We start from the raw sequence: 140,780 nt of genomic DNA, 5'->3' as shown, positions 1-140,780 counted from the left end.
GTTTGCTTAGTTTGTTTTTTAGATTCAATTATTAATAAAGATGTATTTATTGCCATTTTATTGTTCATAGTTTTGATCTTTTTCTTGAAAAATTCCCTTTAACATGTCATATAATAATGGTTTCGTGATGATGGACTTCTTTAGTTTTTTCTTGTCTGGAGAGCTCTTTATCTGTCCTTTAATTCTAAATGATAGCTTTGCTGGGTAGAGCAATCTTGGCTGTAAGTTCCTGCTTTTCATGACTTGAAATATTTCTTGCCAACCCCTTCAAGCCTGTAAAGTTTATTTTGAGAAATCAGCTGACAGTCTTATAGGAGTTTCCCTGTAGGCAACTGACTTCCTTTCTCTTGCTGCTTTTAAGATTCTCTCTTTATCTTTAATACTTAGCATCTTAATTATGCTGTGTTTCAGAGTGGGCCTCTTGGCATCCATCTTGTTTGGGACTTCCTGTGCTTCCTGGACTTGCATGTCTATTTCCTTCACCGAATTAAGGAAGTTTTCTTTCATTATTTTTTCCAATAGATTGTGGCAATTTCTTGCCCTTTCTCTTCTCCTTCTGGCACCCCTATGATGCATACGCTGGACCTCTTGAAATTGTCACAGAAGCTGCTTACACTGTTCACAATATTTTAAATTCTTTTTTCTTCTTCTTCTGATTGGTTGTTTTTTTTGCCTCCTTATGTTCCAAATTATTGATTTGATACTTGGCTTCATCCATTCTATGGTTTCCCTGTAAATAGTTCTTTAATTAATGTGTCTTTCATTTCTGACTGGATTTTTTATATTGTGGATTTCCTCACTAAGTTCTTAGAGAATCCTTATAACCAGTGTTTTGAATTCTGCATCTGATAGATTGCTTATCTTCATTTTGTTTAGCTCTTTTTCTGGAGTTTTGATCTGTTCTTTCATTTAGGCCATGTTTCTTTGTCTCCTCATTTTTGCAGTCTCCCTGTGTTTGTTTCTATGCATTGGGTAGAGCTGTTATGACTCCATGTCTTGGTAGTGTGGCCTAATATAGTAGGTGTCCTGTAGGGTCCAGTGGCACAGACTCCCCTATCACCCAAGCTGGGTACTCGAGGTGTGCCTTTCATGTGGGCTGAGTACACCCTCCTCTTGTAGTTGAGCCTTGATTGCTGTTGGTAGATCAATGGAAGAGATTTACCCAGGCCAGTCAGCTGCAAGGACTGGCTGTGACCGCTAATCACCAATTTCTGCCTTCTGTGGGGGATCAGCTGTGCAGGGGTGAGGTGGTAGTGCTCTGACCTGGTCTGTAGCTGTACACTGAGTGCTCTGGCCCTGGAGTTTCCTGGGTGGTGCAGGCCAATGTCATCCTGTGTTTTGCCCAGGGTCGCCCTGCCTGGGCTATAAAACAATCTGAGATGGCTGCTATCTGTGCTAGGCTTGGAGATTCCCAAGTGAAGCTAAGCTGTGTGTCTAGACTGGCTGCTGCTAGTGCCAGGTCTGGGGCCACTTAGCAAGAGGTACAGGGGTTGGGGGCTCACTGAGGCTGGCTGTTGCTTATTTAGAGGATTTAGGAAGTTGTGAAGCATGAGCCAAGACCAGCCATTCATATGGAAAAGTCTCTGTTAACAGCCCAGTGGGCCTGTAAGTTGGGTAGTGTGGGGTTTCAGGGGATCTCCAGGGCAGGGTAGTGTTAGGTTGATGGAGTTTCAGATATGGCACCTGCCTGCTGGCTCTGTGGCTCTGTCAGGGGGAAGATCCAGATAAGGGACAATGGCCTTGCCTGCTTTTCTGTCTGGGAGAAAGCTGTCTCCAGCTCTCATCTTGATGCCAGACACTTCAGTTCCTTCCTGTATGACACTGGTGACTTTTAAGCTGCTATCCCATTATTGGAGTTCAAAGGGAGTGAGCCTGAGTAAGTCCTTGTGTGGGTTCTTAAAGAGGAACTGCTTGGGATTCTAGCAGTTTCATCCATTGACTCAATCCCCACTGGTTTTTGCAGCCATAAGTTATGGGGACTTATCTTCCTGGCACTAGAACCCTGGCCTGGGGTACCTGGTGTGGGGCTGGGACTCCTCACTCCCTAGGTATCCCTCTCAAATTTTTATCCACCACATGTGGATGTGGGACCAGCCCATTCTGCATCTTCACCTCTCCACCAATTGGATGGATGTGGGTTTTTTAATTCCATACTTGTCAGACTTCTATTCTGCTCAATTTCTGATGGTTTTGAGTGATAGTTGTTGTATAGTTTAGTTGTAATTTTTATGTGTTTGTGTGAGGCGGTGAGCAGTGTTTACCTATGTAGCCATCTTGACCGGAAGTCTCTCATCTGGGGAATCTTGTTAGAAGGTAGATTCAGCCTCAAGAGGCCTGTGTGAGCCCAGAGCCTACCTTTCAGAGCACCTGCAGCACTCCCCAAGGTTCTTGGCAGCACTGCTGGTGACAGCCCCAGCTGGAAACAACTCAACTGGCATGGTCAGGGGGCCAGGCATACTTGGGGCCTCGACTGCCCCAGCACTTCTGATAAGTCAGAGCAGAGCCAGGCTTTGGGCCATGTCTCCCAACCCAGGACTAGGACCTTCACTGAGCCCCTGGTGCAGACAGTGGGAAGCCTGAAGCCTTGCCAGCCAGGCTCCTGTACTAGTTGAATCTGGAACATTTCAGTTCCTGATTGAAGAGAGTGCTGGGTGCTAGTTGAGTGCTGGCTGGGTGCTGGCTGGGTGCTGACTGGAAACTGACCATTGAGGTCTCCCAGGTCCTGGGCAACATGCTGGGGATCATCCAAGTTCTTCTGGGTGACCTTGTACAAACTTCATGATTTCTCTGAGCCTCAGTTTCCTTATCTGTAAACCAGAGATAATAGTAGCTCCTAACCCCGGAGGGATCGAAAAGTAACAGCCCTTAGCCAGGTCCCCTGTCCCTTCAAGCCACCCTGCCCTGCAGTGGAGCCTCTGTTTTTTCACTGCCCAAGTCTGGAGGCACTCAGGCAATGTGGGCAGGCCCGTCCTGCTCTCCAGGCACCCCACTCAGGGATCCCCCTTGGGCCCCTGGCATTTTTGAGGCTCACTCACTGCCTGGGAGCTGTTGTCTCCACAAGGAATGAGCAGTTCACGGAAGTGACTCCTAGAGCCTGCACACCCCAGAAAGCACCCGTCTCTGAGTTCTGGGCTGTGCCCAGGTGCAGGCAGGCAGGTTGGAGTTCAATGGGAGTGGACAGTCCATTGTGACCCACATTGCCCTCTTCCTGCGGCTCAGCTCTGGCCCCCCTCTGCCTCTGGCCTCTGTCTGGGCTTTGGCTCCGCCAGGAGAGCTGGTGCTTGGGTTTGCTGGCCCCCATCCTCCTGTCTTGCCACTCTGTGCTTCTCTCACTGTTCTGCTGTCACTTGGGGTTTCTTGATGTTTCTCAGAGGATCTTCATTCCTGCCTCCAGGCCTTTGCACCTGCTTTCCCCTCTGCCTGGACATCTCTTCCACAACATCTTTGCAGGTCTCAGCTCAACTGTTACTTTCTAGGAGGGGCCTTTCCCAGTCACCCTACCTAATGTTGCCCCCTAGATCTTGTCCATCATATTGCCAGCTTAAAATGGTGCTGAGTACTCTCTGTATGATTTTGACTGAGCACCAGCTCACAGGTGGACCCTGCTTGCCTTGTCCACTGGCGAATACCCAGTGCTGGGCACACAGTAGGTGCTCAAACAATGTGTGGAAGGAAGGAAGAGAAGGCTGACTGTGAGAGTGTAAGAGGGCTGCTTGTCTGGATACTTAAGAACTACAGGAGAGCAAGAGAAACAGGAGCCGCTGTGTGCCTGTGCTGCCCTCACAGAGGCTGTGCCTCCTGCAGGGAGGACATTGGGCTCAAACCCTGGACTGACTTACCCTTGCTCAGGAAGGCAAGGGGCAGCCACTTCATCACTTGGCCCATCCTGGGGCCAGGGCTGAGACTGGTCATGGGACCAGAGTGGCTAGAGGGAATCCCAGTGGCCAGGTTGTGGGCTTCAGGTCTGGAGCCGGCAGCATGGAGGCCAGTCTGGGGCAGTCCAAAGTGGATGACCCCAGGCTTGAGCAGGCTATGAGGTTCTGGGGCAGCTTCCCTTTCTCTGGCCACAATTTCAATTTCTGTGAAATAGTCCGTTCTTTAAGGGTCCTTCCTGGGCTGTTACAAAGATGCCCTGGTGTGATTTCTTAGAGGCAGTTTATGTTTTGGCCCCAGGACTGCTCAGGTAGGGGAGAAAGAGACTTACCTGCCTGCTCACCCTGGGGAGCCAGCCCATCCTCTGGCATAGGGGCCATCACACCAGGGCTGGGACCCCTCCAGAAAGGCTCAGGTTGATAGAAGCTATTCTCTGCCATCCTTGGCATTTCTGGAGCTGCTGTGCAAGAGTCATGTCTTGGCACATGGTCATCACTGCTCCATTAGAAAAGCCTCTCATTTCATTTTATTGTGTGACATGTTCCCTTGAACCTCCAACCCTCACTCCCACCCCCACACTCAAGGCTGCCACTTAACAAGACTGCTCTTTGGTCCTTCACTGTGTATCTGCCCTCCCTATTTGTGAGTGCACACAGTGTAAGCTCAGCTAGCGTCACACACAGCTCACACTGTTCCTCAGGCTCCTACAAGCAGCGTGATGTAGCCAGTGCTCCTAGTGCCCCTCGGGCACGGCTCTGCTCAACCACACATGTCCCACCAGAGCCTACTGGGTGTTCCTGTGCTTCCCCTCGGGATGGGCATCCAGGATGGATCACAGATGGGGAAAGCATGATGGGGTTAGTGGATACGCATGGTTTACTCTGGGGAACAAAAGGTGGATCCCACCTCCCATTGCAGCAAACCAGGGTCCCAATGGATCAAAGGCCTCACTTTAAAATTAGGTAAAGCTACGTCATAGAGGCAAGGCCAATCAAAATAAACATTGGCCAGTAGCTTTGTGACCAGGGTCTGGGGAAAATGTCTTAAAGAGTCTTCAAATGTCTCATATATGAGGGGGGACCCAAAACCTTAGAATTTATTAAAAATTGTATATTTACTCGTACATGTTTAAACTTCAGTCACTTTCAAAGTATTTTCTATCTGATGTAATACACCTAGTGAGACTTTTTTCCACTGCTCGAAACAGTGTTTGAACTTGTCAGTTCTGATGCCTTTAGGTGCTTCTGCCATTTTTTGTTTCACCTCTTCCACATTAGCAAAGTGTTTCCCTTTGAGGATTTTTTAAATCCTGGGAAACCAAAAAAGGAGCTCAGGGCAAGATGGGCTGAACAGGGAGGGTGGGGCATGGGGGTCATGTTGTTTTTTGTCAAAAGCTGCTGAACACTCAGCTCAGTGTGGGCAGGTGCGCTGGTAAATCACCCATCACGAAATGGGCAAACACGCTGAGTCTTCAGTCTTTTTTTTAAGAGAGGGAGAGAAACATCAATGTGTGGTTGCCTCTCACATGGCTCCCACTGGGGGATTTGGCCTGAAACCCAAGCATGTGCCCTGACTGGGAATCAAACTGGCAACACTTTGGTTCGCAGCCTGCGCTCAATCCACTGAGCTACACCAGCCAGGGTGAGTCTTCAGTCTTAAGATAAAAAAATTCACTGAAGCCAAATGCAGCCTCTCACAACAATGCCAACTGGAACGCTGATCCAGATGGGTTCCAAGAACACTCACCTAGAGGGGGAAGCCTGTACTGCAAGGGGCCCGCCCTCTAGAAGAGAATTCTGTGGGGTTTTTGTTTTGGTCCCCCCTTGTGTACAGGGTGGGGGGGTGGAGAGGGAGGGAGAGGGAGAGAGAGACAGATATGCAAAGGAGAGTCACTGACTCTGACCACATGGAAACGAAGGGTGTCTGCTTTGTGAAAGATCCCACACACAAAAATGAACAAATAACAGACTGGTAGAAACTATTTTCCTGGATGACAGTGTATAAAACACAATGATGGAGGTGGTGGCTACTTGTGACAAGTCGGGGCGTCCTTGCCTTCTTATTTGGTTTTGATGGTACCTGGCACTTCTCACACTCTTTGTTCTTCCTCCCAAAGAAAGGGAGTGGAAACCGCTAAGATTCTATCCTCCTGAGTAGCATCGCCCATGGGACCTCCCCTACCCTCCTGGCTCCCTGATGCCAACCCAGGTTCAAACTTCAGACTGACCAGGAGGATCCTTTGTAGCTGGTGCTGGAGAAGATGCCTCAGAGGCTGCCTGGAACACCGTCCATCTTACAGACAGGAGGCCAAAGCCCAGATGAGCACCCAGGGTGTGATGCTCAGAGCCGTGGTCTCACTGGGCTGTTAAAGGGCCCTTTATCTCTAAATACCCAAGAGAAGTCTCCCCTTGAGAGTCCTCTGGGTCCATAGTCCCCCCCATCACTCCCAGATGAGAGGGGCTGTCCAGGGGCAGCCTGCTGTGCTGCTGGGGAAAGAAAGGCCTGGGGCCCTGATGGACATTCAGGCACCGTTCAAGACCACCTGCAGGGCTGACCGGTGGGCAGCCTTCCCTCATGGCAGTGGGGGGGCTTGGCCAAAGGGGGTGGTGATGGTGGCGGTGTGTGGGCTGCTAGGACTTTGCCCCTTGGTACCTCCGCAATGCTGGGTTCCAGCCCTCCTGCTTTCTGCCTGAGGTAACCAGGCCAGCTGCTTCTCTGCCTCCTGCAGCCCGGGTCCAGAGGGTCCCCCCACCCCGGGGGGCCAGAGGAGTCCTTGGGAGAAGCTGCAGAGAGGAGAGATGTGGGTCAGGAGGGCGTTCATTCCCACCATCAGGGGCTGCCTACCTGATAGCTGGCAGCCCCATATTTCTCTGGGAGATGGAAGTATGGCTACTTACCACTATTCTTTCCATTTCTCTGGATTTTAGATAGTTTTCTTAAGAGGAAGAACAGAAAGGATCAGCAAGACTTGCTGGCTTAGGGTGGGTACTCAGAGGAGGACTGTGGAACCTGGCTGGATTCTATGTGTGAGCGTGTGTGAGAGTGGGCCCACATGTCTCCCCTTGGCCCCCCAGGAGTGGGCACAGGGGTCCTGACAATGGCTCTCATGACCAGCGCCAGCCAGGGGCCCTCCACACACCTCTTGTCCCTTGTAGCATCCCCAATAGGTCAGTCCCTTAGTTCCCACTTTGCAGAGAAGGAAACTGAGGCTCAGAGAAGTGAAGCAATTTTCCCAAAGCCCCATGGCCAGCCAGCTGCTGAACTGGGACTCAAACTGAGTCTGGGGCTTTCCTGGCCTGCAGCACGAAGTGCCTGGAGAGAGGCTGTGTTTGCACATTTCAGGGGGAGCTGTGCCCAGCTCAGATCCCTGGTGTGGGGTGCACAGGCTGCACCACCTGTGCCGCAGCAGCCCTTGGGAGTATCTGTCCTCCACCTGAGTCTGAGCAAGTGGGGGTCTGGTACTACGTGCATGACAGGAGCTCACCTTACCCTGCCCCAAGATCGAGATCGTGACAAGTCAGCACCGCTGATCCGTGGTTGGTGTGCAGGGGCCAGCAGGATGCACCCCAGAGTTGACATTTCCTTGGCTAAGCTCTTCATAGAAAGAAAACACAGGATGTAGGGTGACTACAGCAGCTATGTTTAAATGCCAGAGAGTTTAGTTGACCTTCTGCAGCAGAGAAAACTGCCATGTTCCTCACAAACACTCTCATCTCTTCTCTGGGGAGCCCTGTGCTTACGCACACAGCGACCCCACAATGACCGTGACCACCAGGTATTGCTGCGTGGCTGTGCACTGTCCAGCTCTGGGGAGGACGCCAGACACATCCAAGTCTGTGTACATGGGCCCCAGTGGGCTGTGCAGTGCCCAAACAGTGCCCCTGTGCATAGTAGCCCTGAGCCCCCAGGAACATTTCCACTAGAGAGACAGATGAGTGCACCCCCTAAAGCTTTGAGACAGCAGGTGTGCTCACCTTCTTGTTGATATATACCCCATGGAGTGGGAGAAAGTAGCCATTGTTCCCACAAAAAGGACCTGGGAGGGGATGACCTTCCCCCACAGCCCCCATCTGATGCTCACATTATGGTGGGCCCAGGCCTGGCTTGTGTATGGTCTCTGCAGCAGCCATCCTTGGCTCTTAAGTTCTCGAATGGACTTCCAATTTGCTTGGCTGCTGTGGCACCTCTCCCCTGTCCCAGTCTCCACCAGCTCACTAGGGCATCACTGAGTCCCAGGGGCTCAGGCCTGGTCCCTAAATGCCCCTGACTTCTTGTTCTCCCTCAGCTGCCACAGCCCAGGCATGGTCCGTCTCAGTGCCACTGCCTTCAGGGTGTGCCTGGACCCCTGCTTTCTCACCACCTGCCTCCTGCCTGTCCTGGCCACCGGCATCCGTCTCCTGACAGTGGCTTCAGCCTCTTCTGGCCTCTCCGCCTCAACCATGTCCCACTGCACACATGGCTTCTCCCTGCAGTGGCCAGAGGGGCCCGCAAGAAACTAAATCAAAAGAAGCCAGATGGGAAAGGCCACCTACTGCGGATTCCACTTATATGAAATGTCCAGCGTAGGCAAGTCCTTAGGGACAGAAAGCAGATGGGAGTCATTGGGGTGAGGGGGACGTGGAGAGTGCCGATGTCATGGGTGTGGGCTTCCTTTCGGGTGGAGAATGTTCTGGAATTAGTTGCACACCACTGTTGGTGACTACATGCCAGTGAGCTTGTTCTCTTTACAGTGATCACAAAGATGAGTTTTATGTTATCTCCGCTTTACCACAATAAAATCAAACAAAAGTAAATCCAATCTCATCGGACTAAAACCCTCCACTGGCTCTCCAAACACCATCAGGACAACCCCAGATTCCTGAGCAGGGCTGTGGGCCCAGTACCACCCGTCCCCGAGGGCTCTGCCTCCATCTCCCTCCCCAGGGTCCCTCCTCTAGGTACTTGCTCCGCTCTCCCCGCCCCCTCCCCAGAACTTCCGGGGCTGCCTTTCCCCCTCTCACTCTCAGAGGGGGCCTCAGCCTTCCGGCCCCCAGTCACCCTGCCCCACTGCACATTCCTGGGCTCTATTTTGTTCCAAGCTGCCCTTGAAATGGTGCTATTTACTTATAATTTGACTTCTTAATTCCTTTCATCAACCAGGAGGTGCTTTGACAAGCACTGGGGGCTTTCTTTGCCATCTTTGCTGCCAGTTCCTGAGTGAATGGGACATGGTGAGCAGCTGCCCCCAGGGACACAGTTTCTAGCAACTGGTACAGTGGCCTTTGGCTGGTGCCCCTCGTCTCCCCCACCCCTGTCTGCGGGAAAAGACCCTGAGCACAGGCCCCTGGAGCCCAGCTTTCTTCTTGCCTTTCAGAAACCTGTTTTCTTGTCCGTGGTGTTAGCAGGGGCCTGTCTGAATTCCTAGTGGGCTGCATCCCCCGCTGCCCTGCCCGGCCCTGTGTCTCCCCCAGCCTGCCCCTGGCTTGTTGTAGGACACACTGCTTGCCTGTGAGATGTTTCTTGGGGCTCTGGGGTGGGGTGGGGGCAGGTTCTCAAAGGTTGCACTCACTCTTCCCAGCATGGTGGGTTCCAGAGACTGGCAAGCAGGACAGGTGCTGTGGGCCACAAAGGGGTCTGTGGCCTGGACTCTGTCTCCCAGAGTCAGAGGTAGGGCTTCTCCCCCAGCCCTCAAGGAGGGGTGGTAGTTTGACCGTAAAGGTGAGAGAAAGGGCACCTAGGTCAGGAGAAACAGCTGAGTAAAGCGTCACAGGTGGTGACGGGGAGCACCCAGGGTGTGCCTGGACCAGACACTGGTGGAATGCAGTGGACTCAGGATGAGCAGCCCTGAGAAAACTTACCTCCTTCCAGTTACTTGCAGATTTTGAAGCAGCCCTGAAAACACACAGGTTTGAAAGAACGAATTCCTGCTTCGAAGGGTTTATCACAGCCTGTAGCCCAGGGACCCTACCATCACCATCTAATGCGGTTGGTGGTTGTGCTGTGGTTTTTGAATCCGACTATCCTCCAGTGGGCCTGCGTGTTCTTACCACTCACTCCATTTGTCTCAAGACACCTGGTGGCGTTTGATTTGGAGCTCCCTGCTGCGTCAGGAGACTATGCAAACTGGTGTGCTGTGAGCCCAGAGAAGAGGGGAGAGCACAGCTGGGCCGGCAGGGAAGACCTCTCACGGGTGCAACACTGACCCGCACCTGAAGGCTGCCCTCCTGGGGACACGTGGGGCCTGGTTTGGGGGCCAGAAATAGAGATGTGTTCTCCAAGGAGGTCAGCCTAGAGCTGGCACTGGGCATCATGGCATCAGTTTGGAGGGTCCAAGGGAAGAGGAAGGCCACTGTGCGAGTGGCTGGCAGCCTCAGCAAAGGCACAGGAGCTGTTGAGGTTGGAGAGGCCTGGCTTTCAGCTCTGGCTCCACCTTTTACTGGCTGCATGACCGCAGGCAAATATGTAATTATTTATAAATTTCTACCTGCTCATGTATAAAATGGGCATCATACTACTTGCACACATACACGAGGGCTTATTTGTGTCCTGTTCTGAGTACGTTACACATATCACCAGACTGAGTTTTCTGAATGAGTCTGTGAGGTAGGTGCTACTACCATTCCTGTTATAAAGGTGAGGAAACTGAGGCACGAGGAGTTTAAGTGCAGCTAGGGAGTGACCACGTTAGGGAAAGCCTGATCTGACCGCAGAGCTCACAGTCCGGACCCTCCTGCAGGTATTACCTCTGTGAGCCTCAGTGACACTAGCTGCAGAATGGGGGGTGGCCCAGCACCTCCCTGAGCAGACCTGAGGGACCACGAGGACATACACCTGGGACGTGCTCCATTTCGTGTCTGGTGCTTGGCATGTGTTGCTACTGCTGCCCTATCCCCAGCCCCCTGGACTTCTTGCTTTGTTTCCCACATGTGGCTAAATGGTGTCTGCCTGGGAGCGCACCTCCTTGCCCTGGCCAGTCTCAGTTCTGTATGCTTGGAATTCTGGATTCCCCGTCTGAGCCTCACGCAAGAAGACAGGGCTCTGGAGAGAGGTGACAGCTTCTTAAATGGGAGTCACTGTGCCTGCCGTTCGTTTTTCAGAAACCATGGGCCCAGCCACCTTCCTTGGAAGAGTGGCTCCCCTTCCATCTCCTGGGGACAGAGTCCAGTGTTGCCAGAGTGACTGAGAAGACCAGGCCTGATGGCTCTCTGGGTCTGAGGAGAAGGGGACATCTTGGCGACAGCCCCAGAAATGAGGGCTGGAAATCGAGACAGACTCCACAGACCTATTTCCTAATACCCATTTCCTTTGTGCTAACAAAACATTGGTTCATTTTTGAATCAATATTTTACGGCAGTCCTGACCATTTTATTATCCGGTTACTCAGCCTTTCATGCTTGTCATGTGACCCAGTTCTGCCAATTAGTCCTAAAGTGGAAGTCTCCTGGCAGCATTTCTGGGAAAGCTTTTGCTCTCCCCATGAAAAGAGAGACAAGAACATGAAGCTAGTGTAGCCCTTGACCTTTCCTTTCCTTTTAGCCTTTGTTGAAACCAAGTGTGGTGACTAGTGCTATGGCAGCCACCTGTGACTATGAGGCCAACGTGTGGGCATAAAAGTCAATTATATCAGGGATGGTGGAGTCAGGGTCCCTGATGCTGGCAGTTGCCTGCCTCTAGTTCTGTTCTGTGGGAGAAAAAAAAAGGAACTTCCTGCCTATTTGTTTAAGCCTCTGTTGGTTGGATTTTGGATTTTTGCAGGTGAATATGTTCCTGACACAGATGCAAAGGCCCAGGGTAGGCTGGGCTGGTTGTGGAGGGAGAGCGTGTGTGCGGAGAGACCTGCAAACAGGGCCTCAGCACTGCTGTGTGCTGCAGCCTCTGCTGGACCGTGGTGACGCTGGCAGGTCAGGACCAGACCCTCCCCTCGAGGGGTCACAGTCCACCAAAAAAGATGATACAAGTTGTGTAACTGGTGAGAACTGTTGCACAACTCTTGGGGTGCAAAAAATCCCTTTACTTTTAACAACTGGATCAAGCTCTAATTGAGAGCCCATGTGCCAAGGTTGGCAAAACCTACCAGAGAGTGTGATGAGGGAAGTGGGGATCGCTCAGGATCAACTGGGATCTTTGGGCTTGGACAGCCCTGAAAACGGTGGAAGGGGCCTTTGTGTTCCACCTCTGATGTTCCCATTGATCCAGTCTGGCTTTAGTTAAATAAGATTAGCTGCTAGAACAGGTAAGCCCTGAAATCTCAGGGTGTGACACAATGGAGATTTATTCCTTGTTCATGTCAGTCTGATGTGTGTTGGTGGTGGCCAGCAGCTGGGGTCTGCTTTGTGCAGTCATTCAAGGACCTAGGTCCCTTCCATCTTGGGGCTCTGCCTTCCCCTAGGTCTTTGGGGTCCTCCTCTTCAGTGGGGAGGTGGGAAAAGAGGAGGGACGGACATGTGGACCAGCCTGGGATAGGGTGACATCACTTCCTCTCAGGTTCCGTATCTTGGAACTCAGGCACACAGGCATGCCGAACTTCAAGCAGGGCTGGAGATGGAGACTCGTTGTATGCCCAGAAAGAAAGGAGAGCACAAGTCTGTGGACACCATTGGCCCTCAGAGGTGGTGGGCAGCAAGTTCCCTTCCTCATCTCTCCAAGCCCCCATCTACAGTTGCTCCTCCTCACAGGCAAGCCAGCCAATGGCCTCAAATCACCTGGGTCTTCCCAACTTAAAAACCTGAGCTTGGGCCCTCTCCAGGAAGCCCACCTGACTCAGGCAGTGCCCGCTTGCCCTGAAGCCCACCCCGCTCCCTGAGCCTGTATTTCTACCTAGGGTTATAACAAGCTTTCTCAGCCTCAGCACTTGCACATTTGGGCTGGATAAGTCTTGACTGTGGGCTATCCTGAACATGATAGGATGTTGGCAGCATCCCCGGCCTCTACTCACTATATGTCCATAGCACCTCCCAGCTGTGACAACCAAAAATGCCAACAGACATTGCCTAATACCCCTGGTGGGTGCGCATGTGGCAAAATCGCCCCAGGCTGAGGACACTGGATTAGCAGGCGCCAGGACTGTGTATAGGAAAGGCCATCTTCTCCCTGGTAGAGGTCTGAGGTGCAGGGAGGCAGGCAGGGCATTCATGGTGTCCTGGTGTGTCTATAGCATAAGTAAGTAAAACCAGTTCATGTCCCAGAAAGTCATAGTTAAAGTAATAGCTGGAGGAGATCAACATTGTAATGAGGTTTGTGTGGGGCTGGGCTATCTCAAAGGCAGGACCAATGGGTTAACTCTACAAGGCAGGGTGGGCGCTTTGCAAAAGAGGAGACATTTCAACCACATCATGAAGGCTGGAGGAGTTGGTCAAAGGGATGAGAAAGGAGGGGTCTTCAGTGGTTTTGCAAAGACAACAGGGTGCCTTCTAGGAGTTGGAGGGGATTTGATGTGGCTGGAATGTATGTGGGTACTGAGGAGCCACCTCCTCCAGGAGTCTCCTCCTCTCTGTCCCCATTGTCCCCCTGTAGGCCCACTGCACCACTAGTCGCACTGCTTTGGCTTGCTTCCCCTTAAAGCCCTGCCTTTTGTCCTGCTGTGTCTCAAACCCTTGCACATCGTAGGTACTGAGGAAATTGAATGAATGAATCTATATGTGAAGGAACTGATTCATGGAGGGTCTCCTATGATGGCTTGAGCAGATTGGACTTCTGTCTGGGCAATAGGGAGCCACTGCAGGGTTTTGAGAAGGACTGTCACCTGCTTTTGGCTGGAGGATGCTTTGGAGAAAGGGGTGAGGCTGGGAGACCGACTATGTAGATGATCCAAGCGGGATTCTGTAATTAAGCTGACCCATAGCCACAAGAGGTCCAACCCAGTCCCTAGCTCTGATCATAACTGCCTTCAGCTCCCTCTTCCCTGCCTCTGTCCTGTGCACAGCCCCTGCCAAGCATTTTTCACACCATTGTAACGACCTGCTTATGCTGTGTTCCTTTGAGCTATGGGGGCACCTACAGCTTATCATCGCACACAGGGCTTGCACAGCCCTGTTAGTCCCTGCAGTGTTCAGTATCACTCAGTGCTCTTTCCCCAACCCCCGCTATGCCAACTTCTCCAAAGGCTGGCCACTCAGCCCTCCCCCTGGCCACTATTGCTTGACTAGGATGGGTCACCTGACCCACTCCAGCCAGGTCTGGCACCCACACCCTCAGCCACCCTTCTTGTTCCGTGGATGGACACTTGGACCACGTGGAACCAACGGGACCTTATCTGTGGGGTTTGAACAGAAATGTATTGTCAGTCAGAGTTTTCTAGTTTGACTCCACTATGTTTAGCAGAACCAACTATGGCACCTCAGTCTCTGGAAATCTGAGATTTGCTTCATGTCTCAGCATCCGATTAGCACATCAGACATGGCCTTGAGAAGAATGGAGGCCCTACGCTTGCTGGGAGGACAATTCTGTGGACATCAACGAGGCACAGCTGGCTCATCCTGTTCAAATCTGTGGCCCCAAGGGCTTTTCCTGCCTTTCTCTCAGGTACTGAGGTTAGTATTTTAACTCCCACGAGACATTTATATTGTCACAAACATCTGCCATTCATTTACACTTGCCTATCCCGGTGCCTTCCTGTGGTCCAGGACTTTGGCTGGGATCCTGTCCCTCCTGCTGCTGGGATGGATTCCCTTAGGCTTTGTTTGACAATGTCTTTATGCCTTGTCTCCATTTTTGAGGGGTAATTTCACTAGACTAAGATTCAGTTTTGGCCCTCACTTATTCATTTATTCCTTTGTCTGGTAAAACATTCCATGAGTGCTAAGAGATGCTGAGGGCGCCAGGTGTAGGTGGTGTGGTGGTGGCCAGAGCAAAAGAGGTCCTTGCTCTCTGGGGAATGAGGGAAGAGTATACCTGGTAGAGGGAATGGGAGCTGTGGAGGCCCCGTGGCTGGAAGCAGTTGAGAAGAGGCCAGTGTGGCGGGAGCACAGAGAGCAAGATCTGGGGAGGTGGCCACACGTGGGCTGCACAGGGCCATGGTGATGAGTGACGCTTTGCCTTTGTCCTCACAAGGGTGAGTCAGTCTTCTCAGAGATGAAATTTCAACTGAACCCTGAAGGGTGACCAGGATGGAAAGAAACAGAGAAGCCAGCAGGAACATGATGCATTCTGAGCACAGGGTACTTGAATATGTGCTGGGTCCCATGCTGAGCTTTTTGTATCACGTACTCCATCCCAGGGAGGCAGGCTGAGTAGTGTTAAAAAGGCCAGGCCTAGCTTTGGGCAGGCAGCAGCTGAGCCCACATGACTGGCAGCTGTGTGACTCTGGGCCCCACCCTGCCACCTGATCTGGAAAGTCAGTGTAACATGCCTTACCTCCCAGGGCTGGTCTGAGGCTTCAAGATAACAGTGCCCAGTGTGTAACCTATAGCTTTGTAAGAGCTCAAGCATCCTACCTATTGTTTTTATGGTTAAGATTTCTTCTACTGAGAGCCAGAGAGGGTAAGTTACTTACCTCAGGTTACACAGCCAGGAAGTGGTGGGGGACTTCAAGTCTCACTTGGTTGTGTTGACTTCCTATTCATAGATCCTATCACTCTCTCCATCCCACCTATCCCATGGACAGCGTCACTGAGGCCCAGAGAAGTGTTCCCCGCTCTTAGGAATCCCAAAATTTGGGGCTGACAGAACTATTCCCCCTTCCTTCCTTCTTTCATTAGTTCATTATTGAGTGCCACCTTGTGCCAGGCACAATCCAGGGGCCAGAGAGAGAGCTGTGTATAAAAGGATAAAAATCCCTTCCCTCAAGAAGCTCTGTTCTACTAGGGGGATACTGACACTATGCAAAACAAGTGAGCTAAGTAAACTTGTTAGATGGCAATCAAGGCAGGCCAGAGAAATAAAGCTGGAAAGGGGATAGAGACTGGAGGGGGAATGCGACATCTGAGGGAACAGCATTCCAGGCAGAGGGCACAGCTTTCTCGAAGGCCCTGAGGTAATGGTGTGCCTGGGGTATTTCAGGAACAGCCAAGAGGTCAGCAGGAAGGCAGGGGTGGTGTGCATGGTGGACACTGAAGGGACAGGGAGGCCCCACCAGCACCAACATCCTACCTTGTGTTTACTGTGCCTTGGACTACTGGCTCCAGGTGAGTCTACTCCTGAGCCTTTTCTCCACAATAGGAGGCCACTGGGGCTCCTTCCTACAGGGGGGATTGGCTCATCACAACTGTGCTGCCCTGCCCCAGCTCCCACCTGGGCTCCTGCTGAACCTGCCACTTTCTGGTTCCTGGACTCCCCACAGGCAGGGTAGGGGCAATCAAACCTAAATCTAGGAGTGGGGCGCTGGGCATTGTGGGCATCCTCCTGGTTTTAAAGAACTCCTGAGGATATGGTTTTGGGTGATACAGGGAAGGCTGTCTGGAGAGCAGCTCTGGCTACCTAACCAGACTCCTCACTCCATGCTTTCTGGAAACTTGGCAGGGCCTCTGAGCTGCCACCCAGCTCTCCTGGGCCCTGGTGCTAGGCTGGTCCTAAACCCCAGTGAGTCCATGAGTGTCATGCATGTGATCTTAACAGTTGAGTCTTAGCTTTATAGGAAGCAAGGAGACAAACGGTTATTGAGAACTCTCTGTGTACTGAGCGTGTTTGTGCATATTGTTGAGACAGCACAGTATGAAACTAGGAAAATTCCTTGGCCAGTGGGCTAGGGAAACTGAGACAACAGTTTGAACACAATGGCTGAGCAATTTACAGCCAGGTGCAGATGGTCACCAGGGGGGAAGGCCTTCAGCACCTGGCAGGGGACATAACTAGGGAAATAAGAACCCCAGGGTAGCCTTTCCTCCCTGAAGACAACATCTAAGCCTCAGTTGTGTTTGAGCTCCAGGCCCAGAAAAGTAGCAAAACCAGGTGGGCAATGCCAGAATCAAATGGAATGACTAAAGACCCCCTGCTCTGGCACTGACCAATCAGTGAGACCAGGACCCTGAAAGGGCACACTTGGAGAACTGATGAATGTTCTACTGAAACTCTCCCCTGAGACCTCCCCTAAGATTCCTGCCTGCAAGAGAGAGATAAAAGCCTGAAGACAAAGGAACCAGTGCAGTGTGCTCTCCCTCTGGGCAGCAGTCTGTATCATTCCCTTTCTCCCTCACCTACCTTCCCCACTTTTTTCTTCACAGGTATGCACCTCCTAAACTCTAGGGCAATAGGCAGCTGGCAGGTTGTCCCACGCTGATCCTCTGAATCTGTCCTGAAGACCCCCTTTTCTCTGACTTCCCAGTGAGCTCAGGCAGCCCAGCCTAGGCTCTCCTGTTACTTCTTCTATACTAAGCCCTTCCTTGTTTCACTGTGCTCGGCTTTAATAAACGCATCCTCATAGTCACCTGGACTCATGTTGTGAAATCTTTCCTACATGAAGTCAAGAACCCACACACTACAGCTGGCCCTAGGCACACCCCCTCAGGTCTAGGCCCCTGCCTGGTAACATAATATGGCAACCCAAATGGGACGTTCCTTCTTGATCTTATGCAGCCAAGCTAGCTCACTTGCTGTGACTTGGACTGTCTCACTGTGGGTAGAATATTGGGACTGCAGAGACAAGATCACCAAGGACCACCTTGCATACCAGTACCATGCTAAGTACCAGCAGAGGCCCATTGTGCCCAGCTGCTCCTCCACTTGCATGGGGTGAGCTTGGGTGAGTTCCCTTGGAATTCCGGACATCCCTATTGGTATAAGGTAAGAGGCTAAATATCTTTGATCTGTGTTTTCTAAAATCCTTGAGGTAGAGGTAGAGGCTAAGGTTTGAGAAGGAGCCATGCTGAGGCAGGACAGGAGGAGAAAAATGGATGGTTAATTTTTAATGTTGGCTTTCAGTTGAAGTTGCTTTCTGTTGGTCTTAACAAAACCTTTGCTGGATAAATAAAAGTCTAGACTCAATCTACTTTGAAGATGTGAGGCTCTTACTCCCTCTGGCTCATCTCTGACATTGTTAGGCAGCTGAGGTGAATGGGAGGCAGAGATATGTGAGAGGGTTTGAAATGTAGATGCACAATTACTAGAAAACCCTTACTTACTTGCAATTACTACAGAAACTGGAAGATGTAACTAGAAGCAAAGAACTTAACATGGCCAAAATGTATCTCTTTTAATGCTTAAATTAATTTTGCATGCAAAATCAGTAATGCCGGCTCTAAAACTGAACAAAAAAATGGAAAGCTTATTTTGATTGCAAATTAGAAGCCCCTAGGAGGAACATAGGTCAATGAATACACTAATAGAAAGCAAGAAAGATCAGTTTTCAGGGCAAGCTCTGGCTGTGGCTGCCCCTGAGCCTGGGGTCTTGGCGACAGGCAGGCTATTGTTTGGGTGGCCCACCTGCTTCTTGGTTCTCCCAGGCCTGGTTTGAACCTTTACCCTGGCAGGTCCCTTCCTGGACCTGCTGGGGATCTGTACCTCGTCCTTTTTCCTGGTTTTCCTGGGTCGAGCTCTGTCCCTTCGTGTTGTTATTTTGGCTACTGCTGTGCATGCTTCTGGGGCTCTGCTGCATTGTCTGGTTTCTGCTGTAGGTGTACCCAGCAGACAGGTTTTTTCTTACTCTTCCTCTTCTTTCCATAGTCCTGGTGTGTGGCCTCCGTTAGCCCCAGGAAAATGCTTCCTGTCTGCTGCAGGAATAAGTCCCAAGGGCAGGGGACATGGCAGCCTCCCACAGTGTGTGAATAAACCTGTGCATGCTGTGGTTTCCTAATTCATGAAGTGCTGCAGCTTCCTGAGGAAGCAAGGTTACTGTCTGGTTTAGCTTCCCTGTTTGTTGAACTTAATGTCTAATCCAACAGAATTACCAAATAGGGTTTGCCGGGAAGCTCTTGTGGAGAAGTCTATTTCTATTGCAAAAAGCCAGGTCACCTTGGGGGAACTGTAGGAGGCTGAAGTGGGATTTGCAAAGAGAAAGCAGGTATGGGTGGGGTTGCTTGGGGGAGATTCCTATTTCTTTTCTCCTGGCTGATGGTTTTGGAGGGTTGAAGTTGTCATGGAGGGGGAAACTTCTAAGGCCCTTATACATACTTACCTGTTCTTTTCTGAAATTATAGTTTATATTCAACATTATTTTATATTAGTCTCAGGTATGTAGCATAGTGGTTGGACAGTCATATATTTTATAAACCAATACCCACAATATTTCAAGTACTCACCTAACACCATCCATAGTTATTATAATATTATTATGTTCCTTATGCTGCATTTTATATCCTTGTCACTTTCATGACTACCGATTTTGGATTCTTAACCCTCCTCTCCTGATCCTCCCCTCCGTGGCAACTATCAGTCTGATCTCTGTATATTTCTGCTTTGTTTTCTCGTTTATCCTACTCTATCTGTTCTTAAACCTGCCCAACACAGTGTCACCCTCCCTCAGAGTAAGCTTCTTTACCAATGGTATAGATAATTATACAATGTCTGTTTTTAAATTAGAACTTATTTCCTTCCAACTAGAAAATGTTATGGGGCAACACATATTTTTACAAACCAAATTGGCCCTGACTCACATAATAGCATGAGAGTTTTGAAAGCAATGATGCCAAAATGTCTTTTTTTTTTTTTCAGAAGGGTGAAATGTGTTTAGAACTAAATAAACCTGTTACTTGACCAAATGGGAAAATCATGATTTTAAAGGAACCTCCCAAGAAGAAACTAATCTTGAGACTGACTGAATGTTTGCTAACCATCTTTCTTTACCATTAATGTCCACGAGCACCTCAGGGACAGCTTCACAGGGTACCTGCTTTACTCAGGATGGCCCCAAACAGCCCAGAGTCCTAAGGGGGGCCTCTGACTCTTGACTTGCTACATACCTGTCCCTCCATGATGGGAAACCAGTCCACAGTGCCTCGCAAGTCCGCTTTTGGGATACATACTTGCCAACTAGGAGAAGTTTGACCCTATGTCTGTCAAGAAAAAGGCTAATCTTTGTCCCAGTATAAAGTGGGCAAGAAGGTTTGGCCAGTCAATGGCACCATTAATTTTAATACAATCTTGCAGCTGGAGCTGTTTACTATTCCCAGGGAAAATAGACAAAGTTTTTATATATTTAAATCTTTATGGCTCTCAGAGGTGACCCTAAGCTATGTGGCCTCTGTGCACTGGAAAAATGTACCCAGGTGGAAATAACACTTCAAAAATGGGTGAATGAACTTGTCAGTCCTTTACAAACATCTGAGTGGCGACCCAAATATGGAGGTATTCAAAATGACTGTCTTTGTCTTAAAAATGAAGTATTCACAGGGCTGGAGGTGTGGCTCCAAAACATTAAAGCCTGCAAATCCTCTTATCTTCCCAAGACTTCTGTTCATTCTTAAAAACTTATAGGTAATTGACTTTATGAAACCAAAGTCCTTCTAGGAGAAACTTGCTTTCCTTTCTTTGCATTTTTTGAAATGCAAATACCTGATCTTCTCCAAGGATGCTTGTCTGGGCCATCTTTTAAAATACAAATTCGGGGGTGATAGTTCTTATCCAAAGGGGGAAAACCTTAGCTATATATAAGCAAATTAATTGAATTTATTTCAGCTATTCATTTCTAAATTAGTAGATTATGATAAAAGTTATTGACTATCTAGATATTATGAAATAACATGAGATAGCAACACATTAATTGCCGAACAAGTCTTCAGTTCATCTGCTTTTGGATTTTTATTACAAAGAGGCTGTAAAGTGGATTTGGAGCTATAGATAAATGTCTTGTGCTTTCTTGGGGCTGTGTTTCATGAAAGTGAGTTTGCCAGCAGAGGAACCTGTGTTTCTAAAGGTCATGAAGCGGGTTCATAAAAGTCAATATAGGGAATGCTGGTTGCTTACTTTTTGGTCATTGTTGGAAATAGAGGTTTCTAAAAGTTAAAAGTTCAAATTAAGTTGTAAAGAAATTGTATGGCTTTAGTAATAGAAAGCATAAGTCATGGAGATGAAATTTTGAAGGACAAAGATAGAAAATGGGTTATGCTAAAGATAGTTATTTCTGAATGGATAAGAAAGTTTGTAAAAGTTATAGAAAGGTTTATAGAAGGTTGTGAAGGTTACAGAAGTTTGCAAAAGTTTTAAATTTGCAAAGAAAGAAACTTCAGTCAGGCTTTAGTACCCCTTCCTCCATCTAATTTCTCTCTGGTGACATTCTTTGATGACTCTGGTGGTACCTGAGTCATCAAAGACTGGTGCTCTGGAATTTTCATTACACTTTCTCTTGCTCTTGTCAGGATGGGAAACCTTCCTGTCAGCTGCAGAGTAAATCCATCTCGTCAACGCTGAGATAGAAGATACAGCTGCCCTCTGGACACGGAGTCACCCTACATGACTGTCCCCAAGTGTTACCTGGAACATGGGGTTGGATAAGTCAGGAACTGATCACTCCTGATGTCCAAAGGCACCCCTTCCTTCCCCTTTGTTTGGTGCTCTGGTCATTGGTAAGGCCACCGTCAGGGCACGGGGTAAACACATCCGTGGGCAGGTATGGAGTTGAGTCCCTTGTCTGAGTGGGGTACATCCATTCCCAGGGCTTCTAAACATGCTTTCTGTCTCTTTTGTTTGGTCAGCATGGAGCTGAGCACAAAGGTCAAATAAGCTTTCTCTCTCAAATGGGCTTTTTGTTTTTTCTTTCAGTGTGATATTGAGTCCCCTGTCTCAGTGGGTTAAATCCATTCCCAGGGCATCTGGCTGGTGCCCTGGTCATTGGTAAGGCCACCCTCAGGGCATGGGTAAATGGGCTTTCTCTCTCAAAGATGCTTTCTCTCTCTCTCTCTCTCTGCCTGTGTGGCTCCCTCAGAAGGGCTTTCTATTGAGTCCCCTGTCTGCGTGGGTTAAATTTATTCCCAGGGCTTCTGACTGGTGCTCTCGTTATTGGTGAGGCCACCCTCAGGGCACAGGGCGAACACATCCATCTCCTTGTATTTTTCTGCTGGTGTGGACTGTAACTCCTGGTCCTCCATCTGGAGCATATATCTTCTGTCACTGGGTTCCTGAACTTTCCGGGCCAAAGCAGCCTCGCCCAGGCTCTTCCTTGCTGCTTGATTCCTTGGATTGAAGCCAAGACTTTCTTTATTTCCATTGTTCATTCACAGTCCTTCAAACCTTCACTAAGAGTCAACAGGTCTTCCTGCTTGGTATTTAGGACCTTCCATCCTCTTTTCCAGTCTTCTGAAAAGTTGTCAGAAGCAAATGAGAAAAATCTTGTGCTTTCTCTATAAAAACTAGTAATTCAATTCATATGTATGGTCTTTGTGTTCAGTCTTCATGTGTATGGTCTGTATGCGATATGTTAGTCTGTATTACATGTGGTATATTTATGAAATAACTAGTGTATAATATTTTATTGGCCTAAAGATATTAAGTACTTATATAAATTAGCAGGATCCTGTGATCTGGACAAAATACTTGATATGAAAACCAGTTTTAAGTTTGATTAATGTCTATTAGAGTTATTACCATAAAATGCACAATGTTTAATATACCCAGGTTTACAAAAAGTTTGTGTGATGATTTTTGGTCAAGCATGTTTGATAACCTTCCCAAGTTTCAAATTTAAGAGACTTTGAACTGAGAAATGACTTTGAGTTATTCAAATGAGCTTGGAATAACTCAAAGATTTGTTCTCTTATAAAAGTTTTTTAACTAATTAGTCCTATTTAATATGCTTAAAACTTTGCCAAACAGAATAATAGTAACTATGTTCTATTGTATTTTTGTATACATGTATTGTATACATGTATACATGTAAAAAATACATGTATACATGTATTTTTTATCAAAATAGATGTTCTAGAAATTTCAGCCTGCCCAGGGAGGAACTTGCAAAGATTCAGGAAGCTCTCGGGGTAGCAGGTGACCTGTCAGTGACACCGGACCAGCCAAAGGTGATGGTTCCCATGGGGACATCAAGCAGTGATTCCTTAGGTGTTGTAACCTATGTGTTGGGAATTTATGAGTTGTTTCCGGTGTTCAATGCACACTTCTAATAAGTCATGTACAGCATTTTAAAACCTTGCATAGTGTTTGGTCTTTATATATATTGAGATTGTGTGTTGAATTGGAAAATTGGGCTTTGTGTTGTTCTTTTATGTCATTTCATAGTAATTATTTACCAAGAATTGTTATCTTGGAATGTTATATCTTACAAAGGAAAAAAGTTCTTTATCAATTGCATTTTAGTCAAATCTATAACCATGTCATTTTAAGTTCTGCCATTGACGAACAGTCATTGTTTTACTCTAATGCATTCACAAATATGTTAGGTCTTTGGAAAAGTTTATGAAAAGAACTCTGACTTACTTTAAATTCCAGGTATCTATGCAGGCCACATCTTTGAAGTAAATGGAGATTAATAGAACCCTGCCCTAGGTGGTGTGGCTCAATGGATTGTGTACCAGCCTGCGAACCACAGGGTCCCCAGTTCGATTCCCAGTAGGGCACATGCCTAGCTGTGGGGCCAGGTCCCCGGTAGGGGGCACTCGAGAGGCAACCACACACTGATATTTCTCTCTCTCTCTTTCTCCCTCCCTTCCCCTCTCTAAAAATAAATAAATATTTTTTTAAAAGATTAATAGAACCCTAAGGATTCACTAGATTAACTAGATTCATGGAAATACTGGCAAGTAATCAAGACAAACAAAATTGGTTATATGGGACCTAATGAACTGAAGATAATTATTATTCTTATGACTTTGTTCAAAATATTGATAACTTGAAATCTTGTTTTCCAGATATAAGGAAACTTGTTTTGTTTCCCCTAGAGCATGTGATAAATTATACCCACATAAGTAACACTGAAGAATTATATTTTACTCACCTCCAGAATTTGGGCAACTCTTAACGGTATTATTTTTCATGGCGATATGTTTGTTTGCATAAATCCAATAAGATCTGTTCTGTCTATAACAGTAACCAGTTTCCAAATGTGTTTTATTAGCCAAGTCTTTGTCTGGAATGTCATGTCTGAAAGAGACATGCCTGGACTCCAGATGTCACCAGAAAGCCTTAAGGAATTAAGATAGACTTTGAAGCCAATAGAGCCCCTTGGAGAAATGGCCATGAATCACATGGTTCATGATAGCCTTTCCAGATAAGGAATGAAGGTTGCTTCCCTGAAAGATGGCAAGGAAGGAGCCTCAAGACATTTGGGGACCTCAAGAACTTGAGGAATACACCCAAACCTACAGGTATTGCAGGTAAAGTCAGATAACAACTGTGTGGCTGGCTTTTTTGCCCCTAGAGGCTGACTAAAGCTCAGTCTGAAGGTTCCTTGTAAAATTCCAAAAAAGCAAATTTGAAAGAGCCTATATGATTAATTACTATTCTTGTGTGTTCATGCAAAAATCCAGGCCAAATAGAAACTAGACTTTAGTCTGGTTGATGAAAAATGAGGGTTATTTTATGGAAAGAAATTGTGTTTCAGTGGAAATCACAATGCCCAATAGTAAATATTGGACTGTAGTTAAAGTTTTATTTTCACCTTCAAACTGAATTGTATCCTGAATTCGATTCTGAATTTTTCTAGTTTTCTTTCAAATGAATGTTTCATTTTTTCTTTCATCCCTTGACTTGGAATTATTGAGAGCTCCTGATGCAGAGCTTCTGTATGATAAGCCATACAGAATTTACCTGAGCACCTGATGACATCACCAGAATTATTTAAACTGCAGAAAAAGAAGTTGTATCAGATTGTCAATTCTTAATTTCATTCCAGCAAAATGCTTGCATTTGGAAGTCTTCTCAACTGACAGTCTTGAAGACTCAGAAACTGGTTTTTGATTTGCTGTGTTCTGTTTTCATGTAGTGTATACTATGACCTTATTTATGCTTTTGCATGTTTACGCAGTATGGGCCACACTTTAGAAGTCCATCTGTATTGCCTGAACTTCCTGAAATGAGACTCAATGGTTTGGCTGAAATGACTTGTTGTCAGGACTAGATGATTGAATTGGAAACAATTCCATCTCATGATGCTTTGGGGATTCCAGCCTACCACTACTTTGGAAGAATTAGCTAATAGCCTTTCTGTTCTAATCTCAGATCCTATCCCTTTGTCTCCTTAGATCAGACAGGAAGAGACTTCCATACCCTACACAGACAGGGACCACATCCTTATCATCAGGAAGCAGTTACTGAAGAGAAAGAAACCCTCCTCCCTTTGTCACTCCTAAAAGATTTTAGGGATGAAAGTCTCTGAGGGGGGAATGAGACAGGATAGTAAGAAATCAGGAAAATTCCTTGGCCAATGGAGTAGGGAAACTGAGACAGATGATTGAACACAATGGTTGAGCAAGGTACAGACAGTCACGGGAGGAAGGCCTGGCAGGGGGCAAAAATGGAAAACAAGGACATCACCCTCAAGGTTACCTCTTCTCCCTGGCCCTTCCTCCATGGAGATGACATCTAGGCCTCAGTTGTGTTTCAGCTCCAGGCCCAGAAAAGTAGCAAAACCAGGTGGGCAATGCCAGAACCAAATGCAATGACTAAAGACCCCCTGCTCTGGCACTGACCAATCAGTGAGACCAGGACCCTGGAGAACTGATAAATATTCTGCTGAAACCCCCCCCTGAGACCTCCCCTAAGATTCCTGCCTGCAAGAGAGAGATAAAAGCCTGAAGACAAAGGAACCAGTGCAGTGTGCTCTCCCTCTGGGCAGCAGTCTGTATCATTCCCTTTCTCCCTCACCTACCTTCCCCACTTTTTTCTTCACAGGTATGCACCTCCTAAACTCTAGGGCAATAGGCAGCTGGAAGGTTGTCCCACGCTGATCCTCTGAATCTGTCCTGAAGACCCCCTTTTCTCTGACTTCCCAGTGAGCTCAGGCAGCCCAGCCTAGGCTCTCCTATTACTTCTTCTGTACTAAGCCCTTCCTTGTTTCACTGTGCTCAGCTTTAATAAACGCATCCTCATAGTCACCTGGACTCATGTTGTGAAATCTTTCCTACATGAAGTCAAGAACCCACACACTACAGCTGGCCCTAGGCAGACCCACTTTGGGCCAGGCCCTTGTCTGGTAACATAACTACCTCCAATCCTTATGGTTGTGCTCAAGAGATATTACTATACCTATTTAAAAAAAATATTTTATTTATTTATTTTAGAGAGAGGGAAGGGAAGGAAGGGAGGGAGAGAAACATCAATGTGTGGTTGCCTTTAGCATACCCCCAGCTGGGACCTGGCCTCAACCAGGCATGTGCTCCGACTGGGAAACAAACCTGCAACCCTTTGGTTCGCAGGCCGGCATTCAGTCCACTGAGCCACACCAGCCAGGCTTACTATACCTATTTTATGAACTGAAAGCAAATTTAGAATCAGGAAAGGTTTGGGTTTAATTCAAAGCAACCCAATAACAAATGTTAATTTTAGCAATAAAAGCCCACTTCAGTGATTGCAGGGAGTCATGCAGCCAGACCCAGCACCACTGGGGGAGGTAGGAAAAAGGAAGAAGGCAATGATGAAAGGCAGAAATGGCTTTTAGGTTTGATCCCCTCATTGCAAGTGTCAAACTCTTGGCCAGAGAGGTCATCTGGAACTGTCTGCCCTAGAGCCAACTTGGAGATGTGAAAGTGGCTTTCTATAACTGAAGAGCTATCAAGGGGCAAAGAGAGACAACTTTGATAGCCTGGGACAAGGTGTCAGCTGCCCATTTATTAAAGCTTCAGGAAGGGTGACTTGTGTCTGTATTACGAATGAACACCCCATGCAACAGTGGAGGAGGCTACCTTATGGGGTGGTGAACCTTCCATCACTTGTGGTAAGTAGACACAACTGATTTTATTTGCCAAGGATACCAAAAAAAAAGTGTGGGGGGGGATATTTTAGTGAAAGAGGTTGGCCTGGGTAATTATTTCCCTGCAGGCTCTCAGACGAGGGAGTTTTCAAAAGGCCAGGCAAAGAATTCTGCCCCCAAAATATCTTCAGCAGGAGGCTTTTGATCTTAACAATCCTGATCACATTTGAAGCTGTAGTCTGGTTTCTGCATGTTTGGGAGTTTTCTTTTTGTGAAGTGGCAGTGGGCAGGTTGGGGTGGAGGAGTAGATTCCTCCATTTGCATCAGCTCTGGTGTGACCTCTTGATATTTACCTTCTTTGTTCTCAAATAAACCAAACACACAAAAACTCATTTTCCTGGCTCAATAAAACAAGAGAGGCAGTCAGGTAGGTCAGGAGAAAACTGGGGCTTCTGTGAAATACATCTGGGGAATTCTCTGTAAGAGCCCTCCCCCTTGGTGGGCTACTCAGAATTGGCTCTAGTTCCAGCAGGCCCTGCCTGGAACCCCAGAGGGCATCTCCTAGCACTTATAACAATGGTGCAGTGGGCAAACCAGCCCTTGAGCACCTATTGTGTACTCAGCTCTGTCACATCAAGTGACTATTTAAGCAGTTCCCACAGCACTGTGTGGTGAATTCAGTCCTGTGTATTGCTTTTTACCAATATGTATTGTCCTTTTAGTTAAACAACTGAAAGTCAACAGAGTTACTGCATGCTCCAAAGCCAGGGTCTTTCCTGTCTCTTTGAGGGGCACATCCCATCCTAGGGCTATTGTAAAGGTTGGGCCTGTCTGTAACAGCAGGCAGCACAAAGGAGCATCTAGGGGCTTGCTCAGTATATGCTGGAGACTGGCCCATGCCCAGCGCCAAAGTGGAGTGCAGTAAGCAGCCTGAATCAGGAAGCAGCAGGCCTCCCATTAAGTCTGGATTCCCAGCTGCCTGGGTGACTTGGCAAAATATGGGAATCTCTTGAGTCTATTCCCCTATATACGTATTTAACACCTGGCTGCAAAAGGGACTCTCCTGGCACCCAACCAACTAAAATTCCGCCTACTTCCCCTAAATCCTTCCCTCTCGCTGCTCCTCCTCCATGGCTCACCAGCCTTTCCTGGATTCCTGAAGTGCCCCTAATTCTGCCCTGTATCCTGGTCTTTGCACCAGCAGTCCCTCTTCCAAGTCTGCCCTGCCCCCACACCTTGCTGTCTGGCACCTCTCCCTTGGTATCATCTAACCTAGCCCCCAGTTTTTTCCACTCTAGTATTTATAAAAGTTATAATCCTTTATTCATGTTTGTCTCATTACTTTCCGTTAGGAGACAGTAAGGGCCTGGATCTTGTGTTGTTGGCTACTGTATTCAGTCAGCAAACACCTGGTGAGTGAATGAAAGTGCAGGAGGTGTTTCTGGCTGGATAAAAACCGTGGAAGCCACGAGCCACGGGGCCCCGAGTCCCCAGGAGTAGCCGGGAAAACGAAAATCTCAGACATGGTCGGGCGGGGGAGTGGGGGGGGGACTGGAGCCTGGGCCAAGGCTGCAGGGGGCTGCGCCGGAAGCTGTTCACACCTAGAAGCTGCAGCCGCTGGCCCTGCTGCCGCCGGCCAAAGACATGGACGTCAGGTCGGTTGCAGGCCGGGTGCCCTAGTAGCGGGGACCAAAGAGAAAAGGGGGAACACCGAATCCAAGAGGACACTGCCGCGAGCCCTCCTCGGAACCCGCAGTCGCTACAGCATATGATTCTGGGACTTGTAGTTCTCGGTTCCTCGAGAGGCCGGCCCGCAAGCTCCAGGAAAGTGGCGTGCCGTGGGGATCAAGAACTACATTTCCCAGAAGGCGGGGAGAAATTGGGGTCACAGGAAAAGCGTCCCGACAGGCGGCGCTTTCCGTGCGCTATGGGGCCGGTCCTGGGGGCCAGTGTCTGCCGCGAGGCCCCCGCGTGGTCTGGCCAGAGGTGTTCCCCTGGTTGACAGGATCTGGGGGCCCGGGAGCAGAGCCAATGAGCAGCTCCCTGGCAGGGCCCGACTGCTGCGGAGGCCTCGACAATATCGAGTTCAGGAAGGTACTGAGCGCATTAGACCACCGGGAGTACACACAGAGGGTTCCAGAGCGCCCGAGTACCTGCGGCCCTGCGGGCACCGCCCCCAACGCCTGGTGGGCGGGTCCATTGTCACCCGGCAACGGGGGCGGGGCGTAGTGCGGCGGTGAGACTGCTGGTGCGAGGGCAAGCGTGCGCGTGTGTCTGCTTGTGAGCCACAGGGACTGCGTGTGTGAGGTTTCGTAGTCAGGGTTTCGATGCGAGTCCCTGAGATTGTGCATCTCTGAGAGTGTGTGGCTGGAGCTGCTCTGAGAGCGGGTTCGGGAGTCTGCCTGTGATTGTGATGACCAGCACACCCTGTGAAATGTACATATGTGAGAGTGAAGCAGGCATGCGTGTTTGGGAGTGTGGATGGTGGGAGCATGCTGATGTGGGACCTGGGAGGGTCCCCGCTGCGATTTAACCCACTGGGCAGGAAGCTTGCGCTGTGCTGTGGAATATGGCTTGTTTCCTTGGCGGGCGGGTCGGGGAAGCATCTGGCCCGGTGGGGCCGGGCGGAGCGCCTTTCTGGAGATCTAGTCGGCTGAGCTGGCGGCCTTTTTGCAAGTCGTAGGCCGCAGAGTTTGCCTTTTCATGGCGTCTCTCCCCTGGCTCCCGATTCCAATGGTTTCCTCCTTCCTGCATTTTCTCTTAGATATTGCATTTACCTTTTTCATCAATCATCCACTCTCCGTGGACCCCTAAGATGTATCTCTGTCCGAAGCAGCCTTTAATCTAACTAGGTTCCCTCTCCTCATTCATTTATACAACTGATCCTTACTGAGAACCTAGTTGGGGGACAGTTGGGGCCAGCTGTCATTGAGCTTCATGTTAGTGAGGGAGACAAGCAGCTGGAAACAGGACATTTTCTGAAGGAGATAAAGCTGGTCCATGTTTTAGGGAGTAGCTGGTGGGAGGTGGGATTAAAATCCCCTGATAGTGGTTTCCTGTCTGTGAGGGGTGGTCTGAGACCTGATGATCCAGCCAGTGGGACCACAGGCTCTGGGTGCAGGTCAGCCGGGCAGGGGCTCAGAGTGGGAAGTACTGTTCTGCCATGAAGAGAAGGCGAGCTCAGGGCTGGAGGGGTCAGGACTGGTGGAAGTGGATGGGTGGGAAGCAGAAGAGAGGAAGATGTCTATTATTATTATTATTATTATTATTATTATTATTTAGTAAACTCTTCCTTAGGGATAATATACAATCAGATGAGTGAGAGATCACATGGGTACAGCTCAGGCATATCACAAGGCGAACGAACCTTTCCATGGATGAGCACGGTGATCAAGTTGTATCATCACCACCTGCAGGGAGCCGCCCTGGGGGACGATTGTATTGATGACATTCCTAGCATCTTAAATTGTAAATGGCCTTTAGAGAACCTCTGGATGTGCATGGTCAGCAGTGGGACTGTGATTCATGTTTCCACCCCAGCAAATCTCAGATGCAAAGGGCACTTGGAATGCCGAAGAGGGACCTTTGGCATTGCCTGGCTCGGGTGGGCACTTCATGGACGAGTGACTCCCATGTGGAAGAGTGGCTCCCCATTAACCTGAGGTGGGGATGCCTTCCAGCCACCAGGGGGAATGCAGGAGCCAGGGGCCCCCTGCAGGCCCAGTGGGGCATTAGGGCCCTGCCTCTGGGTGTCTGAGCAAAGCCTGTGTTCCAGACTTAGAAGAGGGTCAGCCACGGGAAGGGGAAGATTAACTTGGTGTTTGCTTCTTTGCCCTTTTCTCCGGAGCCCGATGGGCCTGTACAGCTGGAGAGACCTGGGACAGACCACTGTGACCTTAGTTGACTAATGTTTCATTTTTTCCACTGCTGCCCTTGTTGGTACAGTTAAGCTTCCTGTTGCCAAGGGATTTCCCTTCAAAAAAGTAAAACAACAACACACAGCATTATGTATTTGTTTTATGTGGTAGCTTGCCTCCCTTCTCAGTGAAAATCTCTGGTTTTAAAGGATGTCAGCTGCTGGCCTGAGTGATCTTTGAGGTTCTTCTTCACCCTGTGGGCAGCTGAGCTGCAGGATCTCAGTGTGCCAGTCCAGAGCTATCTAAGAGCAATACAATGTGTCACATTTATAACTTAAACTTACCTAGTAGCCACATTTTAAAAAGTAAAAAGAAATTGGTGAGGTTACTTTTAACACATTTTATTTAACCCAGAGTATCAAAAATACCATTTCATCATGTGGCACTCTGAGTATTCAGTGACCACATGTGGTGAGTGGCTACCATGTTGTACCGAACAGTGCAGCTGTTGGGTGCAGTGTCCTTAACCAGCTATCTTCTGGACTTGTTCCATTTGGTACAGAATCTTAGTTTTGTTTTTAACTTAACAAAATCACCTGTTGGGGTGTTGAGTACACCTGCTGTAGCCTCGTTGACCAAGGCTTTTCTTTTTCTCACCACCGTGGAATTCTAGACCCTTGTTCCTCAGCTTGACAGCAGCATGAAACAAGCTGACTGATGGGTGGGTGGGAGCAGGGACTGCCAACTTGCTATGCATAGTCAGGAGCCCCTCCAGTACTCAGAAGATGACTCCAGAGGGGCTGAGGGGTGCTGGTTTCTTGAAGAACCCAGGCTGGCAGGACACAGTCAAGGTGGGTCTCCTTTATGCACATGTATCATCAGGTTCCTCTTCCATGTGGACTCACCTGGTCTTGTGAGCAGATGGGTGGTGTCAGTCAGTGTAGGTGTCAAGAAGTACACTACAGTTTCTTTATCTGTAAAACAGGGATAGGAATGGGGCTGTGATGAGGATCAAAATGAGATAAGGATGTAGAGGAGCTTTATGAATTGTAAAATGCATCCCACCTGACGGTGTTCTTCAGAAGGCAGTGTCCCTGTATTCAGGAAGCTTCGAGGTCATTTGTGATGTGGGAGGTTGAATAAAGCATTGGAGGCACAATGTTGGAGGCAGATATGGGATATCTTGATTGCCTTTTGGGCCAAGATGTTTGTTGACTGGACAAATTATTTTTAAAAGATTTTTATTTTTTTAGATTTTATTTATTTATTTTTAGAGAGAGGGGAAAGGAAGGAGAAAGAGGGAGAGAAACGTTAATGTGTGGTTGTCTGTCACATGGGCCCTACTGGGGACCTGGACCACAACCCAGGCATGTGCCCTGACTGGGAATCAAACTGGCGACTCTGGTTTGCAGGCCAGCATTCAGTCCACTGAACCACACTATCAGGGCTGTTTTTAAAAATCTTTTGGTGTTATTACTTTAGGTGAAATAAATATAGGCCATTGTATTGGATGACTCATTTTGTGAGGTTCTCAAGGACATCGTTTTTGTCTTCAGTATTTCTTGGACTAGAGTCCAGATGGCAGGGCTCCCCTCTGCCTAACCGTGGGGACAGTCCCTTCAGCTCCTGCAGCCTCAGTTTCTTCTGGCTCTGCTCAGCCCATCCTGGCTTGTCCTTAGTTGTCTGTGAAGATGGTGAATGACATTGATGTTTCGGTTGTCAGACCACCTCTGCATTCCTGGGATGATACCCATTGTGTCCTGACATGTTATCCTGTGGATGCATTACTGGATTTGATTTACTGTTACTGTGTTGAGGGTTTTGGTGGCTATGTTCATGAGGAATAAAGTTTATAGTTTTCTTATAGTGTCTTTGTCTGGTTTTAGTATTAAGGTAATGCTGGCCTCTTAATGTAAGTTGGGTGGTGGGCCCTCTTCTGTATTCTGAGAGAGATTTTGTAGAATTGGTGTTAGCTTCTCTTTAGGTATTAGGTAGAATTCATCTAATGAAACCTCTAGGGCCCGTGAGTTGAGTTCCTTTAATAGATATATGACTATATCTTCTTGAATAAATTTTGGTAGCTCGTGTCTTTCCAGGATTGGGCTGTTTCGTCAGAGCTGTTGAACTGTGGGCGTCAGCTGGTTCTTAGTGTTGCCTCCTTGCCCCACGATGTCCAAGAGGTGGTGGGGAGGCTCTACTTTTAATCCTGGAATTGGTAACTTGTGTCTTATTTCTCCTTGGTCAGTATGGCTAGAGGTTTATTGACTTTATTTTTTCCCAAAGAACAAGTTTTGAGTTTGATTTTTTCCCCTCTGGTTTTCTCTTTTCAATTTGATTGATTTTGGGTCTTTTTTCTTTCTGCTTGCTTTGAGTTTATTTTTCTCCTCGATTTCTTAATTTCTTAAGGACAAAGCTTATGTTACCGATTTGAGACTTTTCTTCTTCATTAATATAAGCTATACATTTCCCTCTTAACCTTGTATCCCACAATTTCTGATATGTTGTATTTTCATTTCATTCAGTTCAAAATACTTTAAAATTTCCCTTTAGACTTCCTCTTGGTCCGTGGATTATTATACTTTAACAAGTATCTTTCTGTTATTGATTTCTTTTTAAAAACATTTAATATATTTGATTGATTACGCTATTGCAGTTATCCCATTTATTTTTCTCCCTTTATTCCCATCTGCCCTGTACCTACCTCCCACCCGCATTCTCCCACCTTAGTTCATGTCCATGGGTTGTATAGATCAGTTCTTTGGCTTCTCCATTTCCCATGCTATTCTTAACCTCCCCCTGTCTGTTTTATACCTGCCATTTATGCTTCTTATTCCCTGTACCTTTTCCTCCATTCTCCCCCTTCCCCCTCCCCGCTGATAACCCTCCATGTGGTCTCTATTTCTGTGAATCTGTTCCTGTTCTAGTTGTTTGCTTTGTTTTTGTTTTTTTAGGTTCATTTGTTGATAGCTGTCAGTTTGTTATCATTTTACTATTCATATTTTTGATCTTCTTCTTTTTCTTAGATAAGTCCCTTTAACATTTTGTGTAATAAGGGCTGGTGATGACAAACTTGTTTAACTTGAGCTTATCTGGGAAGCACTTTATCTGCCCTTTCATTCTAAATGAAAGCTTTGCTGAATAGAGTAATCTTAGATGTAGGTCCTTGCCTTTCATGACTTGGAATACTTCTTTCCAGCCCCTTCTTGACTGTAAGGTTTCTTTTGAGAAATCAGCTGACAGTCTGATGGGAACTCCTTTGTAGGTAACTCCTTTTCTCTTGCTGCTTTTAAAATTCTTTCTTTATCTTTAATCTTGGATAGTGTAATTATGATGTGCCTTGGAGTGTTCTTCCTTGTGTCCAACTTCTTTGGGACTGTCTGAGCTTCCTGGACTTCCTAGAAATCTATTTCTTTTGCCAGATTGGGGAAGTTCTCCTTCATTATTTGTTTAAATAAGTTTTCAATTTCTTGTTCTTCCTCTTCTCCTTCTGGCACCCCTATGATTTGGATGTTGGAATGTTTAAAGTTGTCCCAGAGGTTCCTAAGCCTCTCCTCATATTTTTGAATTCTTGTTTCTTCATTCTGTTTTGATTGAATGGTTATTTCTTCCTTCTGCTCCAAACTATTGATTTGAGTCCTGGTTTCTTTCCCTTCACTGTTAGTTCCCATGTACATTTTCCTTTAATTCACTTTTCATAACCTTCACTTTTTTCTCTATTTTGTGACCATACTCAACCATTTCTGTGAGCATCCTAATTACCAGTGTTTTGAACTGTGCATCTGATAGGTTGGCTATCTCTTCATTGCTTAGTTGTATTTTTTTTTTCTGGAGCTTTGATCTGTTCTTTCATTTGGGCCATATAAAATTTTTTTGTCTTGGCTCACCTGTTATATAGTAAGGGGCTTGGAGCTTAGATATTTGCCAGGGTGGGGCAACCCATGTCTTTTCATTGTGGTGCTGTGGTGCTGTGGTGCTGTATGTCTTGGGGGAGGGGTCCGAGAGGAAAGAAGGCCCCTTTTGGCCAGCTTTCAGTCACTTCCTCTGCTACCCACAAGCACATTGGGCCCTTCTGATGCTGATTCCCGGTGGGTGCGTTTGTATACGTTCTAGGACCCTGTGAGTCTCTCCGACAAACACTTCTGTGAGGCCAGGAGTTTTTCCCGCTGCTGCAACCCCCACAGCTTTTTAGAGCCAGAGGTTTTGTGGCTTTATTTCCCTGTGCTGGAACCCCGGGTGGCATGGTCTGTTTCTTTCCCCAGTCGTTCCGCCTGGTTTATTTGCACACAAATGTGAGGCCAATCACTCCTCCAGCCACCAACTTGCCTTGGGTCGTCTCTACCCCAGCTGCCCGTCTCTGCCCCTCCTCTCAGTCTGCATGAAGTTTTCTTCTTTAACTCCTTGGTTGTCAGACTTCCACACAGTTTGATTTTCTGTCAGTTCTGTTTTTTTTTTTTTTTTTAATTTGTTGTCCTTCTTTTGGTTGTGGGGGGAAGCAAAGTTTATTTACCTACATCTCCATCTTGGCTGGAAGTCCTGTTATTGATTTATAGTGTAATTTTGTTATAGTTTAATAACATACTTTTATGCTCTTAATCTCTAATATTTAAATATTAAATATTTAATATTTGTTTCAGCCCAGAATGTGCCCCTCTCGGTGAGGGTTCTGTGTGCATCTGAGAAGAATGTGCCCTCTACTCTTGTCGTGGGCATTCTGTCAGCGTCAGTCGGTCCATGTGCTTGGTGATTAGGGCAATACCAATGTTTTGCCTTTCACTCTGTCAGTCACTGAGAGAGGAGTGTCAAGGTGTCTGACTGTAATTGTGAATTCATCTGTTTCACATTTTAGTTCTGTCAGTTTTTGTGTCAGGTATTAACCTCAGTTCTTTAACCTAAGAAGTGGGCATGCCTCCCGGGATTGCTGCATGGACTGAACACCATTGTCTAATAGCTAACATGTCCCAGGCTCCTCTGGTGCCAGATGCTTTGCTGAGTACTTTCCCTGTATGATCTCATTTAATCCTGAGAGTCCCGTGAAGGAGGTGCCACTGTTGCTCAAAGCTTACAGAGGACACGTGATGTGCCTAAGCTTACAAAGAGTGTCAAGCACGGGCAGTCTGGGGCAGACTTTGTTCCAGGACCGTCCTCTGCCCTGCCTCATTAAAGCCCTTGCAGGACTGGACGCCCAGTAACTTTCCAGTGAAGGTCAGCTGGCTTATTGTTATTATTGCCTTTACCTCATAATGTGTATTTAAGTAAACATAGTGGTGCTGACCTAGTGGGCTTGTCGGGGCCCTTGAGGGTGCCTGGAAGGGAAGGCTCTGCAGTTCACAATCCTGTGGGGGAGAAGGGAGAGGGGAACCCAGAGGAGAAGATGGGGACTTTGAGAAGCACAGGACCAAGCCACAGCCTCCACTCCCAGGGAGGCAGCCCACTTGGGCCCCATTGCTTGGGGAGCATGGGTCCTCAGAGCCTTTTGCCCATAGCCCTGGCCATAGCTGTTGAGTGAGGAAGAATAAGGAAACAACCTTCCCTGTCCTGAAGGGAGTTTTGGATTTAGGGGATTGGAGCAGCTGCTGGCCATTTCTTTTCATTGTGGGATTTAGGGATACTCCGAAGCTCTGTTTTTCCAGAAAGTGTCTGCGGTGGGTCACTGTGACATTGCGACATCTCAACAAGCCTCCTGCCTGAACGGGGTTTGCAGGGCATGCCCGACCTTCACCTCCGGTGCGGGCCCACGCTGCCTGGGTCAGTGTCCTGTCTCTGGCTTTTCCTGAGGTTGCATGTATTCCTGGGGGCCCTTCCAGAAGGAGCAGTGAGATGTCTGTCTGATTAAGTAAACAGAGGGAGGGGACACAACAGCCTGGGCCCTAAAAGCACCCTCTGGACCTTATACTTTCACACCTGTTTTCTCCTCTGTCCAGAATGTGACCTTGGGGGGACAGTCTTGTCACCCTGGGCTGCAACTGGTCAGGAGAGGCCTGCCTGTGTCTTTCTTAGAGGGCGGAATACCCTGATCCCAGCATGTGTGGGGGCTGGCCGGCAACCTTCTGTGGAGTCAGTGCTCCCCCACCCCAAAGCAGAGCAGGAACAATGAGATCAGGGAGCTGCCTTAGGATGAAACTTCTTCAAGGAAGAAGACTTTGACACATTTACTCTTAGTTTGGTCCAGGCACAGGGCTCCTAACCAAAAGTTGGCCAGTGCCTGTTGTCCAAATCAGCTGAGAGTGCCAGGGCATGTCAGGTTCCCTGGGAGAAGCTGGGGGCTGTGGTTCCAAAGATATCTCTCACAGTGACGGAGGGTCCTGCTGGATGACCTTGTCCTCTTGGGCTCCCACTGCCACCCTTCCTCCTGCTCTTCAGTCTATCTGGTATGTGGATCTTACTTGTGATCAATGTGATGACTCTCCATGCCCCTGCTGTTTATTTGGATGTCACAATGTGACCCTGGGTGCTGCTGACCTGTGGAGGTCACTTCCTGGAGTGTTCTCAAATCCCTCAGTAAAGTAAACCTGCCCCGAGCCACTTCCTTACCAATCCATGGGGCTGCGATAGCTGGCCCTGTCTGCCGGACCACGGGGAGCCCTTCCTGGCTGTGGTGGGTAGTGCCTCTCCGATTCCGGCCTGGAGAGCTCTGCAGTCTATGGCCTCAGAGGGAGTTCTCTTCCTAGAGTTATGGGGCAGGAGAAAGCCAGGGCCTCTGCTTCTTTAATAAGGTTGGCGTGGAGAGGGGGTTGGGGGGGGCACTTCCCTCGGTGATGGTGGCTCACAGGCCTGCAGGGTAGCTGAGGGACCCCCTGCTTTGCTCCCGTCTGACCCTGTGGTGGGTTCTCTTCTGCCAGTCCAGTTACAGCAGGGAGGTCTACCCTTTTGAGGTGGGTTTTATCTGGAGGGGGAGGTCTGCAGGGGCTCACCTCTGCTGCTTGGAATCTTCTGTGGACTGGGACTCATTCTATTTTTCTGAGCAGGCCTCTCCGGGCAACAGGAATCCCTGCCACTGTCCAGGGTGACTGGAGTACCTGATACTTTCCTCCCACCAAGGCGGGTTAACCCCAGGGCACTGGGACCCCAGTGGCCAGGAGGCAAGGTTTCAGTTTTGACCCACTGAGCCCTAATTGAGAGGCCTGCCCGGATGTCGGTGGCTGCTGGCTTCAGACAGTGCCAGCTGGTCAACCTGTTGGTGCCTTGGTTTCCCTCCTCTACCTCTGGTCCCACAAAAAGATGAAAGGAGCGCATTTCTTCTTTTTCATTTGCCTGGTCTCCTTGGGACTTTTATCCTTGTCCCTTTGGCAGCAGTGGCTCTAAGTCCTGACTGAAAGCCCAGTTTCTATCAAATCTGGAAGGGCTGAGCTAGCCAGGCGGGCGCTGCTCTCAGCCTGGATCTGGGGCTTCTCCCAGCCCCTGGCCTTCTTATCTGCAAAGTAAATGGAACAATAGTGCTTTTCTTCCTGGGTGGTTGGGAAGACTGCTGGAGATGAGGTATGTGAACTTGGAACTTTAAATGAATGCTTACTAATCTTGTGAACTGGCAGGCTTAGCATCTGTTGAATAACACTGAATTGAATTCTTGAAACTATCTTAAGCATTTGAGAGGATAGTGTTTACCCCAAGGGCCTGGTGGCAAAATAGGGGACAGCACCCCCAGCTCCCAGGGTTGCTGGGCGCTGGCGCTCTGTTCCCGAGGTGTGATCCACACTTGGCGAAGGCACAGTCCTCTGTGCCCCCTGGGGGAGGCCTGACAAATGAGCACCCTGGCTGCCCAGGCTTCGTCACCCCAGAGAGGCCCCTGTGCCCCTGCAGTCAGTGGGCAGTCACTGTTGTGGAGCTGCTCCTCCTTAGAACCCCCTGAACCATTTGCCCAGCTCTCTCCTTCCTGCTTCTGTTTACAGGGCTGGGTTCCCAGCAGGCTACCATCTGCACCCTCTACCCAGCTGGATGGGACTCTGTCTGCCCCTCACACTTGACCCTCCCTCCTCTTGTGTAGAGGCCCAGAGCTGAGGGCACGCAGGGTTTGCCCGGGTCCTTGAGCAGGTGTACATGCCCTGAGCCAGCCCTGGCCCCCACCAGGACCCAGGGAGGCATGGTAAAGACCAGAGAACCCTGAGATAGTATAGGCTGTGGGACATCAGTGGGCCTGGAGAGCAGGCCCTCAGGGCTGTGAACCTGGGCCTCCAGTGCTGTTTTGCAGCATGAGGTGCTGAGGACTTGAACTGTAGCGTATGGGGTTGGTGGGCAGTGGCAGGAGAGGGTGTTTTACTCCTCTCTGCTTGGTGAGAACTGGACCACAGCCAGCTGTACACCCCAACTGCAGGGGGAGCTTTCATCATCTGAACTCAGCTGCTTGATTGTGTTCAAGGGCAGGAGGATGGGGAACAGAGGAGTCGGGCTTAGCAGAATGGCACCCTGCCAGGACTCTCCTTGAAGGGGGTGTCTAGCCAAAAGTGAAGTCCTTGTCCATGGAATTGCCATGTAAACCCCATGGGACTCTCAGTGCAGAGTTAGCAAGTGGCAGGAAGCTCATGTCATGCTCCAGGTTACTGGCCCTGAGACTCAGGGGATACACCCAGGCCCTCAGACCCTTTGTGGGGAGCTGCCAGTGGCCAGGGAGCCAGTTGGCAGGGACTCCTGGGTTCCGGAGTTGAGGAATGGGGGTATTGGTGTCTGAGTGTGGGCTGGGTTCATCCGTAAATACCGAGCACCTAGATGCACACCCCAGGGACAGGCAGGTCTCAACCGGGGTGACCTTCCTTCAGTAGATTCCAGCCCTGGGGTTTCTAAGGACCTGCGGGGACCCTGCCCTCTCCTTGGTCTGGCCATCCCACCTCCTGTCAATGCTTGTGAACATTGCTGGATCTTTCAGCTTTAAAGATGCCATAAAAACAAATATTTGTGAAGCACAGTGTCTGGGCAGCTGGTGACTCTGACCACGCCTCCTGAGTCCAGTGGGATCTGCTGTTGTTCTCAGCTGCTCACCTGCAGAATGCTCACAGTGGCCCCTGGACAGTTCCCTGCCTCCTATGGAAAGCCAGAGGGAGGGGACCGCAGTCCCAGGAGCACAGGTGGCCAAGCTGGAGGGCCCCTCAGAGACATGCCTTTTGCTCCTGAGTTTTACTGATGATTGAATGAGGATCCCTGTTGGCTCAGCAAACATTTCCTCTTCATGTCAGGCAGAAGACACAAAAGGTGGGGGAGGAATGGCCCCTTGCCCAGAGAGCAGTTGCAGGATAGGGACAGATAATGAGATATTTGTAACGGGGTGTGCACTAGGAGACAAAGGAGGGTGCCATGGGTAAGGGGTGGAGGAGATGCTCCCGCTGAGTCTTGAAGGGTGAAGACTGGTTTGCTGGGGGAAGTTACAGAGGGAGAGAAGTTATTTCAGACATGTGCATAAGCCATTGGGAAAGGTGCAGCATGCCGTGTATGGGTGAAGAGGTAGGGCAGGAAGGCTGGCAGGTGGGGTAGTGAATCCTCATCTGTCAGTGAGTGCTGAGAGCTGTGAGCCCTGGGTTGGTGAGGAGGTGTGTGCTGGACATGGCAGCAAGTGGGGCTCTGTGGGCATCGTCTTGAGGGCCACTGGATATGCTGGTGTGTCAAACAGGGGAACTGTGGGATTGTCACACAGACTGAACCTGTGGATGGGGTAGGGGCAGCGGCAAGGTGTGTTTGGGCTAAGGGTTGCTATGGGCACCAGGTAGAAGGGGCAGAGATGAGTGTGACTGCCCGCTGGGGAGGGTCTGCTGTTCATCCCTCTGGAGTGGCTCAGCAGGACCAGAGCAGGGCTCTGTGTGGTTCCCTAGGCTGGCTTTCCTCCTCAAAGCTCCTTCCTATGGACAAAGCCTTGCCGTCAGACATGTTTAAAAAATGTGTCTTATTAGACAGAAGCCAGAACGTCCATTGGTTCAGCCCTGGGGTCTCGAGGCTTTGGGGTTGGGGCTCAGATGCCTCTAGCTCAGTTCTGAGGCCTGTTCCAGTTGCTTGTCCTCACGAGTGGCTGCACACTGCCTGGTGTGTTTCTAGGGGAACCTGAAGCTTCCTGCCATGGTCCTGGGCTTGGTAAGGCCCTGCTCTGAGAGCTGCCAAGTGTCCGCAGTTCTGACGGAGGCCAGGGTACAGCTGGGATGAGACAGAAGGAGCTGGAAGGCCCAGTGTGGCTTGCAGGCCTGCCCAGTAGGCACTGGCAATGCCCACAGCGGGTCCAGAGGCCGAGGTCAGCCTGAGGCAAGGCTGTGCACCCAGCACCTCTCCTCACTGTAGGCTGAGTGGTTCTTTTGTCATTCATTCATTAATGTACTCAGTGCTTCTGAGGTCACGTTCCCTCAGTCATTTTGCGCTAATGGTGCATGTTCCGTGCTTTTGTCAGTTCATTCATTCCTCACATGCTGTTAGGTTGGTCTGAATCTGAGGGCTTCGTTCTGCGTAGCTCCACCCTTGGCCACAGACAGGTGAAGGTTTGCTCTTGAGAAACACAGGCTGATGGGAGAGGAGGCCCACACAAGTGAAGGACATGCCAGGCCACATCCTCCACACTCAGTGGCTTTCTGGAATCTTACTACTGTCACACCCAGCAGCATTGTCTGGAGGGCAGGCTGAGTTAGGCCAGAAGAAGGTCCTGGTGGAGCACGTGGTGTGGAGGCTGCTGTTTATTCCCTGGCTCAGGGCTGTGGGGCAGACCTGGTCAGGGGCTTCGTCCCCCCCTCCCCTCTGAGTGGGAGGCAGATGCTTGGGGAAGAAGACACTGGGTCCTCAAGCAACAGAACCAAAGCACCATGAAAATAGAATTGTGGGGAAGATGAGAACTCTGACAGACTTAGACTTATTTTCCTTGAGTTGCATATGGAGAGTGACCAGAATGCTTTCAGTGCTCTGGGCCTCTAACACTCTCTCTAACAAGAAAAAGAGAAGTGCAAAGGGTAATGCAGGGACTGGGGACAGACTTACAACTTGAACTAGGGGAGGTGTCTTAGCTTTTAAAGAAAGAAATCAATGCTGAAAGAGTTCAGCTGTTCTCCCCTCTGGTCCCTAGTGGCAGGGCTCTCAGCTGTGGGCACTTCTGTCCCTTGGGGCATTCGGGCACGTCTGGAGACAATTTTAGTTGTCACTACTGGGGGAAGCTATCTGAATGGAGTTGGTGGGGGCCGGGGTGCTGCTGAGCACTGCACCATGCAGGGGCAGCCCGCCACTGTGACCGGTGCCTTGGTCCACACTGTGGAGGACGAGTGGCCATACTCCAGATACCATGAACTCAGTGTGTTGCACGTCGGTCTTTGTTTAAACACACAGGGAAAGAATATTTAGTCCACATGGTTGGGTGTTGCTCTGTAAACATGTGATGCATGCTGTAGAGACTCTGCAGCGCGCCCTGTCCAGTCTGCATGTGCTTAGAATGCCGCCCACTGGTGCAGGAGTGCAGTTGGTTTGCAACTCTGTAGCTCACCTGCTTTAGGGATAGGCTGCACTGTATTTTTCTCTCCTTTTTTAGACGGATGTTTTCTCTCTCTCTTTAAATTGAAGAGCAAACCCTTACTAGAAATCCATACCCCTGTTTCCTCCCTCTCCCACATCCCTGCCTCCCCAACACAGACAGCTGGGTTCTTGACGTCTGCTTTGAAAACTTTAATCACTCTGATAGGCAGAAGCTACCTCCTGTCCCTGGCTCCGAGAGGTGGCCTGCTACATACCCAGTGTGGCCTACTGCTGTTGTGTAGTTCATTTGTCTTCCAAGACTTGACTTTTTCACTCCTCGTGTCTCTGAGATTCATCCTTGTAATTGTAATGCATTCATTTCCTCTTGTTATTTAATGTTGCATACTGTGAACATACTGTCATGTAAAAATTCCATTCTCCTGTTGATAGATAAATGGGATGTTTCCAGTTTAGTATTATTCCAGACGAGGCTGCTATGAACCCTGTTGTGTACATGTGCAAGCATTTCTCCAGGGTATGCACCCAGGAGGGGAAGCATATCTGTTCTCCAAAGGGGCCACACAGATGCATGCTGTAAGTGCCCCGGCCAGCTCCTCTGCCAGGTCAGACCCTCGCAGCGTTCACTCCAGTGGGCCGTGCCTCTGTTTACCTTGCTGGGCCCCCATCATGGCCACTGGTTATTTTTCACCATTACACAAAATGATGTGATGAAACCCCGAAAATCGTAAAAAGTCAGTAACATTTTCAGTTCCAGAGGCAGGCTGGAGAGGGCAGAGCTGCCCTTGCGCAGGCTGACTGACTACTGGGTACAGTGCTCTGCAGGCCCTGGGTGGGCAGCCCAGGGAGAAACTCAACTGATTCCACAGGTAGTGTGCTCCAGGACTCAGTTTCCCATTCCAGTTGTGGTGACAATAATGAAAGAAGTGGGCATGACGTGCTGGAGGGCTCTAGAAAGCTGTTACTCTCATTGCCACTGCTTAGATGGACACATTAGTATTGCAGGTTTGCAGAGAGGGAGGCCTTTGCACATGCATTTGGCACACATGTGAGTTTCTCTGGGGCAGATGCCTGGGAGTGGAACTGTGGCTACATGGGAGTCCACCGGTTCAGCTCACAGCCTCATCAACACTCAACACACAGGACTGCCTGCCATTCAGGTGGTGGAGAAGAGGCACATCAGTTGCTTCGCTTGGTTTACTTGGTTGCTGGTGAAGTTTTGCATCTCTGCACATGATGTTGGTCCCTCAGGTTTGCTCTGTGGTCTCTGACCATCTCGGCACTCTGGTGATGCAGGTGTCAGGCCCACTGGGGTCACTTCCCATCAGGGTGCTGGACGCTCATCCTCTGAACCACTGATTTCCTTGTCCGGCATCCCTGCACACTGCTCTGCAGCTCACCTGGCTCCCAACAAGGCACGACACAGCTGACTGGGTTTTGGCTCTTCATCTTCAGTTTTATGAGATTACACTGTAGTAACCTTTGCTGGACTTGGACGTGTCTGAGCCTCCCAGCGTGTTCCCAGAGGGTAACTTCTGAGTTCTGGGGGCTTGTCGTTCCTTGGGCTACCCTATGTGGGGGCCTGGGAGGGGCCAGGAGGGAGCTGGGGGGGTCTCCTGCTGACACTGGCTCTGTCTCTGCAGGCAGACCTCTGCGTTATGACCTGGCTGCTGGGCTACGTGGACCCCTCAGACCCCTGCTTCGTGGCTGCTGTCTTCACCATCATTTTCAACCCGCTCTTCTGGAATGTGGTGAGTGCCACTGGATGGCTGTGCAGACAGGGGAAGAGCCCCCTCCCTTCCCTCTGTCTTCCTGTGGCCAGCATGGAGTCATCTCTTTTGCCGGCACCGGGTACGGGATGCTGACCAGGGAAGCCCACGGTGTTCTGGTGTGGGCAGGGAGCCCCAGGCTGATGCTGGGATGTCTGGGGCTGAAGGGCTGACCAGATGGGGCGGCCCACCTGTGCCCGGCAGTCTCACTCATTTTCTTGTTGGCGACATAGACTGTCTCAGGTTGGGGCTTCCTTTCCTCTCTGCTGTGCTAGTCAGTGGAGCCACGTCCTCGAGCTGCATGAACATGGTTATTTTTCCTAAACAAGGCTTCTGCAGAATGGTTTGCATGCCACTGGCCTGAGGTGTGCAGGCGGTGGGAACAAGCCTGTGAAGGGTGGATGTAGGAGACAGCTCAGCCTGTTCTCTGTGGGGGCAGAGGGCACTGGCAGGATGAGAGCTGGGGTGGCGACAGGCTGCGTGGGAAGTGGCCTGGGCCCTGAAGGAGGCCTGGGAGGGAGGACATGTCCTCCTGCCACAGCCTGTCCCTAAGACAGCACCACCCACCCTGTGATCTTGGAGTTGCCAGTCAGGCTGTCCCATGTCACTGCCCTGGGGGACAGACAGGGTGGCAGGCACTCTGGGAGCTGGGCCAGTGGCCCTGGGGCCACGTGCCTGGGTTTGCTGAGGCAGAGCCCCCGATACCCTGTGATCGCCCTTGCATGTAGCCAAAAGAATAAGGCCAAGTTCAGTGATAGCAACATCTTGTTCCAGGCTGTTTTCATTTCAGGTGACCCCTTGGTCCCCAGAGCAGAACAGGATGTTTTTCATCTGGTTTATGACTTAGGTCTTTCATCCATCTGGGGAGATTAGGAGTGATGGTGAGGCTGCTCCTCTCAAAGAGGTGGCGTTGCAAATGGCTGTCCCTCCTGTCCTCAGCATGCTGGGCCTGCCCTGACGCAGGCCTCCCCATAAGAGCTGGCATAGGGGCGCAGTGCTGTGGAGCCCCTCAGCCCTCCTTGCTTGAGGCTGCTCTCCCTGAGCCCGTGTATCCCCCACCCCACCCCACCCTTCAGCAACTGCAGCAGCAGACACTGAAGGGGGAGAGGCTGTGGCAGGCTGAAAGATGGCCCCAGAGATCTCCACAGCCCAATCCTTGGGACCTGGGAGGGTTACTGTGTATGGCAAAAGGGCAGCGAGGCTTGGCAGGTGTGATGAAGTACAGGATCTTGAGATGGGGAGATTCTCCTGGATTACTGGAGTGCTCCTAACTACAGTCAGGTATATCCTGTGAGGGGGGAGCAAAGGGAGGTATGGGGTATGGCCACAAGCTGAGGATAGCTATAGCCCCTAGAAGGTAGAAGAGGTAAGGAATGGATTCTCCCCCAGGGCCTATGGCGGGAGTGAGGCCCGGCCACAACTTGATGGTGGCCAGTGATGCTGATTCTGGACCTCTGGCCTCTAGAACTGTGAGAGGAGATAGTCCTGTTGCTGTGAACCACCCAGCTTGTGATCGTTTGTTACAGCAGCCGCAGGAAACGAATACAGGGTATTAGAGGGCTGTTGATCTCTTCTGGCAGACACCAGGGTCTGCTGGGAGTGTGCGCCGGTCTTTCTAGTCCACAGGCTTTTTCCCTATGGGCCTGGCCTTGACCAGCGGTCGTGCCGGTTTTCCCAGTGCTGTGGGTGTGGCTTGGCAAGCATATGGTCGGTCCTGGGGACACTTCCTCATGCACAGGCCCCTTAGCTACTTCCTGCTGGCCCTTCCAACCATGTGTTTTTGTGAGTTCATTTTGAAGCCGTGGGGTGGCCTATGGCAGTACTCCTAATAGCCATGTGGGTAAGGTGTATAAGATTTGGAAGTCAGGCAGCTCAGGTGTGTGCATTTGTAAAAGGCTTTTTTTCTTTTGTCAAAAGTTTTTGATTTGCCTTACTTTTGAAAAAAAAGTATTCATTGGTTATTTGTGGGAGAGAAAGAGAGCTCTTCAAAGTCATTTTAGAATGAGAGAAGTTCTGGAAACATGTTTCAGTTTCTTGAGCTGCCGCTGCCCAGGAGAGCAGCGGACGGGCACCGGCAGGCCAGCATGCTGGACCCCAGCTCTGCGGCGCAGTGAGAGGCCGAGCCTGGGAGACACTCAGTGACCCTGACTCAGCCCTCCTCACAGCTACTGCAGTACTCGGCAGGACTTGCTGTGTGTGCCGGGTTCATTTCCCATAGCATTTCGGGGCATCGTGGCAGCAAAGGCTGTTCTTCTCCCCTTTGGAAACAGGGCTTGAGGAACGTCGCTCATTTCAGTCAGGCGTTGTCCTGAACACTGGAGTGCTTGGTCTGGGCCTCGGGGAGCTGCACTTCTAGGAGGGGACAGTACATGGACACCCACAAGCAGGAGAAGGGTCGGGAGAGTAGGGAGAGCTGGGCAGGGGTGGCCTTCTAGCAGAAAGCTGCTCCTCTGAGGGGAGAGAACCCTTGGGTATCAGGAGAAGAGGGGATAGCAGGTGCAGAAGTCCTAAACAACTTCAAGGAACAGCATCTGTATGGAGTCCACTGGGGTGGGGGTCATGGAGGGCAGGGCAAAGAGAGGCTGGGACAGCGGCTAGGACTCCAGGCTTGGAGTGGGCAGCTATGGGATGAGTCGCCCGGCCTGACCTTGGTCTTCAAGGTTGATGTGGGCTTTGGTGAGAACACATGAGGGCAAGGGCAGAACTGGGAGCTGTCACAGCTGTGGGGGCCCAACACATGGGCAGGCAGCCCCTGCAAGGTGGGAGGAATCATCAGATGCTGAACCTGGCCTGAGGAAGGGTCCCCTGGATTCATAGGATCTGGTTGGTAAGCACAGGAGCGGAGGCAAATCTAGGTCTGGGTTGGGACCCAAGTGACTTATTAGGAAGAAATGTGCACGTGGTCTCCTAAGGGCTGAGTACAATCAAAATCCAGAAGAACTGGCTTTGGAGAACATCCAGGTTGGTGACCACATGGAGAAGTGGGGACAGTAGGGCACCCAGGGCACGGAAGTCCTTTCCTTAGACTCTGCTCTATGTGTCTCTTCTGTCTGGCTGTTGTTTTGTATTCTTTAACATCCTTTGTAAAAATCCAGTGTGTGATCTGGCTTCCTGAATTCTGTGAGCTGGGTAGACAATGTCGGAACTGAGTTGAATTGTGGGACACCCAGCTGTTGTCAGAGAATTGCTTGGGTGTATGGGAAAAAAATCTGGGGGCAGAATGGTAGAGGGTGTGGCCATCAGCGGAGATGGGACTGTGAGGCAGGCGAGGTTGTGGAGGATGAGAGCGCAGTTCCTGCCCTGTTGGATTTTTGATGTCCCTGAGATTCTAGGTGGCGATGGAGCCCATGTGAGTCTGGACCTGAAGGGAGTGTTTGGGGCCGGAGATGATGTTGGAAGTGCTGGGGTGTGGCTGCCCAGCGCTGAATCTGGCCTTGGACCCAGACCTGCCTGCTGCGCAGGGCCCCCTGTCCACCTCCCTGTGACAACGCTCTCGGCAGTGCTCCAGGTTGTTAGCCGGAGTGGTCTGCCCGAGTATTGGTGCCCCCCACCCCTCTCCCTCCAGCACTGTAGCCCATCTCTTTCCTCTTCCCACAACCCCCCAGCAGCCAGTGTGTGAGTCTCCACTGGCAGCACCCTGCCCCCCAAGCCTCACGCTCTGTGCTGCTCTGTCCAATGGAGGCTTTCTGCCTTCCTCTTCTTCGTTCCCTGGGGAAACTCTAATATCACTGGCCCTCTCTCTTGGTGGACACCTCCTTTTCTGTGCCCCACCTGCTTTTCCAGCTCACAGTCTTCGGGTTCATGTGAAAGTCCTCTTTCTCTGTCCGTCATTCACTCTCTTGGCGGAGGTTCATGGAGAACCGCTGTGTGCTCTGCCCCGTGGGAGCCCCTGGGAGCCAGGGGACACACTGTGCCATCTCTGTTCTCAGAGGCTGCAAACCGGCTTGTACTGAGAAGATGAGGTGCTACGTGGGGACTAACTGGGGCTTTTCCCCACATCTGTGTCTCAGCCCCTGGCCCAGAATCATCTCAGAGTTCCAGGAGCTTGTGGCCAGGTGTTGACGCCCCACCTGGGCATGTCAGACCCAAAAGGGAGCTGGCTCTTTGGGCCCCAGACAAGACTTCCTCAGTGTGTTCTCCTCTGCCATCCCCAAGAAGGAGGAGCCCTGTCCAGGGGCCCAGTGCAGAGTGCCTGGGCTAACTTTCCCTGCTTTCTCGCGCCCACACCCCCAAGACAGCCCTTACAGGTTCACCCACTCAACATGGGGCCACCACCACCATGGGGCAGGCAGCCGGTGCTTCCTGCCTCTCCCTGCTTCTCCCTGGCCCTCCCCACACGCACACTCGCTCACACACACATCATAAACACAGGGCCAGGGGTTGACCCCCACCCAGTGTCCTCAGAGGTGCTCTATGTCTAGCAGACAGTGTGAACCCTTTCACCCCGCCTGTGAGGTGCTGCTCTGGCAGCATCCTCTCCTCTGCACCCTTGGTCACTGTGGGTTCCCTCCTTTCCCTGCTGATTAGGCCTGTTGCCCAGGGCCCCATACGCCTGTGCTGTGGTCCCTGCTCCTCACAATGCCCTCCCCAGCCCCACCCTCTCGGCCAGGGTTGCTGACCGACCGTGGTGGTGGAGCTGTCTGGGGCCGTCCTGCACACTGCAGGATGTCTGACCATGTCTGGGTCTCCACCAGCCAGGCGTTGGTGGTGGTCCTGAGTCCTGATAGTCTCACATGTCTCCAGACATTACCAGGATCCCCTGAGGGCCTAGTTGCTCCTGTTGCTCTCAGTGAGGCAGCCCTTGGTGCCCACTGCTCGTGCCTGTGTGCCCTGCGCACCACTGCTTGGCCCTCAGCCTTCTTAGCCAGAGTGCTAAGAGCGCTGATGTGGTGCCTGCATTGTCCCCATGTGCCCAGCCCGGCACATGCCAGGTGCTGCTCGGAGGGCAGAGCATTGGCCTCACCGTGGGCTCGCACCCAGCACCACCTCACAATGGGCCTGCAGACAGTGTTGGCTGGTTCCTGAACTGGGTTCTTCCCAGTTTTCTGCTGTGGCCCCTGGTGGGGGAGGGCCGTCCCTCTGTGACGTTTGCATGGGCCTGACTGCGAAGAAGGGGGACTGCAGGGGTTTCCCTCTCCTGGGCCCTGTCATGGGGCTGGTGGCAGCCTGTGCACTGCAGCTCCTGGGACACCCTCTGTCAGGACTCGGGCAAGCAAGCCCATGTTAACGCAGCACAGACTGGAGCTCTCCCCTGTTGTTTGCAGGAGAAATTGTTCACATGCTTTGGTGTTGAAGGCAAACTGCTTGTCATGGGCACCAGAGCTGACTGAGGCACATTTGGATGCCCTGGTAAACCCGGCGGGTTTGTAGACAGTGACCATATAGTTAATCTTCCATGTAGGGATTCTTGGGACTAATAACCCTGCCAGGACCACACGTGTAGGTGGGGACTGGCCTGGCACGTGGGGTTCTTTGGCATTGAAGGTGTGCTTCTGAGGTTGTGCTCTTCCAAGCCCCCAGCCCCAGACTGCTCTGTCCCCCGCCCCCCCACAACTCCCACTCACGCCCAAGCCTGAGACCTGCCGCCCTTCAAGGGCTAGTGTGCAGCCCCCAGGACACTGCCGTCCTTGCCACGGCCCCACAGCTGAGCCCCAGACCCCCCTATCTGAGAGCAGGATCCATTGCTGGGATCTGCACTCCCTCACACGTGCTCAACAGAGTGAATGTATTTAGTGGGTGGAGTGCTGAGACATATCACGATCGGCTTTCCCAACCAGACTGGCCAAAGCTCCAGCTGGGCCCTGCTGGCGTGTGCTGGGCCCACATCTGCAGCACAACTGCCTGCCTGCCCCTTGGCCCTGGGCTTTCCTAGGTGCAGCCCTGGAGTCCCTCCATCCTGGCTGGTTACCCTAGGGAGTGACAAGGGAGAGGAGGCCTCTCCCAGAGGGTGAGAATGGGAGCAGGCAGCTCTTCCTCTCACCGCCTGGTGGGTGTGGAGGGTTCCTTGGCAGAGTGACCTTTATCCTTCAAAGTCCTGTGGCCCCCTGGGCTGGTGGTCTGAGCTCTTGGTTGTGGGCTGTGGAGGGAGCCAGGGCAGCAGGACAGCAGGTGGCGCTGTGGGCAAGGCGAGGGACTCCTGGTCTTCTCTCCCAGGCTCATGGAGGTGATGGTGAGGGCTGGGCAGAAGGGTGTGCTCTGCAGCCTGTCCTGCCCCTTGCTGCCCTCTGCCCTGCCTGAGTCCTCTAGTGCGCACTGGCCGTGCTGCCTCAGCTTCTGCTTTCACAGCCTCAACCAACAGTCTCTTGGCTCATTTGGGGGTGTCCTGGGGGATCCCCACAGGTGCCAGGAAACTGGCCCTGTAGGTGTTTCAGGCTGGAATGAGGGAGCTGGCCTGCTACCAGGAGGGGCCAGGTCCATGCCCTGTGTCCACCCTACCCTCTGGGCCTGTGTTTCTCCAGCCACAGGTGAGGACATCAGCTGAGGTCCTATCTGGCTTAGAAATGCTGGGACCCACTCACTACCAAGTCCCACTCTGGGGCGACCCTGTGCAGGGTACCAAGTGTATCAGCTGCCCCTCTTGAACTGGGATCTGATGAAAGTGAAGCCATCTGTTAGAGACCCCACCCAGAAAACAGCCCTGAGACGGGGGTGTGTGGCTCCCAGTTCGAGGGTGGCACAGGCTCTGCTGGGGTGATGGCTAGGCTTTCTGGAGGAGTGCCCGGGGCAGGAGGCAGGGACCAGGGTCAAGAAGCCCAACGGAGGGAGATGTGTTGGGAGAGAAGGGTCCCAAGGGAGGGTCCCACACACTGGCCTGCATCTCTGATTGTCCGCTGGAGTCTGGCAGTGAGTGTGAGTATGCCAGTGTGTGTGTGGGTATGTGTGGAAGTGTGAGTACGGGCAGGCACGTGTGAGTGTGCCTGTGTGACTCCCTCAGACACACAGGGGACCTGGGATGGGGGCGTGGACCAGGCTGTCTGAGACCCTTGCTCTTGTCTGGTTCAGAAACCTGGCTCCCAGGGCCTGGCCACATGCCCACCGGGCTCCAAGCCGCTGTTTCTGGACCAGGACGAATCTCCCTCAGCCAGGCAAGTCCAGCATTTGTAGGAATGCTGAGCTGGGCAATGGTCATAACCTGTAAGTGTTTTCTCTGAGCAGAGCTGGCTGGCAGGTTCTTGGTGCCAAGAGCACAGGACCACCTTTTTAGCGGCTAGCTACTTGTCCCTCCCGACTAATGTCACCTAGGCCACTGCAGCCCCCTGGGTCTCCTCCAGCCCCAAGCCCCTGCCCGGCTGTGCTCAGCTGGGTTCCTGAAGAACTAATGGTTTCACTGGCCTTGGCTCCATGGTTGTGGACAGTCTGCTCCTTGTCACCAGGGACCCATGCTCCCTCCCCTGGCCTTGATATTGGCTCAAGTACAAGATGTTCTTTGGCATCTGTGTGGTGTTCTCTTCTGAGCCAGGGTGTAGACTGGCATTTGGGCCAGAAGCAGCCTTGCCTGTCCACCTGGCCCCATGGCCCTGTCCGTCTCTGAATGGAGAGCCTTCCTGGACAGCAGTATCATTTTGCAGGGCTACTGTGAGTGGCCGGCTAGGGGAGACTCGTGCCATTGGCCAGGACGAACTTTAGAATCTCAGTGTCCCAGCACCATGCCGATAATGTGTCTGTGGCACTTTGAACTGGGTCAGCTCCTGGTCTCTGCTGGGATCACTGAGTGACACGGTTATGGACAGAAGGGAGGGAAGCGGGAGGAGGCTCTCCCCGTCCAAGCCCGGACCTTGTGCTCACCCTGGCGGAGCAGGTCTCTTCCATGAGCTCACCCTTCCTTCAGCTTTTGATATTCTAGAGGTGGGCTTTAAGCTTCCTCAGAAAGCCCGTGTTGTGTGGGGCTCCCGCAGGGGCTGGGTTTTGGTCCTGGCCTCTGCAGCACCATGTGTGTCTGAGGCATTCAGGTGATTGGGGCCCTGTGGATCACGCTCCTGGGCGAATGGTTTGGTGTCGGTGATCTGGGATCCTTCCCAAGCAGGGCAGGGGGACAGGTTTGGGTTGCCCCACCTTTTCCTGGGTATTCCTAGCAGGTGGGGCCCTCCTACTTAGATGTCCTTGCAGATCCTGTGGCCTCCAGGCCAGGCAAGTGCTTGGGAGGCTTTTCATGACCTGGACCCACCTACCTACCTCCACAGGGCACATCTCCTGCAACCTCCCGCCCTACCTCCCAGCCTCCTGCTCTGCAGATGCCAGCCTTCCTCTGACCCCTGCCCTCGTGCAGTCTGCTCCCTTTTTCTGGAAGGGCCTCTGCACTCTCTACCTGGCTACCTCCTATTCCCTGCACGGGCCTTTGGTGGCCCTGTAGCCAGCCTTCCCTGAGTAGCCATAGCTGAGCTGAGACCAGCCGGTGTTGGGAGGGGTGGTTGCAAAGGTGTCCCTCCTCCCTGGTTGGTGAGCCCTGGGGGGCCAGGTAAGGCAGTGCCTTCCTGTCTCCATCTGTGAGGGGTTGTACGTCCTCTGTCAGCCCCACGAATGAATAAATGAGGTGCCCTTGGGAGCTTCAGCAGGCTGGGAGCCGGCCTGGTGGGGCTGCTGTCTTCGCCCTTCCCTGGGTCTTCTTTTGGGTCCAGGTGAGGGGCATGGGGAATATCCAAGGCTAGGGTATTTATCTCATTTCACTGCTAACTTGCTCTGTGACCTGGCAAGTCCCTTCACTTCCCTGTCCCTCCATTGCTTTGTCTTAGGTCTGGAGTAACAGCCTTTGTTCCTCTTTCCTCATGACGTGGCAGCGAGATTGTTGGGCAGGGAATGAGTGTGAGAGGCTTTGGAAGCTTAAGTGCCCAGTGCCATATCCAGCTCTAAGGAGAGGCACCCACGAGGGCTGACTGGCAGCAGCGTGCCCAGAGAGCTCTTGTGTCACTGGAAACTTCCCAGCTTTGTGCCCAGCTGTGGGCCAAGTGCTGTCGCTCCTCCCAGAATCTCACACCCAGCAAACATCTGTGGCCTTAGCAACCATCTTGGAGTGTATTTCTGCAGTGGCTGGCCCCTTCCTTGAAGCCAGCGGTCAGGAATCAGCCCGGGAGAGCCTGGGAGACTCAGGAGATGGAGCGGGTACGTGTTGCTGCCTGATGCCATGGGCCCTGTGCTGTCCAGTGCTGTTGGACCCTCCAGTATCCTGGGTGCTGCTGCTGGGCTGTGGGGTTCTGGGTTGCCAGTGGCCCAAGAGGCAGCCCCATTCCTGCCACCTTTGTCCCCAGTCCCCAGTGTGGGGCTCAGCCAGGTTCTGGAGACCCTAGGGAAGGCTCCAGCATTTGTGTGGGTGCCTGTCCTACAGTAACAAATCTAGTTGACACAGAAGAGGGCATGGTGGTGCAGGCCTGGGGGCCTAGGCTCCCAGGGGTTTGGGGCTCAGGGGGCATGGCTGGGGGTGCCAAGGTGTACGCTGCACAGGGGCTGGGGATCAGGAAGAAGGACTGGACTCAGCCAAGGGGGTCTGTGCAGAGACAGATGGAGAATCAGGCTGCCTGATGGAAAATGGAAATTAGGAGAGGGTGGGAGGCTGAGCCTGCAAAAGTTTCTCAGCTGTGGTTTCCAGACTCAAGTGCCCACCATCTGGGGCTCTGGCCTAGTCTCAGAGGCCAGGCTTTGTGCACCAGGACATGGCTGTGCCTGTGTGCAGGTGGACACCTGCCAGCCAACACCTGTGCGCCCCTTTTTGCTTCATCCCATCGCCCCTTACTGAAAATGCTCTGGGTGAGCCCACTTGTGCCACTGGGGAGACAGCCCCTGCGGGGTGCAGACCAGTGAGTGAGGAGCACACACCAGCCTCCCTGTCACTGCAGTGTGGCCACCAGACTGACCCTAGGGAGCCACCAAGGGCACACACAGCAGGTGCACTCAGGTCCAGCCTCCCAGGGTGAGCTCACAGTGGGAGGGGCCTGTGGTGAGGGCCCCGCTACAGCAAGGGTGGCCCTAGGACTGGATGGGTTACCCTGCCACAGGGTGACCCTCAGCTTAGAAAAGGAGCACAGAGTGGGAAGTGGGCAGAGTGCTCGGGCACACGCTGGGCTTCAGTTATCGTGCCCTTCTACCCCCCAGCACGGCACGGGCACCGAATGAGAACAGGCGTGACGGGGATTGAGCAATGAATCTCAGTACTGTAGGAGGGGTTACATGATACGTGATTTATAAGTGGCATGTATTTGGTCTCCCTCCCAGTTACTGGCTGAGTTCTAAGATTCTTGGAATTTCCTAAGTGATAAGAGGGATCAAAGTGTCTCTTGTTCTGTTAATGAGGTGACTCTGGATAGCCCCTAGGTCTCCTCAGTGAGGAGCTGTATGCCAGTCAGAGAGCTGGAACTTTTTGTGCCCTCTGGGACCTCCAGAACATTGGGCGGAGGGGCTGAAGGTGAGTGTAATTGCCAGTGGAAAATGAGTTAATTAATCACACCTATGGTAATGAAGCCAAAGGATGGAGTGGGTGTGGGAGGTGGGGCAGCGGCACCCGGTGAGGGTGTGGGGGCCGCCAGCCCTTCCCCCAGATCTAGCCCAGAGCGTCTCTTCCGTTTGGCTGCCCCCGAAGTACATCCTTTGTCATGCGCTGGTGGTCTGGTAACTAAAACGTTTCTCCGAATTCCATGAGGCAGAATTCCATGAGGCACTCGGGCAAACCCAAGGAGGGATGTGGGGACCCCTGGGTATCTGACATGGGAGGGGGTGGTTTTGAAAGACTGAGCCCTTAGCCTATGGGATCGGATGCTCTCTCAAGGTGGATGGTATCAGAATTGAGGGGATTGCTTGGTGATGTCAGGAAACACACATTGGGGGTTCTGTTACTATTAATTTTATTTGCTCGTGCAGTTTTAATTGCCTTTTTGGTCAGGCCTCTACCTTGGGCCTAAACTTGCCCTTTTCCTGAAGTGTGCCCTATGCCTGTCTCTCCAAAATCCCGGTACTTCTCACCCAGTTTTGGTGGAGAGCTCGGCGAGCAATGGAGCCCGAGGAGGTCACATCCCATAAGGGTGGTGAACTTGGTGGGAGGGTTTGCCCCGCACAGGCAGGACGACCCCGAATTCCTGCCTGCTTATACCAGTAGTGACACCCCTAGGGACTGAGGCGTCTGCTCACTTGACTGCACCCACTTTCCCTTGGGAGGCTGGCTGCCCACCTGCATGCTGACTCAGGTGGCACAGGATGCTCCAGGGCCCCAGCAGAGTGCTCTGTATTTGCCTGCGGTGGGGGAAGTTGTCTGGGCCCTTGGGAGCTGTCCCAGCAGTGCTAGCATTGGATCCGTCCATTCTCAGGGCCCTGGAGAGCTCTCGGAAGTAGCACTCACCTGCCACCTGAACACCTGCAGAAGGGCTGGGCCTCTGAGCTGTTCTCTTCCAGGGGACCACCCGGGCTGCCCCTGGAACCTGTCCACCTGCTAGGGTAGAGGGGCTCTCCCTGTGTGGAGTGTGAAGGCCCGCCCCACCTGCTGCTCACTGTGGCCTCCTGTCTGCAGCACAGGAGGCCCCTCTTGCTCTTATCCCCTCTTGCTCTGAGACAGGCCAGGTGCTCCTGTGCCAGGTGTCAGAGGCACCAGCACCTGGCGAGGTCCCTTCCCTCAGCCTGGAGAGCCCTGGAGAAAGGGGTGCTGAGACAGATGTGGTGGGGGGCCTATCCTGTTCAGACCCTGTCCCTGCTCGGAGGTGGGGGGCGGCGGCGGTGGCATTGGTATGTTCTCAGCCCATCTCCCCAGCAGCCTTGGAGGCCAGACTGAGGCATTTTAGCCCTAGGGAACAGACAGAAGAGCCCTGGTAAGAGCAGTGACTTCTAGGGAGGGCACCCTCAGCACTGACTGTCATGAGTGAGCATCATGTTGTCATCACCACTACCACTGGGTGGGTTCAGTTTGGCAGGACCTGCAGAGGTCAGCCCCAGATTGTTCAGCAGCAGCAGCAGCAGCTGAGGACCAGAGAGGTTCCTTGACCTGCTGAGGTCACACAGCTAGGAGTGCCTAGGTGAGCCTGGCAGCCAGCGCACCCACTCCTGTGCATTGTCCACCCCCCAGCCCACCCCCAGGAAGGTTTGCCTGGTACAAACATAGCCCTAAATGGCAGTATGGCTTGGCGCAGATGGGGCAGAATGCAGGGATCTGCCAGCAGAAGAGGCCCTTGGAGCACCTGTTGGGATCTGGCCTCATGGTCCCCTCCCCCAGAGCCTAGTGCGCTCGTGTGCACCCTGCACTGACTTCCTGATGGCCTGGCTTCCTGGCCAGTGTTTGCCCTTTCTGAGTCAATATTATGGCTGCACGTGGACTTCCTATGGGCAGGGCCTCACGTGGGCCTGCCACGAGGGGCAGCCGCCCAGAAGGGATACCGCTCTTGGGGGAGGGTGGACGCAGGTGTCTTCAGGCCTGTCCTTGTCCTGCCCAGTCCCAGGAACCCCATGTAGTCCCTGGCATATGCTAGGCCAGACTCAGGATTCGTGGCCCAAGGGAAGGGCCAGCTGGTTACAGGGCAGTTCCAGGATGGTTGGGGACAGTGGTGGTAGCCCCGTGCTGCCCTGCCCCTCAGGCCTCCCCCTTGTCCCCCGCAGCCAGTCCTCCCTGCCCATCTCACTGGGCCAGGGGAGTGGGCATGGGCCTCTGAGCAGGTGAGCTGTCCTATCCATGGTGCCCCCTCAACGAGGGCCCTGGGGACGATCACAGACTTCCGAGCCTCCGCTTTCTCATCTGTAATGTTAGCCCAGCGTCGGGGCCTCCTTGGAGAACGTCACAGGCAGAACAGTGCCGGAGCTGGCACAGCACCTGCCACACCCATCCTTTCTCGCTTCTCGCTCCCAGCACTCGCTGTCAGCTCTCTGTGGCTATTCCTGTGGCCGATCTGCCTGGGGTTTCTGCCGTGGAACTGTCCTGTGGCTTTAGTCCTTCAGAGTGGGCTCAGGCAGGGTAGCAGGCCTTGGTGCCCAGCTCGGGATCCAACCACCTGGGTCTGAGTGGTGGGGAGCCATTGACCATGCCACTTTAGGCAAGGTCCTCACCTAAGCGCAAGGCTTCAGTCTCCTCCTTTATGAGACGAGTTCACTGAGGCATCCATCCCAGGGTTGCGGTGACATTAATGAATGACATGCAGAGCGGTGCCAGGCGCTGAGTCTCAGCTGGAGAAGTGTGAGCCCTTGTCTTCCAGGTCCTGCCTGGACCCGTGGTGACTAGGCTGCCTGCTGGTCTTTCTGTTTGTGTGATCTGACCTTGTGGTCCTGAGGAAGGGGCAGGGGAGGTGGTAGAGAAAGGGGAGAGACAGGAGAGGGTGTGCACGTCTTCTGGCCTTCACTGGTCACACTGCACATTGGCCACTGGGTCCCTGGCATATGCTAGGCCAGACCCGGGATTCACGGCCCAGGGGAAGGGCCAGCTGGTTACAGGGAAGTTCCAGGATGGTTGGGGATGGCGGTGGGAGTTGCAGCTAGAAAAGTGGCTTTGTGTGTCTTCTGAGGAGTTGGCACCTGCTGCTGGGGGTGGCAGGGGGCCAGTGAGGGGCTGCAGGGTCCTTGTGAGAATCCAGTGACTTGGCCTGCGCTTGGCCATTAGTGCTCATGCAGACATGTGCTGTGGCTGCTCTGGGCCCCCTCCCAGACAGCAGTGAGGCTGTGTGCACTCTGTAAGTATTGGTTGAATAAATGACTGAATAGATATCATGCCCCTCCTTTCACTCCTGTGCTGAGTTCTCTTTAAAAAAAATCTGCCAAAATCACACTGATTGACACTGATGGGAGGGCTCCGTTTGCTGAGTCCCCGCAAGCCTGCCAGCAGGGCACCGTGCCCGCCAGTCTGGTTCTCAGGCGTGGCAGGTGTTTGCATCTCTCAGCCTCTTTACTGACTGTCACACAAGTCACCCATCTACTGATGGACAAAGGCCCTGGCCTCACACCGTGGTTGATGGCAGAGGTAAAGGAGTCCAGATCTCATGCTGTCTCCCTGTATTTAAAGCCAAACACCTCTGCATGAGCTGCATCTGCAGGAGAAATGGACAAGAGATGTTGGAGGCACCTCTTGCCTTGCAGGATCCTGCCCCAAGGCCTCCTGGCTCAGCCTCAGCCTGCCTCCCGGGGTACAGGTCAAGTGCCCCCTCCCACAGAAGATTCTGGCTCTCCGGCCTGGAGCAGCTCTGGCCTTGGCCGGGTGTGTTTTGGGCAGCAGGAGAGAGAACAATCAATTCCCAAATGCTTCCCATCAGTTGCTGTGGCTGGAAGATGGCATTTTTCAAGACAGGCAAAGGAAAATATAAAGGGATCCATATGAGAAGTGTCTAGATTTTGCTAGACTTCCTAAGTAGAAGTACAGAGCTGAACGGGGCTGTGAACCTCAATTCGCTGAGTTGCTGGCTGTGAAGGATGCTGTGGAGGGTCTTGGAGGTGGTTCTTCCCAGAGGAGGCCACGTGATGAGAGGGGAGGACAGGGGAAGGGCTTTCCTGGCCTGAGCATCTGTGGGCTTAAAGGATGCAGAATTAGGGGCACTCCGAGGGTGAGGCAGCCTGGAGCATAATTTCAGGGGTCATCCCTGAAACAAAACCTGGGTGGCAGTCAGAAAAGATGATCCCGGTGTGTGGTGTGCCATTGCTTCTGCTCAGTCTCAGATCTGCCCACCACCTCTCTGGGAAAGAAGGGTGAGTGCAGGCGGAGAGTGGAAGGTCAGAGCACTCCTGCACCCCTGACCCCTTGCTGTCTGGCTGCAGATCTGATCTGTGGCTTGTACGGAGGGTGGCCACTGGGGACCCTGAGAGCTTGATCCCCAGAGCACAGCGTGGGAACCTCACAGCCTTGCTAAGCCTCAGCCTACCAGTCGTCCTCACACCCGAATGGAAACCTGCGGTTTCTAAAGACTGGTTTCTGGAGGTGGTGAGTGCAGGGCTGGGCCCTGCAGCCTCCCAGGCCCACAGAGGAACAGGCGGTCCTCGGCCAGGCTGGCAGGAGCAGCCTGTTCAGAAGACACTGTTCCCTGGGTGTGGGTTTGACACCTTCTACCATCTGGGCCGAGACACCTCCTCCCTGGGAGCCTGGAAAGTCAGGTGTGAGATCCAGTGGCCTAATTTTATGCTTTTAAATATTTATTTATTTATATTTATTTTTATAGATTTAGATACCAGGGACGGATTTTAGGTTTTCCTTTTTAAAATTTTTTTAAAAATTACAGTTTCTATTCAGTATGATTTTGTTAGTTTCAAGCATACAACACAGCTGTTGGACAGCCATGCACCTTATAAGGTGTTCTCCCCCGTATTCCCAGCAGACACCTTGGCCTGATTTTAGACTTTGGGTCTCTGTATGGAGACAGCAGTGGGATCATTAGGAAGAAACAAGAGCAACAGCAGCCAGACCTGGACCGCTTGTTAATGGTGAGCCAGGTCCCTCTCCACAGGAGAGGAACACATCTGGGGCAGGCGTTGTGGTCACCCCCGTGCCAGCCTGGAGCGCGCCCTCACTGAGCTGCTCGGTTCTCCTAGGGATGCGGGCCGCACTTCCCTTGCAGGTGGTGGCTTCTGTCCCGAGGGACAGAAGACCAGGCACATTCGAGAGTAACTGGGCAGATGAGATGACCATTGTCCAGACCTTTTGGGGGAGACCCAGAAGTTTCTCATCAGTGAACTTTCCAGTTTTCAGTGAAACGTAAATGCCCCGAGTTATTTTTGTCCCATCTTTTAAATCACACACATGTTCTTCCTAACGTCACACGTAGGTGGCCTTGCCCCCAGCAGCACAGACGTGGGCTCGAGTGCCTCTCAGACTGTTGCAGTGTGGGCCCACGTCCCTGCCTCTGTGGCCCCGGACGCTGCATTTTCAGGACCCTACCCTTGCTCCAGTATTTCCGGCTTCTCATCAGCTGTCATCTCTGCCCGTAGTGCCCCTGTCCCGCTCCCTCCTGGTCTGCCCCTCCCCCCACAGTTAGGCGTGTTGGCCTGAGACACCCCAGCACTGGAGCGGAGACCCCTGAAATGCTGCATCACCTCCCTCACCATGAAGGTCAGTGATCAGTCCCAGCAGCTGCCTCCAGTCCCTGCCTTCCTAATGCAGCCACCTGCCCCTCACGCCTGGGCTCAGGGTTGCGTTGTTTGTAGTGTCTCTGTAGTGCTTATGCTTACAATTGCAAGTGTTAAAGTAGGTAATACACATGCATAATAGAAATTCAAACAGGACCAAAGGCATCTAGTAAAAATATGTCCCTGGCCCCTTTCCCCTGCACCCCCTTGCCAGTTTTCCAGGACCCTCCCAAGATGTTCTGTGGGCACAGGTGCCTCTGTGCACTTCGATTCCCTCTTCTGCCATGTGGCAGCCTCCACACAGCCCACATCTTCCCCTTCAGAAAAGCAGAGGATGCTGATCTTAGGACAACTGTGGTCACTAACAATTGTGTTTCCTGAGTGCCGGGCCCTGTTCTAGTTAACCCTGTAAGGGGTTCTCAGTGGGTGTCAGAGATTGTTTGCTTTCTCGTCCATAGATCTACGCATTCTTTTTAGTCACTATTTGGTGTTCTGTCACATGGATGTGCTGTGAGTTATTCACCGTTCTCTCTCGGATAGACATTTACTTTATTTCAGGCTTTTAAAGTGAACACCCTTACGCTGTGTGTGTGGACACACGGGCAGTATGCCTGGGGTCTGCTTCTGGGCTGGAGTGGCAGGTCGAGAGCCAGTGTGGGTGTGACTGTGACCAAGACTATCAGGGAGGCCCAGCACCCTGTGTCCTAAATTGGACTGCCTGGTGTGGCTTGTGCATGTGACTTTTGATCCCCTGAGCCCTGTCCCAGCCTTGCATTTGCAAAGGCACCAGGCGCCCAGCCCGGTCAGGGCCACAGGCAAGCCATGCAAGCTCATCTGTAGACTGTCCTGCGGCAGGCAGAGACTGTGCTGTTCTGTTTTGTCCCTTCCTTGGGTGGCAGAGCACCATCAGTGTCCCTGTCCTCAGAGGTCATGGGGAATGTTCCAGCGGGTAGGGGGATTAGCACTGAACATGGTATTTGGAGCCCAGACTGTACCCAGCTAGGAGAGTCCTCATGCCCAGCTCTCTGGCTCCTCAGCGGGTGGGGCCTGTTTCAGGGACAGTTGCACCACTCTGTGAAGGGGATTGAGTTTCAGTCAGGACGCTGACTTTTATGTTCCTCCCTGCTGCTGGGCAAACAAGTCCCCCTTCCTGTCCTTGCTCTGCCCGCGGGAGCATGCGAGCATGGCATAGGTGCAAGGGGACCAAGTGGGTATGAGGGGACTGAGTAGCTGTAGGAGGGTGTGCCTCCCCCCTGTCTGCTGGGGTCCAGAGCCGATGAGTCCTCAGACCCAGCAGAAAAGCACTGCTTCTGCCCCTGGAAGGGGTGAGCTCTCTCAGCTGCAGCTGTGACTAATGGGCTCCAGGTCCCGGAGGCTCTAGCCTCGGTGGGGTTGGCCACAGGCTTGAAGACTCCCTGGGCGTCTTTGCAGTTTTCCTGGAAATCTAGGAGTATTCCAAAATAAAAGTTTATCTCTAAAAGGCCATGGCCACTTGTCACTGCAGAGGGTCTGTCTGAGGGCCTGGCCAGCGAGACTGCCGGAGAAGTCACTGAGTGGAGGTCTGTGCGCCTCTGCCTCTCGCTGCCTGGTGGGCTGCCTCCCAGCTCCCAGCCCCATGGCTCAGGGGCTCTGGGACAAGTCAGACCACAGGTCATGGATCCTCTGGGTTCCCTGAGGGCTTGGGCCAGATGAACCCTAGTCCTACTCAACATCACTCAAAATCCTTCTCCCTGCTCCTGCCCTTCCTTTCCATGACCCGCTAGTCATGGACAGCCCTTGTGGGAGGCCAAGTGTGCAGCCCACAGATTCCTGAGCCTGCTGTCTGTGGGCTGCAGGCCCTGGCTTACCTCTAAGGGCTCTTGTGGGGAGAGGGGAGGCGCTCTTTCCCCTCAGGACGGGGGGTGGGGGGCAGTGCCTGTGGGTACTAGCTGACGCGCTGTGCCGTCACCCACTAGGCTTCTTTGGGTAGGCCTGGGTGTTGGTGGTCCTGATCTGACAACTCTGGAATTCCAGATTCCTCTTCCTTCTCTTAAATCCCTTGTCCTGCCCTCTCCACCCCCTGTACCTGATCTCCCTTGTCACGGTGCTGGAGTTATTTCCCCCAAAGCTCAGTAGTGTGGTTGCGATTTCCTGTGTCCCTTGTGCCTCTGGCTTCCATCATGTGCAGATACCTTACCTTACTCAATACCAACCAAGCCCTAAGCTAAAAACAAAGCCCTGGAGCCTGCTCAGTTCCCGTCTCTTTCTGAACCCCTGTCCCTGGTGTCCCAGTGGGCCAGGCACTCGTGCTGCCCAGGATCCAGGTGAGAGGTGGGCATGAGGCCTGCAGGGGGAGCCTGGCCCGGCGCTGACACACCCGCAGTCCCAGGGGAGCACGTGGGAAGTGGGCCGATCTGGGCAGGAGACTGGGCACTTTCGCAGGCCCTGTTTTTCTGCCCAGATGACCCTTCTTTCTGTGCCTGATGTGGTGTCTCCTTTTCACCCCTCAGGCCTTATAGAGGCCTCCCTGACTCCCCCTCCACCCCACCAAGTTATTCTCTCTCCAAGCCCTGGTTCTTTGGCGACCATATCTCTGGCACGTCAGCCCACATGTGAGGCCTCCTAAGGACAGAGGGCCATGTCTGGCCTGTTCTTAGCGTCCAGGGCCTGGCTCTTGGCAGATGCGCCCTGGCGTCCCAAAAAGCAGCCCTGCGGCCCCTGACACCTGCACCTGGTGTCTGCCAGCAGTGGAGCTTGGGCTGGTTTGTAAACACTGCACTTGGCCTCTGCAGGTGTGAAATAGTGCCGCAGCGCTCCTGGCCTGCTGAACTGTTTCCTGTGGAATTACCTCCGAGTTCGCTGCGAGCACCCCGGGCACAGGAGAATGGCCTTTAGCTCAGGCCCTTGAGAAAGGCGCAGGCCCCCCGAACCTCTCTAGCTGGTTACTGGGCTTCATCCAGCCCTCAGCCTTGCACGGAGGCCCAGCCCCTGGCCATCGTTGTCCTTCCCTTTAAAAGGGAAGGAAAGAAGACTAAGCCCAGTGGGCAGAGTGCTGTGTCAGCATGCGGCAAACGGAATGATCCCAGCTCATCTTTGATGGTAGTTGTGAAGATGAGGAGGTGGCCTTCATTGGCATATAGACTTGGTAATCATCAGGAGTTCACTGGGATTTCATGGCCTGCCTCCAGATTGTGAGCCCTTCTTGGGCTACCAAGAGTCCACTGTGTTCCCTTGGCCACAAGCCAGGTCACCCTTCAGCCCTCCCCCTGGCATGGGAGCTGCTCTTCCTACACTCAGACCCTCCAGCAGTGGTGCAAAGGCAGCTATACCCGCCATCCCCCAGGATGAACAGTGAGGCTCCCCTGGGGCTGGGCACAGGCTGGCTTTGGAGCATCTTTGTGCTGCCTCTGTGAGCCAGCGACAGGCCAGGTGGTCTGGATGGGGAAGGTGGGGCATGTGGGGGTACTTGTGACAAGGTGCCCATGGGCTGCAGCCTATAGACCAGCAGACACCATCTCTGCACCCTGTTCTTCTCTTTCTGTGCCCTGAGCAGGTTTGGCAAATGTCAGAAATGCTCCTGGTTGTTTAAATCCTAGCAAGCCCAACAGCCCCTGGCCCGGCCACGTGAGGTCAGCACCAGCTTGCAGCCTGCTGCTGTAGATGTCCTAGGGAAGCCCGGCCGCATCCTTGAGGGAGCCCAGAATGTGGTGGGCTCAGGGCTGTGGGGCTGGCCCCAGGACCCTGGGGAGAGTCTTCCATGCCAGGGGGAGGGCTGAGGGGTGACCTGGCTTGTAGCCAAGGGAACACAGTGGACCCTGCATGGGTTGGCCATGCAGGTGGCAGTGGTGTCCAGCAGGTTCTGGCTCACAGCTTGGCTGTGGCACATGCTATTCTCCCTGACACTGTTACTTTCTTTCTTCCCCCGTGGCTCTGCTTGGGCCGCTGCCCATGCAGAAGTGACACTGGATATGCTCACTTAGCATGTTGGTAATTTGGCCCATGTGCCTGAGTGCAGGACCCCTGGGAGGTGCAGAGGAACCAGTTGTGGTGCCCTCTTCTGGGCTGGTCATAGACTGCTTAAGGAGGGAAGGTGGGTGCAGAAAATGCCTTGGCCCAGAAGACGCCTTGCCATGAGCAAGGTACAGGCAAGGAGGCTCAGGGGCTGAGAAAGGGGACGAGGCAGAGCAGACTTGAGGCTCAGGCCCCCTGGAGGAGACAGACTTTTGCAGGAAAAGACTAGCAGGAGAGGAAGAGGTTTCTCAGGCAGAGGGAACTTTTTTTAATGGGTAAAAGCATAAAGGTATGAAATTAAAGAATTTTAATTAAAGGTGTGAAATTAAAGGTATGAAACATAATTTTCTGTATATTTCAAGCATACAGAAAAGCAGAGAATGAACCTCCCACACTATCAAATAGTTTCCAGAACATCTTGTCTTATTTGCTGAATGGTAGCGTTTCTAGAACTAAGGACATTTCCTACCTCAGCACAGCTTCCTTATTACAAGAGAGAACATTTTGAGCAAAAGTTTGGAAGCAGGCAAGAGTAGGGCTTGTTCTGGAAAGGAATGAAGGAATGAGCCACTGTGCAGCTCTGAGAGGTGATGAGGGGGATGGGCTGTGTCTTGTTGTCACAATGTAGTTGGAGAGACGAGGCCGAGACCCAGGGCACAGGACAGATGGGGCTGCTGCTCAGGCCCATGGCGACGGCTCTGGGGCCTGCCCCCACTGGAGAGGGCCTCACAAGAGGAGGGTCTTCAGCATGGCCTTCCAGCACAGGCGTGAGGTTGACAGACAAGAGGCAGGGGACAGGTTCTCCAGGTGGCAGGAACAGTATGAAGAATGGAGGAATGAACGTGCTGGGAAAAGGCGTACAGCGCCTGGTGGGGTGCACCAGGGCAGACTGGGGTGTGCGATGGACCTGGGCCGGGATGCCTGCCAGCATGAGGCTTCACAGTGGTGGCTGGCTTGTGTTTGACCTTTCAAGGCTGACTTGTGTGAGTGGGTGAGGTTCTCAGAATGTTGTAGATGAAAAGCAGGCTCCAGTGGCCTGTCCTGTGACACTGCAGGATGGGCATCTCTCAGGCTCCTGCTGTCCTACCTAACATGCCCAGGAGAGGTCAGGTGCATCCTGGTGAGGTGCTGAGGGTCTGGCAGGCCAGACAGCCCCACTGCGAGTGCCCTGTGGGAAGCGGAGGATGCCAGTGGCCCTTGGAATGGGAAATGCTCTAGGGAGTTGATGAGGGCCTGGACCAAGGCAGGCTTACTCAGGACAAAGTCCAGGAATGGCCACCTCCTGTCACCTGGCTAGGAGCTTTCTCCTTCCTTCAGAGGACAAGTCTAGATCCCCCCGAGGGGAGTGCCAGAAGCTGCAGTAGAGCGGACCACACTGCCCGTGCCTCTGTCCCAGTCTCTCACACACACACACACACACACACACACACACACACACGGGTAAAGCTCCAGTCTGGTGAGAAAGTGTGCTTGGGACCCAGGTCTACTGGCCAGGATGTGGAGGAAGCAGCCCCACTTGCCGCTCTTCTTGGAACACCAGGATGTTGGAGTGGGTGGGGCTGTTAGATAGCATCTCCTGCCCCTGGGTACGGTCAGTCCCATCCTGTCAGCCAGAAGGAGGGTGAGCTTAGTGGCTAGAAACACAGGTAGTCTTCCCTACTTAGTTGTGTGGCATTGGGCAAGCTGCTTGACCTCCCTCTGCCCTTCTGTGTGTGCAGTGAAGTGCTTTCCTCGAGGTGGGTAGGACTCAGATGGTCTCTGGACATGGCTGCATGGTAGGTGCTCAGCTTTCCTGAGCCCACTGTGTCTCCCCCAGCCCAGCTCTGCTGCTCTCTGGGCTGCTTCCCACGAGAGGCCCTGAGACATTTCCCAACAAAGGCTGTGTTGCCGAGGCTTCTCAAGATAGGGTGCTGTGCCTTGGACTCTGTCCTCCTGCATGGTGACAAAGCTTTATGTTGTTATAAGTAACTGGCGGTCACTAGGGTCACTTCTGGTGAATCAGGCTCATGGTCAAGCTGTTTTAGAAAGGGTATGGCTGGATTTTGCCTTTTGCCTCACGCCAGTCTCGAGGCATTTCTGAGAGGCTGCTGCAGCCGTGCTCTGGTTGGGGCCTTGGGCCCCATCAAGGGGATGTGTGCCGCCCTCAGGGACTGCTCCATGGGGCAGTCACCTCCAGAGGCAGAGTGTCGGGTGGTTCTTTCCTAGGGCCTGGGCCGGGTGGAGGGCAATGAGCTGGCCAGGTCCTGAATCTGTTACGACTCTCAGGGGGACTCATTTGCACCGTGGAAATAAAGCTTCCACCCCCGACACGTGCCTAGGGGAATAGGAGGAGGGAGAGTAACTTGTGGGGTAGCGACAGAAAGGAGGGCCATGCTGGCGCTCCTCAGGCGAGCTTTCCGGCAGTGATGCTGTCAGTACTTGAGTGGGCTTTTGAGGGCCATCAAAATGGTGTGGAACATCACAGCCCTCCCTGGCGACCCTTGGGGCTGGGTTAGCGCCAGACTCTGACTCGTCTGGTGTCTGGTCCGGCAGGGCCTGAGTCTGCACTTCTAACTGGCTCCCAGGGGATGCCTCTGCTGCTGGTCTGGGGGCCTCGTTGTGGAGCAGAGCAGTGTCCAGGTGCCCCAGACCAGGCAGCATCTCTGAGGAATGGAAGCAGGGTCCTCTTGTCCTATAGAGTGGCCCCGGTGGCCTCGGGCCCTGCACCCTGTCGACGGCACGCAGGGCAGCCGTACTCTGCAGGGCAGCCGTACTCTGCAGGGCAGCATGGAGAGCCCACGGGCCTGGCCCTGCAGGGCAGCATGGAGGGCCCACGGGCCTGGCCCTGCTCAGCCTTGGCTCAGGCTGTCTCTGCTCCCTCACAGGTCTGGTCAGAGGGTCAGACCCGGGGTGGCTACAACCCAGCCTTGGAAGCCCAAGAGGCGATGTGAGTGCCAGAGTGGGATGCTGCTGTGGCCACAAGAGCCAGACTGGACTCTTTCCCATCGAAACACAGGGACTCTGCCCTGCGCCTGTTTGTGTCCCTGCTTCTGGCAGATGAGCCCTGGGATGCGGGTGCCGCCCCTCCCACCCCCCAACCCCACAGGCGCCCGGAGTGGGTTGTTGGAGGCTGTGTTGGTGGGAAGCCGAGAGGCCATCTGGGCCATGGTGAGGTGAGCAGCCCACCGGGGGTCACCTGAGCAGTGTCTCTGTCCCTGCCAGGGTCCCTTGGCTGTGCCACCCATCCACAGACATGGTCCTCCTCTCCTGGAGAGCCTGTGAGGGAGCTCGTTACCTCAGCATAGGGCTTCCCTGGAGAGGAACAAGGTTAGCTCTGCCGACCAGGCCAATGTCTCATGCCTGCTGACTGGCCTCCTGGCAGGTGTCAGTGCTGTCCTGCCTCCTGCAGCTGCGGCCAGGCCCCTGGGGGTGAGAGCCCCCCTCCCCTGCTGCTGCTGCTGCTGCAGCCTGGCCCTCCCAAGGGCCCCTGCAGGCATGCAGCCAGCTCCTTCCCACCTGCCTAGCTGAGAGGATGGCAGGCAGCCCCATACCCTGGAGCACTCGGAGGACTCTGCTGTCTCTGCTTCCCAGGCAAAGGGCAGCCTGGGTCAAGGTGGGGCATGGAGCTGGGCGCCAAAAGAGGTCTGAGGCTGAGAGGCTCATGCCCACCACTGCTGTCTTCTCCACCCCTGTGAGCCACCCAGGGCTCCCCTGCCCCCCTCCTCCCTCTGCAGGACCCCTGTGGATACCCTCTATGCTCTCTGCTGCCTACAGGCCCCTGCACTGGAATCCTCTGGGCTGCTCTCCAGCCTCAGCTCAGATTCTCTTTTCCAGGAAGGGGTGTATGTGCCCCCTGGCTCCGCAGCTCTCTGTGGCCCAGCATTCAGGTGCCTGCCCCTCACCTGCTCAAACTGGGGACCCTTCGGTTTGCAAGCTGGCACTCACTCAGTCCACTGAGCCACACCAGCCAGGGCTAAATTATGTGAATTTTATTTTTACCTTCATAAATCTGATCAAAAAAATTTTTAAGTCTCTCCTTCTAAAACTTGTTTTTCAGGAAAAAACAAAAAGAGCCAGCTGGCTCTAGGTGCTATGCTATGGCGATGTCGATGTTGATGTTGCATCTTCTCCCTGGCCTCGCCTCTGGCCTGTTGATTAGGGAGACCCTTTGTGTCCAGACCGCCCCTCGGGCTGAGTGCCACACACTGTCCCACTTTCTCTCTGCGGCTGGCCGAAGTCCATGTACATAATGACCAAAGAAGGCCGACCAGGTTGCACACTGTGTTTAGTTAATAGGTGAAGACCCACTTACTCTTTGTCTGTTTTTCCAGTGGCTTCATACAGGTGGGCCTTGTTTCATCTAAAACAAAAAAAATAAAAAGATCTTGAAGAGCTATGTGTGAATCAAACATTGTGAGTACAGTAGGAAAGCCCACGGACTGTGTCTAGATGAATCTCAGAGCAAACCCTTTGATAAAGCAATGACCTCTCTCATTCCCCTTAGTGCATTAAGTAAAATTTAGAAAGAGAATATGCCACATCTTCTTTATCCAGTTGTCTACTGATAGACACATGGGCTGCCCCACAGCTAGGCTATTGTAAATAATGCTGCAGTGAACGTAGGGGTGCGTTTATCTTTTCAAATTAGTGTTCTGGGTTTCATCAGGTAAATACCCAGAAGTGGAATTGCTGGATTATAAGGTTGTTCTATTTTTAGTTTTTTGAGGAACTTCCATACTGTTTTTATACTGGAGGCACCAATTTACAATCCTACCAGCAATGTAGAGGGTTCCCTTTTCTCCATATCTCCAAGTGGTATATATGTACAATGGAATGTTATTCAACCATAAAAAATGAAACCTTACCATTTGCTAGGTACAATAAGTCACAGAAAGACAAATACCATATGATTTCACTTATGTAGAATGTAAAGAACAAAATAAACAAAACAGAAACAGGCTCATAGATATAGAGAACAGACTGATGGTTACCAGATGGGAGGGGGTTGGGGCCTGGGTGAGGACAGTGAGGGGAATAAATGCAGAGTGCTAATTGCAGGACAGTCGTGGGGATATGCAGTATAGTGTCCAGAATGTAGTCAGTGACATTGACATAAGTAGGTGTGGTGCCAGTGGGCACTGGGAATGTCGGGGAGAACAGTGGGTGGCTTCTGTGCTTCCCATCAAGGTGGGGGCTGGTGGCATCCCTTTAGCATCCCTGCTGTGTTATTGTGGGACCCAGGCCCTCCCTGGTCTCCTGGGGCTGGGACAGGGAGAACACTTCACACAGGGCAGGTCTCATTTGGGTCCTTCCAGCCAAGCGGCCCCCTCCTGAGAGCACCTGCCAGCTGAGAGCACCTAGCCTCTGCCAGGGACCCCCTGAGGCAGTAGGTTAGATGCCAGGATATCACCCCAGTATGGCCAAGCATCTCCTCAGGAAGGACCCGGCACCAGCCCTACCACATCCCACGTGTCCTTCTGAGACTCAAGGGACTGAGTGCCTCATCTGTGGCTTTCCTGCAAAGCCAGGACTTGAACCCGGCAGTCTCCTCCCTAGGTCTTGCCTGCTCTGGGGCTCAGGGCCCCCCTGCAGGCAGAGCCCCTGAGCCCTGAGTTCAGAGTAGTCAGGGCTCTCCTTGCCTTCTCCTGCCCTATTTTCTCTTCCTTCCTACTTACCCCCAAAAGGCAAATACCCTGGATGGAGAGGTGGCCAGGAGACAGCGTGGTTCATTGACAGCTGGATTGACTGTACAGCGGTTCTGCTTGGGGCCAGCGCAGGGCAAGGCTCATGGCTGCCATGTGGGGCTGCATGGGGTGGGGGTAGGTATGGCTCCTCTGGCCCTGGTGTCCCTGTGGGGGGTGGGGCTTAGGGTCCTGTAGGAAGGGCTCTGCCCTCTTGGTGGTGCTGGACGCAGGGCTAAGGGAAGGCCAAGGTTGGGCTGGGGGCCTTGTGGGTGCAGGGCAGGTGGGTATGAGGCTCTGCTCAGAGGTGGCCCCCTTCTCTTCCTTCAAAAAATTTTAAAATGTCTTCTGAGTGTACATTTGAGTGGTGTTAAGTGCACTCACCTTGTGCTACCCCCTCTAGAACTCTTTCCACCTTGTGAAACTAAAACTCTGTGTCCATCCCATCCCCCATTCCCAGAGACCGCCTCTCTGCCTTCTGTCTCTGTGGGTTTTGTCATTCTAGGGACCTCCTGTGAATGAGGTCACATAATACTTGTCCTTCTGTGACTGGCTAATTTCACTTGGCATAATGTCCTTGAGGTTGGAGCAGGTGTTAGAATCACCTTCTTTTTAAAGGCTGAATAATATTCTATTGTATGTATGTACCACGTCTTGTGTATCCATTTTTATCATCGATGGACACTTGGGTTCTTTCCATGCCCCAGCTATTATTAATACTGCTGCACTGGGTGTACAGATATCTCCTTGAGGCCATGTTTTTAATTTTTTAAAATATATTTTATTGATTGTGCCATTACAATTGTCTCTTTTTTTTGAGACCATGTTTTTTTTTTAAACTGTAGTTTCTTTTTTTAAAAGATTTTATTTATTTTATTTTTGGTGAGGGAAGGGAGGGAGAGAGAATGTGCGTTTGCTGGGTGTTATGGCCTGCAACCCAGGAATGTACCCTGGCTGGGAATCGAACCTGGGACACTTTGGTTCCCAGCCCGCACTCAATCCACTGAGCTACGCCAGCCAGGGCTAGAGACCATGTTTTTAATTCTATTGGATATATACCCAGCAGTGGGACTTTGGGATCATATAGTAATTCTATTTTTAACATTTTGCAAAACTTCAGTACCATTTTCCACTGTGGCTACATGACACCATTCACAGTCCCACCTGCAGTGCGCAGGGTCCCTGGGTCTCCACGTCCTTGCCGGCACTTGTTGTTTTCCGGCTTTTTGACGAGAACCACCCTAATGGGTGTTGCAGTGGTTTGGTGTCTTATTTGGTTAGTGATGTTAGCACCTTTTCATGTACTTGTCAGCTATTCCTATATGATCTTTGGGGAAATGTCTTCAAACCCTTTGTCCATTTTTTGAGTTGGGTTGTTAGTTTTTTTTTTTTATTCTTGCCCCTTCTTCTTTCCAGGGCAGCACTGACCTGGCATGCAGGACATGCCATCTTTGTAAATGGGCTCAGAGAGTGCGGTTTGAAGCTCGTATGGGCACAGGAAAAGGAGCCAAATGTGGTCGTTGTTCAGCCTGCATCTCTCCCAGGCGCTCTGGTCTGCGCCCTGACCTGCACAGGCCTCTAAGGCAGGTCTTGCCTGCAGAGCCAGACCACCCACTCCCTGCCACAAGGGCCTGGTTTCGGTTCCCACTGCAGGCAGATTTCCCACGGGTTTGTGATATAGGCCTTGTGCCTCCCACTTGGGGTCAGATGGACCATTGGCTCCGTGAATGAGAGCAGCTTGGAAGGAGAGCTGATCCTGCCTGATGACCTCCAGTCTCCCGCTTAGCCAGACCACCTCCCACTGCAGGGGCATGCTGATAAGCCTCACCCAGAGGCGCCATATGACCACCCCTTACGTGGGGGCAGGGAGCGTTCCACACAATTATGGTCTTGCCTAAACCAACAGGAGCCACATTTTGGTAAACTCACCCTATCCAGTCTGTTCTTCCTTGTATGCCTCCCACACCCAGCCTTGAGCAAGGCATGCCAATGGAGTACAAGTTCTTGACAGAGGGTGACAAGTGTCTCCAGGCCCCCTGCCCCCAGAAGAAAGGTCTGGAAGCTGCCTGGTGTGCTTTGGGACCAGAGACACTGGTCCTCTCCAGGCAACCCTGGGTGGGTAAAGGAGGCCTTTGGACTTGGCTTTAGTGGTTGGGTGAAGTCAAGGCCAGAGGCTCAGGTTCTGGGTTGGGGGGAGTGGGTGCTGGGAAGGTCAGTCTTAGGTTTGTCATCTCGCTCATCCTCACTTCTTCTGAGAAGGCCCTACACTGTGGCCAGCAGGGCAATGGCATGATGCTGATGAGGTGGCTGCCCGAGTGAGGCCCCTGCCAGGCCCCTCGTGGAGGGGTCTTTATAGGCAATGAGAAGCCAAGAAGGTGCTGAGGGATGCCCACGCTCCTGGGTCGGGGTACCAGGGAGGGGTCGGGGCAGATCCTCTGCGCCTGGGTGAGCATCCCTTGCTCACCATGTACCCATGGCAGGTCACCCCTTGAAACAGGCCTGCCACTGCACATCCCTCATAGGGTGGTGCTGATCAAGTGGCAGAGCATACGGTGGAGCGCTGGGCATGTGTGAACTGCCATTGGGAGAGCTGTGGTTGTTATTCTGCAAGACCCTCACTCCGCATGAGGACATTGTGTCCTAGGGGCCTCGGCCATATGCAAAGAGAATTACAGGACCCACAGCCACTCCAGTTACTCAACCAGACACCGTACCAAGATCCCTCAGAACCCAGGGGAAGGGCGTGATGCTCGGACGAGGAACCCTTCTCTTGAGGTTCAAGTTATCGATTTTTTTCTTATGAATCATGCTTTGTGTGCTGTATCTAAGAAATTGCATAATTCAAAGTCATAAAGATTTTCTAGTATGTTTTCCTCTAAAAGTTTTAAAGGTATAAAATTTAGGTTTTTTCTAAAAAATATTTTATTTATTTTTAGAGAGAGGAAGGGAGGGAAAAAGAGAGGGAGACAAACATCAATGTGTGGTCGCCTCTCGAGTGTCCCCCACTGGGGACCTGGCTCACAGCCCAGGCGTGTGTGTCCTGACCAGGATTGAACCCATGACCCTTTGGATCGCAGGCTGGCACTCAGTCCACTGAGCCACACCAGTCAGGATATAGCTTTAGGTTTTATATTTAAATTTATAATCAATTTAAGTTCATTTTTGTATATGGTCTGAGGTATGGATTGAAGTTAACTTTTTTTTGTATGTGACATCCAGTGCCATTTGTTGGAAAACTATCTTTTCTCCACTGAATTGCCTTTGTGGTTTATTGTAGATCGATTGACCTTACGTTTACGGGTTTATTTCTGGTCTCCCTTTTCTGCCCCAAGGATCTGTCTGTGTCATTGCACCAGCACAACACTGCCCTGACTACTGTTGCATCATAACACAGTGTACCATCTGGTTTTATGAGCCTAAATCTGTTCTTTTTCAGGGTTGTTTTGACTATTCTAAGTTCTTTGCATTTCCCTATGAATATTAGAATCAGTTTGTCAATTTGCAACAAAAAGCCTGTTGGGATTTTAATTTGGATTGTATTAAATTGCCAGACCAACCAGGGGAGAGTTGATACCTTCATAAAACAGATTATCCTGAGCACATGATCAGATAGGGTTATGTCCCCATGAACCCATCCTGAGTTGAAAATACCGTAGGTCGAGAGTGAACCCTGCACGGCGCTGCCAAGCACTTGAGCACCCGCTGGGAGCTGTGGCTCCCCGCGTCATGAGAGTGCTGCATGGCAGCCATATTGAATAGCCCAGGAAAAGATCAAAATTCAAAATTCTAAGTACAGTTTCCACTGAATGCATATCACTTTTGAGCCATTTGCAAAGTCAAAAAGTCTTAAGTTGAACCTTTGTTAGTTGGAAACTGTCTGTACTGAGTCTTCAGACCCGGGGACATTGAGTATCTGCTCATTTACTTAGGTGTCCTGAAATTTTCTCAGCAATGCTTCAGTTTTCAGTGTGCCAGCCTTGCACATATGTGTAGATTCCATCAGATTTTCCCCATAGGAGGTCAAGTGTCTGTGATCAAAGACATCTTCCTTCTCTCCTCGCCATTTTGCAATGGTGAGCGGGTGGTGGGGTAGGCAGGCTTGCCTCAGCGTGGTGTGAGCTGTAGGTTTTCATAGACGCTCTATGTTGGGGTGAGGAAGTTTTCTGTGTCCCTAGTGTGCTGAGTTTGTATCAAGAAAGTATGTTAGATTTTGTCAAATGCTCTTTTGTGTTTATTAAGATGTTGGTAATGTTTTCTTTCTTTAGTTTGTTTGTATGGTGAATCACATTGATAGGTTTTCAAATGTGAAACCACCTTTTCACTCCTAGGTTGAAACCCACTTGGTCATGATGTATTATTCTTTTAATATGTTGTGGGATTCCATTAGCTAATTGGCTAACACTTTGTCCAGAATTTTGGCGTCTGTGTTCAGAAAGGATATTTGTCTTTAGTTTTCTTGTAATGTGTTTGACTTTGGTATCAGTTAATGCTGGCTGCATTGAATAAGTTGAATTTTTCAATTTTTTGGGAGACTTTGTACATAATTGGTATTATTTCTCCCTGAAGTGTTAGATAGAACTCACCAGTGAAGCTGTCTGGACCTGGGCTAAGCTGTCAATTTATTGGTATAAAGCTGTTCACATATTCCCTCATTTCCTTTTTAATGTCTATACAGATTTCATAGTGACATCTTTCATTCTGGACATTGAGAATTTGTATCTTTTTTCTTGATGGATAGAGATTTTCTCTATCTCTTCTTAGAGAACTAGCTCTTGGTTTTATCAATTTTGCCCGATTGTTTTTCTATTTTCTACTTCATTGATTCCACTCCAAATTTTCTTGTACTTACATGGGTTTCATTTTTCCTTCTTTTTAAAATATATTTGATTGATTATGCTATTACAGTTGTCCCATTTTCCCCCCGTTATTCCCCTCTGCCCTGCACACCCCCTCCTACCAGCATTCCCTCCCTTTAGTTCATGTCCATGGGTCATACATATAAGTTGTTCTGCTTCTCCATTTCCTATACTATTCTTAACCTCCCCCTATCTTTCTTCTACCTACCATCTATGCTGCTTATCCCTGTACCTTCTCCCCCTCTCTCCCCACCCACTCCCCCACTGATAACCCTCCATGTGATCTCCATTTCTGTGATTCTGTTCCTGTTCTAGTTGTTTGCTTAGTTTGTTTTTATTTTTGTTTTTGTTTTAGGTTTGGTGGTTAATAACTATGAGTTTGTTGTCATTTTACTATTCATATTTTTAATCTTCTTTTTCTTAGATAAGTCCCTTTAACATTTCATATAATAAGGGCTTGGTGATGATGAACTCCTTTAACTTGACATTATCTGGGAAGCACTTTATCTGCCCTTCCATTCTCAACGAAAGCTTTGCTGGATAGAGCAATCTTGGATGTAGGTCCTTGCCTTTCATGACATGGAATACTTCTTTCTAGCCCCTTCTTGCCTGTAGGGTCTCTTTTGAGAAATCAGCTGACAGTCTTATGGGGGAGCTCCTTTGTAGGTTACTGTCTACCTTTTCTTTTACTACTTTTAAGATTTTCTCCTTATCTTTAATCTTGGATAATGTAGTTATGATGTGCCTTGGTGTGTTCCTCCTTGGGTCCAACTTCTTTGGGACTCTCTGAGCTTCCTGGATTCCTGGAAGTCTATTTCCTTTACTGGATTGGGGAAGTTCTCCTTCATTATTTGTTCAAATAAATTTTCAATTTCTTGTTCTTCCTCTTCTCCTTCTGGCACCCCTCTAATTCAGATGTTGGAACATTTAAAGTTGGAACATTTAAAGTTGTCCTGGAGGTTCCTAAGTCTCCTCATTTTTTTAAATTCTTATTTCTTCATTCTGTTCTGGTTGAATGTTTCTTTCTTCCTTCTGGTCCACACCGTTGATTTGAGTCCCAGTTTCTTTCCTGTCACTCTTGGTTCCCTGTACATTTTCCTTTATTTTACTCAACATAGCCTTCATTTTTTCATCTAATTTGCAACTATATTCAACCAATTCTGTGAGCATCCTGATTACCAGTGTTTTGAATTGTGCATCCAATAGGCTGGCTATCTCTTCACCGCTTAGTTGTATTTTGTCTGGAGCTTTGATCTGTTCTTTCATTTGGGCCATTTTTTTTTTTTTTTGTCTCAGCGTGCCTGTTATGTAGTAAGGGGCAGAGCCTTAGGTATTCACCTGGGTGGGGTAACCCACGTTGCTGTTCTGTGACACTGTATGTGGGGGAGGGGTCAGAGAGGGAACAGTGGTGCTCTCTGCTGGTTCCCAGTCACCTCCCCCGCTACCCACAAGCAAACTAGGCCCTTCTGGTGCTGATTCCTGGGTGAGTGGGCTTGTATACATTCTAGGACCCTGTGGGTCTCTCCAGTGAACTCTCCTGTGAGGCTGGGAATTTCTCCTGCTGCCTCAACCCCCCATAGGTGTTTTCAGAGGTTTGAGGCTTTATTTACCCTCACTGGAACCCTGGGTTGTGCGGTCTGTCTTACTCCTCAGTTGTTCCTTCCTGTTTATCTGCTTGTGAATGTGGGACCCACCCAGTCTACAATACCCCGCCTAGCCAGGTCCACCAGCAACCGCCTTGCTATGAGTCCTCTCCACCTGGCTGCCAGTTTCCACCCCTCTTACTGGACTGGATGAATGTTTCTTCTTTAACTTTCTGGTTGTTGGACTTCCATACAGTTTCATTTTCTGTCAGTTCTGACTGTTTTTTGTTTTTGAATTTGTTGCCCTTCATTTTGTTGTGTGAGGAGGTAGACAGAGTCTATCTACACCTCCGTTTTGGCCGAAAGTACCTAATTTTTTCTTCTTTAGTCTTAAGATGGATGCTCAGACCATTGATTTGAGACCTTTCCTCATTTTCTAATATAGGTAGGTGTTCAGTGATGGATATTTCCCCTAAGTACTGCTTTAATAGATTTTCATATGGTGTATTATCATTTTCATTTAGTTTCCTCAGGTATGATGTGAGGTCATGAGGTCATGCTGCTGTGCTGGAACCTCCAGGTTGTCGGGGTGGGCAGCTGCTGCCAGGTTTACAAAAGGCTATGTGCCCTGACCTCTGTCTGGGGACCCTCTTCCAGGAAATCAAGTCCAGGAGTGAATTCACTGAAAGGGGAAGTCTTGGGTGCACCTCAAAACTGACTATTTACTTGACAAGCTGGTAGAAGGTATCAAGTGAGTAAGTGTGGACAGTAGTGAAAGGGCAGTGCAGCTGTGGGCAGCTACTGGACGCTGCCTTGTGCTGCTGGTTCCACATTCCTGGATGGGTATGCAGAGCAGGCTTAGTGCTTTGAGGACTGCAATGGCGCACTCAAAGGATCTGGAGGGACAGGGTGGCAGGGAAGTGGAGGTATGAGTTGGCCTGCAGCTTCTTTCGCTCTCTGGCCCAGGGCTCCTTGGGTGTGGGCAGCCCTGGCTCTGACTCACACCTTTCCTTTTCCCAAGGCCTTGGGACCCCTCCCTTCTTCTTGGACCTCCTTGGCTCCCAGGAGCTTCAGGTCAGTGGCTCCCCACCTCTCCTGGCCTCTCTGAGCCTTTGCTCACTTTTAAATGGAACCACCTGCAGGTAGGTGGAAACAGAGGAGAGGCCAGAGAAGTGACTCACCAGGCATGTTTGGTGGGAGCCCTCCGGGTGGCTGTGCATTCACGTGTTCACATGTTCACTTGTTCATGCTGGTGAGTGTGCCCTGGACTCTCCCTCCAGAGCAGCTCAGTGACAGATGCAACAACTGAGTGCAGATAGAGGGGGGATGTCATTTGAACTGTGAGCCAGGTCAAGAATTCCTCAAGTGAGTGCATGATGGGAGTTGAGAAGCAAGAAGGTCCTGGGTGTGGTTCCTGTGATCTAGGCCCGCCGGCCCCCCCCCCCCCCCCCACTCAGGTTGGAAGTGGGTGGAGTCCTGTGTGGGTGGGGCCTATTGCAGGTGGTGGAGTTGGAGGCACTGGCAGGGTGGCAGAAAGATAGCAGGGGAGCCAGTGTGTGTCTGGGTGGGACATGGACCATGTTGCCTGAACAGGAGGAGGGGGAGAGGACCACATCAGCAATTCTCACCTTTGGGTACATGGGCCCCTATGAAAAGCTCATGGAAACTGTGGTTCTGTTACAGAGCACAACAAGGGGGGCCTGGGAAGATATACTATTACTGAAAGAAGCCCCCAGGTCCGTTATGTCCGCCGCCAGAGGAAAGACGTCTCTCAATGCCAGAGATTTGTGAAAAGGAAAGGAAATGTTTATTTAATGCTATACAAACTTAAAGTAGTGACCTAATGTCTTTATCAAAAAATCCTAAAGTCCCTTAAAACACCCACAAACAGACACAGTCCTTCCTTCCTTCCCCCTTTGCCCAGTCCAGACTACTGTATCTCAGGAAAGGAAATAGAAGTCCATGGCTCAGGCAGTCCTCTGGTTATTCCCAGTTAGTACTCCATCTCGACTGGGAGACCTCCCTGGGTTCCTGGCACCCTCAGCTGAGTCGCCAGGATCTCTGCTAAAACCAGGCAGTGGTTCCTCCTTCTAAAGCTGCGGGGGTCCCCACTCTGGCAAAGGCATGTGGTCCTCTCTCCCCAGGCCACGGGAGTCCCCATTCTACCAGAGCCGCGTGGTTCTCCCTCGCAGGGCTGTGGGAGTCTCCACTCTGTCAAGGCTGTGTGGTTCTCTCCCTCAGGGCCGCGGGAGTCTTCACTCTGCTAAAGCTGTGTGGTTGTCCCTCTAATGGCTGCTGCATCTTGGTTTAAATCCCCACGCCAGTCTTCTTCTGCAGCCCCATTTCTGATTCCTCCCACACTCGGCTTCACATGCCAGAACTCATACCCTTCCAGCTTTACTGGACTGCCATCATGAGTCTGGGCAGGTGTGGCCCCAAGTCCTGGAGCCAATCATCTCCAAGCTCCCACGCAGGTGCTGTAACTTGGGGGACATGCCCCCCAGTTACCTCTTGGTGGGGAAGTTACTTCCATTCCCTTGGCTCTGAGCATGGCCACAGCTATTTAACATATCTAAGTGACCAGCCAAAGGCTATAGATATGTTAAATGACCATGCCAGAGGTTAGCTGCAAGGCTGTTGCTATGAGAAACAGCTTTCAAAGGCCCTGCTCCATGTGTCCCTTCCCCCAGCCCACACCTGAGGGGTGGGAGGGAGGACATCCAAAAATCTCCTGGACACCTTAAGTTCTGGACCCCATTTTAAATGCCTATTTGGGGGTCCCCCCTCTTGGCTGCACCCTGTAATAGTTCCTCTTTCGCAGAAGTCACAACACAAAAGCCCTTTACTCTTTACTTCAGTTTTAGGATGTTCACCGAGCTCTTAGACTAGCTTGCAGCGGGCATGACTTGGCTGATGAACTTGGAGATGCTGGGGCTGTAGGTGTGCTTTGAGTAGGTTTAGCTACGGAAGCAAGAGGAGGGCTGGCCAGGGCGGGGATGGATGGCAGCTGATCTGGCCTGGTGCACATTGTGATCCAGGGTATGTCTGTCCTCTCCTGGGGACACTGGTCCACCTCCGACTTTCTTCATCTGCATTGCAGTAGCTTCTCAGGCCAGCAGTCAGGCCTTCTCTATGCCTCAACTCCCACCCTCTGGCCTGCACTAGAAAGAAAACAAGCAGCGCCCTCGGCATCTCCAAGTGCCACGCTCCACACATGCACCCATAGCATTTCTCACACATGCTCTGAGCGTTTCGTGTGCATTAACTTATCCTCACAGCAACATGGTGAGGTAGGTCATTATTAGCTCCATTTTATAGGTCAGGAAACTGAGGCACAGAGACAGGAAAAAATCCATTCAAGGTCACAGAGCTAGTAAGTAGAGGAGCTGGTGTTTGAACCTAGAACCCCCTATTCTTGTCCAGCAAGCTGTCCTGCTGGGTGCCAGGGTAGATGCTCAACAATTAGTAATTTAATAAACATGAAATGAAGGAGCCTCTGCCTCACTTCAAATGCAGCATTCGAAAAATCCACCTTCATTGGCCCTCACTTCAAGGATATATTGGAAATTTAAACTGCAATAAGGAAGGTATTTTCGGAAAGGGGCCTCACTTTGGGGGAGGTGCTATCCAGGCTTCTACACAGGCTCCACCGGTCTATTCTGATGGGTCTGGCTTTTGTCCTGTTGACACAGAGGAAGGGGCTGGTGCTGGTGTTGTCAGTGCATGAGGCATCCTTGGCTTTAATTATCATTATTAAATTGCATATATTACATAAAAACAAGTACCCTTGTTATGAATGACTTTCTATGGCTCCCCCCCTCTTTTCAAAACATTCTGCTGTCACCCTGGCTGGTGTAACTCAGTGGATTGAGCACGGGCTGCGAACCAAAGTGTCGCAGGTTCGATTCCCAGTCAGGGTACATGCCTGGGTTGCAGGGCATGACCCCCAGCAACTGCACATTGATGTGTGTGTGTGTGTGTCTCTCTCTCTCTTTCTCTCTTTCTCTCTCTCTCTCTCTCCCTCCCTTCCTTCCCTCTCTAAAAATAAATAAATAAAATCTTAAAAAAAAAACACATTCTGCTGTCTAGCACAATACCTGACTTGTGGTAGATCCCTCAACAAATGTTGGGTAAATGGGTAGATGGATGGATGGATAGGTAGGTGGATATATAAGGGCTGGGGGCTGGGTAGGTGGATGGACTAATGGACTGAATAAAAAGATACTTCTCCTAGCCTTCCAAAACTGGAGACTTTCTCTGGTCTTTGAACTGTAGGCATTGAGAAGACATCCCAGATCGCCATCTTTCTCTCACTGGTGCTCACCCACATGCCTCCCATCTCTCAGTTGTTGTCACCCACCCTTGCTGTGTCCCCAGTGAGATGCTCAGTTGCAGGCTGCTTAGAAGGTCCTGGGTCTAATAGTGCCCTGGGTTGTCAGCATCCCTGAGTGAAGTCTCCCGTGCACGACACTGACTGTTCCCTGGCGCTGGGCTGAGCACACCGTGCAGACGCTGCACCACCCCCAACAGCTCTCCCTCGGGTCCGTGTTGCTGTTTGGAGTGGAGGAGATGGCCCAAGGCATGCAGTCTGTAAAGACGGGCCAGAACCCAAGCCTGGGCCTGCACTGGTTTACACGCAGATGTCCCAGGTCAAGAAGTCACCAATGTAACCAGTCACACACTCTGGCTTATGCCTGTGGCTCTGGGCTTCACAGCCAGCTGGCCACGGGTCTCAGTGGCAGAGACATCGCCATGTGATGTTGATGGCTTCTGGTTCCAACATGTCACATTGTTTCGGAGACTTACCAAAATCAGATTTATGTTTCCCTGGGGACACTGAGGAGCGTTATTTTTCTGGCTAATGGGGCTGCCCATCTTGGGGGCACATGGCATGCAGCAGAGACGTGCTGGAGGCCTGACATGTGAATTCCTTATGCAGTGGCTGCTGAGGCTAAGTGAACAGTCCTGGCATGTGGGCGACATGTGCACAGCTCCTGGGAGGGTGCCTCTGGCCCCTCTCACAATAGCCACGGGCACACGGGCCTCCAGGAGCCTCAGCTAGCACAAGTGCACGCGCCTGCCATGGTAGGGCTGCCTGCTCCTGCCCGCCCTAGGAGGGTGGGCTGCACTCACTGCTGCAGCCAAGAGTCTCCATACAAGGTAGCAAGCTTACTGTGGTCTCATTGTCCAGATTTTTCATTGCTAACTGGATGCCTAGGTTTTAATGTGAAAACTATGAATCTTGAATTGTTAGATCAAATATTTGTGAAGTGCTGTGAGTTTGACCAACACCCATCTTGGGCTACCAGTTGTGATCTGTCTGAACCCAAGGATGCAGTCCCAAGGGTGCCAAGAACAGAGCCCTGCAAAGTGTGAAAAAGATCTGGTAAGGGCTATAGGTGCTCACCTCTGGGGATAGACTGTGGAGTTGCCTCCGTTAAGGGCAGACCCAGCACCAGCAGTAGTCTGCCCTTAAAGGATGGCCACAGGGCTTCCCCAGGTGTTGCATGGGTCTGAGAAGTCAAAAAACTCAGTACTGGCTCTGGGAGCCGAGAGCCTGAGGGCAGTGATGGTCTCCGGCGTGGTGAGGTGCGAGTGCCCACATTTTTCCACCTATCACCAGCCTTCCTGCCAGCCTGGAAGGTGAATAGGGAGTAAGGGCTAGTTTTTGTATTTCACTGCTTACTTGGTGAGGCAGCATACACAGAATGAAGCGGTTTGCCTACAGACACAAAGCTGGTTGGGGACCCTCAAGGCTGGAATGAGGTCCCTGGATTTCCATCCCATTCGTTTCCCTCCTGCTCCACCAGCCTCTGCCCTGTCTCTTCCGCCCTAGCATAGAGGCTGTGGGAGAGATTTGCTTTAAAAAAAAAAAAAAAAAGGAATCGACATTGTGGAGGAAGAGGACTGCCTGCTGCAGAGCTGAGCTGGGTGAACCTGGTTGGGGGTGTGGGAGAGGCAGGGTTGCAATGTGGTAAACACAACACAAGGCCCCAGTTCAATTTGGATCCCAGGCAAACAACAAATGCAAAATTTGGGACAACTTATATAAAAATTTCATTTGTTGTTAATCTGAAATTCAGATTTACCTGGGGGACCGATATTTATCTGGCACCCTAACAAGAGGGAATTGGGCATGGGATAGGAGAGGGTGGGGCAAGTTTATCTCCATTTGGGGATTTTGGAAATCTAGAAGATACACAAAGCCAGGAGCAGTGACAGCAGAGCATCATGTCATTCTGCCTCCTGCCACATGTGCACACAGCCTGTAGGACGGTGACCTACATCATCCCACAGCCAGCCCCTGGCAGCCAGCCCCTGTAGCTGTGCTCCTCAGCCTGCGCCTGGCCCTGCCTGGGTCAAGTGTACACAGCTGGGCATTTGGGGAAGGGAGGAGGCAGCCCAAGGCAGAGAAGGAAATTCATCTTGGATCCAGCGAGGCCACAGGCTGATTGCCTTGAAATCACAGCCTGACGCACACAGGCAATGCAGAAGGCAGAGTGTTACAGGTATAGGGCTCACACTCCCGACGCTTCAGAAAAAAGGCCAGTTTGGCCCATGAACTTTGTACCTCTAACAATAGTAGTTATCCGTGGGATACCCTCTTGTCTTTTTCCTTTCCCATGGGGCCTGTGCCCAGGCCCCATCACCTGTCCTTGTTAGATTGCTCCAAAAGTGCATCTGTCATTTCTCTTTCTCATAGTTCATTATTAGTGTACAGGGGTACACTGGATTTTGCATATTGGTATTATTGATCCTGTACCCTGCAAGTTTACTGAATTGGATTATTAGTTCTAACAGAGTTTGTGTGTGTGTGTGTGTGTGTGTAGTCTTTAGGATTTTCTATATATAATATCTTGTCATCTGCAAATAGTGAGAGTTTTGCTTCTTCCTTTCTGATTTGGATGCCTTCTATTCCTTTTTCCTGTCTGATTGCTCCAGCTAGGGCTCCCAATGTTACATGGAATGAGAATGAAGACAGTGGGTGCCTTTGTCTTGTTCTGGCCTTGGAGGAAAAGGTCTCAACTTCTCACCACTGAGTATGACATGAGCTGTAGATTTGTCATATATGGCCTTTGTTACGTTGAGGTACATTTTTCTATACCCCCTTCATTGAGGTTTTTTACCACAGATTGATGCTGAATTTTATCAAGTGCTTTTTCTGCATCTGTGGAGATAATCAAGTGATTTTTACCCCTCATTCTGTGAGTGTGGTGTGGCACAGCAACTGGTTTGCAGGTGTCGAACCACCCATGCATCCCTGGGAGCAGTCCCACTTGGTTATGGTGTGCCATCCTTACATTGTATTGGGTTTTTAAAAATTAATTTGTTGTTGAGGTATAATTGACATACAACATTATAGTTTCAGGTATATAACATAATGATTCAATATTTGTGTATATTGTGAAGTGATCACCACAATAAATCTTGTTAACATTCATCACCATACATAGTTACAGAAACTTTTTCCTTATGATGACAACATTTAATATTTATTCTTTTAGCAACATTGAAATATGCAATAGTCTTATTAACTTTAGTCACCATGCTATACAGTACAGTGCCTGGACTTATTTTATGACTGGAAGGTTGTTCCTTCTGACCCCTTCACCCATTCCCACAACCCCCTGCCTCTGGCAACCACCAGCCTACTCTCTGTGTCTGTGAACCTTTTTTTTTTGCTGTTGTTACATTCCACATGTGAGTGAAGCCATAGGTGTTTGTCTTTCTCTGTCTAAATTATTTCACTTAGCATCATGCCCTCAAGTTTCATCCACGTTGTTACAAATGGCAGCATTCAATCTTTTTATGATGAATAATATTCCATTGTACATGTGTGTATGTTATGTGTATGTACAGGCCCCCCCCCCCCCCATTTTCTTTAGTTGATGCATTGCCAAATCCTGTTTGCTAGTGCTTTGTTCAGGATTTTCTCATCTAGGGTAGTCAGGAGTATTGGCCTGAAATTTTCTTTTCTTGTGGTTTCCTTGTCTGGTTTTGGTATGTTGACCTTGTAATACTAGTTTGGAAGGGTTCCTTTCTCTTCTATTTTTTGGAAGAGTTTGAGAATGATTGGTGTTAATTATTTAAATATCTGGTAGAATTTACCAGTGAAGCCATCTAGTCCTGGACTTTTGTTAATTGAATTTTTTTTATTACTGATTTCTATTTCTTCATGATTTAGTGTTGATAGATAGTATGTTTCTTGGAATTTATCCATTTCTTCTAGGTCATACAACTGTTGGCATATAAGATTTCATAGTAGTCTTTTATGATCCTTTGTATTTCTGTGGTATGATTTGTAACATCCTTTATTTTTTATTTTATTTACTTAACTCCTCTATTTTTCTTGATCAGCCTAACAAAAGGTTTGTCAATTTTGTTTACCTTTCCAAAAACTAATTCGTACTGTCATTGATTTTTTGTTTCATTTTTAAGATTTATTTTGCATTGTATTTTTTTCCATTTCCATTTACTCCCCTTATTCCCTCTTCCACCTCCACCCATTCCTCCCCAGCACTGTTCTTTCATATTGTCCTCTTAATCTCTATTTCATTATTTTGCTCTGATCTTTTTTATTTTCTTCCTTCTACTAACTTGAGACTTTATTTGTTCTTCTTTTAATAGTTCCTTGAGGTATAAAGTTAGGTTGTTTGTTTGAGGTTTTCCTTGTCAATTGAAGTAGGCCTGTATTGCTATGAACTTCCCTCTCACAACTGTTTTTGCTGCATTCCATACATGTTGATGGTTGTATTTCCATTTTCCTTTGTCTCGAGTTATCTTTTGATTTTTCTTTGGACTTCTTCTCGGACCCACTGATTGCTGAAAGGGCCTCTCTTCACTCCTCTGCCCAGCTGCTTTGGAGGGTGGCTGCGTCTCCCAGGGGACCTTCAGGGGGAATCCTGCACAGGCCGTACTGCTGCCCATCCTGCAGTGCGACCACCCAGTTGCCCTCCTGATTTAATGCAGATCAGCTCGGCCGGTTTGTGTGCCATGGGGCACAGATGGGAACTCAGCTCCACGTGTTGTCCTGGTAGACTCTGAGCTCCCTGAAGGCAGACCTGGCTGTGTGCCCATTTCTGGAGCGCCGCCCACAGTGCCAAGCCCACACCAGCGGGCCCCGGAGGAAGATTGGCTGAGTTGGGTTGAAACAACGTGGCCCACCAAAATAAAAAACTTTTGTCATCAAGGGACAATAAAAAGAATGGGAAAAGACTACTCACAGAATAAAAGTAGTAAAATTTGTAAATCATAAATCCAATAAATATCTACAGAATATATAAAGAACAAAAAGATAATCAACACAATTTCAAAAATGGGCAAAAGACTTGAATAGATTTTTCTTTAAAGGAGATATTCGAATGTGCAATAGGTGTATGCAAAGATGTTCACTGTCATCATTGGTCAGGAGGGAAATGTGAAGCCAAGCCATGACTTGACACTTTACACACACTAGAATGGCTACAGTTTTTGAAAATGGAAAAATAACAAGTGTTGGCAGGGCACGGAGAGATCGCAGTGCCTACACACACTGCTGATGGGAGCGTAAAGCAGTGTGGCCGCAGTGGGAAACGGCCTGACGATGCTGCGGTAGGTGAGACAGACACGCTCCCCAGAGCAGCACACAGACACCTGCGCGTGGGTGGGCACCGCAGCACTGTTTCTGACGGCCCAAAGGGGGAACATCCGCAGTGTCTGTCCGCTTTGGGGTGGATAAACAAAATTTCTTATTTTAATGCAAGGGACTATTACTCAGTCATAAAAAGGAATGAAGTGCTGACACGTGCTACAACACAGACGAACCTCAAAAAAATTCTGTTAAAAGAAACCAAAGTCAAAAGTCACATATTGTGTGCTTCTGTTTACATGAAACCTGCAGAACAGGTGGATCCACAGAGACAGAAAGTAGATTAGGGGCTGGAGGGTGAAAGCTGACAGGCTAGGGTTTCTGTGTGGGGTGATGGAAATGTTCTGGATTAGACCATAGTAGTGGTTGTACAGCTAAACACCACTTTGAAATTTTATTTCAAAATTAAAAAACAAAACAAAGCATAGTGGTCAGAATATGAAGGCTGTGACCCTGGGTCCTGCAGTGTCCCCTGGAGGTCACTGGGCCCTGGAGCCCTCAGCCTGCCCTCTCAGAGTGAGTCCCGAGCTGCCCAGTGTGGGGTGAGCAGACCCCACAGCCCACAAACCAAGGACTTATTTACCTTCTGGGGAATTGGGTAGCCTGGCCAAGGCCCAGGATCACCTCACTCACTTCTCCTGGACACCTTCAGCCTGGAAACCTCTCCCCACCTGTCACATACCAGGAAACCTGAGGACAGGTGCCAGAGCTGCCTCTGGGGCAAAATCATGGGCTAACCTGGAGCTGCTAATCGCTCTCCCACTGATTGAAGGAGCAAGGCAGGTGCATTGGGGAAGCCAAGCAGGTAGCTGGCAGAATCGGTGCTGAGGCCATGATGGAGGCACATAGACCCCAGATCCAGGCCTCCTGTAGTGACCCAGGAAAAAGGGTACTGGACAGAGCACAGCTACCTTGTCTACCAGCCATCTTCTCTCCAGCCCCTCCTCATGCATGTACCTCTTGGCACCCACTCCGTCTCTCCTTGGTCATTCACCAGTGTGCATGGTGCAGACTGGCAGTGACCTGGGTGCCTGGCAGTGGGGGTGTTAGAGATGAGCAGGGCAGGAGGGGCCTTCATTAAAGCTATCTGTTTACTTCACTTCACTGTTAGCTGTTGAAGGTTTATTGTAGGTGTGATTAGTTTAAAAATAAACTAAAAAATGACCCGCCTCACAGATCCTCTGCCACTGCCGCTTGCCACCGCCTTGGACCTTCCACTGCCCAGCCATGACCAACCCCACTGTGTTCTTCTACATCGCTGCCGACAGTGAGCCCTTGGGCTGCATCTCCTTCGAGCTGTTTGCAGACAAAGTTCCAGAGACAGCAGAAAACTTTCATGCTCTGAGCACTGGGGAGAAAGGATGTGGTTATAAAGGCTACTGCTTTCACAGAATTATTCCAGGACTTATGTGCCAGGCTGGTGACTTCACACGCCACAATGACACAGGGGCAAGTCCATCTACGGGGAGAAATGTGATGAGAATTTCGTCCTGAAGTGCACAGGTCCTAGCATCTTGTCCATGGCTAATGCCGGACTCAGCACAGACGGTTCCCAGTGTTTCATCTGCACAGCCAAGACTGAGGGGCTGGGCGGCAAGCGTGTGGTCTTCCGCCAGGTGAAGGACGCACAGAGGTTGTACCAGCCGTGGAGTGCTACAGGTCCAGCAATGGCAGGACCAGCCAGAAGATCATCATTATCGACTGTGGACAACTCTAATAACTTTGACTCGTGTTTCATCTTAGCCACCAGACCATTCCTTCTGCAGCTCTGGAGAGTACCCCTTCACCCCCATCTGCTAGGAATGTTCTATAATCTTCATGCTCTCAATGCAGTTCATTGGGTTCCATGTTTTCCTTACCTCTTCCGAGTCTAGCTGTTTTGCAAAGTTTATGATTATGAAATTAAACTAAAATTGAGAGCTTGAAAGTCTGTGCCTTGGAGGCACCGGGAAAGCAGGCGTAAGGATGTGGGCCACCCCTTCTTGGCCCTGCCCTGGTAGGGGGACGTTGTGCGAGAGCAGCCCTTGGGCTGGGCTCAGGGCTCAGGGCTCAGGGCTGGGTGGTCTTCAGGCTCCTTCGACAGAGCCTTCTGTCTGTTCTCAGCAGCCTCTACCCTGCTGCACCCCTACTCCGCCCTTGAGCCCACTGCAAGCATTGGGGCTGTATGCTGTGGCCCTCCCTCAAAGGGGCGCCTTTCCTGGCTGAGGGCACCTCCTGTGCTGCCAGGTCTCTTTCTGCTTCATGATGTGCTTGGGGTGTGTCTGCTGGAAGAGGGTGCAGCATGGTCTACCCAGACGGGACTGAGGACATGTGGGGATCCCCGCAGAGCTGAATGGGTCCATAGGGCAGGTGCTCCCTGTCCTGTTCCCTCCTCAGCCTCAGAGCCTCAGGGCCTGGGAGCACTGCCCCCCTCACTTCAGGTTTCTCCCAACGCACACCTCACATGCCTTTTTCTCTTCCCCATTCAGGTTGCAAGATGGGAACAGAAAACCCGAAAGCTGAGCCAAGCCATGGGCTCCCCCTACCTGGCCTGCTACGTGCTAGGTGGGGTCATCTTGCTCCTAAACGTCCTGCGCTCATACTGGTAAGCCCGCCCAGGCTGTGCTGCCTACCAGTCAGCTCGCTGTAAGAGCCCGGGGCTGCTGCGGTGCAGGGGTGGCCAGTGCAGGGGTTGCTGGGGTCCATTAAGACTCTGGAGACTTGTGTCTGAATGTACAGGGAATTCTGCTCTCTAAAGCCCCATGCCACAGCCTGCTATCCCTTCCCTGTCGGGGCCATCAAACTCCTATCAGCAGAGGGGTCCTTGTGACCTCGGAAAGGGATGGCACCACCTCCCTGGGATTCAGACACAGAGGACAAGGCCTGTATGGCCCCCAAGCTTGCATCCCTGGCTTCCAGTTTATAGACAAAGCCACTGTCGGAGTCCCTTCTGGTGAGTTCCAGGCAGGAGGCTGACCAGTGTCCCTGAGGAGGTGGGCCTCACCCAGACCTGGGCTGGTATTACTGAGTCCCCCTCAGGACCTGGGATGTATTATCCCTGTCTTCCTGCCTTCGAAGACAGAGGCCAGAGTGGGCAAGCTTGTTCCAGATAATGAAGCACAACCTACGCTCGGGACATGGGAGCAAATGCTGTCGCCCAGATGCAAGACAGGGGTTTCTGGGGTGGGATGAGGCTGTGGAGAGGTGGAGTGGTAGCAGTGGTCATATGTGGCCATGTCCAGCATGGCCTGTCCCCGAGCCTGGTTCTCACCTCCTGGGCTTCTGTGAGACCCACAGCAGCAGTGTACTAGCTCATGGAGTGCACATGGTCTATCTGGGTGGTGCTTTGAAAAAAGAGCACTGGTGCATGAGGGGCAGCACATAGGAGTGGTGAGGCTAGGGGAAGGCAGAGGGCTGGAGAGAGCCTGGCCCCTGGGGGTGCCTGGCACCCTCAGGGCCTGTGCACAGCCAGGACAGTGCTCGCATCTCAGCTTGAGCATGCAGTCTGGGCCAGGTGACTGTCCAGAGGTGCCAGTCTGTGTCCTGAGGCAAGAGTATGGGCATGGGCAGCTGTGCTGCCTCCTACCTTTGGTACCCTGTAATCACCACAGCTGTCCAGGGCTGGGCGTTTGAGCCCAGGCATCACAGGGGTGCCGAGGCTGGTGAGTGGCTGAGCCAAGAAACCAACCCAGCTGTCCCAACCGACCGACTATCCTGGCCCTTTCCAGGAAGCTTCTTGCTGTCTTAGTGCCGAGTTCTGGTTTCCCCGCCCATCCCTAGCTCAGTAATGCAGTCTCCCTCTTCTCACTTGAACAAGCCAGAAACCTAGGAGGCATTTTTGATTGTATCCTGATGTTACCAGGGAGAGACTCAAGTTCCCCGCTACTTCCTGCCCTGAGCTTGTTCCTCAGTTCTGCCTCATCTACAAGAAATTGATTCAAGTAAGAGACAAACACGTATAGTGCAAATGAGATAGCAAGCTTGTTTATGAAACACACAGGTGCAAAACTACAGGTAGGCTTTGACTAGTCTGAATGCCCCGTGTATAGGGAAATAAAGTTGTTAGTAAGTTTGTTCTATACACTTGAGTCGAGGCTACAAGTGGGCACTCAGCTAATTGAGTGTGCCAACTATTGGGGTTCAGGGGTTATATACCTTAGTCAGCTTCTAGGTTCCCCCTCCTTCTTCCCCTTCTATACCTTGGGAATAAGGTACAGCTATAAAGACTTTCCTTCTCTGTTAGTAAAGGCCCTTTGTCTCAGTGAAACTGCTACAGAGGCTTCCTTTCCCAGCACAGAGTCTCAACTCCCCTCTCTACCTGCACTATCCCTGCTTGTGATGTTCAGAATCCCCGGCAATCTTACTGGACTAGGCTCAGGACCGCTGAGTCAGTGGGTGAGGCACAGCTGCCTGCTCCTCTCTGCCTTAGTTTACTACCTGTCCTCCCTAGCACTGCCATCTTCCTGTACAGTCCAGTAGCACAGTCTGGAGTCGGCCCCCTTTGCCCTCCCCGTCTCTGGACTGTGCGCAGTGGCCTTCCTCTGCACAGCCTTGTGGAAATCTTGTCAGAGTAAGAGTCAAACTGAGTCATCCCTGCCTGGCCCCTGGCCCCTGGCTTCCCATTGCAGTAAAAATAACATGCAGATCATCCATGGCCTGGCTAATTCAGCTCTGGTCATCTCCTGCATTCCCACAGCAGGGCCTCTGCCCCAGCTCTCCCTCCCACATCTTTAGGGTCTGGCTTCCCCTGCTGCATTAGCTGTCAGCATCCATGGTGCCCCCTGGGGAGCCCTGCTGACTATATCCTGTGTGCAAGAAGCCCATGGTGCCTTTGTCTATATCGGTGGACTGCAGGCTCCATGAGGGTCACAACTGTGTGGGTCTCGTGAGCCACGTTATCCCCAGAGTGGAATGCTGACCCTGCCTCAGCAGTGATCAGTGAGTACTCAGGATAAATTCAGAGTGGACTGGGCCTGCACTGGGAGTCCAGCTGACCCACGACCTTGGAGAGAGGTCATGGCATGGCTGGAAGACTCCAACAAGATCTCTAAAAACTGGCGAGACTTCCAGTCAAGATGGTGGCATAGGTAAATGTGGTGTTCACCTCCTCACACAACCACATCAAAATTACAACTAAACTACAGAACAATTATCATTCAGAACCTCCAGAAATTGAGCTGAATGGAAGTCCTACAGTTAGGGAATTGAAGAAGCAGTCACATCAAGACTGATAGAAGGGGTGGAAAGGGCTGGTCCCGCACCCATGTGTGGCAGACAGAAATCAGAAGGGATAGCTCAGCTGCACGTGTGCCCCCTGGGGAGCAAGGGGTCCCAGCCATACAATAGGCCCCCAGCCCAGGTTCCAGTGCTAAGAAGAAAAGTTGTCCTAACTTCTGGCTGTAAAAACCAACAGTTGAGGCTGAGAAGGAGGGCTTCTGGAGTCCCAGGCAGTTCCTCTTAAAGGGCCTGCACATGGACTTACTCAGACTTACTCCCTCTAAGTTCCAACACTGGGCAGCAGCTTAAAAGGCACCAAAGACATATGGGAAGGAACTGGACTGTCTGGCATCAGGGCGAGATCTGGGGGGACAGCTTTCTCCCAGACAGAAGTCCTGACAGGCCACTGCTTCTCTGCTGAGCCCTCCCCCACAGAGCTGGCAGGCAGGCACCATTTCAGAGACTCCATCAACCTGGCTCACACTGTTTGCCCTCACCTGGTGACCCTGAGACCCAGAACCACCCAGCTTGTGGGCCCACTCAGGCTGTTTTCAGTGGCTTTTCCACATGAAAGGCCTATCTTGGCTCATGTTCCTGATTTTCCTAAAATCTCTCAAACAAACAGCATCTGGCCTCAGTGAGCCCCATACCTCTCACTAAGTGGCTCCAGACCTGGCACTAGCAGTAGCCAGCCTTGGTTCACAGCTTGGTTTTACCTGGGCACCTCCAAGCCCACACAAATGGTAGCCATCTGTGGATCACTTTATAGCTCATGCTGGATGGCCCCAGGCAAAACACAGGCAGGGCCAACCTTGGCCTGCACCTCCCAGGAGGACCCAGTGTTAGCACACCCAGTAGACAGCCTCTGACCATATCAAAGCACTGCGCAACTACCTCCACAAGTGATACAATCAGGGCAAACACAGCAGGCACAAGAGTGCCACTGAAGTAACTTCTGTTCTGTAGCATGAGCCCCTGCTCAGCTGATCCTCCTCGGTGGCTGGTGGTCACAGCCAGGCCTTGCAGCCATTCAGCCTGGGGGTAAATGTCTCCCATTGACATGCCAACAGCAGTCAAGGCTCAACTACAACAACAGGATGTACACACCCCATACAAGGGGTGGGGACGATGCATCCCTCAAGTGCCCAGCCTGGGTGATCAGGAGGCTGTGCCACTGGACCCTACTGGACACCTGGTACATTAGGCCACACTACCAAGCCTGGGAGATGCAGCAGCTCTACTAATACATAAAAACATACCCAAGGAGGCAGCCAAAATGAGGCAAAGAAACATGAAAGAACTGAACAAAACTCCAGAAAAAGAACTAAACAAAATAGAACCAAAAGCAATCTACTAGATGCAGAATTCAAAACACTGGTTATAAGGATGCTCAGTGAACATAGAACGTCAACAGCATAAAAAAAGGACCAGTCAGAAATGAAGGATACACTAACTGAAATGAAATGAAGAATATTTACAGGGTATCAACAGTAGAGTGGATGAAGCCTAGAATCAAATCAGCAATTTGGAATATAAGGAACACCCATTCAGAGAAGGAAAAAAAAGAATAAAAAAAAATGGGGATAGTGTAAGGAGTCTCTGAGACAACTTCAGTTGTACCAGCACTTGCATCATGGGGATGCCAGAAGGAGAAGAGAGAGCAAGAGATTAAAAACATATTTGAAAAAATAATGACAGAAAGCTTTCCCAACTTGGTGAAGGAAATAGATGTGCAAGCCCAGGAAGCACAGAGTCCCAGCAAGATGAACCCAAAGAGGCCCACTCCAAGACACAGCATAATTAAAATGCAAAAGTTTAGAGACAAAGGGAGACTCTTAAAAGCAACAACAGAAAACAGTTAGTTACCTACAAGGGAGCTCCCATAAGACTGTCAGCTGGCTTCTCAACAGGAACATTTCAGACCAGAAGATACTTGTAAGAAATATTCAAAGTGACGAAAACCAAGGATGTACAACCAAGATTACTCTACCAAGCCACATTATTATTCAGAATCAAAGGGCAGATAAAGTGCTTCCCAGACAAGAAAAAGCCAGAGTTCATCACCACCAAACCAGAATTGATGAAATGTTAAAGGGTCTTTTTAAGAAGAAAAACATATATCAAAAATATGAACAATAAAATGGCAAAAATACATATCTAACAACAACTGAATCTAAGAAAAACCAAAATAAATGAACAAACAGGACAGAAACACTTACAGATACAGAGAACATTTTGAAGGTTGTCAGATGGCAGGAGTGGGGGCGGGGGCTGGGTGACAAAGGTGAAGGGATTGAGAGGCACAGATTGGTGGTTACATACAGGACAGTCACAGGGATGTAAAGTCCAGCACAGGGAATCCAGCCAGTAATAGTGTAATAACTGTGCATGGTGCCAGGTGGGTAGGAGATTTATCAGGATAATTACTTAGTTATGTCATGCCTAATCACTGGGGTATACACCTGAAACTCATATAATAATGTATGTTAACTCTAATTGAAAAATTATTTTAAAAATAAAAGTTAAAAAAATGGCGAGTGCTCCAGACATGTAAACAGGAGGTTCATTCCTTGCCTTGCCCTTCTCTGCCCAGGCCTTGCCCCAGCTGTGACTTCAGTGCCAGCTGACACCGGTGTCTGCCTCTCCCTCCCATCTTGCTCTCCTTGAGGAAGTGGCTGTCTGGGGTTCTGGGGACGGGGCCCTGGCCCAGACAGGCCTGCTTCTGTCCCACCTTCACCTGCCGCAGCCTCCCGGCTCTGAATTCCCCAGCTGACTGGCAGGAGAAGCAGGGGGCGCTAGGCGTGGCCCTTACTTGCTGGTCTTCTGGTGGCAGGCGCCAAGCCTCAAGGTGCTGAGGACCTTCAAGCTCTGAGTGAGGTGGGCAGGGGTGTGTGGTGGGCCCTCTTTCCACTGCAGGTGTCCTCCTGTCCTTACTGATACCAGGTCTCGTGTTAATAGGATTGGTGCTAGAGGATGCTCGCACCCTCCGTCCCTCTGCCTGGACCACACATTGCCCTTTGTTATTATATATTTTGTACTGTGGTGGAATGTACACAAGGTAAAACATTACTGCATTAACCATCTGCACATGTATAATCCAGTGGCACTGAGCATGTTCACACTATTTGCAGCCATCACCACCGCCCACCTCCAGAACCTTTTCACCTTCCCAAACTGAGGCCCTGTCCCCATTAAACACTAGCTCCACATTGCTCCCTACAGCCCTGGCAACCGTCACTCTGCCCTCCGTTTCTGTGAGCGTGGCTTTTTGAGACCCTGCACCTAAGTAGAATCACTCAGTATTTGCCTTTTCATGTCTGGCCTGTCTTACTCAGCACAGCATCCTCAGGGTCTGCCCATGTGCTAGCATGTGTCAGGGTTTCCCTCCTTCATAGTGCTGCCATTGGTGATGTGGATGAACCTTGAGGACCTCATGCTCAGTGAAATAAGCCAGTCACAGGAGGACAAATACTGTGTGCTTCCACTTACATGTGGGATCTAAAACACCAGTCACAGAAACAGTCGAGTGGTGGTCACCAGGGTGGGGGCAGGAGGCACTGTGGCAGGTGAAGGTGGGCAGAGGGCACAAACTCCCAGGTACAAGAGGAGTAAATTCTGGGTCAGGCACAGCCTGGCAATCATAGGTAACAATCCTGCCTTGTGAACTTGAGGGTGGCTGTGACATGACCGTGCTGGGTGACCGTGTCACAGCACACACATGCACCAATCGTCACTGTGCACCTGCACTCACCCAACACTCTGTGCCAGTTATGTTGCAGTAGAACTGCTCAAATAAAATAAAAGCACTTTGAAAAAATTATTAGAATAGATTTCACCTCCTTTTTAAGGCTGAATAATTTCCCCTGTGTGGGGACGGGCCACACTGCTCACCCGTTCACCCACCAGACACTGGGGCTGTTCCCAACTTCCGGCTGATGCGAGTAGAGCATGAGGGTCTGGGTGCCTCCCTGCTTTTGGTTCTTGGGAGTGGACACCCAGGAATGGGGTTCCTGGGTCACATGGTCATTCTCTGCTTAATTTTTCGAGGGTCTTCCATACCATTCTCCATGGCGGCTGCACCCTTTTACATTCCTACCAGCAGTGCCCAAGGGATCTAATGTCTCTACATCCCAGGCAGTTCTCGTCAGTAGTGTTCTTTAACCACAGCCATCCCGATGAGTATGAGAGGGTGGGTGTCACACTGTGGCTTTGATTTGCATTTCCCTAGTCAGTGCTGCTGAGCATCTTTTCATGTGCTTGTTGTCCTGTTCAAGTCCTTTGTCCATTTTTTAATCAGGTAGTCGCGTGCTTGGCTACATTTGAGATAGTTATGTACGTATGATATCCTTGACCTGCAGAGCCTGAAATATTTACTATATGCCTCTGAGAAGAAGTTTGTGGACCCTCGACTAGCTCAGTCAAACCCGTAATTTGGGTCATCTTCATCAGCTGCCAGCAAACTTTTTCTGTTTGTAAAATCTACTAGTTAGTCTCCTGGGCGCTGTGGGGCCACATAACCACTTCACTCTGCTGGAGACGGCGCAGAAGTGAGTATAGCGGCCACTGGCTGCGGGTTGCCAGCCCCCGCTCTCCAGGAAAGGAAGGTTCTGTTGCTGCCATCGGACATCCAGGTACATCTAGTGGCCAATATCTGGAATGTGTGTCAGAGCAGCCTGAGGAAGGGGCAGGTGCCCTGGGTCAGTCTCAGCCCTGCTCCTGAAGGGGCTTGACCTTGAGCAGGCTACTGAGCAGCCCTTCTGAGTCTTGACCTCCTGTCTGTGAACAGGAGCAGGAGCCCCAGGCCTGCTCCCTGGCTGGGCTGCACTCACTGGTGACAGTGGGCTCTTCTCTCTCCTCACCAGCGATGTTGGACAGGTGGGTGGGGGCTTTGGGGAAGGGCTCGTGAGAACCCTGTCAGTACTACTAGCTCCTGCCTGTAATCCCTCCCCCTCCATTTTCTCAGCATGCCTTCACACACATCACTTCATTTGATTCCTAGATGTGTTTTGTTATTTTGCAGGAAAATACACATAACGGAACTTCTATTTTAAAACTACATAGTTAAGTGGCATTCAATACACTCACGATGTTGTGCAGCCACTTTTGTCTAGTTCCAGAACTTTTTGCCTCAAATAGAAACTCCTAACTTATAAAGGAGTTACCTGTACCTGCTCTGCCCCCTCCCCCAGCCCTTGGAAAATACTAATCTGCTTTCAGTCCCTATGGGTTTACTTGTTCTGGACTATTGCAGCGTGTCTGTGCTTTCTATAAGCTGAGCACTCTATGTGGGGAGGGGCAGAAGCCATCCGAGAGCACTGGGCAGTAGGCCTGCCCAGCATGGGGTCAGGGCCTGGTGGTCACCAACAGGAACAAAGGGGCAGGGCCAGGCAGCCTGAGGTGGTCCTCCGGGGCCTGCAGGGTGAACTGGCTGTCTGTCTGGGGGCCATTATTACAGACCTGTCTGCTCTGTCTGGGAAGGGTAAGTGTGCGGGCCTGGGGAGGGGGGGAGCGGGGACCTGATAGGCGGGGCACACCCTGCACAGAGCCGGCCTCAGCTGGAGCCAGCAACCTGGGGCCACCGCCTAACATTGAGCCTGTTGGGGGGGCACTGTGAGCACAGACAGGCAGGCCTGGGCTTGGCAGGATGGGCACTGCACCCTCCTCATGGCACCTGGACAGGATGGCAGCCTTGGACAGCGCACAGAGGTGTGCAGGGTGCCGGGAGCCCTGTGCCCTTCGCCAGTTAGTTGGTGGCGCTGTGTGCCAGTTTGCCATGGAACCACACCGGGCCTTGTGTGAATGGGCCTGCAGGTTTGGGGGAGGGGGGCCCCATTCAGCAGGAGCAGGGGTGTGGCTGGGGTGGGGACAGACCTCCCTCCCCACTCTGTTTGCCAGGGCTTGGGGCATGTGCACACTGCGCAGGGACTGGTCATATCAGCGCTACGTCAGCGTGTGTGTGGCTGTCCTCCCAGTGGCCCCCCGTGTGCCAGTCATCAGTTCACCAGGGCCTGGCAGCACTGTTCGCAGGGCGCAGTCCCGAAGGAGCGAGGGCACGGTGTTCTCCCAAGGCCTCCCAGCACCTCACCAGTGTGGGCACGGCTCAGCTCCCAGAGTCGAGTCTGCCTGCTGCCCAGTAGGTCGCCCCTCCCAGCACGGCAGCAGGCTTCATCCAGGCCGGTGTGGGCAGGGGTGTCTCTGATTTCTCTCTGACCTCTTCTTTCAGTGAATACCCCTGGGGTCCCTCATGATGTTCTTTTCAGTTAACTTGGGTCTACTGACTGGGGACCTTCCTCACACCCCTGAAACACCCTGACCTTGCCCCGCGTCGGTTGAGATGTACCTGGTGTTGGCGGGGCCTGGGCTCTGGGCTCTGATAGGCGGGGCACACCCTGCACAGAGCCGGCCTCAGCTGGAGCCAGCAGCCTGGGGCCACCGCCTAACATTGAGCCTGTTTGGGGGGCACCATGAGCAGGTCCGCAGGCCATGGGGGCCCTTTGGGGGATGCCTCCCTCGCAGGAAGGGCCTTGGTTAGAGGAGGGATCCAGAAGGAGGCTGGAGCCAGAGGCTGAGCCAGGTGCCTGGTGTGCCGCCAGGACACAGCAGGCTGTGGCCCCCTAACCTGCCTCCAACCAGGTTTCAGGATCTCAGGGGAGCAGGGTGCGGACAGCCTGAAGTCACATGGGTGACTGAAAGCTCAATTTAAGTTTTAAAAATAGAACTGGAGACAGACAAAGGAGTCTCTCCACTCCCACCCCCAGTGTAGAGTATTTCTAAAGGAAATTGCCTCCTATTTGTGACTCTTCTGTTCTAGAGCGTGTGGCCCTCAGAGCCACTGGTTCCTTAGTGAATTTTCTGTGGGGGATGGAATGTGCTTTCCTGACTTAATGGAGGGGCTGGAATGTCACAGGTCACTCAACAAGGCCCAGTCACGCCACCTCTTTAAACCTGCCACAGAGTACAGAGCCATGTGTTTGAGGGTGCCTGGCCAGAGCTGGGAGGGGCCCGGCCCAGCTCCTCTGCTGAGAAGCTGGGTGAGCACCAGGGGTGCTCAGCAGGGAGCTGGACTCCAAGGTGCTGAGGGAGCCTGGGGAGGTGCTCCCCCGGGACCCTCTCTTCCCATGGCGAAGGATGGAACGGAGCTGCTGGTGGAACCAGGAAGGCCCTGGGTCTAGTCTTGGGCAGCCATATGGCTGCTTCAGGGCTGCTGTGCCCCCACCACTGGCCCTAGGTCTGCTCCTTTTCAGGGATCTCTACTGCTCCCAGCCTGATGGCTTTTCCTGTGGAGCCGTCCCCGGGTGGGAGCCGTCCCCTGGGTGGGAGCCGTCCCCTGGGTGGGAGTTGTCCCCTGGTGGGCTGCTTCAGGTGCATCATGGCAGAGTGAGAGCTCCCCTTTCATTGGCCCTGCTGCTGGCACTGGGCCAGGAAGCGGACCTGCTACCTGGAAGGTGCGGATGAACTCTGGTAGAAAAGCTGGAGCTGGTCCCATCCTGGGCCCTGATCTGACCCAGCCTGGGCCTTGACTGGTCTCCCCACTCGGCTCCTTCTACCCATGGAGAAGCATTCCTGGCTTATTACCACAGGCCTGGAGGCCTTCTCTGCAGGCTTCCCCATGGGTCCATCTGTTTTGTGTTGTTTTTTTATTTTTTCTGGAATGATCTCCCTGCCTACGCCCTTCTGGTGAATTTCTTCTACCACACCTCAGCTTAGGCCTCACTGTGGCCCAGCAGGCTCCGTTGGCCTGGGTTTGGGGGTAGGAGTCAGCCCAGGCAGGGAGGGATAGGTACCAGTGGGGGCTGGGCATTGGGGAGTTACCCGAGCCCTCTTGTCCTCTCTCTCTGTGGCATGGTCCTTAATGCAGGGTAGCCCAGGCAGGATCCAGGGTCTGCAGGTGAGCCAGCCCTGAGTAGGGCAGCTAGCTTTGCCAGGACCCACACCCTCTCCATGCCCCCTGTTCCACCATGGCCTCAGCTGCTGGGTCGGCAAGGTGATGGTGTGCCTGGCTGCAAGTTCACCAGATCAGGTGAGGGCCTGGAGGAGCGTGGCATGGTGTGGTGACCGGGCACAGCGCTGGGCATATGTGACCCTGAGCCAGCCCGAGAGTCCTGGCCTGCAGCTACAGGATGACCCTGAGCACAGCAGCAGGAGGGAGAGCAGTGGGGGTGGAGAGCGGGGGTGTGGGCAGGGTGACCAGTGGCCAGGTGTACCCTGACACAGGGGTGCCTCCATTTGACAGGTCACTGTGCTGGCCTCTGTTGGCTGTTTGTTCACAGACTCTCTCCCCTCTGGAAGGAGTGGGAGGAGGAGGACAGAGGCTGCTGCTTTTCCTGCTCCTGGTGACTGTGAACTGTGACCCGCTCTGCCTGGAGTGTGCCAGGTGCCAGGGGATGCTCAGGGGAAGGAGAAGCAGCCTATGTTTTCTAAGCTGAAAGCAGCCAGATGAAAGTTCTAGGAAGGTAGCTCTTGGCTTAGTATAAGGATAGTGTTATGTCGATGTGAGTTTACAAGCGGGGTGAGTGAAGGTGATGAGTCTGTGCTGCTTGCAAGAGCCTGGCTGACAGGTATCTTATGATGATTGGAGGATGGATGGATGGATGGATGGATGGATGAATGGACGGACACAGGACAGACTAATGGATGGAAGGATGAGTGTGTGAGTAGATAGTGAGCTGCCCTGCTAGGAGTACATGGTACAAAGTAAGCGCAGGGAGTTGTCCCTCGTGAGGCAGATCTTGAGTCCTGGAAGTGGGAAATGAATGCTTGTGGCACATGCATGCCCTTGCTCCCACACACGCATCCTTTCTTTGGAGAGGGTCCCTCCCTACAGAGGCAGACCCTGGGTCCTGCTCCTGTGCATTACTGTGAGCCCAGTCCCTTTGTCCTCGCTATACCAGGCCTTCCAGTCCTCAGGAGCCAATAGGAAGACCTGAATTTCAAAACCCACAAGTATAGTCACCCCTTTTGGTCAACCCACTTGCCTTTTAACAGGCCTCACGTGGCTTGGCTCCAAAGGGAACAGCTGAGAGCTCTTCAGGTGTGGAAGACTCAGATGGGATCTCTGAGGTGCCTGCTGGGAAGTGGCCAGTCCTGCACAGGCTCTGAGGAGGCTGGGGCAAGGGCAGAGCTTGCCCAAGGCTTCAGGGCACCAAGTCCACTAGGGGAGTGGGACACCAGGACCACGTGGGATGCATGCCAGATGCGGAGGCCCGTGGACACCAGGATGGCCTGGGGCACAACCTGGAGCATGCGCCTTTAACTTTCTGAGGTTCACTTTCCTCCACAGTACCAGTGCCTCGCTGGACAGGGTAGGAGTGTGCAAAGTGGTGGTCTTTGGGCTGCATCTGGCCTGCTGACATGCACAGAATCCAAAACAGTTTTCATTAATCACCTATTTTTTGTTTGTCTGTCTTTAATCAGGATACTTCATATACAAGTCAGGATTTCTGACTTCTCTTGGAAAACCAAAAACCTGGCAGGCCTGGGCCCCCTTGGTGCTATTCCCTCAGGGCAACAGGGCACTGGTGCCTGGGACAGCCCCCTGGGCGGGCCAGTGCTCCCCTGGCACCCCGCCCCCTGCAGCCACTTCATCACCTGCCTGGCCCGGATAGGCACTGAGTTGGAGGCCCTTGGGCTGGCTCCTCTGGGGGGCAACTTGGAGGACAGGGGTCGGCAGGAGTGGCAGCCTCCTCTTCAAGGCAGTTACCCCATATCCCCATGTCCCCTACCTGCAGCTTCACCCAGGCCATGCTGAGCCAGCCCAGGATGGACAGCCTGGACAGCCCCGTGGCCCTCCTGGCGGGCCTGCTGCTCCTGGGGGTTGGCAGCGTGCTGGTGCTCTCCAGCTTCTTTGCGCTGGGCTTCACCGGGACCTTCCTAGGTAAGACCCCAAGAGCCCAAGAGCTGGGGGCTGGGGAGGGGCTAGAGCTGACCTGTTTGGGGTCTGGGGAGGAGCGGGGTCGCTGACTGCCCTGCCATCTGTGACAGCTGCATGGGACTTGGGGCACCTTCCCTCTTCCAGGCCTCAGCTCATCCCTGGTCAGCTTAGGAAGTGGGGCTCTCACTTCTCATCCTGCTGCTTGGCTGCCAGGCCAGGCAGGATATCTGTCTGCTGTGTCTGAACCACGAGCCAAGGCTGGAGCAGGACTAGAGTGTGGGGGCGGGGGCGGGGGGGACACCATCCCTTTTCGGCCCACAGCCCTGGTGACTTCGGGCTGGGGGCTCAGTTCAAGCCTGGCTGGAAGTCCTCATGACATCAGTGACTTCCAGCAACTTGGAAGCCCAGGAAGGAAAGCCACAGGGGATGGCAGCAGGGGCAAGGGTGACGTTGGGACAGGGAAGGAAAACAGGAGGTGGCCACTGCTTGAGGGGGAGCTCCTCCCAGCAAGCAGGTGGCAAGGGCAGGTGCCTGGCTGCCTGATGGGCTGGGTCAGGGGCCTGGCTCCCTCCCCCTCTCATCCCTGCCTCAGTTTTCCCCAGTGCCTGGGCAGCATCTGGTGCCTAGCTTGTCTGGGCACCTCTGTTCACCATGCTATCTGCGGGGCTCTGGGCTGGGCGCTGCAGGCCGCAGCAGGGGCCCCAGAATCCCCCAGGGGCATGTGGTACTATGGGGAGAGAGGCTCTCCTCTCAGCCCTGGGGCAAGGCCTGGCAGTGCCTCAGGCTCTGGTAGGCACCACAGGGAGTCTGGGGCGGAAAGAGGGGCACAGCAGGGAACCTGGGGAGAAGGGAAGTTGAGAACACCTGGTTCTGGCTGGTGGGCTGGGTGGGAAGGACAGGCCCAGGAGCAAACTTGAGCTCGAGGGACGGCATGCTGGAGAGGCAGGCAGGTCGGCTGGTGTACAGGGCCAGTGCGGGCTGCCTCGAGGTTGGGCAAGGCCACATGACTGGGGTCCCCAAAGGCCATGCGGGGGACTGACTTCACTCCCAGGGAGGAAGGGGCAATGGCAGGAGTTGGAAAAACCCTTTTTCGGCAATGATTGTCCTGGTGGAGCTGATGGCTAGGGTAGGGGTTGAGGGAGGCCAGGGAGGAGCAGTGATTGTGGTGTGGGCGTGGCCAGGCTAGTGGGAGGGAGGAGGGCACTGTGCTGGCCAGCTGCGTCCTCTGGAGACCTGGTGTGCACAGCCTCCCAGCGCTCAGGCACTGTTGCAGGGTAGACACAGAGCCAGGAAGGGGCTGGCATGGCCCCCACCACCCAGGGCAGAGTGGCAGCAATGCATAGTCAGAGCTGCTTGGTGAGGCTCAGTGGGAGGGGTGAGTCAGGGTGGGCGGGGTGAGGGAAGGGGCCTGACGGCACCGACCACTGTAGGCCCAGATGGACGGCCTAAATCTTGGAGGGCTGCTGTGCTGCATGTGGGTCAGGCAGCCACCTCCCTGCTGTGCATCAGCCCCAAGCAGGTTTCTGTGCCACCACCTCCAGACCCACCGGCCTCCTGGAGAGAAAGCCTCCCCAGCTCTCCTTGGGCCCGAGCCCTTTGTCCCCAGAGAATGGGTAGGTGACGCAGATCCTGCAGGTTCCTCCAGCCTGTGGCTGTCCTACTTCTGCTTTGGATGAAGGTCCAAGGGATTTCTGGGAAGAGGAACCCCTGACTCCAGGGCAGTGGGGCCCCCTGTACCTGCCTCAGCCCCTCAGCCACAAGGGCCGCTGCCCTCCGAGAGGTCTGTGTGCCCGTGGCCTAAGCAGGCCTGCCCCCGGGGGTCCCTGACTTGTATGCTGATAGACCTGCTCCCGCACAGCTTGGAGCCTCCTGGAGGGCAGGCCCTTTAGGCCAACCCCTCTCTTAGGGATGGTGTGGCCAGGGTGTGAGCCTTTGACCTGCCCTGCCTTGTCCACAGGTGATTACTTCGGGATCCTCAAGGAGTCCAGAGTGACCACATTCCCATTTAGCATCCTGGACAACCCCATGTACTGGGGCAGCACGGCCAACTACCTGGGCTGGGCCGTTGTGTGAGTAGTGGGCCTCCTGCCTGTCCTCCCACTGGCTGTCCCCACTGGGAAGACAGCAGCCTCACACCCCTTGTACAGCCGAGGGTGCCAGCCAGCTGTGTCCTTTGGGATAACTGCTTTGTGGATACAAACAACTCCTAGAACAGGGGTCGGCAGATTGTCCCTCACAGGGTCAGAGAGGAGTGAGGCTCGCGGACCCAAGGCAGGAGAAGGGGTCTGTGTCTGTGGGTTCCAAATGAGCCGGTATGACTGGGTGTCATTGTGCTCACTGACATTTGAGTCTCCTATGATTTTCAGGTGTCACAAAATATTGTTCTTTTGATTCTCTTTTAACCAGTAAAGAAGTACACACCATCTTGGCCTGTGCTAGGGCACCGGGGTGCTAGGGCAGTGGGGTGGGCAGCAGCAGCCCCCGGGACTGCTGCAGACCTCAGGGGCCCTGGCACCGGCAGGGCCTGCGTCTGTGCATGAACCCGGGTTGCAGAGCTCCTCACCCTGCAGCAGGACAGAGTCCCAGTGCCCACAGGAACCTGCAGGCCACAGGACTCAGTGCTGCCTGGCGAGCAGTCCGGCTCCAGCCTCCGCCAGGCCAGGCAGAGCATGCCCATCCAGAGCAGTTCTTGCTTGTGGAGAGTGTGCTGCCTCTACTTAACACCCGAAGACCACCTGCCTAAGTCACAGGTGTTCCCAGAGGCCAGGCAGGTTACAGAACACAAAGGAATCAATCTCAAATGGTAGAATGTCAGGACTGAGATATTCTGCCCTATGCCCCGCCCCCACCCCAGATCCGAGAGCACTGGGCGTTGAGTGAGGAACAGCTATAGAAGGGCTTGTGGGCTTGGCCGGGACCCGCCCCACACACCCCAGCTCCACTTCTAGACTGGGAAGCCCCTGGGCCCTCTTGCCCAGATGTGTAAGATGGGCTCTTGGGGGCCTCAGGCTTGCCTGCTCCACAGAGCACCTCCCACCAGGACCGAGAGGATGGGCCCTCCCCCTCCCTACCAGCATGCTGGCTGTTCCTTCCCACTTCCACCTCCAGTCTGTCCTTTCAAACTCAGTTTGAGGTGTCCTCTCCTCTAGGAAACCCTCCCTGACCCGCGCCCCACTCCCACTATGGGTACCTCATCCATGCTCAGATAGGGCCTTTCAAGGACAGAGCCCACACATGGGCCACCTCTGTGCCCAGCCAGAGCCTGGAATCCTGGAGTGAGAGATCACTGACCGCCCCCCGTGCCCCGCCCCAGGACTGTCAGTACCTGCAGGCCCCTCAAAGAGGACCTCAGCACACAGCCAGGTGGTGGGGCCTTAGCTGTGCTGGGGGAGGGAGCCCTCCATCCATCTTCCACCTGACAGCTCATCAGAGATAAACCATTAAAGGGGCTTCCAGACGCTGACTCGACAGGGCCGCTTCCAGGACTTTTGTAGCCCATCTGTCTCCCTTCTGGGCCCTGTAGGTAGGACTTCCCGGTGTCCGAGCAACTGGAGTGTATGAGCCCTGGTAGGCCTGGGCACAGGACTCCCAGGCCACTGGGTGAGGCCAGGCTCACAGCTGGGTCGCTAGGACCAACCCTGCCACCTCCCCAGGCTTAGCGCCAGGGCTGGGCTTTAGCATGTGGGCTGCTCTGGGCCCCGTCTCCTCATCTGCAGTCCTATGGCCACTTCCACACAGGACTGCCAGGGTGCTAGACAAGGACATGGCAGCATGGGGAGGCAGGAGCGCTGGACATAGATATAACAGAAACAAGAAGCAGGCACAGCTCACGTCCTGGGGTCCAGTGTGAGCCTGGCTGGGGCCTGGCTGAGGCTGGCAGCAGGGACCACGTTCCTTCCTGGTCTCCAGGGCCCCTAGTTAACATGGCTGCCCAGGTCATCCATCTTAGGGACCCCGTGGCCGTGAAGCCAGCACCTGGGCTCCACCAGAGCTGGCCCCTGAGCCCTGCCTGCGGGTGGGCCCCGGGTGGAGGGGGGCGAGGTCCAGCCTGTCATCCCCGCCTCCTCCCTGGAGGCGGTGCTTGTTCCAGGGAAGCACGCTGGGCCCAGGGACGAAGCTCCAGGAGGGCAGCCTTTGTCTCGGTTTGGCCTCAGCTTCTGCCTGTGAAGGTAGAGCCACAGGGAAGAAGGGGCAGCATGAGGCACGCTCAGCCTTCCTGGGACTGCCTGACAGAAAGACAGCAGGAGGCCACGGCAGCAGGGCAGAGTGTCCTCCAGCCACTGTCCTGGGGCCGGCCGCCTGGGCCCCCCTGCAAAGGAGGCAGTGCTGGGGACGCAGAGCCAACCGGCCATTGTCCCCGCCGCCCTTCCTCTCTCCTCCCTGGCTGTCTCGAGTGGTGACCCAGCCCCTGCAGAGTCCCTGGGACCCAGAGGACTACAGAGAAGATGAAGACAATCCAACAGCAGGCTCATGGGCTCTGGCACGCAGCTGTCACCAGTGCCCATATGGGGCCTGGGGACACCGTGCTTCGCCTTGGGAGCCTCGGTCCCATTTCTAGAAAACAGGGTATCGTTACTGGTGGACAGTGGTAGCATATTCTGTCTCTTGGAACACCCGCCCATTTAGAACAGGATGCACTTGACCACTTGGGAGATGCTGAGAGGACAGTTGTTCCTTCCTTTCCTGATCCACTCCTGCGACGCTCTGAGCTCTTGGCTGGGAGCTGGGAACGACCAAAGGGACCCTGCCTAAGGCAGCCTAGACAGGCAGGGTGCTGGTCCACTGGTCAGGCCCCAGACAGGGGTGGGGTACGCCCTGGCCACCCTGTTCAGCTCATGAGGTGCAGGATCCAACATGGTAGGCAGGGGGCCCAGGGCCAGGCCTGCCCACTAACTAGGCATGTCCTCTCCCTAGGCACGCCAGCCCCGCCGGCCTGCTGCTGACGGCAGTCGTGGCCCTCACCTATGTGGTCGCCATCCTGTATGAGGAGTGAGTAGGCACTGTTGTGGGCCTGGGGCTAGGGTTGCTGCCTGACATCACTGTGGCCAGCTAGCTGGTTCTCAGGACCAGGACAGGCTGGGTCAGCCAGGCCATGCCCAGCCACTGGCAAAGGGCAGATACGAAGCTCAGAGTATGCACAGTGGGGGCCGAGGGCCCAGAAAGACAGTCACTCTGTCCATGCCCCAGGGGGGCAGGGCTTAGGAGTGTCAGTGTTGCACCTCAGACCAGCTGACCAGAGCCTCCCCTGCCTCTGCAGGCCCTTCACCGCTGAGATCTACCGGCAGAAAGCCTCCCAGCCTGACAAGAGGAGCTGACCAGGCCATACTAAGGGTCTGCTCCTCCTGGCTGGCCTGTCCACCCACATGCCTAGCCCAGGAGTGCGCAGTGCCCGGCCACTGCTCAGTGCCTGCCTGGCCAGGGCCACCCCAGTGCCTTGGGAACTGCTGCCTTGGGGACCGTGGACATGCTGCTGGGTGGCCACTGAGCCCCTGCCCTGCTGCCCCCTCCATGTTTTAACGCACCAATAAAGGTCCCCCTACCCCAGCTTCCCGTCTGGGTCTCTGTCTGTCCAGGTGGGAAGGAATTTCCTGGAGCTGCTGTTACCCCGGCTCCAGGCCAGGCTGGCACAGCCCTACCCCTCCCTGAGGTGGCCCCACTGTCCCTGTGTGGCTGGAGGGGACTTCCCCACACACTGGGGCCTGCCTTGACCCTGACCCAGCATCCCCTCCTCCGCACCTTCCCTTCAGGGAGCCAGCCTGACCTGGAGGCAGGCATCTCATCACACTGGCTAGCAGCCCAGCACCCCTGTGTGCCAAGGGGCTCCCAGCCCCTGTGAGCTGGCATCCAGGGAAAGTGATCAAAGAGTAAAACATATGCTGAAAAAAATTTTTAAATTGTACATGTTGTTGTTTTTATTTACTTAATTCATTTATACTGTTTTTTTCAGAGAGAGGGAGAAACATCGATTTGTTGTTCTACTTAATTGATGCATTCGTTGGTTGATTCCTGTAGGTGCCCTGACCGGTATCACACTCACAACTTTGGCGTATTGGGATGATGCTCTAACCAACTGAGCTGCCCGGCCAGGACCATGGTGAAAATTTAAAAAGTGACATGAACATACCTGGTAGATGTGGGAGCCCATGGTCGATATGGTGGTCAGGGGCCAGGCCTTTCTGAGGAGGTGACATTTGAGCCGAGGCTGTGGAGGAAGGGGCCGGACCACGGATACCTGGCCTGCACCGACTCTGGCCCACCCTGCACTGGCTGTGTCACGTGAGGACTGTAGCGACTGGGTCACCCCGTTTTGGTAGCAGAGGATGAGGGGCTCAGAGAGGCTGGGTGGCTTATCCCAGGGGACACACGAGTGAGTGACAGCACGTGAACCAGAACCCAGGTCTGGCCCACCCTGAGCCCATGCCCCCTCTCAGGACCAGGACCAGGACCTCTCAGGGAGGGCTTGCCGCACGGGGCCAGGGGAATTCTGGCTCAGCCCTGAGCCGCTGGCTGAACTTGGCATCTCCAGCTACTGCTGCCTTTCTCCTGGCCCCTCTTGGGCCTCGTGTTGCCTCAGGGAGCAGGTCATGTGACCATTTGGGCCTGTTCACTGAGCCTGACCACAGCCCTGTGGACAGGGCGGCCCCGCCAAGGACACAGCCTCGGTCTTCTCCCCATTCGAGCTGGGCTCCACCTGTGCACATGGCTCCCTGGGCCTCAGTCTCTCACCTGTACAATGACCACTGTAGTCATGCCTGCTTGTGTATACAGCAGGTGCTCAGGTAGTGCTGGCTGTCACCCTTGGAACTCCTCCAGGCTTTCTCTGTGGCTCCTGTCGCAGAGCCTGAGAGGCACAAGCTGCATTTCATGCTTCAATCCCTGCCCGTCTGCCTGGGCCACGCCTCACTCAGTGCAGGCCTGGGAGCTCCAGGCATCTGGACCCAGGGGTCACGCACAGCTGTGGCCTGACCTGGCTCTGCTGTGGGGAACAGAGCTCAGGGCCAGGAGGAGATAGATGGCCAGACTGTGATGTGGGGAGCCAGTCAGAGGGAAAGCCAGACCTGCTGTGTCAGCAAAAGGCCCCAACACCAATCTGGTGCCTGTGGGAGGCCCCAGTGGGGTGGGGGGAGGGGAGAAACCTGATGTAGTGAAACAGCAAACCAGGGAAACAGTATGCAGGAGAAGCTGGAAGTGCGCCCCACTGAGATGGGGGGGTGGCTTGTACTGAGGAGGTTTCCACCCTCATTCAAACAAGGGCTCCAAATTCACGTGGTTTCACGTGATCCCAACTACACTGTTACAATTGGTCGACATGAGCTGGTCCGGTCATAAAGGTGCCAATGCGGGCACAGCTGTACAGCTCCACCTGCCCGGGGAAGGTCTCCCTCAGTCCTGCCCGGGGGGCTGGGCTGCAGGAGTGGAGCACAGCCCAGCAGGGGGCGGCCCACTGTGGCTTCCCTGAGAGTGGCTTTTGTAGCAGGCCTCTGTGGACAATGGCTGCTAGCCTCTGGTGACGAACTGGGTCCTCTTGGCAGGTGTATGTTTTGTTGGGGTTGATGGTGGGGCCCCTTTTCTCTCCTCCAGGCACTGGCTGTGGCCTGGGTGACAGGACAGGCAGGGCTAGGGCTGTCCGTGTCAGGAGCTGCTCCAGCTGGCGTGCCGCTGCGTGGACGTGTGGGCGCTTGCTGGCAGTTCCCACACGCCTCAACCCCAGGAGGGAGCCAGCCCGACTCCCCTCACGCTAAGCTTTCAAGAACCTTCTCAAGCCTCAGTGCCACCAGACCAGGCTGTGGCAGACACTCCCTCCTTGGGCCCAGTTGTCCACCCCAGCGCATTCCCAACATCTCAGATATTTTTAGGAGCTCTGTCCCACTCCCAGCAGGGAAACTGCTACACTGCAAGTCATGATATTTACAGGCAGGTTCGGCCTTAAAAATGCTGCTTGTTGCCAAACATAGGAAACAAAGTCATGTGTAACAATTACAAACCCAGACAACATAAAAATAATCCTGTAGCTGGAAGGATGGGCCGGTGGGAGTGCTGGGAAGAAGGAACATCTAGCTGGAGCCAGGATGGCAGGCTGGTGGTTATGAGGAATGGCCGCTGTCTCTGCCCGGCTGACCAGGGGGTGGAGGAGGGGCACTCACCTGTTGAAGATACACTGGGACTCAGCCTGGGTGGAGCCTGGTGCAGGCACAAGGGCCACCCCGTAAGAACAGAAAAGCGAGCTCAGTGGACAGAGCTGGGTGGTGGGCGGCTTTGAGGGGCCTTCGGTGCGTGGGGGTGAGTGCCTCCCCAGGGTTAGCCTCACTCCATGGGGTGGGGTGGGGGGGGTTCTTGCTTCTAATTCCTTTCACTCCGTGCCTTTCTGAATGTGAACGTTTTAAAAACATGAACATGTATTTTTAAATCAAGAGATATGCCTTTAAAAAAAGCAGAAATGAGGCAGCCCAAGCTAAGTGGCACCTCTGCCCACTTCCTGAGGAGCAAGGGTCCTGGCCGCTCTTGCAGAGGTGGGGCACACAGGCTTTGGGGCCTTCATCAGGCTCAATGGACCCAGCTGACCCAGGAGAACAAGCCTTACAACCTGGTGCCTGTGTGGCAGTGCAACACGCCCAGAAGGGAAAAGCCTGCTAGGTCTCCTAGGGGTGAGCTGGGGTCAGAATCTTGACCCTGCTGCCCTCTGGCCTCTGTTCCCTAAAGTGGCCCTTGGACTGGAGGCCATGGAGGCGTGGTTGCCTAGGAGCCACCGTTACTCCAGCTCCGGACATGGGCAGTCAGGAAGGGGCCACAGCCGCCCTGTTGCAGGGCCTCTCTGCCTGGTGTCTTCACGGGAGGCCCCTCTTCCGGGATGATGCCGGCCGTGCGTGGCTGTCCCTGCTCACATCCTTGGCTGGCCCTGTGGATGCCACGTGCTTACCTGCTCAGCGAAGATGGGGAGGGCAGGGGAGGCCAGCCTCAACAGGGACAAGAGTGGTCTTCTAGACACTGCCTCCGTAAGTGGCGGCAAGAATCCAGGCTGGCTGGAACTGTGGACAGTTCAGATCCAGGTGGCTCCCCATGTGCTGTATGCCTTTGAAATGACCTCATGGGGACAGCTGGAGGGGGGCAGGGTGCTCTGAGAAGTGGCTCCTGGAAGGGGCACAGGCGGCACAGGCAGAGGACAGCAGGTGTCTAAGCGCCCTGGGGCTGGAGCCCAGCCCTCCAGTTCCAAGCTGTGGACCCTGGCAAGTTGCTTCTCTCTGCCTCAGCTTCTCCACCTGCAACACACAGTAATAGCTCTCAGCCCTTAAAGGTCGCCATGAGGAAGACCTTAGAATAGCACCTGGCCTGGAATAAACCCTCTCCTGGCATCCCCCTGTGGAGAGTGTGAGATTTCACTGAATCTTGTCACAGAGAGGCTGAAGAGATGACCTTGGAGAACGCCTTCCCAGGCAGCTGAGATTCCACAGGCCCTATGCAAACAGCGGAAGGGTGTGGGCTGGCACCCCCAGGACGGCTCAGGGCACCCTGGCCCATGGGGGGGGGGGGTGAGGATGGGGTGGGGGTGGCACCAGCTAATGGCTCCCTTCCTGGATTCCTCCAGGTCAGACACAAAGCAAAACACAGCACAGCCTCATCTGTCGCCTCGAGGAGCAATGGCCTTTCCAGGAGCTCCAAGCTGGAGCAAACCAGCTCCAGACAACCTATTTCTAGGCTCTTCAGGAGTATCAGCCCACCCCTGGTTACTGATCAACCTCCTCATTTGCTCCTGACCCCCACCCCCACCCAGCCACCTGCCCAGTCCTGCAGCCTCACGGGTCACGTACTATTGTAATTACCAGGTCCTGCCTTCTAAACTGTTTGCACTGTCTCACCCACAATCACAGAACCAGAGCCACCATCTTCCAGAAAGCACTCTGAGGCCCAGAGAAGGCAAGAGATGTGTGGCAAGCCTAGGACCTTCCTCAGTTCATTCTGTGGCTTAGAGACCCAGCTCCCCTATAAAATGGAAATGTTCACCCAAGGTACTCTAAAGGCGCGCGCGCGCGCGTGCGCGCACACACACACACTATGGAGGAAAGGGGAGAGGACGTTGGCCTCCGCCTGACCAAGAAAGGGCAAGTTTCTACTCCTTTTTGGGCTGAAGACAGGAAAAGGAGGGGCATAACCCCTACTGGACTCCTCTGCCAGGCCCCAGTGCGAATGTGGTGGGGAAAATGGAAAAGCTGAGGTCTGCAGCAGAGTGCGGGGCGGGGGATGGCTCCTGCTGAGTGCGGCCTGCCACCCCAAGGCCCAGACCCGCACCTTCCCAGACCCCAAACTTGCAGCTCAGTGCCCACTGCAGCTCTGAGTGTGGCGCCCTCTGCTGCCTTCTGGCGGCCGGAGCCCGTGGCCCAGGACCGAGCAACCGCCAAGTGACGGGAACCTGGCTGGCACGGTGGGCTGTTTTCAGGCCTGGAAGAGGTAAGGTGAGCAGAGCCCTGGCATGGTGCCCAGCACCTGGTAAGTACCTGCTGTTACGCTGCTGCGACGACCGTATCACTACTGTTATTCTCTGGGAAAAGTGAGGCCCCAAGAAAGTGTGCGCTTTCTGGACGGGTTGTGTGCCGGAAGTCACAGAGGTCAGAGGCACCTGCGGGACCACAACTATGACGCCCTTGCGGCCGCTGACCGTGTGCGGTGGAAGAGCACAGGGTCGGCGCGTCCTTAGCCTTAGCTGGATCCTCAGCTGTTTCCTAACCGCCCCCAGCGGGGAGCAGCAGCTTGCTGCCCGAGGCGAGCGAGGGAGGGGGTGAGCGAGGGAGGGGGTAGCGGGAGGCTGCGGGCGTGACGCACTGTGGCGGGCGGGCGGGCGGGGCTGCCCCCTGGCTGCTTATAAAGGCAGACGCTGGGCGCGGAAAGCAGAGGGAGCGAGCGAGCCAGGGACTGTGTCCAAGAATCGGAGCAGCTTCAGGAGCCAAGCCCGAACCCAGCCACAGACAAGCAGATCCCCCGAGCCACTCTGCGACTCTCTCAGACCCTCGTCAGCCCACGACCCTTCTGCTCAATGAAACTGGCCGCGATGATCAAGAAGATGAGCCCGAGCGATTCGGAGCTGAGTATACCGGCCAAGAATTGCTACCGCATGGTCATTCTCGGCTCGTCCAAGGTGGGCAAGACGGCCATCGTGTCGCGATTCCTCACGGGTCGCTTCGAGGACGCCTACACTCCCACTATCGAGGACTTCCACCGCAAGTTCTACTCCATCCGCGGCGAGGTCTACCAGCTTGACATTCTTGACACGTCAGGCAATCACCCGTTCCCCGCCATGAGGCGCCTCTCCATCCTCACTGGTGAGCTGGGCATGCGGCCGGGCAGCGGTGGGGGGATGGAGCTGTGCCACCAGGAGGGCTGGCGCCAGCGAGGTCGTGACCTAGAGGGGCGGTCAGCGGGTCCACCGCCACACGCCAAGTTTGCACGTGGAGAAGTCTGAGTTACCTGGTGCGCGGCTGCTGGAGCCCCACCAGCTGGGTGACCCCGAAATTAAGACCAACTTAAGTTGTCCCCTTGGCAGCCCCCTCACCTTCCCCTCTTCTGCTCTTCTCCCATAGGAGATGTTTTCATCCTTGTGTTCAGCCTGGACAACCGCGACTCCTTCGAGGAGGTGCAGAGGCTCAAGCAGCAGATCCTTGATACCAAGTCTTGCCTCAAGAACAAAACAAAGGAGAACGTGGACGTGCCCCTGGTCATCTGTGGCAACAAGGGTGACCGGGGCTTCTATCGAGAGGTGGAGCAGTCCGAGATAGAGCAGCTGGTGGGCAACGACCCCCAGCGCTGCGCCTACTTCGAGATCTCGGCCAAAAAGAACAGCAGCCTGGACCAGATGTTCCGGGCACTCTTCACCATGGCCAAGCTGCCCAGAGAGATGAGCCCGGACCTGCACCGCAAGGTGTCGGTGCAATACTGCGAGGTACTGCACAAGAAGGCGCTGGGGAGCAAGAAGCTGCTGCGAGCTGGGGGCGGCGACCAGACAGACGCCTTTGGCATCGTGGCGCCCTTTGCACGCAGGCCCAGCGTGCACAGCGACCTCATGTACGTGCGCCAGAAGGCGGGCGGTGGCCAGGCCAAGGACAAGGAGCGCTGCGTAATCAGCTAGGACCCCCCTACCCCCAGCCCACGCAGAGGGCAGAGCGTAAGGAGTACCGTTGTTCGGAAGTCCAATCCTGTGTCCGGTCCAGCCCTGTGCCACGTGCTCGAGTGTGTAGTGGCTCTCCCCTCCCCAGACTCGGGGCCCCACTAACTGGGGAGGTGAAAAGGCCCGGCCACCTGCTCTGGAAGGAAGACCTGGGTGATACTGGAACCCCTTCCATCTGATTGCCCGTTGGCGCCCACCACCCTCACTGCTTGGGGGACAAAGGGCCAGCAGGGGGTGAATTTGTCTGGTTTGCCACAAAGACCCAAGAATTGGGAGGGTGTATGTGTTAATCAGCCACTCTTAGGCTTGGAGAAACCCACCCCCGCTGGAGGGTTAGGATGAATGGAGTTATCTTGTCTGTGATTCCGGGTTGCCATGACAGCTGGCAAAAGCCTTTGCCCTCTTGAAACTAAGGGGTGTGGGTCAAATCAGCCAAGTGACTTGTTTACATGCGTGTGTGAAACTGCGCAAAGGAAAAACAAAACTTGCACTTTAACAGTTCTGTTGTTGTCATGAACAAAATCTCATCTCGATGTTTATACTGTAAGACAGTCTTTATTGTTTTTTAAAATATAAAATAATTTAAAATGAAAAACCATGCTTTCTTTGCTTCTAGATATGGCAGGAGGGGGAAGGGAGGGGACGGGTTTCTACTTCAGTGGAATTAGGCTTACCTTCCCCAGAGCTGGCAAATAACCCTGGCATTCTGAAAACACCTTCAGTTCTCCTGGAAGAAAAGCAACCCCCTCCACGCACCACCCCCCCACCGCAAAAAAAAAAAAAAAAAAAAAGCTCCAGGTGACTGGGCTGAGGCCCTATTTGGGGAACAGTTCCTGAGGAGTCAGGGACAAAAACAGAGGACTTCAGGGTCATTCCCAGAGATGCATCTTTGTGGCTATTTACCTTAGGTCCCCGGTGGCCAGCCACAAAGGTCCCTGGGGCTGTGTTCCAACCTTTTTGTCCTCTACTCAGTGCACGCCCAGGGCGACAGCAGTGGTCAAACCTGAAACTCCCTGGGGGAGTGAGGTGCCACTCAGTCAGCGGTCACAAATAGGGAAGTAGGGCCCAGGAAGACCACTCTGCTGTGGGGCTGGTGCCTGACTCCTCAGCCTGGCCCCATGTCTGTGTGGAGACAGAACCACCCAGCCCCCCCACGCCCCTCCAGCTGCAGGAAGTACGTTCTGCTCCAGATAGGGACCCTGCACCCTTCTCTGTGTGCTCCTTTTGTCAGCAGGGAAGGGCACCTGCCCCCAATTCAGGACCCAGTTCTCTGCCACTCTTAATAGTGCAAGCTTGGGGCAAGTGACACCTGCCAAGCCTCATATTCTTTACAAGGAAAACACAAGAGGGTTATTACATGTGATCATTCAAAACTACTCAGCACAAGTGCCTGCCACCCAGTAATGCAAACCACTGGCCTCAAGAGGGTGCTCAGCCCATTGAGGGCCCCTCGATGTTGCCCCAGGTAGCGGTTTCAGCTGCGCTCTGGGGAGGGCTGCTCCCACCAGGGCTACACCCACCTCTGGAATGAGGGATGACCACCCACCAGGCCACTGAGCCCCTGGGAACAGATGCCAGCTCCTGAGAGGAGTTCCTATTTTTACGTTAGTTTAGCCATGTGAGGTGAGTGCTGGGGGAGGGGGGGCTTGGAGGGGGTGTGCAGTGGAGGTTGTCACAATTTGTTCTGTCTTCTCTAAGCAAAGTGAACATACCCAAGAAACATCCTACTATGAATTTCTCAGAACAAAATCCAAGATGTCCTGAGAGCGGAGCACCAGTTCGTTTAATTATACTCTTGAAAAATGTCACAAGCTATTAACACTGACATTTCAGCCTTGCAGGAAGGCCCCAGTGGTCCTGTATTCTATGTGATTCTTGTTTCATGGTATTTGGTCAGAGCCTTAAAACTGGCCCACACACTACTGTGAAATTTCAAGAAAATAACTGATTCAGTTAAATAATGGTCTCAGGGTAGAAGTCTAATATAGGTGACTATCCACTTAAATTCAGAGCCTGCTTTTCTGTCCAAAGCCACTGAAACTTGATATCCCCCTTCACACATCTGAGTTCCCAACATCCCTGCCATCTGACAGGTGGCTGGAGGGCCACAGGAACGGAACCCCTGCTAAAAACATCTTCAGCCAACCTGCCAACAAGGTCAGTCAGCAGGCATCCGTTAAGCCCCTGAACTGGTCAGCACAGGTTATTCGCTCATTCCTACATTTAAACAGTATTTGATTACTATTCTCACCTTATCCTTAAGGGGCAAATAAAACATCTTACCTGTAAGAAATTAGGGGTGTTTGTAAACATTTTATAAACCAGAAATTGGCTGCGTAGCTTCCAGGTACAGCTCACCCCACCCTTCAGAACCGAATCAGAACTGCTTGGTCACACCCATTTACCTGGAAGCCATCTGAGTCTGCGTTGAAACAAACTTGGCCTCTGGCCCTGTGTTAGGTTTGAGGTGGTGTGGCCACTCTTGGGCACTAATGGCTAAACAGGATGCCTGACAATGACAGGAAACTAAGGAAGCAAGAGCTAAAAGTAACAAGAACATGTAGGTTGCAGAGAACCTGGAGAAAGAACCATCTGGCAGGGTTCTGGCTGACATCCGCATGGACAGTTACACTGGCTCAAACATAAAAAGAAACAAACTGTTTTGGGAGAAAAAGCCACCCTGTAGCCTTTCAAAACAATGCCCTCTCGCAGCCTTCCTTTGCCACTTGAAACCCATGCCATGTGAGCACAAGGCCTCATCTGTCTAGAGGATTCTATGCAAATGTTGCATGGCACTGCTGTTACAGAACAATATGTATCTGGTACACAATGATCATGTCCGGGGGAGGAGGAGAGGCCTCCTTTCCTACTCTGCTCTTTAGATATGCCAGTGGAGCTGGAACACAGAGCAGATGCCCCCCAGAGGTAGGCGTGGAGCCCTCCATCCCCACTGCAGCCTCTAGGAACATTCATTACACATATATACACATACATACATATTCACATACACATACAAACACATACATGGAAGCTCTCACAAAACCAAGCTCCCAGGTGGGCTCCTCTCACAGTCAATCCCAAGTTCAGCTAAGGAAGCAGTAGAGTGGCCCCCACCCCAGTCAGCTACAGAGTCCAGAGCTGGCACTGACCCACACCAGCCTCGGCTCTCTCACGGGCATCCCTGAGAGCCCGCCACGTCTACTCCTTGGGGATCTCGAACATGCAGAGGCTCTTGTACTTCTGCAGAAGCTCGTTCTTGGTCCTGACTTGCTCCCGGAGGCTGTGCAGCTGCTGCTGCTGCTGCTCGGGGCTCAGGTGGATGCCAGGCATGGTGCTGATGACCTTCCGCATCTCCTGGAACTTGGTTTTGAGAGCGTTCAGGTCCTGGTGGACATCTGGGCTGTCCTTGTCCATGCTGCAGAGGTCAGAGGGAAGTCATTAGCGTTCACAGCTCAGATCAAGACAACCCTAGGCTTCCCTCCTCTGCATCTCACAGAACTCTTGCTTTCTGTCTGTCCCCTTACTTGGCTGTGTGAACCCAGAGAATAGGGACTGGTTCTGTCATGCAGCCTTACGGCAGGCATGTGACAGCTGCTCAGTAAAAGCGCCCCAGTGCCCAGCAGTGCCCGTACAGCCCCTCTTACAGCCTGCTTGCAAAACTAGATGCTGACATCAATTAGCTGAGAGGGCAGGACCCCTGTCTGCCCACTGACAGCTGTATCCCCAGTGCCTAGGCACTTGGGCACTCCAGTAGCATTTGCTGAAAGAATGAGTACTTTCAACAAATAAGTTTATAAATGTCTGTTGGATGAACAAACCATTACCAATATCAGGTGACAAAGGGCAAGCAAAATTTGTCAAAACACCACATTTCTTCTTATTTGAGCCATTTCCAGGCCAATGGAGAAACTATAAGCTAACAACAGCTAATTTTAGCTGACCTTTTGATCTTGAATTTGTTAACAGAAAAACTTATTTCTACAAAGGTATTCATAAAATTAAAATTAGTTACAAACTATTGAAAAATTTTCTGCAGGTATGAGCTCTCCCCTATCATAGTTATGTAAACTCCCTGCCTTCAGGTCAAGTTCATTTTAAAGGTAGGATCATTCACTTCAGCTATTATTAGTTGCCCGGAGATCCATGCTACCCTGTCACAGTTCAGTAGGTGGTTCTATAGGTCATAATCCATTGAGTCCTAAGAAGGGAAAGCTGTCAATGATTATTTTTAAAAAATAAACGTTCCCCCCTAGTGGGAAATTTCAACCCAGACAGTGCTAATTCATAGTTATCATTCATCACTTCCCTGATTGTGCAGACAGAATGTCCATCTTTCCTGGTGATCCTTTGGTCACAGCTCACACCTGGCAAATGAATGGCCGCTAGGGCCTGCTCACTACTTACTAATACTCTCAACTCAGAGACAGGGTATGGCACATCAATCACTCATTCTCAGGAATAAATGGCCAGGCATTTCTTATTGTCATCCGAGGCCCTCAATTTATATATGTCCACACTTAATGGGGTACCTTCCCTCAGTTTCTAGGGAGGAGTATTCTTTCTTTCTTCTTTTTTTAAGATTTATTGACTTGTAGAGAGAGGGAAAGGGAAGGAGAAAGAGAGGGAGAGAAATATTGATCAACCACCTCCTGCACACCCCCAACCAGGGACCTAGCCTGAAACCCAGACACGTGCCCTGACCAGGAGTCGAACTGCCACCTTTCAGTTTGCCAGACAACGCCCAGCTCACTGAGCCACACCTGTCAGGGCAGGAGTAGTATTCTTGAGAGCTGTAAGGAAACAAATCAGGAGCATGGTTTACTTTAGTTCTTTTGGGTCTCAGCTTTCATCCTCAACTCTGAATGGAAACCACCTATACTCCTGAAATCATTATACTTGGATGGCACATTTGTTAACAGTTATGGACTTAAGCTCTGAGGGACTTTTGAAATTACAGTTTTAAGAAAACTGATTAACATCACATAAGTCTGAAAGGACACAGTAAAAACAAACAAAAATAAATAAAAGCATGGAAGGAAGTTAGGATAACCCAGTTCTGGAGGCAAATATTACCTGACCCCAAAGAATTTTTAAATCTGAAAGTAAAAAGTAGACCATGTTTAAGATGCTCATTTCTGAAAGCCCCCAGATCCCAAGGGCTGCCTGTTCTTTCCCAGGTGAACTTTCAGTGGAGGGCATCATCGTCGTCAGGCAACAGACAAAGAGCCACAGGAAAGGGTCACCTGAAAGGTAGCTGAGCTGGAATGGGGTCACGCTGACCACAGCAAGGCCCCTCTGCACACCCCTCAGCCTGCCCTAGTTGCGGAGATAAACAGCATGGAACTCCTGGGATGAGAAAAACACTCTATTCAGGAACCAGCTCTCACTGGGTGGGAACCTGCTAGGCCAGGATGACTGTGCGATGCTTAAGCCAAGAGAAAAGAGGCCCAAACACTGAGTGAATAAAAGCAGAAAGCCCCAGATGGGCCTGCCTTTGTGTACGATGTTAGTCACCATCTAACTTTAGACAGAAAGGAGGAGACTAGGCCAGGCCAGGAAGTGCCAACGTTGTACTAACAGAGCAAGGTGAGGGTACTTTGGTCCCACCTACTGTAGTTTTTAAAAGGTGGACAAAATATCACTCCTATGGCTTGACTGACAGGCTATTTCCTGACAGTCTTTTGTGCACATCTGGGTGACACTGAGTACCATTTCAGCAATGGACACAGACATCCTGAATTTGTGTCACCAGAGTTCAGGGCAAACATCACAGGTTTAGGTGGGTGTATCAGAGAACAGTGTTTAGCATGGGTGTGTTAGTACGTATGGCACAGCTTGGTTTTTAGTGTAAGTGCTTTGGGACTCAAGAATGCAGACTGGCAACGACCGAGCCAAAGCATGCCCATGAGTAGCTTACAAGTATAAGGAACCCACCAGATCACTGAAGCCAACCGCCTCCAAAACCTGTCACTTCTTGTGACCTCTTGGTGACATCTGACTTAGTTTTCCATTTCTTTCTCCTCAAAACCTCCATCCCCTTCAGCCTCCTGCCCCTAGTGTCCTAGCTGGACCATCCTGGGACTAGTCCCTCTCACCCTCTCTGCCTCCCACACTAACTTCAGTGGCTGGCATCTTCTTAAGCTAGTGTCTTTGTTGTTGCTGTTATTATTTATTACGGCAGCAATAGGTACTTGAGTAGCAAAATTAAAATGACAGATACCAAGGCTTAGAAAAGTCCCCCTGATGTTGTGTCCCAGAGACAACCTCTGTTAATATGTGGTCTCTGCTGTTCCCCATTGCTTCAATATACACAGTAACATACAAATACACACGTTTTCACTGTGGCCACACTACACACATGGTTCTGACTCTGCTTTCCCCCCTTGGATGTCTTTTCCTGTTAACACATATAACACAGCTAAATTATCTGGCTGTTGATGGGTCTTTGGATATTCGTGGTTTATCATTTACAATTAGAGTAACATCAGACATTTTATACCTATATCTGTATGTATTTGTGTGAGTATCTTGGTAAGATAATTTTCCAGAAGTGGGATTTCGGGATCAAAGTTTATAGATACATTAAAAATTCTGACAGGTTACCAAATGCCCTCCAAATGCCCAGTGACTGTGGACACAACACTGCTCTCCTCCCACTCTCGACAATACTGGCCATTATTTACTTGTGGTCAGCTGTACTTCTCTGCCCCAGTTCTGCCTGCATGTAAGGGGACTGTGGGAGAGAGTCTTTGAATTCCACTCTTACCCTTGCTTTTATCTATTTCTGACTTACATGTGAAAAAAAACTTTTTAGGGAGGAATAACAAGATGTTTTGTTAAAAGAAGTCTGAAAAAACGACCCCAAAACACTGCTCTACAAAACAGTCCAGAATGTGTTTGTCTGCTCCTCTGTCTTCAGATGCTGAGAGTGCTGCCCAGCCCTCCTTTCTGAAATTCAGCTTCCTTGTCCCAACAGTTACCAAGAATTTTCTCCTTGGAGACTTGCAAAGCCAAAGGAAACTCACTGCCTCCTTAGCACACTCAAATTCAGATGAAGGGTGCCCCGTTCACACAACTACGGTGAGCTAGAAGCACAAGCTTCGTGCCCCACTGTTTACTCAGCTGCCAGTCCTGCCAACACCACTTCCTATGTACCCCTCAGGTCCCCTGGCCTCCTCCTCGTACTGTCACCAGTTTCCTACAGACCCAGGTCCTCTCCCTCTCCTAATCCCCTTTTCCCCACCAACCTCAACAAAACTCAAGTCTGTGCTAAAAAACTTCAGATGATTTCCCCACTTCCAGACAACACCTGCCGGCAGGTTCCCTGCAAAGGGAGCTACCCAGGCCCACACACATGGAGCCTCCAATCTCTCAACATCCCATTCTTCCCAAGACCCAGGATGAATGTTCCACTGTTGGCATTACTCATGTTGCACTAAGTAACTTCGAACCCATGTGGCTGCCTTCACAGAGCCTGCATCCCAAGAGGTGCTTGGTAGGTTATCCTGCATGAACAAAGATGAAGTGGTACAGGAGAGGGAGAGAACAGGCTTGTAAGCAGGCCTAGAAATAATTCTTCCCAACAGGCTACAAATGTCCCCTGTCTGGGGGCTCACCCTTTTCACCTGGGACTTGGCTGAAGGAGAAGAAATTGAGTGGCAGAGAGCGCTGCAGTAACATGAGTGCAGACAAGCCCGGTGGAACCGGTGGGTTATCTTGTAGACTCTGCTAATGTGGACGCTACTTCCTACACAACCCAAGGATGGGCCTCAGCTGGCGTGGAAGGCCAGTCAGATTAAAACAGATACTTGTGTGGGGAGAGGCAGGTCGATAACACCCTGGTCCCATAAAAGAAGTCTTACAGGGCTCTGAGGTCTTGTTGACCTGCCTCAACAACAAATGAACTTGTTTTAAGCAATACAGCTCCAGCTTAAAAGTTCTAGGGCAAAGTAGTGTGTTCACCACTTGAAATATCTCCACAGTATCGAAGATGATAGCTTCCCTCTACTTACCCAGCTACCTAAAAAATTACTGAACTAAAAAATTAAATTAAAAAATGTCTAAGTACCCATTTTGACAAAAATATTTTTACTAGGTGAGCCAAAGACATCAGGCAAGGCAGTAACAACTACAATTCACAATTCCTAAGCTGGGACACCTTAATTCTAGACTCAGATTTAGCAACTTTGAAGGAAACAAAAATTATAACTTTCCCTGGTCCAAGAGGCCTCATTTTATTTCTTCTTTATTATATATGTACTTCTATACCATGGCTTTTATGCATACTAGAAAAGGTCTCAGACAGTTGGGATCTATAAAATTTCTTACAGGCATAAAAATGAGGTTTTTCTTTTCCCTTTCCTCATTCTTTGAAAATGACATAAATGTTAGTTTGGACTTTTCATTTAGCCACAGACAAGACACCAGGAAGGATGAAAGTGCTCTGAGCTGTGGAACTCCTCTCCAACCCCAGGCCAGTGCACTTCAGCCAAAAATATGTGGCATTTCCCTGGGCAAAGAGGGGGCAGCAGGCACACCAGCAGAGGTTCTGGAGTGTGCACAAGTCTGATGACTCCATCTACCCACAGGGCACTCGCATGAGAGTGACTCACGTGGGGCTTTGTTACATAGTTCAGGCAGGAGATTTGAAGATGTTCTGCAGAGATCTCTGAATGGAGGACTAAACATTGGCAAAAACAATTTGGAAAGATTTTTTGAGCAGAGAAAAATTAACCCCTTAACATACACAGGATAAACTAGAGAGACAAGAGGATGAAGGTAAAGAGACAAATTAAAAAGTGATTATAAGATCCAAAAATGAGGTTACAAAACTTGGACCATTAGTGGTGTCGACAGGCCCACTGGAAATAGAGCAGCAGACTAAAGCCTAACTGTTCTACTAACCAAAAGCATAAGGTGTCTCAGACCTGTTCCTAGGAAATGGACTGGGAAAGGTAAAGATGCCCCTGGTGAATCCTGACAAGAAAGAGGACAGAGAGATTTGCCTTGAAAGACAATTCAGTAGTTCTGCAAACAAAGTGTAATGATGTACTTTATGCTGAACTTTTTATAAATGTTTAGTTGTAAACTTAACCCTTTTATACAAAATAAATCAAGTGTGTTTATTTAAAGAAAGAAAGAAAGAAAAAATGCCATGTACCATGAAGATTTGACAATGAAAACAGTTTGGTACTGGAGAATAGAATTTCCAGAATTTGATCAGGAACATGGGAACTCTGTGTATGATAGGGCAACAGCTCAAGCAGAGAAAATCATAAATATTCAGTAACAGCAGTGGGAAGATATGGCTAACTGGAGGAAAACCTGGGCCTCTCCCTTACTCTTTCCATCAAAATAAACCTAGCAGCATTAAAGAATTAAAAATAAAAAATGAAACCATAAGAGTCCTAGAAAAAAGGATCAACATCTATGATACTATTAAAGTAGGCCTTCTACCTAGGACCAGAACTCAGAAGCCATAAAGGAAGATCTTAATCAATCTGCCTCATAAAATGATGCACTTCTGAACAACAACAAACCCCCTCGAGTCAAAAGAAAAGCAACAGCTCCAGGAAAATATTTAAAATACACTTGACAAAGGCATACTTCCTTACTGTACAGAGAGCCCATAAAAGAGGAATAACCTAATAGAAAAATGGGCAGTTTATAGGGAAGAAAATAACAAATGACATATAAAGTTGCATATGAAAAAATGATTTACCTCATATAAGACACAGATTGATACCATGTATCATTTCTGACCTATTAGATTAGCCAAGATTAAAAAGTTAATGGTGATGGAAGGGGGTTGGGAAAGATACAAATACACTGTTGCTGAGGCATAAATTGGTGCATTCTTTAGGCATTTACTAATAGTGATCAAAATTTTAAATTCACAAATCCTGTTGCTGAGGACTCTTCAAGTATTAACACAAGAGAGTTAGAAAAAGAAATCCATTTTTCATTTTACATCTTTCTAAATTTGCAATTTTAATTTTTTTTAATAAAATGTTTTCATTAACCTAATGACGTAGTACTCTAAATTTTCACCAGAACAAGAGAGATTAAACTTATTTCAGCTTTTACTTCCTCATTCACTCCCTAGGTGAGGAGTAAACAAATAAAAAAAGCTACAGAAAAGGAAGAGACCAGGTGAACGAGGTGGTCCTGGCCTGTATTTCCTTCCCCCAGGCCCGCCAGGACCATGTCCTTCCTACCTGGCTTCCCAGCCTGTATGCTGAGATACCACATCCACCTGATGTGAGCACAAATCTGACTAAGCCACCCTGGGGTCCAAAAGCTTCATTAGCTCCCTCAAAGGACAAAATCTCACTTCCTGAGGGGGACACACAGTCGTCAGCATCCTGGCTTTTTCCACCTTTCTAGCACTCCCTTCCCACCTTGGATTTGTGTTCCAGCCCCACCAAAGTGAATGGACCTGCATGAGTTGATGCTATTTCTTGGTGTCCCATCCTTCCACATGCTCTTCCCACAGTCCCACCCCCATCCTCCCTCCCATAATCTAAGATTCATCACTGGTTTACCCCTTCATGAGCCTTCTGACTCCTCCGTACGTCACAAGGTCTCCTCTCCCGTCACTGCCCCATCTTCTTCCCTCCTTAGACTAGAAACTCACATACATGCCTAGACATATTTTAAAATCAGATCCTAGCCTTTTTTCATGGTCACCGTATCTCTCCTTCTCTTTGTGCCTACTATGTCAACCAAGTGGCTTTTTGTGTTCCTCTTTCGTCCTTTCTTCCTAGGGGTTTTCTTCAAATGCTTAGTAAGCTTGGTTATCCACTCATATGAACCAACTAGGTTCTTTCCTGGGGGACCCTCAGTGACTTTTCCCTTGGGCTGGTCAGACACTCACAAGAAGGTACCTCTATTTCTTTTGGCTGCCAGTGGAGAAGACAGGTGGGGGAAGGCAAGGGTGGGGTCTTAGTATTATTCAGTGTGTGAACCTTGTCTTAAACCCTATTTTCAGAATGGTTCCCTCCCCTCAAACTCCTGCAAAGTGCCTAGTGTCTCTGCAGTCCAGATACTCTCTGACTCATTCTCTCCAGAGAATAAATCTTGGGAAAGAGCAACCCTTTGTCTTCCAAACTGAAAGAGGGGTGGTTACCTGTCTGCTTACACTTGGGGGAGAGAACTATGGAGATCTCCTTCTTAAACTAACTTTTAAGTAATCCTCCTATTCTCGGTCCCACTCCCCCTCTATTTCCACAGGTCTCTTCCTGAGATTTAGGGGGAGGCCATGGTCAAAAGCAGCTGCTTCTGGCTGCTTCTTGGGGCTGAGAGTGGGTTAGCCCTTGGCTATCTGCTTTGTGGCAATTATCTCCTCTCCTGTTTCTTTTTTGTTTTGTGTTAAAAACCAAACCAAGCCAAACAGCCCTGGCTGGGAGGCTTAGCTGGTTGGAGCATGTCCCATACACCAAAAAAGGTTGTGTGCTCAATCCCTGGTCTACACACATACCTAGGTTGTAGGTTCAACACCCCGCTGAGGTGCGTACCTCACAACTGACCAATGTTTCTCTCTCACATCAGTATTTCTCCCCTCCTCTACTTTCCTCTCTCTCTCTCTCAAATCAATAAACTTATCCTCAGGTGAGGATTAAAAAACACAAAACACACAACTTTTCCTTGTCCTTTTAGAGAAAACAAACACATGTAACCAACCCATCAACATCTTCACCAGACTGCTCTTGAGTACGCCTCACAACAATCTTATGATTCAAGTATTATTAGTCCCATTTCACAGAGAAAAAGAGGCTCAGAGAAGCTAAGTTGTTTAACCATGGTCACCCCGTCAGTACATTATAAAACTACAGTTCAAATCCATTGTTTGAGGCCCATTATTGTTATTCACGTATTAGAGATGAAAAAAATTAAGGCCTTAAAAAGGCTATGTATTCACCAAGAGCACACGGCAAGCAAGCCTCAATATGAGATCCAAATCCAAGGCTCTGCCCTGGAAGCCCATGTTTACTCAGTGTACCTCACAACCCCATTTAAGGGCAGCCCGACATGACTGCTCTACTGGGGCTCAAGAACGTACTCCCAGGGGCCTAAGAACTATCTCTGGGACCGTGTCCATTGTGTTTTCATTTCTCCATATTTCTATTAAAACCAGTATATTTGTGATCCAGCTCTGCCCTGGGGCTGCAGGGGCTGCATCTGTATTTGTGTTTGCAAGCTCACTGCAGCCAGAAGAGCCACCTGATGATCAGAGGCGAATTCATGAGAAGAGAACACAGTGTACTCCGCCCTATGAACAGTATGGTCACACCAAGTGAAACCAAAGAAAGCCGGGGTGCACTGTGAGAACAAGGCCTTGCAGTTGCTTGAAAAGCGAAGGATGCGTCAGGCAGTCCCATCTCAAGTGAACCCAGTCTGGCTAAACTCAGAACAAGCTGGGCCATGACAGCCAACACTTGGATGTTGTGAGGAGCAATTCCATTTCAGCCAAACATCCAAGAGGACAGACATGTTCCCTTGAGTGTCACTGCAACTGTAAACCTGTTTTAACTTACTTTGTTTTGGTTTTCAATGGTTGGGTAAGAACTGTTAAGCTGAGCAACTTACACCTAGTACCGTGTGGACATAAATAACAGCAGTAAAAATAGCTGGGCCAACACAGGATTCACGAGGCTTTCGGCTGCATTTTTAGCTTCCTTTGCACTGTAAGCAGGCTCCGTTTCAAAGCTCAGGTAACCTGCAAACTGGCCCAAGGACCGCAACCCCTGCTCTGACGGTGTGAGACCGGCCTGCAGGGATCAACTCCGGAGCAGCTTCGTGTGTTTGCTTTGACAGTTCTCTTGGTCCCCCTCCGCACCTCCTGAGCTAGGGGTTATTCCCGATTGTGTCCTCTTCCCTCTCACTAGTGAGCGCCCCAGCGAGCGAGCAAATGTGGGGGTGGAAGCGGCCCTTTTTAGTGTGCACATCGCACGCAGCAATGGGCCATCCTGGGGAAATTATACATGTCTGTTAGAGCTGCTGAAAGCAAAGCGCAGTGAGCACCACCCTGTGTCACGGATGAAAGCCCGGGGTTCGACGCCGGGCTTGCCCTAGGAGCGCAGGGTCGGTTCTCGGTGAGCACACCCGGGCGCCCATCACCAGGTCTGCCACTTGAGGCTCCGAGCATCTGCTACCTCAAGGACAGCCCAGTGCGGCCTGGTCGAGGCCTCTTCCCACGAGTCTCGGCTTCGCCTTTTTGAATGGGGGCGTCTCCGAGCGCGCCTAGGTCCCTGCCGCTCTGCAACGGGACGAGGAGTGCGTGCCCGTGGTCGGTCCTACAGCGGCCCTTACCATTTGATGATGTTGTGGACTAAAGGTAAGAAAGAATAGGTCTCCTCCTTCATGGCCGCGGGGGAGGGCGGCCTCGGCGCCGGCGAAGGCTGCTGCGGCGCGGCGACCGGCGGCGGCGGCTGAGGCTTCGTCTCGGGCAGCGGTGGCTCGGCCGGCAGCGGTAACGCATCCTCGGCTTGTCGCCCGGTGGCCAATCCGGCGGAAGCCATGGCGCTCGGGACTCCGCGAGTCAGCCAGTCGATGGGTCAGTCAGGAAGCAGGACTCAGGCGGCTAGCGGCCAAAAGTGTCGCGGAACCCCTGACGTCACTTCCGCACGCCTGTGGGGGCGGGACCTGGAGGGAGGCCGGGAGCTTGTGCGCTAGGGGGCGGGGCGGGGCGGGGCGGGGCGGGGCGAGAGGTGGGGCGGGGCTCGCTGTTACTAGGCAACAGGCGGTGAGCGGGTGTGGGGTACCCTGAATTTGGTGAAGATAGCTGAATTATCATTCAGGAATAGGAGATTTATTTCAGAAAAACAATTTATTCTCGCTCACTTGACGAAGAGGGCCCAAAAGCCACTCATAGAGAAAGCCTGGAGGTAAATAACCGTCAGCATGGCCCAGCCTTCAAGGAGGCCTTCGGAAGAAGCAACTTGAATTGCGAGGACCTGTTCTGTGAAGCTCTGGGCCTACCGGCGCTGAGGACTCAGGGATGTAGGACCCACAGCCCTGCACCGCGCAGAGACCCCCAGGAGAGCGAGCAGCCCCTGGCCAAGCTGGCGGGGCAGGGCTCCGTGCTAGTTCCAGAAACGGAGAGACCTCGAGATTGCTCCCCCCGAATTCCTCAAGGCTGGGAGGGAAATAACTAATAATTCAACATTTAATATGCATCTTCTAATGTTGTGCTGGATGTGAGAGGAGCCGTGGGAAGGCTTCCTAATACAAAGCAGAAGGGGATTGGTGTCAGGAATAATATCATATCCGGGAAGAAAGTCAATGTCTCCATGTGTGGGCCAGTTTCTTAAGCCCCTAGGCCCCAGTGTCCTCACCTCTAAAATCTGCTTTCGTTCATGGTCATGGCAGAGCCTAAACTGCTTTCTTCAGATACATGATTGACCTCCAAAGGTCTGGTTTAAAGACACCCTAAGATTCAAGGCCAAAGTGGGCAACTTTTGGGGGGGGTGTAGGTATGTTCCTCAAAACAAGTATAATTTCTGGGCAATGGAGACACCTATCGTAAGCCTAGCTAGTGGGTGGAAGAAGACATGAGCTAGGAAAGCATCATCCTTCCTCAGGCTACCATCACAGGCCGTTATAGAGAGGCCAGGAAGTCCACATTCTGGTAGCAAGAGTTGCAGTCACACTCCAGGCCAAGGAATGGTCCCAAGGAAAGTGGATGCCAACATTAGCTGAGTCAGGAGAGGTCTCTGGAGGTAGAGGCTAGGGAAGCTGGATTGCAGAAGGAGGTAGAGGAGTAAGAGGATGTGCCATAGAGGCTCTCGAGTAACGCGCCTCAATGCAGCTTTCTTTGGCAAGAACTGCTCATGGCCCCCAGTGGGAGAGCAGGTGGAAGGAGAGGCTGAAGGGTTTTCTTCCCACAGACTGTAGACTGTTCCATGAAGGAAGAGTTCAAGAGTCCTGGTTGAGAGTAGAGGAGAAAGTCCTGTTGGGTTAAGACCAAGCATGTTTGAAGAGGCTGTGTACCCGTGGAGTCATCTGGGGAAACAATGATGATATAATAGTAATAATAATAATAGTAATTGCCACAACCACCATAGAATAAAAGTAGGTACAAGGCACAGAGTCACAATCATTATCTCATTTAATCCACAAAAGAGCCCTAGCAGGTAATTATTTTATGCATTTTGTAGAGGACGAACCTGAGGCTTACAATGGTTAAGATACCAATCTCAGGGTCACACAGCTTGCCTGACACTGAGCTTATGGTCTTAACCAACATATGGGAGATCTCAGGTCCCTACCAGTTCTGTAAATTTGTGATTCGAAATGTAGAAGTAAAATTTTTACTCAGAATTCAAAAAGCAGTCTAACATTCACCAGTAATATACCCATGGTGCCCTGGCTGGGTGGCTCAGTTGGCTGTGTTACTGAATGCGGGTCCAGCTGCCTGCGCCTACAAAAGCCAGTACTTGAGAGGCAAATACTGATGTAAAGGAATGTGGTTTATTTTGCAGATGCCAACCATTTGGAAGATGGGGCACTCATGTCTCAAAGCCCATCTCACGCCTCAGTGCAGGCAGAGGTTTTTGTAAGGAGGGAGAGGGAACAGAATAGAGGTCAGGGGAGAGGGCTGCAAAGTTCTCTATGTGCAGACGAATACGGTCCATTCTGATAAGCAAAGAGCATCATCCTGGTTTCACACCATCCTGACTGTGCATCATCCTGGTTTCACACCATCCTGACTTCACATCATTCTGGATTGACATTTGAAAGTCAGCAAATCTCCTGGAGCTGGGATGCCTGAAGGTCGGAGTCTATCTTTTGCAGTTAGTTCCTAGGACTCTTAAACAAATATGCTGTTTATCCACAAGCTACATATTAGAGTCAGAATTACAGAAACAATGTCTGAATGGTGGGGTGGGTTATAATTTTCCATTATTATGATTTTCCACTGTTACAGTTACCGTGTCATCCCATGCACCAAAAGGTTGAGGGTTTGATTCCCAGTCAGGGCACATACCTAGGTTGTGGATTCAATCCCTGGTTGGGGTGTATATAGGAGACAACTGGTGGATGTTTCTCTGTCACATTGACATTTCTCTCCCTTTCTCTCTGTCTCCCTCTCAAATCAATAAAAAACATCTTTGGGTGAGGATTAAAAAAAATAATATCCCCATGGCAATTGCATGTCATCTTTTCCCCTCAGTGGTTTTATAACTTAATTACAAGCCTCACTTTTATTGTTGACAAAACATGAAGAAACTTCTTTTTTAGAAAAATTAAAAAATACTTTAGGTATAAATAAATATAGCTCAAGAAAACCAGTTGAAACATAGGAGGCATGAATAAGAATATTTGCATTGACAATTTGCCCTAAAAATAGTTAATATAATTAGTGGCAAAGAGTAAAGCTGATTTCATAACATTGTAAGCGGATACCAAAAAAAACCCCCTGCTGGTTTCATTAAAGCTGAAATTGCCTAAAGAAATATGTGTCTGTTCATAACTGTTTTATTAAAAGCCAAAAAAGCAGATGTTCTATTGATATGTAAGGACTGTATAATGCTAGAGACGTCATCAGATTAAGCTGTTTGTCATTGCTTCCTTGGGCATATTCACATTTTCTCATGGGCTTTTCCAGGCCAGCTGGCAGTCACAAGGTCCAGCTGTCGTAGAGCCAGCTCCCTGCCTGCAGCAGCATGATGTTGCGCCACCTCACCTAGTGCAACCATGAAGCCTTCCAGCAGACTGAACAGGTTATTATAGATAAGTCACTTAGAAAAGTATCTGTGAACAGTAAACAGACCTTCAGTCTATTGTTCAGACTGAAGGCTTCCTCCTTCCCTGACTAAAAAAACCCAGACTGACAGCATTAAGAGGGAGGATCTAGATCAAAGCTCTCGAACAGATAGACAATGTAAGCTGTAAATCAAGCCACATACATCGTTTTCAATTTTCTAGTAGCTACATTAAAAAAACAAAACACAAGAAACAGGCAAAAACTAATTTCAATATAGTTTATTTAACCCACTATAACCAAGATACTATCATTCCAACATATAATCTATATAAAAATTATTCGAAGTATTTTACTGTTTTTCATACCATCTTAGAAACCCAGCTGTACTTTACGCCTACAGCCCATATCAATTCAATAGCCATGGGTCTGGTGCTCAGTAGCCAAACGTGGCCAGCAGCTACAAGACTGAATGGTACAGTCTGAGGGATCAATACGTGCCAGCATAGAGCTCAGTCTCAGCAAAGAGAGGAAAAAAGCAAGTTGCACAAAGAAAATAAGAGTATATTACTACTCAGGGAAATGTTCACACATGAAAAATGACACTATGTATCATCCATAGATAGAAGATGCACATGTAACAATACCTTTAAAAGGAACTACAGTGAAGGGTATACCTCACTGCAGTGTCAGTGCCTGACAGTGAGCTTTTCACTGCTGTGGCATCCATTTCAAGGACAGACTGCAGGTGACACAACTAGATAGAGAGCCCCCTGAAGTCTCTGGGCAACCTAGATTGATTGACAGTTTGACTACTTGCTTTCCCTTCCTGTGCTTTAATTCCTGCTCTTATGTTTTAAATTCAACAAATAAGAGGAACCATTGAAAATCTAGACACCCGCACTCTCCCCCCAATAAAGACAGGATCCCAGGTCTTCTCTCTCTTCTCTCTTTCTTGTCTCCCTGTGACCTGGAAATGCTGTGTACCCTCAGGAGTTATAATAAACCTGTTTTGCAAAGTTCCCTGATGGTTATTGTTAAGGTGTGTCTTGCAATTAATGTTACCAGACCCCAATACTGGAATCTGTCTGCCTGGCACACTGGTTCAGGAGAAGTGCATATGCAAGACTTTGCAGTGTAGAAACAAGGTTTATTGGACAATTGACCAATTCTGAGTGTGGGGAGCCAATGCTGTGAAGACCGGACTCCTCGAGGCTGTGCAGGTTACAGATTATATAGGGCAAAGCCACAAGACACTGTGGGTATGGGGGTTCCATCACTGTGCTGGGAGCTGATTTGTCAGATGTGAGGGAAGGGTAATTGATAATTTCTTAAGCTCTGAGGTCTGCCCTGTGTTCTTCTGTCTGGTCTGAAGGGAAAGTAGCCAGGGGTCAGTGAAGAGGGCTCAGGTGTTGAAACATAATTTTGGTCAAGATGTTATCTTTAGCCTGCCAACTATTGTCTTCTGGCTGCCTTGGGGTTTTCTGCTTATCAGGGGAAAGAATAAATCTATGAGGGGATACATATAGAGAGATATGACTTCTAGAGCTAGGATTTAAAACTAAATTCAATTAACATCATAAGGACTCCCGGGTTTCCAGAACTATAAGAGCCAGGCCAGCCCGTTGGTTCGTGGAGACTGCCATAAGAGGGGTGGGCTTGGGGGGGGGCGTGTCCCAGGCATCCTGGTGATGGCATCACTCTGGACTGGCTGAGAAATGCAAAACACTCAAAGTCCATGGTACAGGGATGGGAATACAACAGGCACTGTGACTTTGTAGCATCATATTTTTAAATACATATACATTTTTATATAATATAAGTGGACTTGAAGCAAATAGAAAAAATATGAACAATTTCCAAATTGGGTGAGGTACAAGGGAGCTTGGTACATTAGAATCTAAGCTCTGCTCCTTTCTGGCTTGTGTAACCTTGGACAAGTCATTTAACTGTCCTTTGCCTCAGTTCTCCTCATCTGCAAAGTGGTATCAATAGTACCCACCTAATAGAGCTGCTGTAAGGGTTACAGAAGTTAATGTACAGCTTCAAACAATGCCTACCACGTGGCAAAAACACTGTTTAAACTGTAGCAAACTACTGCTACTGCTTTTAAAAACATTTCTCAAAAAACCCCTCATAATTATTCTTTATGAAACAAAGTGTGTACAAAAAACAAATACAAAAACCAGACTACATCTAAGAACTGAACTCTCAGATACTCTGAGTGGACCTACACCACAAACACTGAGAATATGTTTGTGACACATTTCTGCTGTCTGGGTTCCAAAAATAGCTACTGTTCTGTTGGACAAGCAGTGAGGGAATCATTAAACCGATCGTGTCATTGAATGACTGGGGGCTTTCTCATCAAAGCTATATTCCTACCTGTGATTCATCCTTTTCTGTCATTAACCTGAGCCTCTCTCAGGATGAAAAAGCTACATGCTTCTTTGATTTTTGTGAGCTAAAAATATATATATATAGGCAGCAATCATTGTTCAGGCCAAATGGGAATGCCACATACACCAGGAACAGGCTCACTCAAGCCACGATTCGTTGCTCAACCTCAAGACAAAAAAAAAAAAAAAAAGCCTTTTCTTCAGATGTCCCCTGTGGATCACTTTTCTTCTCTCTCTGGACTTCACTTGATTTTTTCTTTTTCTTCTTTTCAGCTATGCTCTTCTCACTCTAAGACAGTCCATTGTGCTCGGTTCTGCAGCTCACTTCTTTTGGTGGTTTAATTCCTCAGAAGCACTCATTTGCAGCATTTCAGCATGAGCATTTGCCTATATTTTTTTCTGACTCAACATTTTCTCCTTAAGTATTTCCCTGTAGTCCTTATTCCTTGTTCTTATTCTTTTTTGCCAGACCTCCACCAGCTTTTAGTAAATGGACAGGCAATGCATTTCAGGAACTAGTTTTTATCTAAAATGGTTCATTATTGTTCTGATAACCATATTCTTTCTTATCTCTTTACTAAGTCATTTCAATCAAATTATTAGTTAGCCAAGTTTTTTTTCTGTCTACCAGCTGCTCCCTAATAGCCTCAACCTTAACACTTTCTGTTAATCCATTTTTTAAAATTCTGTTTTTCTGAAAAACTCTTTTTCTCATGGTGGCTTTTTTCATTTCCTCACTCTTCAGTGCCTCCCTTTTCCCAGAAGTTCCTTTGTTTCCCTTATTAGATTTATTATAAATCTTTTGACTCTTGACTACTAACTCCAGTTGCAAACTTTTGTTTAAAATGATTATGCAACTGCCCTGACTGGTGTGGTTTGGTGGATTGTATGTAGTCCCACAAACCAAAAGGTAGCCGGTTCGATTCCTGATCGGGGCATACTGGAGAGCAGGGTTGGGAATGGAGGGAAGCCTTTTGCAAGGGAGAAGGATTGCTGTCTTCAAAAGATGCTGTACATGGTGTCTAGGGGATGGTGCTGCTGCACAAGCAGAGCTGGTGGACTGCTTCATGTTTCAGCAGATGGTGTTGCTCATGGGCTTCCAAAGTGAGACCTGTTGTGCAGACAAACAGGCAAGTGTTTGTGGGGGGTGCGCCTGGTGGTGCAAGGGGATTGTAGTGAATCAAAAAACTGGAGAGACTAAAGGATCTCCATGATTTAACCCTGAGCGGGGCATTGGGTGGCCCACCTGACAGCAGAATAAACTTGCCAAGGAAGTGCCAAATAAAATAAAAAGTAACGTTGTCACTTGGCCTTGAGAGGCATTGTCCTTCTCTGAAAGAGGGACTGTAAAGCTCCTACAGGAGCACGGGCCCAGCTGTCCTTCGCAGTATCAACAGCAGCAGCAAGATCTGAGTCCTCCGCAGGCAGCACCTGCTTTATCTGTGTGTGTTGGACCCAAGGCTTGAATCCTGTGAGCTTCAAGGAAGGGTGTGTTGTCAGCAGGACATCATGGGGACTGGTCCGTTGTATGGGTAACTCCTGGTCAGGACCTTCAGTCTTCAGGTTTTTCAGTAAGACTCCATCTCCTGGCAGGAACAGGTGTAAGGGCTCATCAGACAGGTAGATGAACCTTCAAAGGTGGTCTAATGAGGTTCATTAAAATATCCCTTCCATAATGGGTCCCTTCACATAGGTGTTTGAGGTTGGTCTACACTAGAGCCCCAGGAGTAAGGTCAGACCATGCGTGTGGATCTTCCACACAGAATTAGGGTGAGTGTTACAGAATCCCCATTCGTGGGCCCTGCCTCATCTTGTTCTGTGTAATGAGGTTTAAATTCCTACAAGTCCAGGTGGAGAATTAAAGCCCCGAGAAGTGGCAGCCTCAGGCAGCTCATCTTGCTGCTTTATCAGTAGCTTGGTTTCCCTGGCTAGTTTGTGAACGCTCCCTATGGTGCCCTGGGCAGTGCATTATGGCAACCTGGCTCAGTTGATTCACTGCCTCTAGCAATTTTAAAATCTCTTTTGCATGTTTGATATCCTTATTACCCAAAGTTAAGAGTCCTCTTTCTTTCCATATTGCCCCATGGGTATGGGCTAGCATGAAGATATATTTAGAGTCAGTATAGATTTAACCTTCTTCCCCTAGGGCAATTCTAAGGCTCTGGTGAGGGCTGTTGGTTCAGCCTTGTCAGCCGAGGTTCCTATGGCAAGAGCCTGGGCTTCTATCACCTTGTCTATGGTGATGACCGTGTACCTGGTCGCTGACCATTCTGCAGGAAGCTGTTTTAGTCTGTACATAATTCCCTGTTGGGTTCTGTTAGCAGCTGGCCCAATAGATACAGTCTGGAACACTGTCAAGTGATTTCTACGCAATCATGCTGGAGATCTATGCTTCCCTCTGAATCCAGCAGTAGGGTGACCAGATTTAAGGTAGTGGTGGTTTATAAGCTAACATTTGGGTTACCTAATAAAACAGTCTGGTACTTTCCCATGCACCCTCTCACTCTCCTTTCTGTTCCAATAAGATTAGGGCCTGGTGTGATACCAGTACTGTAGCAGGCTGTTCCAGAGTGAATTTTCTGCTTCCTTTAAGGTATTACAGGTAGCTGCCACTGCCTGGAGGCATGCAGCCATCCTTTCGTTATGTGACCTAGTTTCTTTGACAGGCAGGCTATGGAGTGAGGGGTAGCTCCCAGGGTCTGTGTTAGTAGCCCAAGTCTAGTTCCTGCCTTTCATGAATGTGTAATTTGAAAGGTTTCTGTGAACTGGGCAATCCTAGTGCAGGAGCTGAAACTAGTTTTCTCTTCAAAGTGTCAGTCTCTTGTCCATTCAAAAGGTTACATTTTTGATCCCCAAGCTGGCATCCTAGAGTCGGAAGGAAGGCCTGTTTCTGTAATCGTCCAGTCACTCCAGTAGGCACCGCTGCAGCTGAACTTTTCTTGGTTAGTTTTGTATTTCGCACTGAGCATGTAACTCCCATATCTATGAGATGTATAGGGGAGCCCCTGGGCCTCCTCATTTGTTGTTAGATTCATCATTCTTCTCTAACATTTCTTGGCGATAGTTTCTATCCTTTTTATTTTTCTTTCTTCTTTTTAAGATTTTGTTTATTTTAGAGAGAGGGGAAGAAAGGGGAAAAAGAGGGAGAGAAACAGTAATTGGTTGCTTCTCCTATGTGCCCGGACTAGGGGACTAAACCTGCAACCCAGGCATGTGCCGTGGCCAGGAATCGAACCAGGGACCTTTCGCTTTGTGGGATGACGCCCAACCAACTAAGCCACAGCAATTGGGGCTGTCCTTTTTGTTGTTCTTTTTGAGTTTTGGGTAATCCTTTCTCCAATGGCCCTCCTCTTTTCTGAAGGTACACTGATTGGCACCTAGTGGGTCTTTCCCTTTTCCTTTCAGGTCCTGCCTCTCCTTCTGGTTTCCCTGCACTGTTTCTAAGAAAACCATGGCCTGTTTTAATTTCTTTGTTTCTTGGGCATGGTAAACTTTAAAGACTATGTCCACCCACTGGAAGAGATTCATTCCCGATGCCCTGTCTACACACTGGAGTTTCCTTCTGATATCCAGGGCACTTTGCCAAATAAAGGTCACATTCACCATCTGGATATTTTCTGGTGCCTGTGGGTCAGCATTAATGTGCTTTTGATAGGCCTGATAGATCATCTCCAAAAATTCATAAGGGTTTTTGTTTGGTTTCTGTTCAATGGCATGTATTATATTCAGGCACTCCTATGTTTAGGCACTCCTTTCTTAAGCCCTTCCAATATGCATTTATTCAATGGCCTAGGAAGGCTAGATCCCTGCTATTTGGGTCTTAGCTGGGCTCTATCAAGGCAATTGCCCTGATTTGGTTGGGGGATCACATTGGGATTCTATTGATGGAGGCAATGAGCCTCCTCATTATCTTTATTTAAAACTAGCCACCTTCCATCTGCCATTAGCCAGATGTCAAGAATAGCCTGTACATCTGCCCAGTTTGGATGATGAGTGGCTAAAATTGAGGTGATAAGATCTGCCATTCTCTATATGAGGAGCTGGAATTCTTCCAATTCAGGAACTCTGAAGTGGAGAATGAAGTATGGGCCCAATAGTAGTCAGTGAGCTGGCCTTATTTCACCTATAAGGTATTACTGACACAAATGGAATTGTCTTGCTCTGGAATGAGATGCCCCCTGGCCAAGTTGGGTGCCCTGCCAGGCCTTTGAGTGGGAGATCATTTCTCCTCACACAGAGGTGGATCTGTCATCCCTCTGGACCCTATTTCACAGATATCTAACAGCGGGAGAAATCTTGCTGCTGCTAATCTGGCATCCCCTGGGTTCAGGGGATTAGAGACTCATTTTCTTATTTTTCTTTTCTTCCTGTGTCTTACTATCAGGGAGGGATTTTAAAGCCAATTTCCTTCTCTGCATCATTAATTTGGTCCCTTTCCTTGCCAAATCCATATTGTATAAAGTCATAAATGCCTGGGCATAAGGGATTCCATCTCATTTTCCTGACTTTTGGCTAAACAATTCCAATTGTATGATGGTGTGGTAATTTAGGGAGCTAGTTAGAGGCCAATTTTCTCCATATACTAAAGTATACATAGGGCAAGTATTGTTACAGTAGAAAATCAATTCCTTTTTGGTCATTAGATCATAGCTGTACATGGACTAATCTGCTAAAATTTAGCCCAATGGGTTCCCTTCAGGAGTCAGAAGAGAACAACTGATGATGGTTTGAGAGTACAAACACCAAGCCATAACCATAACACAAACTCAGACAAAGCGGGAACATGTAAACAAAACTCATATCCGTAACTCCATTATTTCACAGGAGTGCTCACAAGCAAGTCTTAGTGTCTTACTGAAACTGGAAAAGCTGGCGTTCGTGCTGCCTGTTACATACTGAACCAATACGTAGAGACAGGGATTGAATCTTTATGGGTGCTTTATTCAAATGGCTGGTGATCTGAGAAGATGGAGGGTTCATACCCTAATGGACCATCTTACATTTCCTTCCAAGCCAGCCTTTTTATAGCAGAGAACAAGGTGCAGTGAAGGGGTTTGAAATTCAGGGAAAATTAGATGAAAAACTTCAGCATTCTCGTCCCAGGCAGTTAGCCGTCTCTGGGCCGGTGAGCAGGCCTTTGTCTCTCCCTGATAGACTTTGTCTGGGGTTGTGTTATCGTTATGGTTTGGGGTTTGTATTTTCATGCCATCATCAGTTGTTCTCTTCTGACTCCTGAAGGGAACCCATTGGGCTAAATTTTAGCAGATTAGTCCATGTACAGATATGATCTAATGACCAAGAAGGAATTGATTTTCTACTGTAATAATACTTGCCCTATGTATACTTTAGTATATGGAGAAAAATGGCCTGTAACTAGTTCCCTAAATTACCACACCATCATACAATTGGAATTGTTTTGCCAAAATTCTCCAGCTGTGCCCCAGGAGGTCTGCTGTCTTTCTCTGGAGTGGTGGGCCATACCTGCAGTTCCTGAAACAATAGCTTTAACTTATGCATTACCACATAGGCTCATTAACTATTTACTAAAAATTTTCCAACTTGTGAGTCCCCTATTATTATCTCCTGACAACCAGTACTACAGTGACCCTAACCTAACCCAAATGGCACACAGCCTGAGTGGCAGGGATAGAGGACCTCCAGGCTGCACTCCAGTTCAACTTACCCAGTCTTGGAGTCCATCTGCTCCTCAGACCTGTTTTCTTTCATCACCAGGCATTTCAGGTGGCTGACACATTGAGATGGAGTGTAGGGGTGTTAGGAAGGGTATTAAGAAAAGTTCCCAGAAGTTGCTGGTAAGTCCCCACAGTCCCTCTCTTGGGGTCAGCCTGCTACAGGCAGTTAGGAACCCAGCCTAGGTCCTCTGGGACTTCCTGAGGCCCATGCCATCCCACCAGAGTCGCAAAAACTGTAAGAAAACAAAATTGAGGTTCCACTTCCTGCCGCAACAAAAGCCAGACTTGTGAAGCAGGTGCTGGTACAAAAGGAAAGAGGTTTTATTGAGGTGCAATGCAGCCTGGGAGAATGGTGGACTTCCATTTCAAAGACGAGCGCCCTTTCCCTGCGCTAGCACACGGTTCTTTTTTCTTCTTTTCTTTCTTTCTTTCTTTCTTTCTTCTTTCTTCCTTTCTTCCTTTCTTCCTTTCTTCCTTTCTTCCTTTCTTCCTTCCTTCCTTCCTTCCTTCCTTCCTTCCTTCCTTCCTTCCTTCCTTCTTTTCTTTCTTTCTTTCTTTCTCTCTTTCTTTTGGACAATTATTGTTTAGTGTTTATTTCATAACCATAAACTTAACTCTGCAAACCAGCTAGACTTGGAAGGGGTAGGGAAAACATGGAACCCAATGAACTGCATCAAGAGCATGAAGATTATAGAACATTCCTAGCAGATGGGTGTGAAGGGGTGCTCTCCAGAGCTGCAGAAGGAATGGTCTGGTGGCTAAGGTGAAACACGAGTCAAAGTTACTAGAGTTGTCCACAGTAGGTAATGGTGCTCTTCAAGCTGGTTCTGCCATTGCTGGACTGGTCATGGGTTGGTCTGAGGCTGCGGTGGCGTCTGCAAGGCTGCCACCAGTTCTTATAGGTATAGAGAGGGGAAGGCTTTTTCCCTATCCATTCATCTTTCTAGCTTTTGGGTACTCTGGCCCTATCAATTCATAATTGTAGATTTTTGGCACTCGTGCTCTCATCTTTCTACCTTTTGGGTGTTCAGATCCTATCCATTCATCTTTCTAGCTTTTCACACGCTGTGTGTAAGAACTGCCCTGTGCCGTCCTCCTGACCAATGTGGGAGACTCCCCGTGCTCTGGCTGACTGTCTATGGTAGCTTTTCTCCTATGCCTCCTCATGGCAGATGAGAAGCAGGAGCCCAAGGAAGGTGAATGTCTTGCCTAAGGTCGCACACTAGCTGGTGGGAGAACCAGCCATAGAAACAGGAAGAAGTATGTGATATTGGCATCAGGAAGAAATCAAACACCAAAGAGGACAGCCGCTTTCCCTGATGAGGGAGTTTCCAGCTTATTTATACTACCTCCCTAGCACTTTAATTGGTTTTAAATTCACAGAAAAAGCACATTGTCACTGTTTTTCCTGCTTTGGAAATATTAAGGGCCGATATCGAGGAGAGGGCATGAATGCAGCAGCTCATAAGTAGGCAATGCGTACTGGAGAGCAAGTCATTGCTGGTTTGCCTGGAGATGGGGAGCCACATTGGGACCACGAGTCTCCGCAGGCAAAAACAGCAGGGCACAAGTAGAGAATGAGCTGGGGTCTCTGACAGTATTGCATACAGTTGCGCAGGCCAACCTCCACGGTTCTTATTGGGTGGGGAGGAGAGGCCATTCTGTTACCTGCCCTCAAATACATCCTTAGTGACAATTTCCTTAACACAATTTTTCCTTACATAATTTTAACATAAAATAATATTATTTTAGAATCTCTTAACTAGAATACATATTTAACAAAGGAATGTTTTTTTTAGTATGAATCACTTTTTAATGAGAACAACGTGCATAAATGACAGAATAGTATCGTCATGGGCAGATGGTGGTCACAGAATACCCACCAAATTTATTCTGTCCAAGAAAGGGGGGAGGAGAGTGGGGGGACACAGGGAGCTCACAGGCTGCAGTTGGAGCCCCATTGCCCGTGGATGATGGGGTTGCTGACTGTCGGCCTGAACACGTCAGCTGAACTTAAGCAGAGTTTGAAAGCATGGCATGATAATACTGGGTAAGCCTTTCCCTGGGTAAAACATCTGAATCAGTTCATTGAAGATCAAAAATATACCCTGTAAACTAACACATCATTTTACATTTGCTTTTTCTTCTCACTACTGCAGCAATGATGTGTGAAAAAAACTGTCCAGTTCCACAAGCAGTTTGCCCCAGGCCACACCAGGCCCTTTCACCAGCCCATCTGGTCTGTCCAGCAGTCTTGATGGCTGTGGCTGTCCAGTCCGTGGGGACCAAACAAGAGTTTTGGGGGCTGGACAGGGCCTGTCCAGAACACTAGGTGGGATGGGGCAGAGGGAGGGTGCAGGAGCTGCCAGCTCAGTGTAGACTTTGGTTCCAGGTGCATTAAGAGCGGAGGTCGTGATGTGAGAGGTGTGAGGTCATCCTGCTTTGGGTCCCAGCCTCCCAGTGCATTTGGCTGCCACATGCTTGTCTCACCCCCTCCCAGCCCACTCCCCTTAATGGAGGAATTTGGGGGATGCAAAAAAACACATAAAAGAAAATAAAAACTTGTTTGCAAGTACTTAGAGATATCCATTCTTAACATTTCACTGTTTGTCTTCTACATTTTAAATGTATATGTGTATTCTTAAAACAAATTTGGGATCCTATTGTTTCATAATTTGCTTTTTTAAATCCTCTTAGCACTTTGCCCTGGATAGCTTTTCCTTTAAGGTAATATTAACCACTTACAACATGGTTTTCAATAAAAGGATGTGTAGGAAAAGAAAAACTAAACCAAAGAGAAAAAAACAGCAAATTTCTACAAAAGGTCAATAATAGTAAGGGTCGTTTGTGGGACCAGACACCCTTTAAAGCCTCACAGGATTTGGGGGACTGTTTTTGTTGAAATGAGGCCATTTTCACTTCCTCTGGCATTCCTAGTTTTTAAGCTGTCCTGAAATCTCATTTCAGTCTTTTAAACTTTTTAAAAAGGAAAATTGTTTATTATTGCTCCCTTAGCACCACTTTCTGCCCAAGGGCGAAGGCACCAGACCTTAAACCTACCTGCCTGCCTACACACCCACACCTCTGAGCTGCCCTGTTGCGCATGGCTCTGCACCAGTTAGTACTGGCTTACCCACTGGGCGCAGACTCCCAGCCACAGGGGTGGCAGACAAGCAGGTGAGCAAGGCACGCCCTATGATGGTCCAGCCCTGCTATCTCCCAGCCTGAGGACTGGTGGTCCCACTGAGTATTGAACAGGCCAATCCTTGCTTTCATACTCCTCCTTTGCTATTGCTTTATCAAAGTCTCAAAAATCCGTGGGTAACACAGTACTGCCTTTGAAAAACTATGGAGAGAAAAGCAACGCCCCCCTCTGCCTGGCTACAACCCCTGTGGACCTCACTGTGATGGGCACCCAGGTAAC

At 51.1% G+C, this 140,780-nt stretch overlaps 3 protein-coding genes and 1 pseudogene across 7 annotated transcripts; 3 read left to right on the top strand and 1 right to left on the bottom strand.

The window, feature by feature from the left end:
- The first annotated feature begins 28,473 nt into the window (after nt 1–28,473).
- PEMT (phosphatidylethanolamine N-methyltransferase) lies at nt 28,474–105,949 on the top strand. 4 transcript variants are annotated; one of them, XM_028534324.2, is made up of 7 exons: nt 28,474–28,669; nt 43,494–43,601; nt 87,807–87,922; nt 100,263–100,408; nt 102,363–102,474; nt 105,320–105,394; nt 105,663–105,949. In XM_028534324.2, exons 1-7 carry the CDS (start codon nt 28,607–28,609, stop codon nt 105,718–105,720), a joined length of 678 nt encoding a protein of 225 aa, XP_028390125.1. In that variant the 5' UTR covers nt 28,474–28,606; the 3' UTR covers nt 105,721–105,949. The 4 variants fall into 4 exon arrangements, with proteins under 4 accessions (XP_028390125.1, XP_035888746.1, XP_035888743.1 ...); XM_036032853.1 differs by lacking the exon at nt 28,474–28,669 and adding an exon at nt 28,741–28,765; XM_036032850.1 differs by lacking the exon at nt 28,474–28,669 and adding an exon at nt 28,896–28,920.
- LOC118502064 lies at nt 85,413–87,250 on the top strand (annotated as a pseudogene).
- Nucleotides 105,950–111,193: 5,244 nt separating the features above from the next.
- On the top strand, nt 111,194–130,619 carry RASD1 (ras related dexamethasone induced 1). Of its 2 annotated transcripts, XR_004904739.1 has the most exons (3): nt 111,194–111,717; nt 111,976–112,606; nt 130,608–130,619. XR_004904739.1 is itself a non-coding variant. In XM_028534396.2 (2 exons), exons 1-2 carry the CDS (start codon nt 111,432–111,434, stop codon nt 112,518–112,520), a joined length of 831 nt encoding a protein of 276 aa, XP_028390197.1. In that variant the 5' UTR covers nt 111,194–111,431; the 3' UTR covers nt 112,521–113,323. The 2 variants fall into 2 exon arrangements, 1 of the variants encoding a protein (XP_028390197.1); XM_028534396.2 differs by lacking the exon at nt 130,608–130,619 and having other exon boundaries at nt 111,976–113,323.
- MED9 (mediator complex subunit 9) lies at nt 114,169–126,172 on the bottom strand. Its single transcript, XM_028534477.2, has 2 exons — nt 125,871–126,172; nt 114,169–115,974 (listed from the first exon to the last, which is right to left on the bottom strand). The coding sequence occupies exons 1-2, from the start codon at nt 126,077–126,079 to the stop codon at nt 115,758–115,760; spliced, it is 426 nt and encodes a 141-aa protein (XP_028390278.1). The 5' UTR covers nt 126,080–126,172; the 3' UTR covers nt 114,169–115,757.
- Nucleotides 130,620–140,780: the final 10,161 nt, after the last annotated feature.

The sequence above is a fragment of the Phyllostomus discolor genome, chromosome 8 (assembly GCF_004126475.2).
Source record: "Phyllostomus discolor isolate MPI-MPIP mPhyDis1 chromosome 8, mPhyDis1.pri.v3, whole genome shotgun sequence".
Classification (NCBI taxonomy): Eukaryota; Metazoa; Chordata; class Mammalia; order Chiroptera; family Phyllostomidae; genus Phyllostomus; species Phyllostomus discolor.
Note: the sequence above shows the minus strand (reverse complement) of the source record. Positions and strands in the feature narration are given on the sequence as shown.

Bases quoted from the DNA above. Each gene is read 5' to 3' on its own strand.
- MED9 (XM_028534477.2), bottom strand. From the start codon at position 126,079: ATGGCTTCCGCCGGATTGGCCACCGGGCGACAAGCCGAGGATGCGTTA. The intron at 115,975-125,870 runs GTAAGGGCCGCT...TGACCTCTGCAG, and splicing joins GTCCACAACATCATCAAATG to CATGGACAAGGACAGCCCAG.
- PEMT (XM_028534324.2), top strand. From the start codon at position 28,607: ATGAGCAGCTCCCTGGCAGGGCCCGACTGCTGCGGAGGCCTCGACAAT. The intron at 87,923-100,262 runs GTAAGCCCGCCC...CCCTACCTGCAG, and splicing joins AACGTCCTGCGCTCATACTG to CTTCACCCAGGCCATGCTGA. The intron at 105,395-105,662 runs GTGAGTAGGCAC...CTGCCTCTGCAG, and splicing joins GTCGCCATCCTGTATGAGGA to GCCCTTCACCGCTGAGATCT.
- RASD1 (XM_028534396.2), top strand. From the start codon at position 111,432: ATGAAACTGGCCGCGATGATCAAGAAGATGAGCCCGAGCGATTCGGAG. The intron at 111,718-111,975 runs GTGAGCTGGGCA...CTTCTCCCATAG, and splicing joins GCGCCTCTCCATCCTCACTG to GAGATGTTTTCATCCTTGTG.